The 139,458-nt window shown below is 50.0% G+C and overlaps 6 protein-coding genes and 1 long non-coding RNA gene across 16 annotated transcripts in view; 4 read left to right on the top strand and 3 right to left on the bottom strand.

Annotated features, from left to right (window-relative positions):
- MOV10 (Mov10 RISC complex RNA helicase) overlaps positions 1 to 29,052 on the top strand; it is a 30,513-nt gene extending 1,461 nt beyond the window's left edge. For 2 of the 3 annotated variants that reach the window (XM_055140488.1, XM_055140487.1), the window contains exons 3-20: positions 17,490 to 17,696; positions 18,210 to 18,445; positions 18,594 to 18,852; positions 21,534 to 21,665; positions 22,407 to 22,575; positions 23,642 to 23,796; positions 24,017 to 24,193; positions 24,302 to 24,449; positions 24,732 to 24,890; positions 25,099 to 25,202; positions 25,346 to 25,443; positions 25,528 to 25,744; positions 26,935 to 27,052; positions 27,179 to 27,370; positions 27,508 to 27,582; positions 28,289 to 28,414; positions 28,491 to 28,579; positions 28,726 to 28,991. In XM_055140488.1, the coding sequence (XP_054996463.1) occupies positions 17,490 to 17,696; positions 18,210 to 18,445; positions 18,594 to 18,852; positions 21,534 to 21,665; positions 22,407 to 22,575; positions 23,642 to 23,796; positions 24,017 to 24,193; positions 24,302 to 24,449; positions 24,732 to 24,890; positions 25,099 to 25,202; positions 25,346 to 25,443; positions 25,528 to 25,744; positions 26,935 to 27,052; positions 27,179 to 27,370; positions 27,508 to 27,582; positions 28,289 to 28,414; positions 28,491 to 28,579; positions 28,726 to 28,987 (2,923 nt within the window). In that variant the 3' untranslated portion in view covers positions 28,988 to 28,991. Of the gene's footprint in view, positions 1 to 17,489; positions 17,697 to 18,209; positions 18,446 to 18,593; positions 18,853 to 21,533; positions 21,666 to 22,406; positions 22,576 to 23,641; positions 23,797 to 24,016; positions 24,194 to 24,301; positions 24,450 to 24,731; positions 24,891 to 25,098; positions 25,203 to 25,345; positions 25,444 to 25,527; positions 25,745 to 26,934; positions 27,053 to 27,178; positions 27,371 to 27,507; positions 27,583 to 28,288; positions 28,415 to 28,490; positions 28,580 to 28,725 lie in introns of all 3 variants that reach the window. The other variant, XM_004616264.2, reaches the window with a different exon arrangement.
- Positions 29,053 to 29,092: 40 nt separating this feature from the next.
- RHOC (ras homolog family member C) lies at positions 29,093 to 34,328 on the bottom strand. Of its 3 annotated transcripts, none has more exons than XM_055140489.1 (5): positions 34,187 to 34,326; positions 31,851 to 32,094; positions 31,102 to 31,222; positions 30,827 to 30,957; positions 29,491 to 30,165 (listed from the first exon to the last, which is right to left on the bottom strand). In XM_055140489.1, exons 2-5 carry the CDS (start codon positions 32,004 to 32,006, stop codon positions 29,992 to 29,994), a joined length of 582 nt encoding a protein of 193 aa, XP_054996464.1. In that variant the 5' UTR covers positions 32,007 to 32,094; positions 34,187 to 34,326; the 3' UTR covers positions 29,491 to 29,991. The 3 variants fall into 3 exon arrangements, with proteins under 3 accessions (XP_054996466.1, XP_054996464.1, XP_004616320.1); XM_004616263.2 differs by having other exon boundaries at positions 29,495 to 30,165; positions 31,851 to 32,014; positions 34,187 to 34,327; XM_055140491.1 differs by lacking the exons at positions 30,827 to 30,957; positions 31,102 to 31,222 and having other exon boundaries at positions 29,093 to 30,165; positions 34,187 to 34,328.
- Positions 34,329 to 37,954: 3,626 nt separating this feature from the next.
- PPM1J (protein phosphatase, Mg2+/Mn2+ dependent 1J) lies at positions 37,955 to 43,609 on the bottom strand. 2 transcript variants are annotated; one of them, XM_004616295.2, is made up of 10 exons: positions 43,262 to 43,609; positions 42,012 to 42,126; positions 41,090 to 41,365; positions 40,753 to 40,865; positions 40,437 to 40,521; positions 39,131 to 39,249; positions 38,871 to 38,934; positions 38,660 to 38,767; positions 38,418 to 38,569; positions 37,955 to 38,276 (listed from the first exon to the last, which is right to left on the bottom strand). In XM_004616295.2, exons 1-10 carry the CDS (start codon positions 43,579 to 43,581, stop codon positions 38,129 to 38,131), a joined length of 1,500 nt encoding a protein of 499 aa, XP_004616352.2. In that variant the 5' UTR covers positions 43,582 to 43,609; the 3' UTR covers positions 37,955 to 38,128. The 2 variants fall into 2 exon arrangements, with proteins under 2 accessions (XP_004616352.2, XP_054995010.1); XM_055139035.1 differs by lacking the exon at positions 41,090 to 41,365.
- Positions 43,610 to 46,863: 3,254 nt separating this feature from the next.
- On the top strand, positions 46,864 to 55,207 carry TAFA3 (TAFA chemokine like family member 3). 3 transcript variants are annotated; one of them, XM_055140654.1, is made up of 7 exons: positions 46,864 to 47,119; positions 47,424 to 47,473; positions 48,980 to 49,099; positions 52,006 to 52,121; positions 52,682 to 52,831; positions 53,451 to 53,575; positions 55,046 to 55,207. In XM_055140654.1, the coding sequence occupies exons 4-7, from the start codon at positions 52,007 to 52,009 to the stop codon at positions 55,055 to 55,057; spliced, it is 402 nt and encodes a 133-aa protein (XP_054996629.1). In that variant the 5' UTR covers positions 46,864 to 47,119; positions 47,424 to 47,473; positions 48,980 to 49,099; position 52,006; the 3' UTR covers positions 55,058 to 55,207. The 3 variants fall into 3 exon arrangements, with proteins under 3 accessions (XP_054996629.1, XP_054996628.1, XP_054996630.1); XM_055140653.1 differs by lacking the exon at positions 48,980 to 49,099; XM_055140655.1 differs by lacking the exons at positions 47,424 to 47,473; positions 48,980 to 49,099.
- Positions 55,208 to 55,326: 119 nt separating this feature from the next.
- On the top strand, positions 55,327 to 59,587 carry LOC129405124 (uncharacterized). Its single transcript, XR_008630344.1, has 2 exons — positions 55,327 to 56,281; positions 58,821 to 59,587. It is a non-coding gene; the product is annotated as an uncharacterized LOC129405124 (long non-coding RNA).
- Positions 59,588 to 99,263: 39,676 nt separating this feature from the next.
- Positions 99,264 to 135,906, top strand: LOC101541112 (peptidyl-prolyl cis-trans isomerase A). 2 transcript variants are annotated; one of them, XM_004616262.2, is made up of 2 exons: positions 99,264 to 99,507; positions 135,321 to 135,906. In XM_004616262.2, exon 2 carries the CDS (start codon positions 135,356 to 135,358, stop codon positions 135,848 to 135,850), a length of 495 nt encoding a protein of 164 aa, XP_004616319.1. In that variant the 5' UTR covers positions 99,264 to 99,507; positions 135,321 to 135,355; the 3' UTR covers positions 135,851 to 135,906. The 2 variants fall into 2 exon arrangements, with proteins under 2 accessions (XP_004616319.1, XP_054995122.1); XM_055139147.1 differs by lacking the exon at positions 99,264 to 99,507 and adding an exon at positions 133,154 to 133,282.
- Positions 117,688 to 132,606, bottom strand: LOC101550706 (monocarboxylate transporter 1). 2 transcript variants are annotated; one of them, XM_055139144.1, is made up of 6 exons: positions 132,334 to 132,606; positions 123,909 to 124,169; positions 123,453 to 123,465; positions 122,740 to 122,883; positions 119,901 to 120,767; positions 117,688 to 118,104 (listed from the first exon to the last, which is right to left on the bottom strand). In XM_055139144.1, the coding sequence occupies exons 2-6, from the start codon at positions 123,969 to 123,971 to the stop codon at positions 117,872 to 117,874; spliced, it is 1,320 nt and encodes a 439-aa protein (XP_054995119.1). In that variant the 5' UTR covers positions 123,972 to 124,169; positions 132,334 to 132,606; the 3' UTR covers positions 117,688 to 117,871. The 2 variants fall into 2 exon arrangements, with proteins under 2 accessions (XP_054995119.1, XP_054995120.1); XM_055139145.1 differs by lacking the exon at positions 132,334 to 132,606 and having other exon boundaries at positions 123,909 to 124,602.
- Positions 135,907 to 139,458: the final 3,552 nt, after the last annotated feature.

The following is a 139,458-nucleotide window of genomic DNA, read 5'->3' as shown; positions in this document are numbered from 1 at the left end:
TTTGTTGTATTTATATGTTGGTCCAAAAAATATCCAGCCTGCTGGTGTGCACAGGACACCCACTTCTGGGGCTCCATTAGAGAAACGATTATTCTGTGCATTGAGGGAAATAGTGAAGGAGGAGATTCGCATTTAAGAATCCTGGGGACTGTTTATCCGAGGGTGCTGCAGCTGCGGGAGATGATACTCTAATACAGCAGAGCTGGGGATTATTAGGCAGTGAAGCTGCATGGAGGGTCAGCAGGAGGTTACAAATAGGGGACACTAAGCATTGGGAATTTTTTTTTTTGGGGGGTGCATACCCAGCGATGTTCAGAGGTTACTCCTGGCTCTGTGCTTAGGAATTACTCCTGGTGGTGCTCAGGGGACCATATGGGATGCTGGATCAAATCCGGGTCGGCTGTATGCTAGGCAAATGGCCTACCCACTATACCATCTTGCCGGCCCCAGCATTGGGAATTCTTGCAAAAGGCAAGTCAAGAATTTGTTGCAGCAAAGGTAAGGGATGATGAGGAATTCGATCACTTAGCAACGGTGAGCAGATCTGCCGGGCAACTGCCTCGGTTGGTTAGTGAATCATTTAGAATTGAGGAGAGGGTTGGCAGAGCCTGTTTGGGTCAAGGAGAGGCCATATTTGCCAGCTCAAAACTGAAGATAACAATTTCTTCAGCACTATTTTCCCATAGCCTGGGAAAGCCAAGACATGCCCATTTGCACACTGTACTTTATCTCAGTGGTGTTAAGGGATTTTCAAAAGTAATTTTTTTGCCATCTGCACTGGATTTTGATGCAAAGAAGCTATCACTCCCCTTCACTTCACTGAAAAAGGTGGCCTTGGCCTTGAAGGAAACGAGGGGAGTGGCAGAAGTGTAGACAAAACATGTACTGTAGTATTGCAGCTCTGGGATTGTGTTTAGAAAGCTTTAAAGCCTGGGGTCTCCTTTTAACTAGCTGTATTTTATTTGAACAACTCTAAATCTTCTATTTGGGACCAGAGAGGTAGTACAGGGATAAGGGCTCTTGCCTTGCCTGCAGCCAACCCATGCTTGATGTCTGAAACCATATATCTCTCCCTGAGCACAGAGCCAAGAGTTTCCTCTGAGCCCCATCCCTCCCAATCCCTTCCCCCCCTTTTTTTTTTTGGTTTTGTTTTGGGTCTACACCCATCTGTTCTCAGGGCTTACACCTGGCTCTGCACTTAGAGAACACTCTTCAAGGGGCTCGGAGGGACCCTATAGGGTGCTGGGTATCAAACCTGGGCCAGCCACATACATTAGGTTAACACCCTACTTGCTGTACCATCTCTTCAGTCCCAGCCTTCCATTTTTCTGCCCGAACTGTTAAGCATGTGAAATAATATCTTTCAGAGATGTGTGAGGCCAAAATGAACTCACAACCCCCTCCTCCCCCCCCCACAATCACAAACTGCATGGGCTTCTCAGGAGGGCATTTGCTTTAGTACACAATCCGTTATGGGGAGGAAGGGAAGGTTTCTTGGAGACCTTCCTAGCCTTGGGCAGGTGAGTCATTCTTTTATCCAACAAACATTGGCCTAGTGCCTTCTATAAGCAAGCAACCCTAGTTAGTGTAGATACGCAGAAGGAACCCAGCTCAGAAGGAGGTGGCAATTAAACTAATAATTATCGTTGCAATGAAGGCCTGTAAGAAAAAGTCCAGGGTGTGGTGAGAGTATAAATTCGAGAACAAATGAATTTTGAAGAGGTTTCTGGGAGAAAGTGATGTTTCAACAGAATCTCTCTCCTTTGTTTTTTTTTGGGGGGGGAGGGGAGTGTCATACGTGGCAATGCTCAGGGCTTACTCTGGCCCTGTGCTCAGGGATCACTCCTCAAGGGTTTTGGGGGACCCTATGGGGTGTTGGTGATCAAATCTGGGTTGGCCGTGTGCAAGCCTTCCTCTCTACCATATCTCTGGCCTCTTAAACAGAATCTTGAAGAATAAGTAGGAGTTAGCAGATTTAAGGGACAAGGAAAGAACATTTCAGAAGTGGGGGGGTGGCACTGTCAAGGGCTAGGGTGAACTCAGGACAGCAGTTGGCTGGAGGCTCGAAGGGAGAAGGCGGGATCCGTGGTACCCTGCAGGCAGGAGAGGGGAGGGTTTCATTCTCTCTTTTGTTGTGTTTTTAATCATTGCAAAAATTGGAAAGCACCAAAAGTTTCAAGGTAGAAGACTGGCAGAAACGGGGGGTTTGAGAAAGATGTTTCTGGCTTTGGGCCAGGAGAGTAGCTTGGGCGTCGACCTTTAGCTCTGGTGAACAGTACATTTTCCTTCCCAGCCTGCTCTCACAGAAACCTGCATTAATCAACAGTGTGTGTCATCAAAACCATATTTAGCCTTCATCCCTGCCCCTGCTGATATTATTTTGCTTCAGTTTGATAAAATTCCTGTTCTTGCCCCACTAATGAGAGTTGCGACCCACAGTTGGCAAAAGGCAGAACTAGATGTCCCTTTAAAATCGCTTCCCAATCTGATGTGTTCTGAAACACCATTCCTCCAGTGATTAGTCTTCCTGAGTCATGTTAGTTCCCCCAACAACAAATAATGGACCAAGGGCAGGCCATTGTAGACCCAGGATGTCCACAGCAGGGTTGCTGACTGCAGGGGGGCTCTAAGGGGGTATCTGAGGTACAGAGACGTACAGATCAGCTAGAAGCCCCGAGGAGGTGAGGGCCCTTGCCTCAGTTTTTCCTTCTTTAAAATGGAGATGAGGGGCTGGAGTGATAGCACAGCGGGTAGGGCGTTTGCCTTGCACGCGGCCGACCCGGGTTCAAATCCCAGCATCCCATATGGTCCCTTGAACACCACCAGGAGTAATTCCTGAGTGCAGAGCCAGGAGTAACCCCTGTGCATCGCCAGGTGTGACCCAAAAACAAAAAACAAAAAACGAAAAAAAAAATGGGGATGAGAGTCAGAGTGATTGTACAGTGGGTAGGTCGCTTCCTTTGCATGTGGCCTACCTGGGTTTGATCGTTGGCATCCCATATGATCCCCCAAACCAGGAGTTATTCCTGAGTTCAGAGCCAGGAGTAATCCCTGAGCCCCACTGGGTGCAAAAACAAAAATGTTTTTTTTTTAAAATAAAGGGGTTGGGGGGCTGGAGCGATAGCACAGCGGGTAGGGCATTTGCCTTGCACGCGGCTGACCCGGGTTCGATTCCCAGCATCCCATATGGTCCCCTGAGCACCACCAGGGGTAATTTCTGAGTGCAGAGCCAGGAGTGACCCCTGTGCATCGCCAGGTGTGACCCAAAAAAAGCAAAAAAAAAAAAAAAAAAGGAGGGGGGTTGGGCTGGAGCGATAGCACAGTGGGTAGGGTGTTTGCCTTGCACGCAGCCAACCCAGGTTCAACCCCAACATCCCATATGGTCCCCTGAGCATCGCCAGGAGTAATTCCTGAGTGCAGAGCCAGGAGTAACCCCTGTACATTGCGGGGTGTGACCCAAAAGGAAAAATAAATAAATAAATAAATAGATAGATAGATAAATAAATAAATAAATAAATAAATGGGCCAGAGCAATAGTAGAGTGGGTAGGACGCTTACCTTGTGTGTGGCCAACCCAGGTTTGATCCCCAGCATCTCATATGATCCCCTAAGCCTGCCAGGAGTGATTCTTGAGTGCAGAGCCAGGAGTAATAAATAAATAAATTGGGATGATTATTTGCCTTCTGTTCAACTGGACTGGCTCAGTTCCCAAGTACCATCAGAATGATCCCTGAGCACAAAGCCAGGAATGAGCCCTGAGTACCACTGGCTATGACCCTGACATACCCCCCTCCTCAAATCCCAAAATAATAAAAGGTGAAGTCGTGGTACTGCACATATATGAGGACCTGCTTTCCATCCCCCAACACCACACACACAAAAATGTTGCTGTGACCTAAGTTGTGCCTGGAAGCGTGATTGTGGGCATTAATGAGAAATGCATATAGGGTTTCGGAATAGGTAAGCTTTGGTTTTGGGGGGACTGTTTTTGGAATATAATCCCTAGGCTGTGGGATCATAAATTGGGTGACATGGTAACTGGCTGTGTTTGATAACTCCTGCCAATTTAGGGAATGGAGCCAAGAGGAGGCATGATGCCAGCTGTAGGGGACTTATAAAATCGTTGTTATCAGGATGTTTACAGAAGAAAACTAAATGACAATTAAGAAGAGAAGATTTTATTGGGGCTGGAGCAGTAGCACAGCGGGTAGGGCGTTTGCCTTGCACAAGGTCGGCCCAGGTATAATTCCCAGCATCGAATATGGTCCCCCAAACACCGCCAGAAGTAATTCCTGAATATATAAGCCAAGAGTAACCCCTGTGCATCACTGGGTGTGACCCCCCAAAAAAAAAGAATACAAGATTTTATTTGATTAATTTATTTTTTGTTTGGGGGCCACACCCAGCGGCACTCAGTGCTCACTCTTGGCTCTGCACTCAGGGATCACTCCTTAGAGGAGACCCTGTGGGGGCTGGGTGCAAACCCAGCTCCAGCGAGTGCACAGCAAGTGCCCTACCTGCTGTATATCTCTTGGGACCCAAGAGCCCAAGATATTTGGCTATGTTATACCAGGCATGTGCTCCAGCCCTTGCGTCACTCCCTGGCCTCATTAACATGCCAATGCTGTGAGCCACCAGTGGTACACACCAATGTCAACAAGTTAATTTTTTTTTTTTAGAATTAAGTTTTTATTATCCATAAATATGGTCTTTAATTTTTTTTGGGGGGTCATACCCGGCAATGCACAAGGGTCACTCCTGGCTCATGTGCTCAGGAATTACCCTGGTGGTGCTCAGGGGACCATATGGGATGCTGAGAATCAAAGGCAAAGGCCCTTTCTGATGTGATATCACTCCAGCCCCGCCCACTTTTTATTGTTTTGGAGTCACACCCAGAAGTGCTCAGGCTTTGTGCTCAGGGGTCACTCTAGGTGGGATTCAGCGGACCATCTGTGATGGGAACTTGATGGAATTCAGGTGACTGTGGGCCAGGCTAGTGCACTTCCCATTGTCTCTGGGTCCCCCCCACTCATGCCAGTATTCTTTTGGACTTGAAATTCCTCCCTCTGTCAGCACCCTACTTCTCTCCCTCTCCTGCCCCACCTGTCATTCTGGCAGCCAGGTGGATGGAGGGGGTTATTCTTATGTGTGTGGCTTCAGGCTATTGAGTGTTGCTTGGTCCCCAGCTCAGTTCTGCTGGTTGCCCCCAGCAGTGCCTCGGGGACAATTTGTGTGTATGTAAGTGTGTGTGTGTGTGTGTGTGTGTGTGTGTGTGTGTGTGTGTGTATACTTGTGCATGAATTAGAATTGTTTTTAAAGAGATTTTTGTAGAGAAACATGAGAGATTTTTGTAGAGAAACCTCCACCCTTTTGAGCTACCTCTGGTTCTTTTTGGTTATTTATGAAAAGAATAGGATGATATTATACACATTTTTTTTTCTTACACTGTATTATTACTATTTAATTTTGAGGAGTTTGGTTCCCCATAGGACTTCCTCCCAACTTGGTGCTCAGGGATCACTCCTGGCAGCGTTCCAGGATCAAATCCTGGTCAGATGGCAGCAGCCATAGTACTTCCCCATCACCAGGGAAGCGCCTTGCCCACTGTCCTGTCTCTCTGCACCTATACACATTTTTTATATTCCACTTTCCTTAACAATATGTAATGGAAATAACTATTAATAATTTGTCACATATCACTCAGATACATTGAAGTTTCCCCCCAACACTTTGTTATGACAAATTCTAAATACAAAAGTTGAGATGATTGGGGCTGGAGAGATAGCACAGCAGGTGGGGCGTTTGCCTTGCTTGTGGTAGACCTAGGTTCAATTCCCAGCATCCCATAAGGTCCCCTGAGCACCACCTGAGTGCAGAGCCAGGAATTACCCCTGTGCATCTCCAGGTGTGATCCAAAAAGAAAAAAAAAAAGTTGAGATGATTATACAATGAATACCCAGATATATTCACCTTGATTTCTTAATTTCTTTCTTTTTTTTTTTTTCCTCCTTGTTGGATCACACTCAGCGATGCGCAGGAGTCACTCCGGCTCTGCACTCAGGAATTACCCCTGGCAGTGCTCAGGGAACCATATGGGATGCTTGGAATTGAATCCAGTTTGGCCACGTGCAAGGCAAACACCCTACGGGCTGTGCTATTGCTCCAACCCCAAATTTCTTAATTTACACTTTATACCTTTTTCTCATAGAAGTATCTATCCCTTTATCCATCTTAGTCTTGGGGGAAGTGTGTTTCAGGTTAATTATGGAAAGCATTGCAATTCTCTAATGACTTTAACATGGTTATTATTTCATCATTAATAAGTGTGTAAGTGCAAGGCTCCTTCGGTGGTGCTCAGGGGTAACTTCCTTTAGTTCTGGGGGATGGCTGTGCAGTGCTGGGGACTGAACCCAGGATTCCAGAATGTATGCACCCCAGCCCTTTGCACTATCTCTTGGCCCCCACCTCTTTATTTTTATTTTTTGGATTTGGGGTCCTTCCAACCGTGCTTGGGTGTGCATCCCGGCTCTGTGTTGAGGACTGTAGGGTTTGGTTTAAGGAACAGTTTGGGCTTGCACCACAACCGTTAGTGCTCAAGGCCCGTTCCTGGCTCTGCTCAGGAGTGCCCCCTGGAGGTGTTCAGAGAACCATATTCAGTGCCGGGAATTCAAAATAGGATTTAGGCAAGGGTCTTCCTCCTTGGTCCCTCATAGGGTTTTATTGTTTTTTTTTTTTTTTGGTTTTGGTTTTGGGTCACACCCAGCAATGCACAGGGGTTACTCCTGGCTCATGCACTCAGGAATTGCTCCTGGCAGTGCTCAGGGGACCATATGGGATGCTGGGATTCCTACTGGGTCTGCCCCATGCAAGGCAAATGCCCTACCCTCTGTGCTATTGGTCCAGCCCACCCACCCCCCAGAGTTTTGTTTCCAGTTTGTGCTACAGTGAATGGCTCTGGGGAAGCACCTTCACATTGTTGCTTTTTTCTCTCCCAGGTCCCCTGGGTCTCTCCAGGGGACCCACACATTCCCAGAAATGGGATTCCTGTGTTTAATCACCTCTGTTTGGGGGCTGAAGTGATAGTACCCAGGTTAGAGCACTTACCTTGTAAGCAGCCACCATAGTACCAGGTGGGATGCTGGGTATCTAACCCACATCCCACGTACTGTACTATCTCTCCAGCCCCTAAGTTGAGTGTTTTTTCTTTAATATTAATGCCGGTGGGCCCCCTGGTGAAATGGAGAGAAGAGAGACTGAAGCCTTGAGGATCTGCCACTTTCTCCCATGGCCTCTGCCACCTTGTCACCAGCCAGGAAGGCTAGGACTGGTAAGGTCTGCAACGAGCCCCCTGCTCAGCACGGGCCTGAGTCCCGCCAGCCCCACCAGGTAGTCGCCAGGTCATGCCTGACATTGAGTCGTTCTGCACGGCACGGGAGTTGATCCCCAGCACCCGACTTCTCTGGGAGCTGTGGACTCAGGCTGGAGCGAGGAGTTGCTCTTTGCAGGAAAGTAAAGTCAGTCCTAGGCCTCACCCAAGCCTTTCCACTCCTTGCCTTCTCACAGAAAAGAATTTTAGGAGGAGACCAGGCAGTGAAGTAAAAACAGATTTTTATTTGCAGGTTTTTGAGGAAGGGGGAGGAGGGAGAGGAAAGAGAAAGAGAGTAATGCACTCCAGAGAGAACGCGGGCTTCTCCTAGCAGAGAGCCCCAGAACACATCCCAGCATTAAAGTCTGAGGGTCTGAAAGTCCACATCTCAGGGGATATGCAGGCACCCCATGGGCTCAGGCCCAGCACATGGGCTCAGGCGGCACATGTACACACTTCCTTGGTTCGAGTTGGCTTTTGTAGTGTTTCTCCCAAGTTGTTCCACATAAGATTTCCTACCCAGATAAGCATCCATGGCTAGGGTGGTTGCCAAGGGGGTAGAGTTGGGAGTAGTTGATGGTCTTTGAAATTCCTTTACCAGCCTTTGTTCCTGCTGGAACTTCTCCCTAAGGAGGTGGAGTGGGTGGGGTGTACAGGCTTCTCTGGGTCTGCGCTGGCACCAGGTAAAGATTTTTTTTCTTTTTGGGTCACACCAAGTGACGCACAGGAGTTACTCCTGGCTCATGCACTCAAGAATTACTCCTGGCTGTGTTCAGGGGACCATATGGGATGCTGGGAATCGAACCCAAGAAATTGCCCTACCCGCTGTGCTATCACTCTAGCCCCAGGTAAAGGTCTTGTTAGACCTTAATTCCTGTGTCTACAAGGTGGGTCCTGACACCTTATTTTATTACTCCGAGGAATTCCATTTTTTTGGGGGGGTCACACCCAGCGATGCTCAGGGGTTACTCCTGGCTTTGCACTCAGGAATTACTCCTAGCGATGCTTGGGGGACCATATGGGATGCCAGGGGTTGAACCCGGGTCAGCCGCATGCAAGGCAAATGCCCTACCCGCTGTGCTATCTCTCCGGCCCGAGGAATTCCATTATTATGGTGGCCCTTCCCTAGCTACCTGCCTGTCTCAATACTGTGTTGATCATCTTATTCCATGAATATGTCACTGTCACTGTCACTGTCATCCCATTGCTCATTGATTTGCTCGAGCTGGCACCAGTAACATCTCCATTTTGAGACTTGTTACTGTTTTTGGCATAACAAATATGCCACAGGGAGCTTGCCAGGCTCTGCCGTGTGGGCGAGATACTCGGTAGCTTCCGGGCTCTCTGAGAAGGGCAGAGGAATCGAACCCAGGTCGGCCTTCTGCACAGCCCTACCCGCTGTGCTATCGCTCGAGCCCCCGTGAATATGTGCTAGTAAAAAATTTTCGTTTGGGAGCTGGAACAAAGTACAGCAGGTAGGTTGCTTGCCTTCTATGCACCATCCCCTCCGCACCCCATAGGAGCTCTGCCAGGAGTGATTCCTGAATACAGAGCCAGGAGTAAGCCCTGAGCACTGCTTGGGTGGCAGAAGAACAATTTAAAGGTTTTTTTTTTTTTTTTTGGCTTTTTGGGTCACACCCGGCGATGCACAGGGGTTACTTCTGGCTCATGCACTCAGGAATTAACTCCTGGTGGTGCTCAGGGGACCATATGGGATGCTGGGAATCGAACCCAGGTCGGCCGCATGCAAGGCAAACACACTACCTGCTGTGCTATTGCTCCAGCCCCAATTTAAAAATTTTTGCAGGAGGTTTTATTATTTATTTTAGAACTATCATTTTTGACTAGGGAGACTCTGTTGGAAAGTAATTGAAGAAAAGCTTAGGTACTCACAGGGGGAGTGATAGCACAGCACGTAGGGCATTTGCCTTACACATAGTCGACCAGGTTCGATTCCTCTCGGAGAGCCCTGCAAGCTACTGAGAGTATCCGCCCTCACGACAGAGCCTGGCAAGCTACCCGTGGCATATTCGATATGCCAAAAACAGTAACAAGTCTCACAATGGAGATGTTACTGGTGCCCGCTTGAGCAAATCGTTGAGCAACTGGACGACAATGCTACAGAATTTGCAAAATTCCAAAATTTGAGTTTTGCTTGCCTATATGCTCAGGTGGAAGTTATAAAAATAGGTGATTCCATATTAAAATTTTGACTTGGGGAAGGGAGACGAGTGATAGTACAGCAGGTAGGGCATTTGCCTTGCATACTGCCGACCTGGGTTTGATGTCGGTGGGCCCCACGGGTGACTTACGTGAAGCAGGGAGGAGAAAGACGGTCACTTTCTCTCCAACTGCCTCTAACACCCGGGACCCAGGGTAACTGGGTTATTGTCTCACTCGCGGAAAAGAATTTCAGGAGTAGACAAGCAGTGAAGTAAATAGATTTTATTCAGAGGTTTCTGAGGGAGGGAGGAAGGGATAAGTGAGAAAGTGATAGTAAGAAAAACGCGCTCAAGGGAGAACTCGGGCTTCTCCTAGGGTGGAGGAAGCTCTACACACATCCTAGCACTGGACACGAAAGCATGAAAGTACACATCTCAAGGGGGGAGATGCGGGCGACACATGTACTCGGCCACATGGCACAAGCAGCACATGGGCTCAGGCAGCATATGCACGCACTTCCTTTGTTCAAGGTGGCCTTTATAGGGTTTCTCCAACCTGCCCCCATGTGGGGGCTTCTTCCCAGGTAAAAGTCCGTTGCTAAGGAGGTTACCAGGGAGGTTGGGAGTGGTGATGGCCTTCTTTGGGGAACCCCCTGGGGAGGGGTCTATTGTCCTCAGGGTCTGCTGATGGTTTCTTCCGGGTCTTTTGTTTTCTTGAATCTGCACATCTTAAGAGTCCCCTTCCCAGAGACTGTTAAATCTCAATTTTCATTGCCAAGGGCCTTTCCCTATCTACCTGCCTACATCAGGTTCAACCCCCGCGGCATTCCATGTGGTCCCCTGAGCCTGACAGGAGTGATTCTTGAGCACAGCCAGGAGTAAGTCCTGAGCACCCCAAACCAAAAACTTTTAAAGTATGTATATTTTTGACTTGGGCTTCTCTTAAAAGCAGCAGATGGGGCTTCCTGGGTCTCCATCCCCGCTGCCAGCCTCGGTCTGGAGTAAGGAGCAGCCCTTGCAGGCACACTCTGCATTCCCTGTTTGGCAGCTCTGTTCTCCCAGCACTACACAGTCCCCACAGGCCACCAGCCTGGGTCACCAGTCTCAGGGAGTCCTCCTTACGACTCACCAGTGCCACTGTGCAGCTAGCAGAAATTCCCTCCAGGAGTCTCCTGCTGGGGTGTGTGTTTGTGTGTGTGTGTGTTTGGGGGTCCACACCGGCAGTGCAAACTGGGGTGTGCTCAGGGAGCCTCATGCAGGCACTGGGGATCAAACCAGGTTCAGCCAAATGCAAGGCAGGAACTTTACCCCTCTGTGCTATCTCTGGAGCCTGAGGTTATTTTGTGTTTGTGCCCTCATCCACAGAAGTTGGTGACTCAGTGGTCATGGACTTTGGTGAAAGTTCTCGTTGACCTCCTGGTTTCGGCCGTCCCCACCCACACCACCCACCTCTGGCTGGCTCTGGAGCCTGATTCTGATTCTGAAATTTACTCCTGAACTTTCTCCCTTCCAAGGGGAGTCCTTTTTCCTTCTTCATTGAGTCTGCCTGGCCTCTGGCCTCTGCTCTTTTTTTTTTTTTTTTTTAACTTATTTGCAGGAGAGAGAGGGCCGCACTTTGCAATGCTTAGGGCTTATTCCTGGCTCTGCTCTCAGGAGTCACTCCTAAAAGTGCTTGGGGAACCATATGGGATGCCGGGCATCAAACCCAGGTAGGCCGCAAGGAAGAAAGCACCCGCTGTACTGTTTTTCTTGCTTCAGCTTTTTTCTTTTTCTTTTTGCTTTTTGGGTCACACCCAGCGATGCTCAGGGGTTACTCCTGGCTCTGCACTCAGGGATTACTCCTGGTAGTGCTCAGGGGACCATATGGGATGCTGGGAATCAAACCCGGGTTGGCCACATGCAAGACAAATGTAAAACCTGTTGTACTATCACTCCAGCACCCCCATCCTTTTTTCTTTTTTTCAAATTAATTTTTATCCCCATGAATTGTAAAGTTATGCATATTTGGGATTCAGTGTTCTAGCACCAGTCCCTGTGTTCACTGGCCTCCCCTCAACCTGCTACAATAAACACTGTATTTTATTTTATTTTAATTTTTTGCTTTTTGGGTCACACCTGGCGATGCACAGGGGTTGCTCCTGGCTCTGCACTCAGGAATTACCCCTGGCCTTGCTCAGGGGACCATATGGGATGCTGGGATTTGAACCTGGGTCGGCCGCGTGCAAGGCAAACGCCCTACCTGCTGTGCTATCTCTCCAGCCCCTGTATTTTTTTTTAATTAAAAAAATTGTTTTTGTTTTTTGGGCCACACCTAGTAGTGTGCAGGGGTTACTCCTGGCTCTGTGCTCAGGGATCATTCCTGGTGGTGCTCGGGGACCATATAAGGTTCTGGAGATGGAGCAAGGCAAGCTTCCTACCCACTGTGCTGTTGCTCCAGCCCCTGTGACAGGCACTTTATTTATTTATTTATTTATTTATTTGCTTTTTGGGTCACACCCAGCAATGCACAGGGGTTACTCCTGGCTTTTCACTCAGGAATTACTCCTGGCAGTGCTTGGGGGACCATATGGGATGCCGGGGATCGAACCCAGGTTGGCCGAGTGCAAGGCAAACGCCCTACCCGCTGTGCTATCGCTCTGGCCCCAGTGACAGGCACTTTAATTATAAACTTTAGACCTTGTGGTTTACATTACTGTTACTCATAGGATTTCCTGCTTAACACTTGACCACCCTCCTCAAGAGTGACCCTTTTAGGGGCTGGAGCGATAGCACAGCGGGTAGTGCGTTTGCCTTGCACGTGCCGACCCGGTGTTGATTCCCAGCATCCCATATGGTCCCCTGAGCACCGCCAGGAGTAATTCCTGAGTGCAGAGCCAGGAGTAACCCCTGTGCATTGCCGGGTGTGATCCAAAAAGAAAAAAAAAAAATAGAGTGACCCTTTTCCCTGCCCTCCCCTCCCGCACTTGTCACTCCTCTTCTTGAGGTTCCCAAACACTGGGGTCTCCCCTGGCCTTTGTGCTGAGTGCTGGGCTTCTGAGTCAGGTGCCCCTGGGGACCTGGAGTGAGGCCTCAAAGCAAGACCGCATGGCCAGAACCCCCCTGTGGCCAGCCCCCGCCCTGCCCCGCTTGCCCTTTCCGGGGATGCGCCTCCCAAACCCCACTGCTTCTTTCTTCTGCACGGCAGCCTCCATTGCTCTCTTGACAATAAATTCTGCTTGCTTGACTTTTTTTTTTTTAATCAATTTTATTATTATTGATTTTTTGGGGATTTGGGGCCACACCCAGTAGTCCTCAGGGCTTACTCCTGGCTCTGTGCTTAGGGATCACTCCTAGCGGGGCATGGGGTCATATGGCTTGTCCGGGGTCAAACCCAGAACCGCTTGTGGAAGGCCAGCACTCTCTCAGCTACCTGCCCCTGAATTTTGTCTTAGTCATAGTTGTTTTCTTTTTTGTGTCTTGGGGGGCCATACTGGGTGGTGCTCAGGGCTTACTGGATCTTTGTTCAGGGACCCTTCCAGGTCTGGGGACTATTTGAGGGGCCAGGGATTGAACCTGGGTTAGTCACGTGTAGAGCATGTGCCTTCCTCACCTTGTTTCTCTCCCGCCCCGAGTCGTGACTGTTGGTGTTAAGGTTTCCGCGCACCGACTCCAGTGCCCCATTCCGGAGTGTCTGCTTCCCTCTGCCAGGAAAATCCCGGCCACCCCTCAGCTCTCCTCCCTCATCTCCCCACCATGGAAAACTCAGTTCTGTAGACCAGCTCACAGATTCTGGTGCTTTGGGGTGTTTGTTATTTCCTTACTACTTCCTCTTTGTCTCCCCCTCTGCCTTATCCAGGCCCTTAATCACCTTTTCTCCTTTTATTTTTTTCAAAAAGGGGTGGTGCTAGACCCTGTGATGCTCAGGGATCACTCCTGGTGGTACTCTGGGGGCGGGCCATATGGGATGCTGGGGATTGAACCCAGATTAACTATGTAGACAAATGCCCAATGCCCTACCTGCTGTACTCTCTCTCCAACCCCTCTTATCATCTTTTAATTAGTCTCTTGCACGTGTGTGAAAAACTAAAGCTCGCCGAAGGGCGAGTGCATTCTCGGGCTCTCCGGGCGGCTCTGTCTCACCGCCCGCTTTCGGTGCCCTGGAACCGCAGTGTGTGGACTGGATCGGGACGGCCGGTGGTCAAGGAAAGGCGAAGGAAGAACGAGGACCATGCTGGTTGCTGATTAGTTACTGTTTATTCAATCTTTAATCTTCCATCTCCCGCACTCCCAGCTCTGGCCTCTCTCTTGGATCTACCGCCACCTCCTTCTCTAGTCTCTCCTCTCGTGTATCTCTCTCCGAACCCCTTTTACTCATCATGGCACTTCCAAAGGGTGCAATACATTGACGTCACCAAAGGCACCAAAAGATGTTACAGTGTTAGGGCGCGGATCGAGATCTCCCTATAACGACAAAGAGACTCCAGAGACTGCAAACAGCAAGCAGGGTTTATTGTAAGACTGGCTAGCCAGGGTCCAGCCGCCTACACGGACACGCAGGTCCAGCAGGTTGGGCCAAAGACCCCGAGCTTCTTCAAAGGAGATCTTATATAGGCCTTCCCCGGCCGTTACAGCAGAGCCCGCGCATTTCATAGCCAATAGATTTGTAATATTGCAAACTTTCTTAACCAATCCATTTAAAAGGACATCACTCCTTAGCCTATGGTTTTAGAGATCAGTATTCGTGCCAATATTCAGAAATGTCCCGGTTCTGGGGGCAGTTCTGGGTCATGTGATATGGGTCTGGTTATCTGGTCTGACCACCACCCTTCTTGCGAACCCGGGGTGCCTGTATCTGAATTCCTTGCTCAGGGGCAGAAAATCAAGTTATTCTAGAATGCGGGCTCCTGTAAAAAGAGTCTTAAGAAAGCTAAATAGATTCCTGTGGTCTGTCCTGGGCCAGATCCTCACAACAGGAAGAACATTGAGGCAACATTATTCTCTTGTATCTGCAGGCCATTAATCTAGGCCCCCCAGAAAGAAGATACAAAACCAAAACCAGAGCCTTCCTTGGGCTGAAAGCACTCGGTTTACATCCCAAAGATTAGGCTAGGCCAGAGCCTGGAATCTACAATGTCAAGTCAGGTGTGGCTAGCACCTAAAATCTGCATGTCAAAGACCAGCCAGGCTTCTTGTGAGAAAAGGGAAACTGCCTCTGAAATTATCTCTAGAAGGCAGCTGAAAAGGGGAAAATATTCCAACACACGTGTCTTCTAACTGGTTTCCCTACCTACAGTCTTGCCTCCAGCAAAGCCATGCTCCAACCTGATGCTGGAGCCATCTGCAATGCCAATCTGATTTTGCCACTCCCCTGCTTAAACCTACCACACAGCTGAAGCTCTCAGCTCAGGCTAGCCTTTCATGCATGCTGAAAGTTACAACCCCTGCCACTTCTGCTCCTAGTAGTCACTACTATCACTAATACCAATACCAACAGTAGTAGCTAACACTCACTGTGTGTTTTCTGTGACCTGACTTACCTCTTTAAAGTAAATCAGAGCCAATTTGAAGTTTTGTGAGACATACCACTCGTTCACTCAGGATGAAGAGGAGATGCAGAGTTAGAGACAGGCACCAGGAAAATGCCTATAACAAGAAGCAGAACCGATCTTTTTGATTTGGGGGCTAGTGGTGGGCCACACCTGGCAGTGCTCAGTATTCCTGGCTCTGTGCTCGGGGTTATCCCTTGTACTATACCCAGTCCTGGGGCTAGGCAAATGCCTGAATCTCTCATGCCCTAGACACGATCTTCCTATCCTCTAGTTTTAGCCTTTATTGGGATTACCATGGTTACAGAACCATGGAACAAGGAATCATTTTTGTTTCCTACAAAATATCGAGAATGGTCAGTTGTCCAGATAGTAATCTGTCCGTGAAGTTACTTGCGGGGTTTTGGCTTCAGCGTGAAGTCCAGGCTTTGTGGCCTGCCATGCTGAACTGTGCTGGACCTGGTCCCTGGCTGCCTCTGCTACCTCCTGCCACTCCTTCCCTTGCCCACCTCACTGGGGCATGCCTGGACTGTGTGTGATACTAATCCTAGCGCCCCTCACTAGAGCTCTGTGTGCCATGCCCTGGCTGTGAGGCTCCTGCCCTGCCCTCTTGGTGAGATCCTGCAGGCACCTACCAGGTAAGTCTCACACCCCCCACTTTAGAGAGGAGGAGAGGGGAATACCACACACAAGGTGCCCAGCTAGTGTCACAGTGGGGGGCAGTCCACCCCACGCCCCTTGTACATGTTTCCCGTCACACACACACACACACACACACACACACACACACACACACACACGAGACAGACACCTTGGCATATGCTTGATGCTTATTATTTTTTGTTTTTTAGTTTGGCGCCACAGCTGGCAGTGCTCAGGGGTTACTCCTGGATCTGTACTCAGGAGTCCCTCCTGCTGGGGGTCGGGAGATGCTGGGGATTGAGCCCAGGTCGGCAGTGTGCAAGGCAAGTGCCCTCCCCACTGTGCTATCTCTGGCGCCTGTGTTTGGTGCGTACAGTGGATTATTATACACACACACAGTCCTTGGTGCTTTTTCTTACATCTGGTGAGGTCCATTCATGCTTCATGCTCAGTTGTTTTGTTTGTGGTTTTTTTTTTTGGGAAGTGGGGTAAGGCCTCACCTGATGTGTCGGGGGTTACTCTCAGATCTGTGCTCAGAGATTCTCCCCTCCCGCCCCACCCCAGTACTGAGTGGATCACCTGCGGTCCCTGAAATGGAGTTGCATAACCACACATGTGCAAGGCAGGGCCCCAGTCTCTGTCCTCTCTCTCTGGACTCTTTCTTTTTTGTTTTGGTTTTGTTTTGGGGTCACACTTGGTGGCAGGGCTCAGGGCTTACTCCTGGTGCAGTGTTCAGGAATCACTCCTAGAGGTGCTCAGGGGGCTTTATCGGGTGCTGAGGATCGAACCTGTGTTGTCTGCATGCCAGGCAAGCACCTTACCTGCTGTGCTATGGCTGCAGCCCTTCTGTCCTCGATGAGTCTGATCCTGATCATCCTGGGGAGGCATGATGGACACAGCCCCTGCTCACACTCTCAGTGCCCACCCAGCCATTTGGACTGCCCTGGAAACATCCTTTGCAGGAGTCTGTGCAGACTGTGCCCACTGGGGCAGGCTGGGGTCTCTTGCATATTTGAAGTCCCATGTCCAGTGCAGGGTCTGGCACATAATGGGGTGTGTGTGTGTCTGTGTGTGTCTCTGTGTGTCTCTGTGTGTCTGTGTGTGTTGAGTTTACTACGCTGAATTCGGGGCACTGATCTGATCCTTGGGGTAAGCGTTCTTCTGACCATTTCCCCTGTCTTCATCTTCTCCAGGCACAGAGCCAAGCTATTCGCTCTCTGGAGGAGGATCTTTTCCCTTCCTGCTGGTTCCATCTGCACCCTTGAGTCCTGGGGGGGTCATTGCTGTCCAAACAGCCACCTTGTCCACATATCCTGGACATCTGTATTTCTCTGATCCCCTCTCATTGTCAGGCTGGACCTTAGATCAGCCCTCTCAAGCAACCCACCATACCCCTGCCTTTGCCCAGAGTTCTATTAGATGGGTTGTTTGTATCTTTTTGTCTCAAATAGTGTTTCTCTAAAGGTAAATTCTTCTTTTCTTTCTAGTCCCTTAGTTTGTTGCTGGTGGTTTGGGGGGCCATACCTGGTGGTGCCCAGGGCTTACTCCTGGTGGTGCTCTGCATAGCATTTGGGGTGCCGGGGATTGACTACGGGTCGGCTGCATGTAAGGCTGCACCCTCCTCACTGTATTATGGCTCCAGCCTCCTCTCTCCCTGTACCCACATCAGTAGTGCCTGTCCTGGCCCTCAGCCTCCCGTTGGGAACATCTGTATTTTGTGTGGGTTCTCTTGCCTTTCCTTCCAACCTGAAGAAGCCCTGCCGTCCTGACTTCCTAGTGTCTCTGCTTTGGCAGCTGTGAGACCCGCTCTCCCGGCTTCTCCTCTATGCTGTACGGGATGAAGATCGCAAACCTGGCCTATGTCACCAAGACGCAAGTGCGGTTCTTCAGGCTGGAGCGCTGTGCCCAGGATTCCACCGAGCTTGCCCAGGAGCCACAGAGACAGGGTGCAGAGCTCAGCCAGCAGAAAAATTCGCTGTTAGCCAAGATCTTTCATGACAGGTGGGCACAGGGCTTGGGGACAGGGCTTGCGGGTGGCTGGCTGAGAGAAGGGTGCTTGACTGGGGCCGGAGTGATAGTACAGCAGGAAGACCTGGCACTCTTGGACCTGCACCAGCCTGGCTTCGGTCCTGGGCACCCTGCATGGTGCTCTGAGCACAGAGCCAGAGGAAACTTCCTCTGAATACTTCCAGGTGTGGCTCTAAACAAACAAAAAAAATCAAGAGCGTGTGGCTTCAGGGGTATAGCCCCTCTCTGGGAGTGGGGGATGAGGGCAAATAGGGTGTTCTGATTCCACTGGCATTGTGCCAGCCTAAAATTCTCCAAACCCTGCTCCTTGGTGCCCACCCTTACTAGGGTTCAGTACCTTTTGGGGGCACGGGGGTCAGGGACCATGCCCGTAGTGCTCTGGAGCACTCCCAGCAGTGCACAGGGACTGTCTTTGGTTCCAGGGATTGAACTGTGAGGGGCCGCGTGCAGGGCCAGAGCCTCAACCCTGTTCTGTCTACCCGCCAGGGCGCAGTACCTTCATGGCAAACATGGGGTGGATATAGAAGTCCAGGGGCCCCACGAAGCCGTTGACGGGCAGCTCCTTATCCGGCTGCACGTGGACTGCGAGGAGGTGCTGACTCTGCGGCTGCGCAACGGAGGGAGCCAGCCTGTCACCCTGACCCACCTCTTCCCACTCTGCTGGACCCCACAATTCACCTTCTTCTATGCTGATGAGGAACTTCCCTGCCCACTGGGCCCTGGTGAGGGGATTTCCAAAGGAAAGCGCCTCTGCATTTGGGGAGGGCCTGCCCTGAACGAGCTCTCCTGCCAGCTTGCCGGGACCTTTTGTCCGCTCCTGCCTTGGGAGGAGGGATCTGACGGGAGGACTCATGAGCATTCCTCCCCCAGGTGAATCCTTTGAGCTCCGTGTCCACTGCCAGACCAGCTTTGTGGGCTACTTCCCGGCCACCGTGCTCTGGGAGCTGCTGGGGCCTGGGGCATCGGGCTCGGAAGGGGCTGGCACTTTCTACATCGCCCGCTTCTTGGCTGGCGTTGCCCACAGTCCCCTGGCTGCCCAGCTGAAGCCTACCAGTCCCTTCACTCGGAGCCAGGTCACTAGAAACCCTGTCACAACCAGGCGAATCGAAGAGGGAGAGAAACCCGACTGGTGAGTCATGCCTCATGCATCGCAGCTTTGGGGGTGCGAGGGGCTCCCCTGTGGGTGGGAGGCTGAGCCCTTCCCTCATTACAAGTTGGATCTTGTGCTGGAGTATTAGAGGGGGTGAAGCCCTGTAGTGCCTCCACTTGAACCCGGAATCTCACACATGTGAGACAAATGCTCTACCATGAGCCTCTTCCTGCTCCTGAGGCCTTTTCAGTACTCTCACTAGCAGTGCTGCCAGGTTAACTGCAGCCAGTGGTGGAGGTCTTGTTTTGACAACTTGAGATCATTCACACATCAGCAATCCAGCCACTTGAGGTGGTAGGAGCTCGACTCTTTGCATATTGGCAGACACATGCAGTCATCCCCCTGATCTGTTCGGGAACATTTCATTACCCCATAGAGGAACCCCATCCCCACCTCTAGCTTCTCACTTCTTACTGCTGTCCATTTGTGCCCTCCCAGTACTAAACAAATTCCCACCAGCTTTGTCTCTATAGACTTACCTATTTGGGACATTTTATGTGACTGAATCATACAGTAGGTGTGGACAGCTCATCTTTCCATCCCTGTGGGGCTACACTTGGTGGTGCTGGTGGAAGGAGAGTGGGGTAGGCATAGGATGCCAGGGATTGGGCCAAGAGTCTGTACACACATATGCTCTACCATTTGTGCCATATCTGCAGCCCTATACATTTCTCTGTAGCATGTTTTAGTTATTAATTTTTTCATTTGTGCAAGGCAAGCATGCTATCCGCTGTCCTGTCACTTGGGCCCCTCTCTCTTGGGGCCACATCAAGTGGTTCTCAGGCATCACTCTTGGCAGTGCTGGGTTACCAGGCAGGACTGACCATTGAACCCAGACTGCCCACGTGGAGAACATGCACACTAGCTCGTTGAGCTGTCTCCCTAGCCCTCACACCGCTGTGTAACATCGAGGTGTTAGCCAAATACTGGGCTATATTTAAATTTTTTTTATTTTATTTTTTTAATTTTTTTTTCTTTTTGGGGGGTCACACCTGGCGATGTACAGGGGTTACTCCTGGCTCATGCACTCAGGAATTACTCCTGCGGTGCTCGGGGGACCATATGGGATGCTGGGATTCGAAACCGGGTCTGCCGCGTGCAAGGCAAACACCCTACCCGCTGTGCTATCACTCCAGCTCCCAATACTGGGCTATATACGCAAGCAAAAGGTAGACCATTGCTGGGGTTGGAGAGAGAGTTACAGTGGGCAGGGCTCCTGCCTTTCTTGAGGCTGAACCGGGTTCCATCCCTAACACCCCGTATAGTCTGTGATCCCTGAGAACAGAGCCAAGAGTAAGCCCTGAGCTCTACCATGTGTGGCCCCCAAACACAAAGACCCTTGTGTTTTTTTGTTTGTCTTTTTGCTGTTGTTTTTGCTTTTTTGGGGGGTCACACCCTGTGATGCACAGAGGTTACTCCTGGCTCTGCACTCAGGAATTACTCCTGGCGGTGTTCAGGGGACCATATGGGATGTTGGGAATCGAACCTGGGTCGGCTACGTGCAAGGCAAACATCCTACCCACTGTGCTATTGCTCCAGCCCCAGGCCCTTGTGTTTTTGTTGTGTTTTAATTTGAGGTATGGGTGGGGTGTTTGGGGCGATACCTTGGTTCTGTGATCTGGATATTCCACCCGTGCTCAGGGAGCCATATATGCTGCTGAAGATTTAAACCAGGGTCACAGCCGACCCAGTAGCATTCAGTCAGTGACCAAACCTCTGTCCTGGCTCTGGCTCTGATGACTCACTGTGCTCTTTTGTTAAAAATGCGTGTATGGAGGTTGGAAAGGGTGTTCAGCAGGTCGGGTGCTTCAGTTGCGTGTGTTCTACCCAGGTTCAATCCCAGGGTCTCCTGAGCCCCTCCAGGAATGGATCCCTGAGCACAGAGCCAGGAGTAAGACCCGAGTGCTGCTGGTGTAGCCTAATAAACCAAAAATTAAAAATATGTTTTGTGAGGGGCTGGAGCAATAGCACAGTGGGTAGGGCATTTGCCTTCCATGCAGCAGACCCGGGTTCGATTCCCAGCATCCCATATGGTCCCCTGAGCACCGCCAGGAGTAACCCCTGTGCATTGCCAGGTATGACCCAAAAAGAAAAAAAAAAAAGTTGTGTGGCAGAACAGAGGAACAGATGGGGAAAATGTCTGAGTGGGGCTAGGGATCGCCGAAGTTGAGGGCAGGGCGTGTACTTTGCCTGCCAGTGGCCCAGGCTCAATGTGATGCCCTTAGCACTATGCGTGGGTATGTATGTGTGTGAGCCGGGTGCATGTCAGGCTCCGGTCTGTGACTCATGTCAGGCTCCAGTCTGTGACTTTAGCCTGGCCAGCCATAGCCTCTGTGATGGGTAACTGCGCAACATGAAGGAAAAGTATCAAAGGCGATAGAGCCAAAAGTCAGCATCGGTTATTGCTGGATGTTGGAAATCTCGGGTACTCATTGATTTAATTACCATTTCCAGTTTCCTCCAGAGACCCCCTCAGACTCCGGTGTAGATCCCTGTTGATGTTATTTCTCAGTCTCAGCTTTTTGACAAGGAGACTGGCCAGTGACAGCAGTGAGTTGCAGCACCTAGCGCTGTCTCTGGCTGGACTGCTGTGTCCTGCGGGAGTGGCCCTGCCTGACTGCAGGGTCCGTTGGGATTGCTCTCTCTCCCCTCTCCTGCAGTGGTACAGGCTACGACCTGGAGTTCAGCCTGCCGCTGGGGCACTACCCGCCCCCGCCTCACCTCCGGCAGCTGCTCCCGAACCTCCAGGGAAAGAGCATCTTCACTGCCCCTAAGGAGATCGCCGAGATCAAGTAAGGCCCCCGCTTGCACAACTGTGCTGCTTTCTGGGACTGCCCTGGCCTCCACTGTTCTTTCTGACCCACTGCAGTCTGCGACAGGTCCTGTTCAAAGCCAGCCAGCAGCCTGGTCATCCGCCCATTCTCAGGGTGTGGGCACTTATCTTTAAAAACACTTACTTTGGGCCAGAGAGATAGTACAGTGGGCTGGGCACTTGCCTCTTGCGTGATGAACCAGGCTTCCATCCATGGCACTCCATGTGGCCCCCCCTGAGCCCCAGCAGGAGTGATCCCCGAGCACTGCCAGGTGTTGTGCCCAAACAAACATGGACCTGGTCGAGTTGGGAGTGTGAAAAGAACGGAAATGAAGTGGCAGCAGATGGGGTGGGGACACTGCTTTTCAGAAGCAGGGGAACTCGGAGCAGACAGCGGCATCCGAGTGAGCAGAGGGTGTGCCCGAAGAAGCAGGGCTGGAGATGCCAAGTCAGGGGTGAGGAGGAGTAGGGGTGGGGGCCTCCGCTTTGAGCACTTGCTCAAAGCACTGCCTTCCAGTGCTTTGGAGGCCTTCCACTGCCTCCGCTTTGAGCACTGCCTTCCAGCCCCAGCACTACACGCCAGAGGGGGAGGGGGCCTCCCTCCTTTGAGTCCACAGATGCTCACCCACTTGTCTGCTCTCCTGGCTGGGCACCCCAGATCTATTCAGGGCAGAGGGTGGGTGCTGAGGGTGCCTGCTCCCTGCCCCATGCCCCCCCGCAGGGCCCGGCTGGAGACAGGCCTGAAATGGCGGAACTACACGGGGAAGCTGCGCCTGCTGCTGCACCTGGAGGAGCTCCAGATGGAGCATGACATCCGCCACTACGACCTGGAGTCTGTGCCCATGACCTGGGACCCCTCGGACCAGAGGCCTGCACTGCTTACGCTGGAGGTCGGGGCTCTGGGCGTGCCAGCAGGGTCGCTGCCCCCAGCAGGGAGGATAGCAGGGGTGGTGCTGGCCTGGCTGCTGAGGGCCTGAGCAGGGCCAGTGAGGATAGGACAGCGAGGAGGGCACTTGGGCCTTGCAGGCGGCTGACCCAGGTTTGATCCCTGGCATCCCATATGGTTCCCAGTGCAAAGCCAGGAGTGGTTCCTGAGCACAGAGCCAGGAGGAAGCCCTGAGCACCTCCCAATGTGACCCCAAAACTGGAAAGAGTAGCCTGCACCCAGCCAGGCGTGGGGATGTCCCAGGTTTTAGTTTGCCATCCCCTGTCTGTGATCTTATTTTAGGTTTGGGTTTTTTGTTGTTTTTTTAAGCGGGGGTGTGGTGCTGGGGATTGGATTTGGCCTTGTACGTGGTGGGCATGTATTTTGCTTTTGGAGCAGTCCAGGTGCATGGCTGTGCTTAGGGGTCACTCTCAGTGGTGCTGAGGAACCATATCAAGGATAGAACCGGGTCAGCCACCTTAATTCCTAGACAGCCTTCTTCTGCCCCACCTTGAACAAGAGTTGATTTTGGCCGGGGTGGGGTTTCCCAGGCCCAATAGTGATCAAAGGCTCTTTCCTTCTGGCTTTTCCTGGAGGTTCCCACAGCAGAGCTCAGGAGACCCTTGGGGTTGGGGGTTGGAGGGTTGAAGCTGGGCCTCTGGCATGCCAAGAATGCTTGCCAACCCACTGGGCTCTCTCTCCAGCCCTGAACGAGACTTGATCTCTTTAGAAGGGTTTCAGGGCTACATCTGGTGGAGCTCAGGGCCGACTCTTGGCTCTGGACCTAGGGTTCACTCTAGGGCACCTGAGGGACCAGGAACAGTGGTGAGTACTGGCCCAGGGTCACCTGCATGCAAGGCAGTGATCCTTATACCAGACCATTACGGCAGACAGGAGCTGACCTGCTGAGAGACCAGGCAGACAGGCGGGAGGGCTTTGGTGGTCCCTAAGCAGCTCAGGACTTGCTCTGTCCCCTGACGCTTGCCAAGCATCAGTCCCAGATAGATGCTAACTGAGTTCACACCCTGTAGGTCCCAGGGGTGGCCGAGAGCCGCCCCTCAGTGCTCCGGGGCGACCACCTGTTTGCTGTTCTGTCCACCGAGTCACACCTGGAAGAGCCTGTCACTTACAAGGGCTTCGTGCACAGGGTGGAGTTGGACCGTGTCAAGCTGAGCTTCTCCAGGAGGTATGTGCCTGAGACCTCTGGGGTGAGGGGAAGGGCATCTCTCTGGGGCAAGGGCAAGGGGGGTGCTCTGTGGGAGAGTGGGACCCCCGGGGAGGAGCAGGGTGCTCTCCCTCTGGGGCACCCATGATGCCTTGGGCCCTTTGCCTGGAGGTCTTGGAGAGGGGGTAGTCGGGATAGGCTCTGCTGCTCACAAAAGCCCCCCACGACCCCCTCCCGCCAGCCTCCTGAACCGTTTCGTGTTTGGACTGGCCTTCGATGTGAGCTTCACCTTCAACCGCCAGCCGCTGCGAGTGCAGCACCGGGCTCTGGAGCTGACGGGCCATGGCCCACTGGAGCCCGTGCTCTTCCCCACGGCTGCCCGTGGGGTCCCACTGCTGCCCTCCAATGTGACCCTCAAGTGAGACTTGGGCGGGCTATCCCTTAGGCCCTGGACACATGGCTGGGGGGAGGAGGTAGGGAGGCCTCTGGAACGCCCAGTGATGGGGGTCGACACCTCTCCTGCCAGCCTGTACGACCGAACTCTGGAGTCGAACCCCGAGCAGCTGCAAGCCTTGAAGCACATTGTTCTGGGCACTACCCGGCCAGCCCCCTACATCATCTTTGGGCCCCCGGGCACCGGCAAGACAGTCACTTTAGTGGAAGCCATCAAGCAGGTGGGGCCTCTCCCCTGACCCCTGCCAGACCAAGTCCACAGTTCCCTGATTTGTCTGAGCTGACCTCAGGGGTCAGTGTGGCCCCCGAGCATGTGCAGGTGGGGCCAGATTGTTGGGGTCGCCCTGCCCATATCCATAACCCGACCCTACAACAACAGTTGCCCTCTGTTGGGACTCAGCCCCGCCCTTGGGAAGCCCAGGCCCCATGGCACCAGCCTGTGCCCGCCCTGGGCGCTCCAGTCCCGGGCCTTGCCCCAAACTCTGCTTGCCACTGCCCCACAGGTGGTGAAGCATTTGCCCAAGGCCCACATCCTGGCCTGCGCCCCCTCCAACTCAGGGGCTGACCTCCTCTGCCAGCGGCTCCAAGCCCACCTGCCCAGGGCCATCTACCGCCTCCTGGCCCCCAGCAGGGACATCCGCTTGGTGCCTGAAGACATCAAGGTACTGGGGGGAGCTGGGAGAGTCATGGGGCAGGGGTGCTGGAGGTGGGACACCAGAGCCCTGGATTCTGCTGCTCGAGGTGACCTCGGGTGGGCTGGCCTCTCCCGCCCTGTCCCTGACCTCGGATGGGCTGGCCTCTCCCGTCCTGTCCCTGCTGTCAGAATCAGTCAGGGTGATGATGGTGGAGCTGAACTCTCTCCCTTCACAGCCCTGCTGTAACTGGGATGCAAAGAAGGGGGAGTTTGTATTTCCAGCCAAGAAGCAGCTTCAGGAGTACCGCGTATTAATTACCACCCTCATCACGGCCAGCAGGTGGGGGACAGTGTGTGTAAGTGGACAGCCCAGGCTGCGGGGATGGGGAGGCGGTTTCTGGAGCACAGGAGATTGGAAGAGGTGGGTCAGAGCTGGCTGGGCCGAACGTTCTGTTGGGTAGTTATGTGCCTGCTCCCTGCCAGATTGGTCTCGGCCCAGTTTCCCATCAGCCACTTCACCCACATCTTCATCGATGAGGCTGGCCACTCTATGGAGCCCGAGTGCCTGGTGGCCATCGCGGGTAAGGAGCTCAGGGTGGGGGCCGGGGGTGGCCACTATGCATGGGATTCCACACGGGACCTTAAGCTGCTGCCCCTTCTCCCAGGGCTGCTGGAAGTCAAGGAGTCGGGTGACCCTGGAGGGCAGCTGGTGCTGGCAGGAGACCCCCGGCAGCTGGGGCCCGTGTTGCGCTCCCCGCTCACCCAGCGGCACGGGCTGGGCTACTCGCTGTTGGAGCGCCTGCTCACCTACAACGCCCTGTACAAGAAGGGCCCGGACGGCTATAACTCCCAGTTCATCACTAAGCTGCTACGCAACTACAGGTGAGCCCGTACCCTCACGCCCGCGGGCCAGCTGGCAGAAGGGCTCTGAGCTGGAAGCCGGCCCCCTTCTTCCTGGCTTCTTCGAGCTGCCCACGGTTGACTCTGGAGCAGCATATTTGCCTGTGCATGGGTCTAGGGCAGGTTCCAGGTGACGTTTCCAAGCCACCTAAGGGGTGAGAAAAAGGGATGTAAACCTACTGCTGCTTTTATTTTAATTTTGGCTTTTGGACCACATCTGGTGGTGCTCAGGAGACAAGGCAGTGCCAGGAGTGAACCCAAGCCTCTTGCCTGCTGCGTGCTCAGTCTCTGAGCTGCTCTCCAGCCCTACGTGACTCAATTTGAAGAGCTCTCTAAGCTTTATTCCAGGAGTTCATAAAATGTTCTTTCTCAGTTTTTATTCTTTTTAGACAGCAGTGTTAACTATTGTTTTATAACATATATATATATATATATATATATATATATACATACATAATTTTTAAATAACTGATTTACAGTTGATAGTTGAGTTCTGAGGCTGGAGTGATAGCACAGCGGGAGTTTGCCTTGCATGCAGCCGACCCGGGTTCGATTCCTCCATCCCTCTCAGAGAGCCTGGCAAGCTACTGAGAGTATCCCGCCCGCACGGTAGAGCCTGACAAGCTCCCTGTGGTGTATTTGATCTGCCAAAAACAGTAACAAGTCTCACAATGAAGACGTTACTGGAGCCTGCTCGAGCAAATCGATGAGCAACGGGATGACAGTGACAGTGACAATGACAGTTGAGTTCTGAATTATAGTTGAATTTTAAGCATTTTTTTTTGCATGTAGTATTTTAACACCAATCCCACCACCAGTGTCAGCTTCCACCAGTGTCCCCATACTCCACCCCTCACCTGCACCATACCCACACCAACCTCCTTGGCTGGCATGTCACAGAGTTTGGTGGTTGCAGCTGAGACTTCCTGTGTTGTATATTTCATATTTTTGCAGTAAAGCTCATCAGATAATAGTGAGAGTCCATTCTTGGGTCTTGTTCTGGGTCCCTGATCATTAAACTACATTAAACTAGTGAGCTGGGTGTGACTGTTGGTGGTGTGTGTGGTCAGTGTGCCAGGCGAGAGGACACTGGGCCCAGCGCAGGAAGTGGGAGCGGCTGAGGACAAGGACAGAAGGATCCTCTAGCTCCTGGTCCACTGTTCTCGTGCCAGGTCTCACCCCACCATCCTGGACACCCCCAACCAGCTCTACTATGACCAGGAGCTGCAGGCCTGTGCAGACAAAATGGACCGAGAGCGTTTCTGCAGCTGGGAGGGGCTGCCCCAGAAGGTGCGGCTGGGCAGAGGCCCACCAGTCCCCCCCTTTATCCCCTCCCCCGGTTGGGCAGGCTGAGGTGGGGGAGGGCTGGAGGGGCAGCACTGCTGAGGGCCCCTGCCCCCCTCCCCTGACGGCCAGGGCTTCCCCATCATCTTCCACGGCGTCATGGGCAAGGACGAGCGTGAGGGCAACAGTCCGTCCTTCTTCAACCCTGAAGAGGCGTCCACGGTGATTTCCTACGTGAAGCAGCTCCTGGCCCCTTCCTCCAAGAAGGGCAAGGCTCGCCTGAGCCCGCGAAATGTGGGCATCATTTCCCCTTACCGGAAGCAGGTCAGCCCTTGGTTCCCCTCGAGGGTGGGGGGGCCTTGAGGAGCTCCAGGCTCCGAGGTCACTGCCCTCCCTCCCACCTGGCTCCTCCATGCACTGGGGAGGGGGCATGACAGAAGGTCCCTGCGCCCACCTTCCAGGTGGAGAAAATCCGGTACTGCATCACTAAGCTGGACAAGGAGCTGCGAGGCATGGATGACATCAAGGAGCTGAAGGTGACCCTCCTCCCTCTTTCCTTTACCTGGTGGTGCTCAGAGAGCACCCGGCTCTATGCTTGAGGGTCACACCCCGTGGCAATGAACTGGGGTCTCCCACATGCAGGTGCCCTGCCCAGCCCATTCCACCGTCAACTCCCATTCCTTCGTCTTCTCTCCCTGCCTTAGATTCCTCATTTTGCCCACCAGGCCCCCCTCCTAGGGACCGGAAGCCTGAGTGTTTAGCCATTACCCCATACAATCTGTGGGATTGGGTTGCTCTGTGTACTGTGTCCTGGGGATAAAGTCCAAGCTCCAGGGCTGCCTGCCTCGTCATGTGACCGCACCTCTGCCCTCCCCGCTCCTACCCAGCCCGCAGCTAGGCTGCAGATAAGAATCTTATGGAGAGCTTTGCCTTGCACCAGTGCCAGCGCCCCGCCCAAACTGTTGGCGTGGTTATCTGGGGGAAAGAGTCAGGGCCCAGGTATTTCTTACAGCGCCCCAGGTGATCGCTGCGGGCTTCCAGCTAGAGGCCCCTCTGGCCAGTTCCCTCTCTGCGGGTCTGGGTCTGGCCCAGAGTGGGACTCCGCTAACAAGACCCCAGTGCCCATCCTCAGGAGCGTTGCAAGGACAGTATGCTGCCCTGCGCTCTGAGCTCTCCAGGGCGCAGCCCTCTGCCTGTCAGGGGTCCTGGGACCCTGGCCTCAGGCCCTGCCTCTCTCCGCAGGTGGGCTCCGTGGAAGAGTTCCAGGGCCAGGAGCGCAGCGTCATCCTCATCTCCACCGTGCGCAGCAGCCAGAACTTTGTGCAACTGGACCTGGACTTTAACCTGGGTTTCCTAAAGAACCCCAAGGTCTGCGGGCTGGCTGGTGGCGGGAACACATCCTTCCAGCCGCCCCGCCTGTGACCCCGCCACTTCTTCCTTCCAGAGGTTCAATGTGGCTGTGACCCGGGCTAAGGCTCTGCTCATCGTGGTGGGCAACCCGCTCCTCCTGGGCCACGACCACGACTGGAAAGTGTGAGCGCCCCCCCACCCCCCGCACCGGCCCTCCTGCTGCTCTCAGTGCCCCCTCGCCCATGAGCAGTGCCCACATACAGGGCCCAGAGCCCCAGCCTGTGGTGGGGGCCTCTGCAGCTGGGTGTGACTATCCCTGTACCCTACAGATTCCTGGAGTTCTGTAAAGAAAATGGGGGGTATACTGGGTGCCCCTTCCCTGCCAAGCTGGACCTGCAGCAGGGACAGAACTTACTTGAAGACCTGAGCAAGCTCAGCGCCTCTACCTCAGGTACAGTGGGGTGTGGAGGAGTGGCCGAGGCCAGCCGAGCGTCGTGGAACTCACCCTCTTTCTCTCCAGGGCCCCGAGAGCGGGAGGGGGAAGATGGCCTGTCTGCGCAGGTGGAGCCCGAGTGGAGAAATGAGCTCTGAGGACAGTGCCCACCCACCTTCTCATGCCAGCCAAGCCTTAAGTGCCCTACCCTGCACCAGCACCCCAGCCCACCCACCCGCCCAGCACCCCCTCCCGGGGAATGACCCAGAGGCTGGGGAAGGCGTTTACAGCCAGAGCCATTCCTGCCCCGCCCTGAGGGGTGACTCGGACAAGCTGCTGCTAACAAAGGGGGAAGAGGAAGAAAACCTGAAAACAAAGTCTTATCTCTGCCAAAGTCTCCCTGTCTTCTCAGCCTGGTCCCCCCCCCCCCTCCTGCCCAGCTGGTCCTGGGAGGGGCGTGGGGCTCAGTCCTATTCAGCCCAGAAGCTCCCAGGCCACTGGGAGGCAGCGGGGCAGCCACCCACAGGCTTCAAAGTTTAGCCTAGCTCCAGACCACTCCCCTCACCCGCCCCCCCCAGGCCCTGTGCCAGGTGTGACCTCATCCTGGCCCAGTCTCCACCCTGTCTGCCTCAGTCCTGCCTCCCCACGCTTGCCCCCCCCCACACACACTGCCAGCCACTTGGAAATGAGGTGACGGACTCCAGGCTCGCAGCCCAGACAGGGCCCGGACAGACAGCAAGTGCCACACATGTTGGAGCCTGGCAGCCTTTATTCAGCCTCCCGTGAAGGACAGCCAGAGGCCAGGCCAGGCCCCTGTCCAACGCCAGGGGGACAGGGGTGGGGGGGTGGGCTCCATTCCACCGTTGTGTCCCCCACCCCACCCACTGCTGGGAGCTGGAAACATATAAAGTGCTGGTGTGTGGTGATCCTCCAGAAGGCCAAAGGGATGAAGGTGCCCACCTGTGGCCAGGGCAGAGTAAGGACCCCCCACTGCCTGCCCGAGGGGGCCGGGGAGCTGGCCAAATGCCATACAGTCCCTGGCAGAGGGAACTGGAAAAGGGTGCCTTGGGCATGGAGCCCCAAGACAGTGAGGCTGGGGTTACGGGGCCTTCCTACATCCCCGTGAACAGAGGGCTAGTGAGAAGTGGGGGGTCTGGGGCCCTCAGAGAATAGGGCAGCCCCTCCGACGCTTGTTCTTGCGGACCTGGAGGCCAGCCCGTGTGGCCATCTCGAACACCTCCCGCACCCCATCCTTGGTCTTGGCTGAGCACTCGAGGTATCCAAAGGCACTGATCCGATTTGCCATGTCGCGGCCTTCCTCAGATCGAACAGGCTCCTGGGAAGCAGAAGGTGTAGGTCAGAGCTGACAGTCTGGAGTACCCATCCCAGCCACTAGCACAGCTTCCGTTTCAGACTTGCCCCAGCATCCTGCACCCCAGAACACACTGCTTTACCGGAACAAACACCCAGCGCCTCCCGGCTGGCCGCCCAGCTCCCTCTGTTCCTTCTGAATCACCTGCAGTAGCTGCCAGGAGTTTTCTGATGCCGACCTGACTCTGTTGCCACTTTAAAAGTTTGTCAAGTTTTTTCTGGCTGGACAGTGCATTCCTTTCATTTGTTTATTTTGTTGTGGGGGTTGGGGGAGGGCTTGGGACCACATCTGGCTGTGCTCAGGGCTTGCTCCTGGCTCTGTACTCGGGGATCACTCCTGGTGGAGCTGGGGACCATGTGGGGTGCTGGAGACAGAACCCAGTTGGCCAAGCGCCTTACCTGCTCTGCTTTCCCTCAGCCTCAGCTGTCACATCTCCCTGGCTAGTCCGCCCCTTACCCGCAGCCCCTCTGCTAAGGGCTCGCCACTGAGCTTGCCCCAATGAGCCGCTCCCTCTGCCAGCCACCAGGGCTGGGACGGAATGGGCAGAGACAGGGAAGGGGCCTGGGGGATCCCCGTCCTTAGGGACGCCCCCGCTGGGGCAGAGTGGCCTCTCCAAGAGCCGCACCTGCTTCATCTTGGCCAGCTCCCTCCTGGTGTGCTCATCGTGCCGCAGGTCCTTCTTGTTTCCCACGAGGATGATGGGCACATTGGGGCAGAAGTGCTTCACCTCAGGGGTCCACTTCTCAGGAATGTTCTCTACAGACATGTCACAACTGCCTCAGACTACAGAGCTTCGGGGGGGGGGGTGCCCCAGAGCCTTCCCCAGGATCCTTCTCCCAGGCCAGATGACCTGCCCCGCCCCTGCCATGGAGGAGGCCAAGGGGCACCCTCCCTCCTTACCCAGGCTGTCTGGGCTGTCGATGGAGAAGCACATGAGGATGACATCGGTGTCTGGGTACGAAAGCGGCCGCAGGCGGTCATAATCCTCCTGTCCTGCTGTGTCCCACAGTGCCAGCTCCACCTGCCGCATAGGCCGAGAGCCCGGCTCAGCAGAGGTCCCAAAAGCCCGGGCCTAGCCGTTGTGAGCTGGGGACAGCTGGTCACATACAACACAGGGCAAAGTGGATTTTGCCAACCCGGGGCTTCACCTTTGTGCTGCCTGAGGTGCTGCTGTGGAGCTGCCTAGCGGCTTTGGGGGCCACGCCCAGAGGTGCTTGGGGCAGGCTCACTTGGTTCTGTTGCCTCCCAGCCCTTCCAGCTGCTCTCCAGCCCCACATCTCCTTCATTTCATCCCCCTGGGAGGCGAGGCCAGGTCTGGTGAGGCAGTGTGAGGCAGGCCCTGCTATGGTGGCCTCAGGACTGTGCCCCAGGGGGCAAGGTGTCTGTCCGGGCTCACCACACCTGGCCAAGGCTTGGTCTGGGATCCCCCCCTTCAAAACAAACACCCTCTGAGGGTGGTCCGCTCAAAGGCAAAGGGTCTGGCCAGGACAACACAGCCCGTGTGGGAAGGAGCCAGGATTTCCTCTGCAGCAATTTCGCTGCCGCTGGTTCCAGCAGGAAGAGTGGTGGAGGAAGTGGGGGTGGTGAGGAAGGAAGGCTGCCTGTTGAGGGGGCCCGTGGGGAGGGGCGAGGGAGGGGCCAGGCCTCACCTGCTTGCCATCCACTTCTATGTCTGCGATGTAGTTCTCGAAGACAGTGGGGACATAGACCTCAGGGAACTGGTCCTTGCTGAAGACAATGAGGAGGCAGGTCTTCCCGCAGGCCCCGTCCCCCACGATCACCAGTTTCTTGCGGATGGCGGCCATGACAGGGGCTGGCAAAGGGGAAGCAGGAACGTTGAGGAAAGCAGCAAACTTCTCTGATCCCCTCCTCCTCCCTGAGAAAATGAGGCACCTGGCCGCAGGAGGAAAGGAAGAGGGAGGCTTGCTCAGGCATGTTCCTGCCAGATGAAATTCCTAGTTGCACGCTGCCCCCCTGATGTTCCAGAATGCTGAAGTGGAGGGGAAAGAGCCCCCCAAAGGAGCCCTCTCCCAGCCCTGGTCCCTGCCCCCCCCCCCCCCCGCAGGGCTGCGCAAAGCTCAGACCCAAGTATAGGCATGTCCGTCTGCAGCCACCCCGCCAGCCTGACTTCAGAGCCCACCGGCACCATCAGACTTCGTTCATCAGGATGCTGCTGGGTGTTGCTGAGGCGCTATCCTGAGCAGGAATCTGCGCCCCACACAGGACGGAGAGGCCAGTACCAGGGACCTTCGGGAGCCCTGACGTGCTGGGTACTATGCTGGGCATGTGGCCAGAAGTCATCTCCATGGGTGAGAGTTCTACAGGCTGGTGAGAGTTCCAGCACGCTTTGCATGCAGGTGGCCTGGTGTGTGTTCCCCAAGCACCACTGAGTGTGGCCCAAACAAACCAACAAATTCTTTCTTGGTCTTCAGAAGCCCAACGGCAGGTAGGTCAGGTGCTTCCTACTTGGACCAAAGGGGCAGCAGCAGTGGCAGGCCAAGTCGGGGAGGGCCCGGAAGCCCTGATGCTCTTTCTACACATCGCTGGGCGGTGGGGGAGGAAGGAGAGTGGCACAGGGAAACCCAGACAGGGCAGTGGCAGAGGCTTCCCTGGTCCACACATCCCAGCCCCCCAAGTCCCACAAAGGAAGCTCAGTCCCTGCTGTGCCCACAGCCTGCCCTTGGGCATCCCCCCCCCACCTGGGCCTGGCGGCAACACTGGGTCACTCAGCCTCACGCGGGGACAATGACCACACTGTAGGGAGGGAGCAGAGCCGGAGACTAAGTCAGTGGGACTCACCACCCACTCCCTGGAACAGCCCCTTCTCCAGCTCACCCAAGGCACCGCCCACCCCTCCCTGTGACTCAGCTTCCCCGAGTTCCCTGGGTCGGGTCTCCCACCCCAATCCCCACCCAGATCATAGACCCCTGCCCAGCCCCACTTCCTCGGCCGGCTGAAGTGCCTCGGGGACTGGGCTGGGAGGAAGAGATGGGGCCAGACTTTTGGGAAGGGGGAAGGAGCTGGCAGTGGGCTGGGAGGAGCTCGATGCAGTCCGGCACCTCCAGGCTGGGAGCAGCCCAGAAGCCGGGACGTAACCCGATCTCGCTCCAGACCTGGCGCTTCCTCCGTCCCACATCCTGTCAAACGGGGCTGCTTAACTTCCCACAGGCCACCCCCTCCACTCCTCAGGAGACAAACACGGCTCCAGACGCCGCTGCTCCAGCCCAGGGCCCCCTCTTCCCCTGCGCGCACACACCGGGACCAGGGGAAGTGCGTGAGTCAGAGGGAATTTATAGGAGCTGAAAGTACACAACCACATTCTTCCCACCAAAAACGGGGGGGGGGGCTCATCTTGAACCCCCAAAGCAGGCAAGAAGCATCCACCCTGCTGGCTGATCCCTTCCAAAGTGGAGCCCAACCTTACGAAGGGGGAGCCCTGGAAACCGCTCAGGTGAGAAGCCCCCGGCGCGGAGTGCGACTGCACGAGCCCGGCTGGAGGCCCCGGTGGGCGGGGGCGGTGACCGCTGCGGGCAGCACGCGTGGCCCGCGCCCTGCAGGGCACTGGGGGAGGCGGCGACGGAAGCCCCGAGTCCGGCGCTGGGCGGGAGGCGCCCCGGGCACGTCCGGGCGGCGTCCAGCCTCGGCGAGCACCGGCCGTCCCGGCGGCCACGCCCGGCCCGGTTCCAGCGGTCCCCCGGCCCCGACCCGGTAGGGGTGGGGGATTTCCTCGCCCCGCCCAGGTCCACCCGGGCCCGGGTTTTGACGCCGGGAGAAGAGGGGCTGGGGTCGGGTTCCCATGGGACAGCTTCCGGGGACCCCTGGCCACAAGGCGCAGGCGGCGGGGCCGGGCGGGCGCAGGCACAGCCAGGACGCCGCGGTCAGCTCGCCGGACCGAGCCCCCCGGCCGGCGGCAAGGGGGACAGTGCCCGCCCCCGAGGAGAGTTCCCGGGCCTCCCCGCCGCCCCCCGTCCCGGACCCGGGGTACCTTCCGCTCCGCCGCCTCCAGTTGAGCGGCCGGTGTCCAAGGCAGAGACTGACCAGAGGGGCCGCCCGCCCTCCTCCGGCGCCACGGCGGGGGCAGGGCGGGGGCAGGGCGGGGACAGGGGCGGGGCGGGGCCAAAGAGCACGGGCGGGGTCGGAGGGGCGGTCCCAGGGCGGGGCCAAATGATGGGGCGGGGCGGTGGGCGGCCCTGGGGCGGGGCCAAGGGGCATGGGCGGGGCCAGAGGGTCAGGGCGAGAGGGTCGGTCCCGGGACAGGGCCAGAGGGTCGATCCCGGGACGAGGCGTCCTTGGCTCCGCCCGCTGTCCCGTCGCGGGTCCCTGGAGTCGGGAACAGTAGGAGAGGGGGTGGCGGGACCCCCGCTACTCTGCCGCTGCCCCGCCCTCCTGGCGGACAGACGTCTGGAAAGTGGAGAGGCGCTAGGAGTGGGGTGAGCAAAGGGCCGCTGCTGCCCTCTCGTGGCCGGCCCGCCGCCCGTGCTTACCTGACCTGGGACCGCGGGAGGCGGACCAGGCCGCCACCGCGGCGTGGACGTGGACGTGGAGCTGGGAAGGTGGACGGATGGACGGATGGGAAAGACGCCCACCCTCACCCTCGTCTCCAGGAGTTTTGTGTTTATTTATTTGGGGCCACTCCCTGCGGTGCTCGGGGGTTGCTCCCAGCAGATGCTGGAGATTGAACCTGGGCCTCCAGGGATCCTTTAACCTCTCTACCTTGGCCCAGCTCGAAGAATCTATTATTAAAAATATGCTGCTTTTTTTTTTCTTTGAGCCACATTCGGCGATGCTCTCATCTTACTCCCTGGCTGGCTGTGGGGCATGGGTGCCACAAAAAGAAAAAAGAAAATACTCATTCCAGATCTTTGGTCTAGGGAAATGGAGGCTCAGAGAGGTTAAATAGCTTGTCCAATGTTTTACAGCTTGCACAGAAGGATCAGAAACTTAGCCTGTGCCTTTCCAGCTACCTCTATGCTCTTCCCCCTTCCTTTGACCACCGTCCAGCAAAGAATGTGACTTTCAATACTTGCTGAATAAATTCAAGTTAGAAGTCATATCGACTTAATTTTTTTTGCTTTTGGGTCATACCCAGCAATGCACAGCGGTTACTACTGGCTCATGAACTCAGGAGTTACTCTTGGCGGTGCTTGGGGGACCATATGGGATGCTGGGAATCGAACTCGGATCAGCCGCGTGCAAGGTAAATGCCCTACCCACTGTGCTATTGCTCCAGCTCCTCGACTTTATTTTTTGTTTTTTGGAGGAGGATTTAGGGCCACACCTGGCTCTGCATGCAATAATCACTACTCCTGGTGGTACTTGGGGTACCATGCAGGATGTCGGGGACCGAACCTGGGTTGGCAATGTGCGAGGCAAATGCCCTACCCCCTGTACTATCTCTCTGGTCCCATCAACTTTAAAGATCTGAAGCACAAGTCATACGTTTTATGAGGAAACAGCTGAGAGTGGTGTGGGTCTCTTAATTGGCTCAACAAATATTTATTGAATATGAACTGAGAGCTGTGTCACTCAATTCACATTGATTTCTGCCTTCAAAGAACTTGCAGTCTAAATTTGGAAACCAGGCAACTTAAAGAGAGCTAATAAAGAGAACCTTTATTATACCACTGGCTACATGAACTACTTTAGTACTACCTTTGGAGATACTATTTTTTTTTCTGAGAAGCAGAAGGAAATTAAGTATTGGGTCTGGCACCAGAGCCTATATGCAGAACTCTAGAACCCCTGCCTTTTTGGGGGGCTGGGGCATACTTATCTGTACTCAGGGCTTGCCCGACTCTGCGCTTAAGGATCATTCCTGATGGGCTCTAGGGACCATATGTAGTGGCAAGGACTTAATCTAGGCAAGCTACTGAGAGTATCCCGCCCACACAGCAGAGCCTGGCAAGCTACCCGTGGCATATTCGATATGCCAAAAACAGTAATAAGTCTCACAATGGAGATGTTACTGGTGCCCGCTTGAGCAAATCGATGAACAACAGGATGACAGTGCTATAGTGTCCTACCTACTGATCCCTAGTTTTAACTGCCAATTCCCAATAGAAAACAAAATCTAGAAGGTGAGACGGGAGCAGGGAGCAGCACAAAGGGCTAACCTGCACCAGGGGAGACCTGGGCCCCTGAGTGATGAGCCAGAGAGTAACGCCTGAGCACCACAAGATGTCACCCCAAAAAATCAATATTTTAAAATTCAGAAGGTTGGGTTGGAGAGACAGCACAGGGAGAGTCCGTGCTGTGCACAAGGCCAACCCCAGTTCAATCCCTGATGCCACATATGGCCTCCCAAGTACCACTAGGGATTGAAGCCCCAGTGGGTTCAATCCCTGAGCACAGAGCCAGGAATAAGCCCTGAGCATGGTCGGGTGTTTCAAAATCTGAAACTAAAATTCAGAAGGCAGTGCCCAGCCCTGAAGAACAGGTGACGGGTTCCAGATAAGGTCATGTGTCAGTTTCCAGTGTACTAGAGATACTACAGGCTTGGAGTTGCAGAAACCGTTCGGAGGTGGGGTAGCGAAGATGTGAAGTAAAGGGACCGAAAAGGCAGCAGTAGAAGCCAGACTGTGAACATGCCTCTGTGCCACACCCGTGCACTTATTTTAGTCTAGTGACAGTGAGGAGCCACCAAAATGTTCTTAGAAGGGAGTAACAGACTCGTTCATTCTCTGGAAGGTGGTCCTGGCTGCTGGCCCATATTTGGGTGTGGACTACAATTGGGGTTAGGAGGTTGCTGTGAAGGACGGAAGCAAGCCAGGCAGATAGCACAGGGACTGAGACACTTATGTTGCAAATGGTCAACCCCAGTTCATTCCCCAACTGCCCAGAGTGACCCCTAAACACAGAGCCAGAAGTAGCTCCTCAGCACCATGAATATGGAACAAACCTCCCACTTACCCCCCCCCCACACACACACATACTGCATAAAAAAGGGCAGTAGGGCATGGGGAGGTGGAGATAAGTGACAAATAGGAAATATATATTTTTTAAAAACACATAACCCAAAATTCCTGATTAGCTTAATGCACAGAAATGGAAGCCAAAAATGACCCAACTCTGAGATTTCTTTTGTCTCCCTCCAGGGAAGGGGCTGGACTCACATGTGAGGCTGCTGCTCATTTGAATATGAGCAGCTGAGTGGGTGCTCAGAGAGATGAGGAACCACCCCCAGAGTAACCAGTGATTTACAGGGAAGTGATGAGTTCAGTCTGAGGCAGGTCGGGCTGAAATCCTATGGATGTCAAAGATGTTCGGAAGACCACTAGGGAGCCGGGCTTTGAATGTCAGGAAGGATGTAGTACAGCGGTGGAGCGCACACACCCTGGGTTCTAGCCCTCGCACTGCAAAAGAAAGTAGACTGGACATATAGTACAGAGGCTAGGGCTGATCCCTGAGCACAGAACCGGAAGGAAGCCCTGAGTAAAGCCAGGAATGCCAGGAATGACCCAAGAAAAATAAAAAGGGGAGAGAAGAGGGAAAGCTAGGGGGAGAGGGGAGGGGAGGAGAAGACAGAGAAGGGAACAAAGAAAGATCAGGAAGGTTTGAGCTGGGGCTCCTGATGTAGAAGCCAAGAGTAAATGGAAGTGGGTGAGCGTGTACAGAGCAAGAGGAAATGAGGGTACGAGAAAAATCCCAGGGGAAGTGATTTTTAGAGCCACCCTGGCATTCTTTCCATCACTCCCAGAACGTGTCCTCATTTTTTGGTTCATAGTCAAAGTCAATAAAGACACACATCTTTATCTATCTGGTTTATTTGCCAGTAGCTCAGGTTCAGTAATGTTGGGGTGTCACAGACACCCCTTCTTCAGTTACATTGCCACCAAAGAAAGCTGGGGAAACAACTCAGTATCTGGGCCAGGGAAAGGGTAGGCACGGAGACGCTGGCACGGTGGCAGGAAGGTCAGGGCTGAGCCCCTCACGAGTAAATGCACGGCCCTCCCAAGGGGATGACGAAGACTGAGATGTCATCCCCGGAACCCAGCTTGTTGTTGGGGAGACGCCAGTCACGGTCCTGGGGGTTGCCCCGGGCCCCTAGAACCAGAGCTTGGGCCAGAGCCGTGTACCTGCCAGGAGCACATGTGCACACTCATGTATGACATGCATGGGGAAGATGGAGGCACAGGCCATCATATGTGTCCCCAAGCATGACTCCCCTCTGCCCCATGCTGCCTCTGCTCATTCCCGTGCCACCAGACATCCCCTACCTGCTGGGGTCATTGGGCTCATAGGCCGACAGCACCCTGTCCACAGTGGCGGCCACCTCGCAGTCACTGGTGACATCCCATAGCCCGTCTGTCCCCAGCACTAGCACATCATCAGGGCAGTGCTCGTACTGTGCCAAGTCGTACACTTGCACCTGCGGCAGGGGAGGGTGGAGAGAGCACCTGGAGAGGGTGGGCACCGCCCAGGAAGGTAGGTGTGGCAAAGAAGGGTCCCCTGGGCTCACCTCTGGGAAGCAGGAGAGGAAGGGCTTAATGGGCAGGGTGGAGCTGCAGACCCTGAGATTGTGGTCGCCCAAGCCCCGGGTCACCCCGATGGTACCCATCACTCGAGCCTGAGAAGAGGAAGAGGGGGTGCTGCTGCGGCTCTCCTGGGCTCTCTGGCACCACGGCTTCTCCCTCTGACACAGGCCGCTCCCGCCTCGCCAGGGCCTTTACCTTTTTGCCCTCCCCACAGACCAGAGGGAACCTGAGATCCTCCCGCTGGATCCTTTTGTAGGCCCTGGGGGAGAGAAGAAGAGGAGGCATCACCAAGCATCACTGTGCCCTCCCCTGGGAGCCAGGCTCCTTCCATGCAGCCCTCGGAGGGCCACACCCCCCAGTGCCCAGCCCGGCCTGTCTCCAGCATCCACTTTGCTGCTGTTCAGGGACGGGTCTGGTTGCCATGGAAACGAGCCCCAGTTCTAGGGGAGCATTACCAGCCCTTCATGTTCTGGTCCCGGTACAACATCTTCTGGCCTAGGTCCTTGGGCTGTACCCTACGGGCGAACTCCAGGTGGGTGAACTCAGTGCCCAGCAGCTCTGGTTTCAAGAAGCCCTCGGGTTGGCAGAGAAAGCAAAGGGGCATTAGGCAGATGGAAGAGGAGGACATCTATTACAGTCAACCACGCTATCCACTAGCAGTACACAGTATATCCTTTTGTTTTGTTTTGTCTGGGGGCCACACCCAGAGATGCTCAGGGCTTATTCTGGCTCTGTGCTCAGGGATCACTCATGATGAGGCTTGGAAGACCCTAGGTAGTACGAGGGCAAGCACCTTACCCAGTGTACTATCTCCCCGGTCCCACCACCAAGGTGGGCAAGTGCTCTTCTGCTCACCTACATTCTAAACTCTTTTATTGGTGATGGTGGGGGTTGCCTTACTTCTAGCTCTGTGCTCAGGCATCACTCCTGGAGGTGCTCTGTAAATCATATGCAGTGCTGGGGTCAAATTGCTATCCCCTGCATACAAGGCAAGTGCCCACCCCTGTACTATCTCTCCAGCCCTCAAGTATCACCGCAGCCCTTCCGACAGCAAAGTAATGGAAGCAGGATCCAATCCCTGGCAGGCCTGCTCCAAGACCAGTGGTCTTGTTTTTGTTTTAAAAAATAAAGCAAATTTAGGGCCAGAGTGATAGTCCAACAGTGACAGTACAGCACATACCTTGCACACAGCCGACCCAAGTTCAATCCCCAGCACCCCGTATGTTCCCCCCATGCACCACCAGGAGAATTTCCTGAGTGAAGAGTCAGGAGTAACCTCTGAACACTGCTCAGGTGGCCCCCACCACCCCCCCAAAAAATAAAGGGTATTTTTAGGTTTTGTTTTTGTTTTATTATTACTACTACTTCTGGGAGGGTTTGGGGCCCCAATGGTGGTGCCCCAGGCACTACCGAGGGCTTTGGTCAGGACTCACTCATGCTGTCCTTAGAGGGGATCAGACCCTGGGGTCCTGCCCTCAGAGCAGTTCCCCTGGGCCACTGTGTGACAGCACCAAGCCACACTGCCCTTCCCGGCCTTGCTGTGCTGGCTCCTTCCGGCTGTCTTTCCCGCCGGAGCAGTCAGCACTCCGCTGTCTGCAGGGGCCTCATAGGAGCTCCAGGAAGGAGCCGTCTGCGAGGGTGTGAGAGGGAGACCCCGGGAAGAAGGGGAGCAGCGGGCTGGGGAAGCTGCACATGCTCTGTGGGCAGGCATGGGTAATTCCTGGCGGTGTATGGGGGGTTAAGAGTTTTGTTTCAACTCACCAGCAGCTGAACACGCTGGCGCTCGGTCTCTGGCGTGAACTCCCGGGACATTGGAATGATCTCACCATTCCGAACAATGATGGCTCTGCCAGAGAAAGAATAGGTTTGGGCTTGGCTCTCCTCAGCATCCTTCTGGAAAATCTCAGAATGACCAGGCCCTCCTCCTGACTGTCCTGAGGATGCCTCCCCCAGCCTCCATCATTCCTGCCATGAAGGCTCTCCTAATCCCTTCCTTTTGTGGGTAATCCCATCAATCTCCTTCATTCTTTCATTTCTAACACCCCCTGCCTCACTCTCTCAAAGTGGGACTCCGTACCTGCTATCACCGGCATTCGCCACATACACCTTGCCCACTAGGTAGACCACAACTAGGGCACAGCAGCCCCCTTCAACGTGGTGGCCTTGCTGCTCCTGGGTCATCTGCTCATCCTGCCAGGGAGGAGAGGTCAAGTCGGGGAGATAGAGTCCTGGGCACAGCCACCCTGGGCTCCAGCTGCAGAAATGAACTGGTCCCGTGAAGTCACACAGCATCGTGAAGGAAAGATTCCCCCTCACCCTGCCCCTGCTCAGGCTCGCAAAGATGTGGTGCTGAGGGCCACCCCTGTCCCCTGCCCCAGCCTGGTCCACTGTCACACACTCAGCCACGCGCTCACCATGAGCTGGAAGGCTTTCTCAATGGCCCCCACCACCAGGCTCTCATGAGTCACTTCCTTCTGCCACTGGAGACCAACCGGGGCGCAGGGCTCAGAGGACCCTGGAGCACGGGGTGTGGAGGAGAGGCAGAGGGGAGGTGGTGACGGGGTCTGCAGTATCTCCACTAGGTCCCTGAGCTGTTCCTGGATGTGGCAGTGCAGGAGCCGTGAGGCCATTTCAGCTGCTCCGCCCCCGGCGTGCCCGTCAAACAGGCCCCAGTAGTAGAAGCAGAGTCCCTGGAGGGGTGAAGTTGGCCGTGAGAGAGTGTGGGGTGTGTGTCTGTGTAAATGTGTCTCCGAGTATGAATGTGTGCATGAATGAGAGTGTGTGTGTGTGATAAAGGGAGAACAAGACTGGGCACCCATATAAATATCAGAGAGGTCAGAGGTAAATATTAAAAGAAAAATGAGAATTCACTCATTTTGTCAAATAAAGAAAGTGTGTCTGGAAAGCCAAACCAGGAAGATAAGGGCAGAAATAATTGCTGCTGGTAATTTATCAAATCATCCACAATATATGAGCCTCTGCAACATTTGCAGGGGGGCGGGGAGGGGGTTGGACCATAGCAAGTGGTGCTTAGGTACGAAATATTACTCCTGACAGGCTCAGACCATATGGATGCTGGGGATTGAAGCCGGGTCGGCCATGTGTATGCAAGGCCCACACACAGTCCTTTCTCTCTGGCCCCATAACTGTTTCAAGTTTAACATTCACACTGACATGGCAGAATAGGGTAGATGACGCCAGATGAAGATTCTGTGCTATGCCAGAAGGGAGACAGCTAGTGGATCTGGGGTAGGCCTTCCACACGCCTCAGCTCTGAAACTAGGTGCATGCATCCCTGGGGGTCTCTTGAAGGGCCAGATGAGGGTGGGGGCTTACCAGACCTCCGCTAGACTCCCTGGATGCCCCAGGAACACCCCTCCGACCTTCCAGACGCAGCGCTTTACAGCAAGCCTGGTCTTCATTGTGCCGGCTCTTGCCGGCATTGATGACCCTGAAAAAGCCAGAGTGACCACATCAGGCTGGACACCAGTCCAGGCCCAGGAATAACTCCCACCTTCGGTATACACACCCCCTCTGGCCTGCTGGCCAAGCTGCAAAAGGTCACAGCCACCTGGGACAGAAGCCAGAGGGCAGCAGAGAAGGGAAGCAAGGCAAACACTTGGTGTCATCGTGAGGCCTGCCAAGACACCGCCTGCTTGCCTCAGTTTCCCAGACTGGGCAACCTGGGCATCCCCAGTGAAGGGGACGGGTGGGAGACAGGAGGTTTGACATCGCTGCCTGCACGACCGTGTATCCCACCCAAACCCCCACCAGTTCCCCGGTGCCGCCCGACCCCTCCTCCCATCCCCACCCACCCGGGCCTTGCCAGCCCAAGTTTCTGTGGCTCTGGCAAGGAGAAACGCTTCCGCCCAGACGCGAGCCAGCGGACGCCGAGGCCGGAAGCCCACCTGGACTAAGCAGGGACCAAAGCACCACCGGGCCAGGAGGGTGGGGCGGGGTGGGGTGGGTTCGGCCGCCGCCACCCCGGCCTCCTCCCCCAGCCCCGCGAGGCTCCGGGCTCCGCTCTCCCGCCGATGCATTAAAGATGCAGCCCCCAGCCCGCAAGCTAGCTCCGGCCAGGGGGCCGCGTCCTCCCCCGGCCCTTGAGGGCCGCCCCGCCCCGCGCTGCCCTCTCCCCGCTTCCCAGGGCGGCCCCTCCCCCGCTTCGGGAAAGCCGGCGGCCGCCGCCTGGTGTCGCGGGCTATTTCTGGGTGTGGAGGGGGAAGGGACGCGAGAGGGACGGGGATCTGGGGCGCTGGCGTCGGGAAGTTCAGACCGCGTCTCTCCCCACCCCTTCCCGGCTCCTGAAAGCCCTCCTCTCCCGGGCGGGGGATGCCGGGGGGGGCCACCGAGAGCTGGCCAACGCCTCCCCGGCAGGGCCCTGCACCCTCGGGACCTCCAACTCGCTGCAAAGTCCCGAGAAAAGCTGTGCTGACTTGGGCATGGGCGGGAGGGTGGGGGGCTGAGCCTGGGAAGGGCGCTCCTGCTCCCCGAGGGTGCATCCTAGCAGCCCGGACGCCGCGGGCCGAGCTGGGCGAGGATGCGGGGGTGGGTGGGGGGAATCCAGGGTGCCCCGGGGCGCTCACTCGGCGTAGCCCGTCCTCCAGGGCAGGCAGCGGCCGGTGTGCGGGGGGGTTTGCACAGCGCGGTCAACGTGGTCGTCGGCGCGTCGCAGCCCCCCCGGGCTCAGCTGCAGGAAGGTCGGTCGGGAGAAGCCCGCTCGAGCCTCGGCCGTCGTCGCGGCTGCGGCGCTCCCCGCCCGTGCCGGAGGGCTCCTGGGCGTTTCTGAAGGGACGGCGGATTTCGACGAGGTGGCGTGGGGCAGGTCGGGGGACTCCGGGCGAGGAGGTGGGGCGCCCCCGGGGCTCACCAGGTGCGCCACGGCGCAGCGCACCCGGCTGAGCATGCTGCCGCCGGCCCCGCCCCGCCGCGGCCCCGCCCCGCCGCGGCCCCGCCCCGCCGCGGCCCCGCCCCACCCCGTCCCCGGCCCGACAGTGCTGCCCGGCCATTGGCTCCGCCGACACCATGCCCCGCGGCCAAACTTCCCGGCTCCGCCCCCCCGGGAGTTGCCCCCTGCCGGCCTCCGGCTTCTCCCGCCCCTCCCTCCGGAGACCGTCGCTCACTGCGGGAAGCGGACGGGACAAGGACACGCGGTTACAGCCGTGCTCTAGAGCAGGCATCAGCTCGAACTCCCCCTTTATGACGCGAGGTGGTGCCGCCGCGCTCTCCGTGGGTCGTGGCCGGGCTGCGGGGGTGCTGGAGCGGGTGAGCTCAGGGAAGCTGCCGCTTCTCCCGGGTGGCAAGCGCATGTGTGATAGCACCTCCAGTCGGGGCTGCAGAGCATCCTGAACTGGGGTGAGGGGTGGCGGTAAGATCTTGGGTTCCTGTGAAGATCACCTCTCCCGATGTGGGACAGCGGCTGTCACCCCGACTTCAGTTTCCCAGGACTCCAATTTTGAGACCTTCCTTTACTAGTTAGAAAGGATAACAGCAATAACACCATTTATTGAGAACATGGGCTACAAGGAACTCTCCATCCATGGGGACATTTACACCCCACATCGACCCTTCAAGTTGTTCTTTTACTTTTTGCTTTTTGATGGGGCCACACCAGACTACGCTTCAGGGTTGCTCCTGGGTCTGCACTCAGGAATTACTACTGGCAGTGTTCAGGTGATCATAAGATCATAATTATATGGGATACTGGGTCCAGCATGGGGGAGAGAGAGAGAGAGAGAGAGAGAGAGAGAGAGAGAGAGAGAGAGAGAGAGAGAGAGAGAGAGAGAGAGAGAGAGAGAGAGAGAGAGAGGAGAGACTGCTTGCAAGCCAACGACAAAAAATTATTCCTGGCTATTTTTATTATTCAGTGTTTCTGGGACAGTTGGTTTACCACTTCTCCTGTCACCCCGCTCCCTCACCCCTGCTCCCTGGGTGATGCTAGGTCCACACACAAGCCAAGTGGCCAGAGACCCCCCTCCATGTACCATCAGATGGGCATCAGTGATATCAGTGGCTCCCTTGGGATCTGGTACAGTCCCACAGTTATACCCAAATATCCACGCTCTTCTCTCCTGGAATTTATCTCCTATTCCTGGCACCTTCACACCCTTACCCTCAGACTGCCCCAGAACCCAATGAGAAAGGCATCAGCCTTGCCCCCCCCCAGCACAGTGAAGGGAGGGGGCTGGGTAGGATGAAGTTGACTATTCCAGAGGAACAAAAATATTCTCTGCTCACTGGCTGGCCAATGAGGAACGCTTGATCTTGTCTGAGTTGTCCTGTATTAGAGCTGGACTGTTCTTTTTTTTTTTTTCTTTTTGGGTCACACCCAGCAATGCTCAGGGGTTACTCGTGGCTTTGCACTCAGGAATTACTCCTGGCAGTGCTTGGGGGACCATATGGGATGCCGGGGATCGAACCCAGGTCGGCCGCGTGCAAGGCAAACGCCCTACCCGCTGTGCTATCGCTCCGGCCCCAGAGCTGGACTGTTCTTGCTTCTTCCCCATTCCTCCAACCCCAAAGTTCTCTAGTTAAAGGACAAATTCACAGACCATCTCTTACATCCAAAACCTTGCTCTGTAAAGAATAGTACAATTGCAGTAGAAGTCTGTATGCTGGGGGGCTAGAGAGAGGGAGTATAATGGGAAGGGCACTTGCCTTGCACATAGCTGACCCGTGTGCAATTCCTGGCATCCCAGATGGTCTTTCAAGCTTGCTAGGAGTAATTCCTCAGCACAGGGCCAGGAGTAACTCCCGAACATCACAGGGTGTGGCCCAAAAACCTTTAAAAAAATAAGACTTGTATGATGAAAACACCGGATCTCAGAATTTGGTCCCAAGTCCAGCTCACACCCATCACTCATTAAGAACCATTACCAGTTCTGGTAGTTCTCCCAGGAGCCTGCTCTCTTTTCTACACCTGGGCGGGGTTCTTGTGTCCCTGAAAGGCACGTCTCCTGATGCACAGACTATTTTCTCCCCCTGCCTCAATTTTATTTTTTTCTGGCAGTGCAGGGATCAAACAGTGCTTCACACATTCGAGGCAAGTGCTCTGTTGCCCAGCTCTATCTCTAAACCCTCCCACCCTATGGTGAGCGTGGTGGCCAGGGATTGCTGTAGAGGGTGCTCCAAGGTGGCACTCTGGGACCATGCAGTGCTGGCATGAGGCCCAGGGCACCTACAGGTGCTTATCCCACTGAACCCTCTCTCCAGCCTCTTCCCTGTCACTGCAAATGACTAACATTGCTATACATAATTGCTGCCTGGAAAAGCCCAATGAAATTGAGTCTTGTATAATGATGGGAATGGTCTCCATTTTTTCTGCCCTCTGGAGTAACCCGTAATCGTACATAGCTACTCAGCTCTTGAAACATGATGAGTGTGAAAGAGAGACATGATTTGAGGGGTGGGGGGTTGGACATTTTCTTTTGGGGGGCCACACCCAGCTGTGCTCTGGAGCTACTCATAGCTCTGCATTTAGGAATCACTCCTGGTGGACTCGGGGAACCGGGTGGAGTCTTAGGGATCTAACAGTTGGCTGCATGAAAGGCTAGCACCCTATCTGTTGTACTATTGCTCTGGCCCTGGGGCAGGGTGTGTGTGTGTATGTGTGTGTGTGTGTGTGTGTGTGTGTGTGTTTGGGCCACTTGGGGTGATGTGATGCTCAAGGGTTTACTCCTGGCTCTATACTCAGGATTTACTTTTGGTGATGCTCAGGGAAACCATATGGGATGCTGGGAATTGAACCACGGTCGATTGTATGCAAGGCAAGCACCCCTACCAACTGGTACTATTACTCTGAGATTTTATTTTCTTCCATCTTGGTTTTCGGTCCACATCCGACGGTGATCAGGGCTTACCTCTGGCTCTGCACTCAGGGAGCACTTCTGGCTGGGCTTGTGGGACCATTCTTGGTGCCGGGATGGAACCCTGACCGGCAAGAGCAAATATGCAGTGCACGCTCCCGCTGTGCTACCTCTCAAATCCTTCATTCTGAACGTAACTAACTACTTACGGCTACTGAATTTGACAGCAGTGTTCTAGAATCTTTAAGGCTCAACCCCCTGACTGCCTGGGCAGGTTTCTCACCTTCAGCCTCCCTCCGCACCCCCAGGCCAAGATTTCGAGGCCTCCCCAGTGGCCGCCAGGGGCCGCTGCGCCTCCCGCTGGGTACCGAGCGGCTGCGCGCTCCCGCCCGCCCGCGAGCCTCCCGGGGAACCCCTCTGGACTCTACCAGGCGGGCTCGGAGTGCGCGTGCCGAGAACGGTGTGCGCGTGCCAGCGATCCGGGCTGGACCACAATCCCGGGCTGCGGGGCCGCAGCCCCCCGGGGAGGGGAACACAGCTCCGGACCGGGCTGCGCTCGCACCGGCCGCTCCCACCTGAACCGCGTCTCTCCAGGCTGGTCCCAGGAGCAGAGGCTAGAGGGCCGCAGGGAGGATGCAGGTCAGCCGGCGGGTGGGACCGCTGGGCACCGCCGCGGGGCTGAAAGGTGCTGGGTGCTGGGTCCCAGAATTCGCAGGAGTGGGCGGGAGCCGTGCGGGACTGGAGAAAGAAGGGAGGGACCCCCTGTCCATCCCCCCCTACACACACACACACACACACACACACACACACACACACACACACACATGCAGGTGGTGGGCAGATTGCTAACCTGGCTTTAGACCCCAATAATCTGGAACGGAGAAAAGTCTGGGAAAACGAGGGAGGAAGTTCGAGAACAAAGCGTTGGAACGTCTTTCTCCAGCTCTGACTAGAATGCCAAGGCGCAGCCCAGCCCAGCTGTCCACCACGCAGGTATGTTTGAAACAGGGTTTACAGAGGAGAGAAATGGGAAAGTTGGGAGGGAGACATGGCTGTTCTGAGAGAAATGGGATTGGGCTCCCCCAAGCAGACATGACTAGAATGAAGGTTCCTGGTGGATTACAGAAAGAGGATAACTCCTCTCCAGAAAGTGGGAAGAGGCTCTAGGAGGCTGGGAAGCTCTGTTCAGGGAGCATACATACCCCGGGAGCACACACACGGAAGTACACACATCCCAGAGAGTATACACACCCCAGGGAGGACACAAACACCGAAGCAACATACCCCGGGAGCACACACACCCAGGGAGCACATACCCTGGGAGCACATCACCCCCAGGGAACATCCCCCTGGGAGCATACACAACCCAGGAGCACACATACCCCAGGAGCACCCCCCCAGGAGATTACCCCCCAAGGAGCACACATACCCCAGGGAGGACACACACCCCAGGAAGCACACCCCCAGGGAGCAGATACACCCCAGGGAGCATACCCCCCGGAGTACACACAAACCCCAGGGAGGACACACACCCCAGGGAGCACATACCTGGTGAGCATGTACACCCCAGGGAGAACACATGCCCCAGGGAGCACACACCTGGGGAGCATGTACACCAGGGAACACACCCCCCTGGCAATACGCACACCTGGGGAGCACACACACCAGGGAAGACACACAGCTGGGGGCACAGCCTCCCGGGGGAGCGCGCACAGCCAGGGAAGCATGCACAAGGGAGCATGCCCATCCCCTGCATCAGCACCACTCCCTGCTGGCCCCCATAGCTCTCTTGCTCTTGTGCCAGGGGCTCCTTCTTGAACCCATCCTCCCTGCCTAGGTCCCTCCCTTTGGTGCGAAGCCGTATGGAGGAGTGGACACTATCAGGGCTGTGGTTTCTTGGATGGGAGAACTGGCTGGCTTGCTGACCTCCAGAGAAAACACGGGGTCAGTGCAGAGCTGTTGCTCAAGCAGGTGCAATATGGGCAGGAGGTGGAGGTGTGGAGAATTCAGGCCCTTGGGAGCTTCTTTCCCCAGCAGTTTGACAGATCCCGCCCAGGAGCCTTCTCTGGCTTTAGCTCTTTCGAAAGGAGGCAGACAGCAGCCTTGGTGCTTGGCCACCTTCCTGCCATTAGCCCCGCTGTGCTCCTGGGCAGAGACCTGCCCCCAGGCTGCAAGCAGCCCTGGAATCTGCAGGGCAGAAGAGAGCTGATCCTGCCTGACTGCTGGGGGAACAGCTCTGGGGCTGGCACCGGATGCAGGGCCCAGCCCATCCCCTGGCCTCTGCCTTCTGCCCTTTGCGGGGCTGCTGGCTCCCTTTGTCCCTTACAGCACCCCCTCCCTTCTCCCCCTAGCCCGAGTCTTTCCTACTCATCCAGGTAGAGGGCATCTGAGGCCAGGGATGAGTAGGCAGATTAGGAAAGACCCCCTGAGGGACTGGAGCAATAGCACAGCAGGTAGGACATTTGCCTTGCATGCGGTCAAACCCGGTTCGATTCCCAGAATCCCATATGGTCCCCCGAGCCAGGAGTAGTTCCTGAGTGCAAAGCCAGGAGTAACCCCTGTGCATCATCGCCGGGTGTGACCCAAAAAGAAAAAAAAAAGGAAAGACCCCCCTGAAAGGTGAGTGAGGGGCAGTGAGCGAGGGGAGGCGGGCGTGTGGCGAGGATCCAAGCACCCTCTCCAAGGAGCAGTGGGTTTGCTGTCCACCCAGCCAGTGGGGTCCCAGGGCCCAGTCATGCAGCTGCAGGGTGACCCAGGCCCCCCTTGAGCCCGCAGCCCCTGCTGGGCCAGGCAGTGTGTGGTTGCTCTGTGTCCTTGTGCCCCAGATTCTCCTTCCCTTTGTGTCCTGCTGTCATCATTGGACTTGGGAAGCTGCTGCTGCCAAGGATCGCAGTGAGGACAGAAGATAGTTGGGGGCAAGGCACTGTTTGATCCCCCCACCCCATAACTCTGCTAGGAGCGGGCCCTGAGCACAAAGCCAGGAGAAAGCCCTGAGAAGTGCTGGTGTGGCTCAGAAAAACAACAAAAAGGAAGAAGGAGGAGGAGAAGGAAGAGGAAGAAAAGGAGGAGGAGGAGGACAGAAAGAGCTGAGGCCGAGTGTGCAGAAGCAGGAATAGGGCAGGTTATGGCCTCAGAGCCCCGCCACCATGAGCCTGACCTCAGGAAAGATATTTAACATGATTCTTCCCAATTTCTTTTCTTTCATTTTGTCGGGGTAGAAAGATACCTTGGGCCATACCTGGTAGTGCTTGGGGGACCACATGTGATCCTAAAAATTGAACTGGGGTAGGCTGCATACAAAGCAAGCATCTATATCTCAGTACTATCTTTGGCCCTCATTTCTCCCTTTTAAAATTATTTTTTTGGGGGAACCCACCTGGCGATGCTCAGGAGTTACTCCTGGCTCTGCACTCAGGAATCACTCCTGGAAATACTCAGGACAACATGTGGGGTGCCAGGGATCAAACCAGGGTCCGTCATGTGCAAGGCAAGTGTCCTACCCACTGTACTATGTCTCCCCCCCCAATTTTGTTTTAATTGACTTGCTAGAACTTTCCCATGGTTCAGAGCCCACAAAGTAAAAGCACTAGGGAGAAAGACAGAAGCAAGACCAAGGTCCCTTCTTTTTTTTTTTTTTTTTTTTTTTTTTGCTTTTTGGGTCACACCTGGCTGGCTCTGCACAGGGGTTACTCCTGGCTCTGCACTCAGGAATTATCCCTGGCGGTGCTCAGGGGACCATATGGGATGCTGGGAATCGAACCCTGGGTCGGTCGCGTGCAAGGCAAATGTCCTACCCGCTGTGCTATCGCTCCAGCCCCAACCAAGGTCCCTTCTATCTCAACCTCCCAACCCCAGGCCTTCCTCTCCCCTCTGCAGAGTGCTGCTCACCCAGCCCTGAGGCTCCCTCCCTCACAGGTACTGTCAAGCACTGAGTCCATCAGGCACTGCATTTATCAGCACTTCCCAGCTGCCTGCCCTTGCAGGCTCTCAGGTTGCTTCCTGGCTTTCCCCTTCACTTTACTCTCCTTCCCTTCCCTTTTGTAATGTCAGTGGTTGCAATGACCAGGAGTCACACAAACACATACACATGCACACATGCTTGAATACGACGCTTGCCACGCTTTTATTTATTTTTATCTCTTGTTTTTGTTTTTTGGGTCACACCCAGCGATGCTCAGGGATTACTCCTGGCTCAGGGAACCATATGGGTGTCAGGGACCAAATAGTTTACCTCATGCAAGGCGAGAACCCTACCCACTGTACTATTTTTCCGGCCCCAGGTTACACTTTCAGTCATAGCGCTTGGCACACCTGGCTTTGGCATGAGGGATCACACATACTATTGCTTTGTTGGGGTACCACATACCCTACATAGAGCTGCTGGGACCTCATTCTGCCTGTGTGGTCAGCACCTAGAATTCAAACATGCAGCCTCATACTTAGAAGACAAGCGCATTTTGCTCTTGAACCATCTGAGGGGCTCATGCATCCAGAGTTCTTTGTTTTGCTTTGTGGCCACAGCTGGCTGTACTCTGGGCTCTCTCCTGGCTCTGCATTCAGAGATCACTCTTTGCAGGCCTATATGGGATGAGGGGGACTGATCCCTGGCCGGCTGCAGCAAGGCAAGCACCTTACCCCCTATATTATCTCTCCAGCCACAGTATTCATACTATACCTGGTGGTGCTCAGGGCTGACTTGTGGTTCTGTGCTCAGGGATCACTCTTGGTGGAGCTTGGGGGAACACATGGGGTGATGGGGAATCAACCCTGGGTCAGCCATGTGCAAGGCAAGCAGCCCAACTATCCAGATTTTTAAAGTATCTGCTTGTTCATCTATAAAATGGGTATTGAGAGTTCTACTCTATAGGACATTCATGTGGAATTGGACTGTTGGCTGTGCTCTGGAAGTAGCCCAGCATGGAGTTTCTCTAGCTGGTAATAGGTGACCCAGAAAGTGCTAGGGTTTGAACTTGGGCTCCCGACCCTTTGAGCTCTCTTCCTGGGCCCCAGAAATATGAGAACACGTTTAACAAGTAATGCCTCACTGTTCATACCATATCACAGCCCTCCACCTCCATGGGACCATGTCAGGCCCAGACTTTAAGATCCCCCTGAGGGGCTGGAGCGATAGCACAGTGGGTAGGGTGTTTGCCTTGCATGTGGCCGACCTGGTTTGATTCCTAGCATCCCATATGGTACCCCGAGCACTGCCAGGAGTCATTCCTGAGTGCATGAGCCAGGAGTATCCCCTGAGCATTGCCAGGTGTGACCTAAAAAGAAAAAAAAAAAAAAGATCCCTCTGAAAGGCTGTCTCCTCCAAGAAGTTTTCCATGGTTTACCTGGCTCCCCTTGCATGCTCTTGCACTCACCCCTTTTGAGGGCCAGGGTGAGATCTGCCTGGGCTGCAGGTGTGCATCCTGCCCTCCTCAGTGCCTTCAGGAGCCCGTGGCTCCGAGCACTGAGGCTGGGTCCTAGGGTGGGGGTGCAGAGAGTTCCTGTGTGCGGGTAATCAGCTGTCTCTGCAGGATGCGAGAGAGGGCCACGTGGGACCAGAGCAGGGGCGTCTGGCTGCGGGTGCTAGGCCTGGCCTGCCTGTGGCCACTGCTGGCCTCAGCTTCCACGCAGCCTCCAACTGTCGCAGGTTTGGGGGACATGTTGGGCCCTGGCAGGGGTGGGTCTCCCAGGCTACCTAGATAGCAGAACAGCCCCCCGCCCCCTCTCAGGCCCACCCAGGTCCCAGCGCTCTCCTAGATGGGGTGTAACCCATAGGTCCTAGGTCCTGGCTTCTGTCCCTCTCTGCTACTCGGCCAGAGAGGTATGGACATCCTCCTCACCTTTGGCTTCTACTGGTTTCTACTGGTTTCGAGGGAGGCCCGAGGCAGGGGTTTCCATCTCACCTCCTGGCCTAATCAGAGGTTTTCCTTCTGGGAAGGCTAAAGGCCATATAAACGGATGATCCTGTGTGCTGTAAATCCTGGGGTCCCGGTGGGTGTGGGCAGGTGTGGGTCTGCACCTGCCATCTGCTCCAAGGCCAGGCTCTGCCTTGTGGGGGAAGAAGGGAAGAAAGACCCCAAGTAGGACCAGAGATATTTCCCCCTTCCCCTCCCCCCAAGGAATCTCCTCCCTCCTCCCTCCCCCCAGGCTGACCTCAGGGGCTGAGAGGGGCAGGGGGAGGGGAGCACCTTTACTGTGTTGCCTCAGTCCTTGGCCAGCAGGGCGCATGTGAGGTGGTGGCCGCTCACCGCTGCTGTAACCGGAACCACATCGAGGAGCGCTCACAGACAGTCAAGTGCTCCTGCTTTCCCGGCCAGGTGGCCGGCACCACGCGCGCAAGGCCATCCTGTGTAGATGGTGAGTGCCTGATGGAGAGATAGGAGGATCTGACCAGGCCCTGCCATCTGCCAGGGATACAATTTCACACCAACTGCAGGACTTCCAGGCCCCGAGTTTCAAATGCTGGGGTGACCTTGGGTGGGGAGAGGAGGGGGTGGCAAATGTGTCCCCCTGTTCCCTAGGTCAGGAGCCTCCTGCTGCCCTCAGGCCCTCAGTCCTCATGTCTACAGTCAGCTGGCTTGACCCTCAGCCTGTCACACCCCTCCCCCTCCCACTTCCTCACCAAGACCCCTGCACAGGCCCTATTCTCATTCCCCTCTTTCCGTGGGCACACGGGTCCCCACGCCCCAGCTGCGCTCCCACCTGGCCTGCTGTGCCTCTGTTCTGGGAGCCCTGAGGGCCGTGCACCTTTGCTCATGTGGCCCGGGGAGCGTGTTGAACACTGTTCCCTCTGCTGGTGACAGGTAGCTTCCCTTGGGGACAGCTTTTCTCGAGGTAGGGGGTCGGGGTGCTGAGGTTGGTAGGGTCGAAGCCTGGGGGCGACCTCTCTGGGGGTGTGTTGTGAATCTCTGTTCGCCTTCTTACCCTCCTCGTGACTGCATGCCACTGAGTGGTCCCATTGCCTTTGCTCCTGCAGCCTCCATCGTCGTGCAGAGGTGGTGGTGTCAGATGGAGCCCTGTCTGCAGGGGGAGGAATGCAGAGTGCTCCCAGACCTGTCAGGATGGAGCTGCAGCAGCGGCCACAAGGTCAAAACCACCAAGGTAGCCTGGAAGCCCTCTCCGTTCCTCTCTCCCTGCCCTGCCTGCCCCTGCAGGGTGACATACCAATGGACACAGCCCTGGGTGCTCTCAGGGTCTTTTTTCTTTTTTCTTGGCTTTTTGGGTCACATCCAGCAGTGCTCAGGGGATACTCTTGGCTCTGCACTCAGGAATCACTCCTGCGATGCTTAGCAACCATTTGAGATGCCAGGGATCAAACCTGGCTCAACTACGTGCAAGGCAAACACCCTTCCCACTGTACTATGGCTCCAGCCTCAGCCCTGTGTCTTTCAGGGCGAACTCTCCGTTCTCCAAAGCCTTGACTTTTTCTTTGCCTTCATTTTGCCTCCCAGACAGTGTCAAGTCTATAAGAACAAAGAGGAAACTTGAGGAAATGATCTAGATAATTCTGTAGGGCATCACTCCAATAGAGGCTCTGCCTACCCAACCCCTCACAGTCCCCACTTCCCAATCTTGAACTCCCTTAGCTCCTAGAGGCCTTTCTCTGTCAAACTGCCACGCTTGGATAGCCCTCAAGAGGATGGTTGTTTTCATAGTTTGCTGCCTGCCTCACAGAAAAAGGGATAATGAAAATTTTATCAAGCTCTTAAGTGATGCCATTGTGTCATGGTGAATCAGTAGCACTGCCCTGTCATTGTATGGTACAGATGAGTGACACTGGGCCAGGCCAGAGTGCTGCCCCTCCCTTCTCTGCCCTCCACTCCCACTACAAACAAGCAAGTACCTTTAAAAAAATAAGAGAGGGGGCTGGAGATATAGTACTCAGGTAAGGTGCTTGCCTTAAACAACCTGGGTTTGATCCCTCATACCACACATAGTCCCCCAAGCACTGTCAGGAGTGAAGCCCACATGCAGAGCCAGGAGTAACCCCTGAGCACTGCCATGTGTGGCCTCTCTTCTCCCAAAAACAGCAACAAAAGAAAAGAGAAGAGAGGCCAGAACAACAGTACAGGTGTAGAGTGCTTGCCTGGCACTTGGTGGGCCCCAGTTCACTCCTAGGCAACACAAGTTCCACCAAACAACACCAGGCGTGACTCCTGAGCACAGAGCCAGGAGTAACTCCTAATCACCACCGGGGATGCCCCACATATCCCTTCCCACTCCCCTCCCCCCAAGAGGGAAGGAAACGAGGCCTCCAAGGCTTGGAAGAAAGCCCTGATTTCATAGAGCACAGAATGGAGGGGTAGGGTGAGATGGGCCATTTCGAGTATATTTAAGATGATGAAACCCACCAGCAAGCCTGTGGCATCTGTCACTGTTCCATGGGTCTGGTTGGTGGCCGGTGCTTGTGGTATAGATGGCACATGGAAGCCAATCCTGATGGAGCCTGGCCTTGCCCTGCTTTCCCAGTCTGCATTGCTGGAGGGTGGGAAGGGCTGGACCTGCCCCCCCTTGCCCAGCGGGATGAGGTGGTGATATTGCCCTGTAATTCTCCCTGTTACTCCTCTCCAGGTCACACCATAGCTCAATTGACTATGGATTGAGGAATGGACCCAATTATCAGCAGAACATTTGGAGATTCATCTCTGGGGCACTCCCCACCCACTGTCCAACAGAACTCAAGTCTGCCCAGGGACATTTCCATTCTGCATTCGATCCCCACGTCTCCACCTTTGTATCTCAGGGTCTGGGCTCTTCCTGGCAACAGAAAAGGTCAAGACCCAGTTTGTCCTTCAGGAATGTCCAGTCAAGTCAGAGAGTGGATGAAAGACTATTTTAGTCATTGACATGACACGTGTGGTACTGGATGGTCCCTTCTGGCCACATGCTGTGGGCACAGTGGAGAGATGGAAATGAGACTCCTGCTGCTCTTCAGGAAGACACGAAGATACATCCTCATAGGAGTCAGAATTCCCGGCTGCCACAGTGAAAAGAAACTCTTCCTTATGACAGGCCTGCTGTCTTTCCTTGGATGGGACTGGATTAACTTGGAGAAGGAATGCGGTAATGAAGCAGAAGAATTTTCCAGCAAAGCTTCAGCAGATTCAAGACCTGGTTTGGGTGGTTCACTGAGGATAGGATCAATGGTACCTTTACCTAATCTCAGTACAAGCACCTTGGGGACTTCCTTGCTTGCTTGTTTTAGTTGAGGAAGTCAAGGAAGCTTGAACCCTATACAACTGAGGTGATTTGCCCAAAATCTCACTGTGTAGCCTCCCACATTTTCTGACTTGGCGCAACTGTTGTCATCTAAGTGGGGCCTTCAGTGTTTTAGCTCAAAAACTGGCTGGACAGCAGCAACATTTTTCTCAGGCGATGCTAGAGCTGGCCCTATTCTGTCTCCATGGGAGGGTCCCAGCCAGAGGGATCTGTCTCACCTGGTTTTCAAACAGGTCACTTGAAAATTTCAGCTGGGCATCTGGGACCTGCTTCCTCACGCCCAACTCTTCCGTCAGGGTATAGCTCACAGGGCGTCTGGCTCCTAGACAAGGCCTGGGTGCGGCCTCTAACTGGCCACAGTCATCTCCCTTTCAAGACTCACCAGGAGAAGGGACCCTGGGGGCTGGCTGGAACCTCTGGGGCTGGTATGGTCAGGCTGGCACCCTCAGTGGTTGAGGAGGCTTCTGGGACATGGGGACTCGGTGACAAGCTACTTAGCTGTCTCATTCGCAAGAGAATGAGAGCCTCAGGGAGCTGGGAGCTGCTGGGATCACCTCCAGTAGGGTAGCTGGGCAGACAAGAATGCAGGTTTGTATTTGTGTGTGTGTGTGGCGGGGGGGGGGGGGGTCAGGGTCCACAGGGAGGGCCAGCCCAGCATGGACAGTACTAAATTTTGATCCTGAAGAAGATGGGTTGTCCCTCCCTCCCTCATCCCCCCTCTGTCCCCAAACCCTAAAACCAAGACTGTCCACCCTACTCTGGAGGTAAGGTTTGGTTTGGCCTCTGGTCATAGGGTGAATTCTCATGCCAGCTGCCCATGAGACTGTAAATATCACAACTCTGGCCATTCCAAATCTCTTCTCAGGTGGGGTCATGAGGTCAAAGGGATGGCAGACTTTTTTTTTGGGAGCGGACCAGATAATCTTCACTGGCCTCTAAAGAGTCTGTGCTGGTCTTTGTTATTAGTTTGTATTGTTTCACTTTGTTTGGAAAATGTGAAAGTCATCTTTCGCTTGGAGAGGGTAGGAGAACAGGCCCCAGGCCTCTGGGGGATGTGGCCACAGGCCACCACAGGATCTCTGAAGGCAGAGCCCGCAACACCACCCTCCTGGCTGCCTTCTGCGCTGGGGAACCTGAACACGAAGCAGGGCTGGGTTTTGTTTTTCTTCTAATGCATCTTGGGAGATCGGTGAGTGAATTATTTAGGCTGCCAATGTGGCAGCATTATCGGAGTCCAGCAGTAAACGCTGCCTCTGGGGAGGCGGGAAGTGGCCTTCGTGGCTCTCTTCCAGTCTGCAGAGTCCAAGTTGGGGGCGGGTGTCTGTACCCACAAGTCCACTCACCCGTCAGCTCCTGCCTCAGCCAACGTCCAGGCTGCCTCTTTCTTCAGCCTTGCTTATAGAGAAGACAGCTTTCCTTGGGTATATGCTGGAATTTGCTAGTTCGTTCCTTCCTTCCTTCCTTCCTTCCTTCCTTCCTTCCTTCCTTCCTTCCTTCCTTCCTTCCTTCCTTCCTTCCTTCCTTCCTTCCTCCCTTCCTCCCTTCCTCCCTCCCTCTCCCTCCCTCCCTCCCTTCCTTCCTTCCTTCCTTCCTTCCTTCCTTCCTTCCTTCCTTCCTTCCTTCCTTCCTTCCTTCCTTCCTTCCTTCCTCCCTTCCTCCCTTCCTCCCTCCCTCTCCCTCCCTCCCTCCCTCCCTCCCTTCCTTCCTTCCTTCCTTCCTTCCTTCCTTCCTTCTTCTTTCTTTCCTTCTTTCTTTCTTCCTTTCTCTCTCTCTCTTTCTTTCTTTCTTGGGCATACCTGGCTGTGATCAGGGTTTACTCCTGATGGTGCTTAGGCATCACTTCAGGCAAACTTGGGGAACCGTATGGGATGCCAAGGACAGAACTCAGGTAGGCTGTGTGCAAGGCAGGTGCCCAACCCTCTTCAGGCCTTCATTTGTATTTATTTAGTGTGTGTGTGTGTGTGTGTGTGTGTGTGTGTGTGTGTGTGTGTGTGTTTGCCAGGGGTTGACCCCAGGGCCTTTGACACATGCGAGCAAGCATTGTACTGCTGTGCCATCCCTACCCAGCTCATTCATTTTATGCCCCCCCATCCCCGCAGCCCCCACTTCCTCCTGCCGTATTTGATATTTGGTGGTCGCTGAGGGGTATCCCCAGTAGGGAGTCCCCGAGAGCAGCCTCCATCAAAGTGCCCTAGAAGTCTGTTTTCAATGATGTTAGTGTTTATATGCATCTTGTAGCTACTTCAGTGGCAGTAGTTAATGCCAGTTAATTTTCCTGGGGAGCAGGGCGCCAGGCTAGGGGTGCTCCTTTCCTCCTCATGGCAGCAGGATGAGCTGGGTTAGTTTCAGCTAGGAAGGCCTTGGGGGCACCAGCCTCAAGAGACCACAAAGGGCTGGGAGAGGTGAAGCAATTTGCCCAAAGTCACACAGCAAGTTGGTGGCGTGTCCTGGCTAGTGATTCAGAAAAGTGCCCTCTGGAGCAAAACAGCAGTGGCTTCTTCCTCCTCCCCTTCCTCCCCCTCCTCCTCCTCTTCCTCCTCCTCTCCCTCCTTCCCCTTCTCCTTCCCCTTCTCCTTCCCCTCCTCCTTTCCTCCTCCTCCTCCCCCTCCTCCTTCCCCTCCTCCTTCCCCTCCTCCTCCTCCTTAGTTTTGTTTCTTTGCTACACCCACGATGCTCAGGGGTTACTCCTGGCTCCGCATCAGGAGACCACCAGGTGGGATGTGGGGGATTGATCCCGGTTCGGCCGTGTGCAGGGCAAACGCCCTCCCTGCTGTTGCTCTGGCCCTTGGAGCAGCTTTTCCAACTTTTCCCGCTGGCCACCCTTTCCACCTGAGACATGACTGAGCACGGCCAGAGCCATCTCAGGTGCACGATGTTGAATTGATTTTGAATTGATTTTTGGTGGCTGCATGTCCAGAAACCTTTTATTGTTGCTGATTATTTGTGTGTGTGACTCCCACATCCAGCCATGTGACACCTGTGGAGCTGGAGAAGTCAAGGTCTAGACGGGTGTTTCTCAGGCCTGTTTCTGCTGTGGCCCGATTCTGACCTTGTTTCTCCTATGGCCCTTCTGTCCTACTGGCAGCCACTTAGTCTTGTGCCCACCCCCCATTTATGTGACCTTTAGCTTGTGCCTTCCTTGGAATATTCTGGGAAATGCTGCTTTAATCTGCACGAGAGAAATGCCTCTTTGGCCTAATGCAGACAGCAGGCTGGAAAGAGGATTTTATCAAAGGTGAGCGTGGAAGAGTCTCACCCCAGAAGAGTCCAGCGCTGTGAGCCAGAGGAAGAGCGCAGAATGAGAGACACCTGCACGGAAGAGGAAGTAAGGCCCCGAGGGGACTGAGAACCCCAAAGCTGCACCCAGGAGTCTTCCCCATGCAAAATGACTGGGTTTGGTTCTTTTGTAGAGACTCAAAGGACTATCAACCTGTGAAACCAGTTTTGATGGCTTCTGGGGTTTTTTTGGTTTTGTTTTGGAGTCACACCCATTGGTCCTGGGGTGGGTGGGGGCTGTTCCAGGCTCGTTGCTGGGGGAGTCCGGCTGTGCCAGGGAGTGAACCACGGCTTCCAGCATGCAAAGCCAGCAGCCCTTTGAGCTATTCCTCCCGGGCGCCAAGCTTCTGGGTTCTTTTGTTTAGCCCAGGGTTTACCCTGGGCTCTGTGCTCAGGGGCCACTCCTGGCAGGCTCAGGGGACCATATTGGGTGCTGGGGATTGAATCTGGGTTGGTCCTGTGCAAAGGGCCCTACCTGCTGTACTGTCTCTCTGACCCCCACTTCTGGGTGCTTTAGACCTCTCTTCAGGGACCTGCAAACTAAGACCCCCTGGGCCAAATCTGGCCCACTGATTGTTTTTGTAAATAAACTTTTGCTGGAAGTTAACTGCTCCTTTATGATCATCTATGATTTGCTTTTTTGCTGTCATGTGAAGCTAAGTCATAGCAAAGAGAATAAATGGTTCACAAGGCCTAAAAAGTGTGCCAAACCCTGACTGCTTTAGTGTATATATGTATGTATGTATGTGTGTATATATAAATGTATGTATATATGTATGTGTGTATATATTAATTTTTTATTTAATTTTTTAAAAAATAGTGACTACTCAGCAGAGGTCGGGGTCCCACTCCAGAAGTCATTTGGTGTTGGGGTTAAATTCACTGTGCTCTACTTCTCAAGCCCCATCAGTCAGCACGGAGGGGAACCTGTGGACCCGGCCCTTGTTTTCTGGTTGCCCCTGTCTGGCATCTGGCAGAGCTCCAGGGTCCTCAGGCACGTGCTGAGGCCCTCCTCTTTCCACAGCTCGCAGAGATGCACTTTCTTCCCCAAATCTTGCACACATCCTGACTCTCCCTCTAGTCCACCATGCTCCCACAAACATATCTGTACCCCCTCTTACCTCCTTGTCCCTCTCTCACATTTGCTAATTGACTCATGTTTATAATTGTAGCCATCTGTTTCTGCATATGCCTTGTTAAAAAGATGTTTCTGGACAGATTTTTATGTTTAGTCAGTTTATTTATGTGTTTGGTTTGGGAACCACAGGCATTCCTCCTGGCTCTGCACTCAGGAGTCACTCTTGGCAGTGCTCATGGGACCATATGGGATGCCGGGATCAAACCCTGGTATACAGGTTGGCCATATGCAAGTCAAGTGCCCCACCCACCCTGCTTTCTCTCTGGCCCCTGATGTTCAGTCAATATAAGCCGGAGAAATTACCCACTAAAGGCAAAGCAGGTCCCACTGGGAGTCAGGCTGTGACTTGTCTGAAGCACTGCTGGCCTTGAAGACTGATCCATGTACCGTGGCGGAGGAAGTGAGGCCAATGTCCTGATTTCTCTGCCATGATGCCGTCAATTTAGCCTGCTACAAAGAGCTATCCCTTGTCACGACCACTTAGGAGGACTTGCTGTGTCACCTGCTCTCTGTCACCCCACTGGCTGGAATTGCACTCACACAGATGACTTTCAGAAACACCAGCCCACATCTGCGTGAAAGGGCAGGTCCAAGGCCCCAAAGGGCTGTTGTCCTGGCCCCACCTGGGCGGCGTCCCCGGCCACCCGTCCTCTGCCACAGCCATAGCCATGCTTTCACCTCCTGTCCCAACCTTCCCTCATGATGAACTACATCTGAAACATTATTAACCAGGAGCACCAATGAATAAGTAGTCAGGTAGGTTGACCAAAAAAAAATTTTGAGGGGGAGGGCTGGAGCAATAGCACAGCGGGTAGGACATTTGTTTTGCATGCGGCAGACCCGGATTCAATTCCCAGCATCCCATATGGTCCCCCAAGCACCGCCAGGAGTCATTCCTGAGTGCAGAGCCAGAAGTAACCTCTGAGCATTGCCGGGTGTGACCTAAAAAGCAAAAAAAAAAAAAAAGTTTTTTTGTTTTGGTTTACGCTTGCTCTTCAAGCCTGCGTTGAACATGTACCTCACTTGCTTTCTCTGTGTATCTTTCTTTCATTTTTTGTTTTGTTTTGACTCTGCACTCAGGAATTACTCCTGGCGGTGCCTGGGGGACCATATGGGATGCTGGGAATCGAACCCGGCTTGCCTCTATGTAAGGCAAGTACCCTACCCGCTGTGTTATCACTCTGACCTTAGTCACTTATGTATCTTTGCTTGCTTGCTTTTCTTCTCCGGAGAAACCCGTTGACACATACACACTCCTATTCTGGGGGTTAATTCCTCTTCAACTTTAAAGATTTCATCCTCAGGAAATCTTTCTTCCATTGCTGCATTTCCTTTCATTTCTTAATTGTTTCTCCTGGAGCACTCACTCACTTTTCTCCTGTTTACTTCCTATTCAGTCCTTCCCCAGGCCCTTGGCATTCATTGTAAAGCACTCAAACTTGGGTAGCCCTGTCCCAGAGGAACCAGCAGGAACCCAATCCCAGAGGAGGGCAAAGGCTGAACAGACCTGGATTTAAATCTAGGTCTGCTCAGTTTCTGCTTTTTGGCTCTGTGCTCTTAAGCAAAGTACTTAACATTCAGAGTCTTGGTTTCTTTCTGTAAAATCAGGACAGGGACATCCTACCTTAGAAAACTGTTGTGAGGATGGGACGAGACAATTCACAGAGAGAGAATCTGCCCCTTCTCGTGTACTGGGTGTTTGACCTGTTTCTCTTCTCCTAGCCAGAAACGGCAAGTGAAGGCCTCAGAGCCTGTCTGTCAGGTCCGGCTCCTGGCCGGGCCCCCAGACACTTACAGGGGTGAGATGGTGCAGGGAATGAGCAAGTTTGTTGAATTAAAATGACATGGGAGAGATTATGCAGGAAACATTTTCTTTTGCAGAAAACATTTTTTTTTAAATTCATTCATTTATTAATTTTTAAAATTAAGTCACTGTGAGATCCAGAGTTCATAGTCAGGTTTTAGTTATACAATGTTCCAGCGCACATCCCTTCACCAGTGTACATTTCCCACCACCAATATCCCCAGTTTCCCTCCTACCCCACCCTCCAACACCACCCAGCCTGCCTCTATGGGAGACTCTCTCTCTCTCTCTCTCTCTCTCTCTCTCTCTCTCTGTCCTTTTGGGAATTGTGGTTTACAATACAGATACTGAGAGGTTGTCATGTTTGTCCCTTTGTCTACTTTCAGCACGCAGTTCTTATCCAGAGTGATCATTTCAGCTATCATTGTCATGGTCCCTTCTTGATACCAACTGCCTTCTCCACCAGCACTTGAGGCAGGCCACAGGAAAAACACTTTTATTTATTTATGGGTTTTTTTGTTTCCCCCTTACACTTTATATAAATACTGTGGTTTACAAAATTGTTCATGTTGATTTGTTACAGGCATTCAATATACCAATACCAATCTCACCACCATTACACCGTCCTTCCACCATTGTCTCCAATTTTCTCAACCAACCCTTAAACCTGCCCCCAGAGCAGGCCCTTAATAGTTTATTTAATGTGCCAAGAGATGGCATGCCACAGTGACGCCTCCAGACCCTGCGCTAGGCTGTCTCATCTAGGTAACTGAGAGGGGACTGGGTGAGTTTCTATCCGTGCCCCAACAGAACCCCAGCAGCCAAAAACCTCCAGAACTCAATCACTGCCATGCTCAAGGCCGCTCCCCACAGTTTCGGACAAACCTCACCCATGAATGAATCTGCTATATAACTGTATTCTAAATTTTAGAATTGCTGGAGCTTGTGGCTATGAATGCACTTCAGAATTTGACTTCTCATCTATACCCAGGTATAGATGAGACCTCCAAGACTGCTTGGATCGGGACTGGGCCTCTTCCACCCAGATTTCCCATTTTCCAGTAGCTAGGCGGTCTCATCCAGGTACTGTCCCCGGCGCCATGGAATCCCACCAATGGCCAACATCCAGAGACTTAAAACCAAGCTCCCGGAAGCATTTGGCCAACATCTTATAACCTGGTTCTCCCAGAGGGAGAAACTGGCAAGCTACCAAGAGTTTCCTGCCCACATGGGAGAACCTGGCTAACTCCCCATGGTGTATTCATATGTCAAACCAGTAACAATGCTGGGTCTCATTCCCCTGATCCTGAAAGAGCCTCCAATGTGGCATTGTTGGGAAGGACGAGTAAAGAGAGGCTGCTAAAATCTCAGGGCTAGGATGAATGGAGACATTACTGAGACAGCTCGAGAAATTTGATGATCAACAGGATGATGATGATGATGATGATGATGATGATGATGACCTATACCACTGATATACCAAGAGTAGCACACAACATTTGATGGGGTTTAAAGTAGAAGGCAGCCAATCTCATGTGGGGAAAAAAAATACACACATACACACACACACACACACACACACACACATGGCTCAACCTTTAACAAACACATTACTAATCTCTTATACAAGGGCTTAATGGCTCGAGAGTAAAATACAACAATCTTGACACACTTTGCTCTAAGGAAACTTTACTGGATCATTTTTAGAAGATTATTCATAACAAGCAATACAAAATTAGTTGTTTTGGTCCTGCTTTGGGGGGGGCATAATTTGGGATTTGGGGTGGAAATGTTTTGAAATATGGTGGTGGGAAGGTGCAATGGTGGCGGGATTGGCATTTGAATAATAAATGTAGTGAATCATTATAAACAACTTTATAAAAATAAGATTAAAAAATAATTGCTAAGAGAGTGATCAAAAAGAAGAAAGTTAGTGAAGATTGTTGTAGCTCACCTTGAAGCATTAAGTCCTTGTATAAGAGATTACTTATAAGAGATGTGTAAGAGATACTAAGATTACAAGTAAGCCTTCTATGTTTATATTTTGTTAATTGAGATTGGTTGGTGCCTTCAATATTACATCCCATCCAATCTGATGTTCTGGTTTATCATTGTAAAGTTTTAGATGTCACTCAAGGAGTTCTAGAATTTTTAGGGGGGTGGTACAGCTGGAGTTAAATTTTTAAGTGGGTGGCGGCTTTAAGGGGTGTGTGACTGTTTCTGGAAGTACAGGAAGATGGGGGAAGGTAGCCTGGAGATTTCAGTCACAAAACCTGGGTTTTTCAGCAATTAATTTCTTAGATGAGGCTCGTCCTGAGCAATGGGCTTCGGTCAGGACCATGGTGGCGACTGTGGTGTGTGGGAGATTTAGGCTGCGGGCACTCTGTTTGGACAGGCCCTGGGCTAACCTGCCCTGCTCCCAGGGTACTGGATGACTCAGACTTTCGAGGGTGTCCAGGAGAGTCTTCTTGCAAGAAACATCTTTATTTTCAATAGAACATCACCTTTAACTTCAACACGTGGACTCTTTCTGGTTGGTTTGTTTTGGGGCCACATCAAAACAAACACAATTTTGTTTGGGTCAAAAGTTTGTTTGGGCCACCGCCGAGATGTGATCCCGGGGGCCGCACGCATGTGCGGCCTCTCCGCAGCTGTACAAGCATGAATCCAGACCCAGCAAAACCTCTTTTGGTGTGAGCAACTCCTCGCAGAATGTCTCCAGCCTGAGAACCAAGCCTCGGCCCCGTGCCCGCCCAGGAGGGGAAAGGTATTTCTCTCTCTCGCCTCTTTCTCTCCGGGGATGAAGGGCGCGGTGGCCGCCATATTAAGACGACCACAGATTGGGTTTTCAAGCCTGCAATTATCTAATATCTGGAAGAAATCTCCCTGGACTTCTTGTTAAAGTACAGAAATTCAAAACCGCGCGGCCGCTATTGCGGCCGTGCGACCTTATTTGTCTTCACAGTAGGTCTGAATCTAGTGGGGTACTCCTAACAACAGTAGTGAGGTTTGTGTTGAAATATTGAATGTAACCAAAGTGAACAGAATGTAAAATGAAACTTATCAGTTACAGGGTAGGGGGTGGGGGGGCGGGATGGAAGGTGTACTGTGTGGGTTTTTTGTTTTTTGTTTTTTTTTTTGGTGGTGGTATATGGGCACTGGTGAAGGGTGGTTGTTTCAGCATTGTATGGCTGAGACCTAAGCCCGAAAGCATTGTAATCTTCCACACGGTGATTTAATAAAATAAAATAAAATAAAGAAAAACAAAACATTAAAATAAAAAAAAAGTTTGTTTGGCCTAAAACAAACAAATAAAAATTTCTCTGGATTTTCTCTTGTTTTTTTGGGGGGGAGGGGGAAGAGGGCACACCTGACAGTGCTCCGGGGTTACTCCTGGCTCTGCATTCAGGGATCATCACTCCTGGTGGACTCAGGGGAGCATATGAATGTTGGGGATCAAATCCGGATTGGCCACATGCAAGGCAAAGGCCCTACCCACTCTACTATTGGTCTGGCTCCTCCCCTGGGTTTTCTACAAAAGCAAATCATGTTGTATATGAGTAAAGGTGATTGTATTACTTCTTTCTAATTTGGAAGGTTTTTTCCCCCTTGCCTAGTTTTGCTTAGTGGTTCATTAAATGCCACAATATTGAGTAAAAGTAAGAACAGATAATGCTGGGGCCAGAGCGATAGGGCACTTGTCTTGCATACGACCCCCTGGGTTCAATTCCTGGCACCCCATATTGTCCCCTGAACCCTGCCAAGAGTGATCCCTGAGCACAGATCCAGGAACAATCCCTGAGCACAGGCAGGTGTGCTTGTACACGTGCACACACACACACATACACACACACACCAATAAAACTGGTAATGTTGCCATGTCATCCTTGTCCTGAATACAGGGGAAGAATTGAGTCTGTATAATAAAATATGACATTGTCGGTTTCTTTTAAAGTATTTTGATCGGGGCTGGAGCGATAGTACAGTGAGTAGGGTGTTTGCTTTGCACGCGGCCGACTCGGGTTCGATTCCCAGCATTTCATATGGTCCCCCAAGCACCTCCAGGAATAATTCCAGAGTGCAGAGCCAGGAGTAACCCCTGAGCATTGCTGGGTGTGTCCCTTAAAAACAAAGCAAAAAATAAAGTATTTTGATCATATGACACTAAACATTAGCCAAGTGGCACAAATGCTGGCCGACTTCGACCGTGAGTGTGGAAAGGTCGGACTGTCACTGAATCTCACGAAGACAATGTTCATGAGAAACGAATTAGTCCCTGACGTTCCATTTGTTCTCAACGAAACAAACATCTCCAAATGTAGCAGTTATGTGTACCTAGGTTGAGAACTCAACATGACAAACGACCTGGCACCTGAGCTGTGCAGGAGGAAGACAGTGGTGTGGAACGCCTTCAAGAACATCGAAGAAGTTGTTAAGAGGATGAAGAACCTCCAGCTCTGGGTACATCTTTTCAATTCCACCGTTCTTTCTGCACTAACATGCCTCAGAGATCTGGGCCATATGAAAAAAGAATTAGAACGCTATTCAGGTCTCCCAAAGAGAAATCAAAAGAGCTATGCTTGGAGTATCATGTTTCACTCAAGTGAGAGAAGGAATCCGGAGTTCCAACCTCCATCAATGATTGAGGATCAGGGACAACGCCTTGTTTGCTAAGGCATCGAAAATCAGATGGGCTGGAAACATAATGCTATTTGGAGACGACCGCTGGACTAGAGTTGTTACCGACTGGATTCCACAGGACATCAAAAGACCGCCTGGCTGCCCACCTACAAGATGGTCAGACTTCTTCATCAAGACCTGAATGAATGAACTATTTGAGGCTTTTCATGTTCCTGGAGTGAGGAGATGCTATTGGGCAACACTAGCATGCAACAGGGACCAATGGAGACGTTACTGACACTCGCTTGAGCAAATTGATGAGCAGCAGGATGACAAGTGATACAAGTGATCATATGAAGAATATCCCTTTTATTCTGTTTGCTAAAAAATTTTGAAGTCTGCAAGTACTTTTCTGCATCTACTGAAGTAATGATCATATGATCATCATTTTTTTTCTGTTGAATTCTATGGTAAGTGAGTGATGTATGAATATTATACCAATCATATTATTCTTAGTACAAACCCCTTGATGATAATATATTTTCCTTCCTATGTGTATATATTTTTGGTGGAGTCCAGAATTCAACTCAGCTGAGCCCAATCTACCTGTCTCAGCAGTTTTTCATTGGCTGGTTTCACCAAAAAGATCTTTCCAAACTATTGGTTCTCTCTATTCACCTATAAGTCCACAGCCAAGTAGGAAATATTCCCAAGAATTCCAAAGAGGCCTCATCGGGTTGCTTGATAATTCTGCATTTCCTTTCAGATTTATTCTCCTTTGCACTGCAGGGCCATCTACATCCATATCTAACAGCCAGTCATTCACGGCAAGTGCAAGTACAAGATCTCGCAGAAGCTGGCTTCCAGTTCCAGAAGCCAGACCTGTACTCTGTGTAACGCCTCCTCTAGATTTCTGCTCTGCAAGTCCTCAGAATATGATTTGTAGATTGTTGATATTTCACCAGAAACCGAAATTGTGTTGTTATCTGTTTCACAGACCATCCCTGTTTCGGGGGCTCAGAGGGTCTCCGTACTCAGATCCTGTATTGATAGACGCACACAAGGATCCTGAGATGTTTTGAAAAGTCTGTGAGCCCATTTTAGGGCTGTCCAAAGGTCGTTCCAAAGAACTGTGTCCTTGTTTGCCTCCTCTCCCAAGCAGTAGTATTGTCCACCCTGGATGAGTGGGGCAGTGAGCTGAACCCAGGGACCGGTCACAGGCCCCAGCATGTAGCCCCGCCTGCTCCTGTGTGGGGCGTTGTGGCAGGTGGTGTATGTGGATGGAGTATGTGGGAATTGTCCTGTGGTCCTGCTAAGCTCCTGTCCTCTGTTTTTTTGTTTTGTTTTGTTTTTAGCTTTTTGGATCACACCCAGCGATGCTCAGGGGTTACTCCTGGCTCTGCACTCAGGAATTACTCCTGGAGGTGCTCAGGGGATCATATGGGATGCTGGGAATCAACCCAGGTCATCCGTGTGCAAGGCAAACTCCCTACCCGCTGTGCTATTGCTCCAGCCCCAGCTCCTGCCCTAACCGGCGTCTTAAAGCTGACTGATGGGGTCCCGGGTGCCTTTGCCACAGACCCCCCTCTACCCCTACTGAGCCTCAACCTCCTCAGGCACTGACAATGGGCTGCTGGAAGGATTGAGGGCTGTGCTGTGACTTCTCTGTGTTGGGACAGCAAACACCTCAGGGCACAGTAACTCGCACGTGGCCTTGGATTCTGGCCTCACTGCTTTGAAGAAGGCCCTGGGCCTCTCCTTCAGTCGCATATTCATTCACCTTTTTGACTGTGTCCTCACTGCTAGACAGTGACTTCTGTTCCCAGGGCTGCCTGAGGAGCACTGGGGGCTGTGCAGAGCCATTGGCCTGCGATAAAAGTTCTCTCTTCCCCTCCTGAAGGGAGAAGGGTGTGGGCGAGGGAACCTCAAAAAAGAAATCAATTTGAGTTTTTTGTTTTGTTTTGTTTGGGGGCCATATCCAGTGGTGCTCAAGGCTTACTCCTGGCTCTGCACTCAGGGATCACTCCAGGCGAGGCTCAGGGGACCATGTGGGGTGCTGGAGATCAAACCTAGGTCAGCAGCATGCAAGGCCCTGCCCACTGACCTATCATGGACTATATTGTTCTGGCCCCTGATTTGAGATGTGTTTTTTTTTTTTTTTTTTTGGCTTTTTGGGTCACACCTAGCGATGCACAGGGGTTACTCCTGGCTCTGCACTCAGGAATTACCCCTGGCCGTGCTCAGGGGACCATATGGGATGCTGGGATTTGAACCCGGGTCGGCCGCATGCAAGGCAAACGCCCTACCCGCTGTGCTATTGAGATGTTTTTCTGCTGTGCTTGGATGGAACATGAAGGAGGGTCTAAGAAGTTTCCCATAAGGAGAAATCTTATAGGAAATCCCCACTCTCCCTCCCCGGGTACTCCCGAGGGGCTCCTCCAACCCCAAGTACACCTTCAGATGCATGTCCTGACCTTTGACTTCTGCTCACATGTGGCCCTGCTCTGGCTGTGAGCGAGGACATAAGGACGACTTTCTAGCAGTCCGTGGGGACCCAGGATGACACAGCCTTTCCTCTTCCCGAGGTCACACATGCAGGGAGCCCCACAAACACAGGTGCCCTGTCCTCATTCTGTGTCCTCCCACTTCCTATCCCGGGCTTCTGTGTGCTAGTCCTGTAAGGCTAGGGGGAGGGAGAGACGGACAGACAAACAAAGGCCAGGAGAGACACAAACACAGGCATAGACACACATACACAGACACACACACACAGACACACACACACACACACACACACACACACACTATGCTGGCAGAAGAGCCAGAGGGAGGGATCAGAGTTAGAATGCAGGGGGCAGGGTACTTGCTTTGCATGTAGCCAGCCTGGGTTCAATTCCTGGAACCCCATATGGTCCCCCAGCACCACCAGAAGTAATTCCTGAGTGCAGAGACAGGGGTAAACCATCAATATTCTCGATGTGCCCCTTCTCCCCCACAAAGAAAAGAAGAGGGGAGGGTAAATGAGTATCGGTAACCACAGGTAACAGGAAGCTGAGCGCCAGCACCCCATCCTGACTATGCCTCAGCCACCCCAACACTGGCTTCAGGATGTAGGACAGGGCTTGGGGACCTTGGGGCTCCATCTCTGTGATGAACTCAGTGGACAATGCAATTTGCTGATTAGAAATTAAATCCCGGGGCTGGAGAGATAGCACAGCGGGTAGGGCGTTTGCCTTGCACGCGGCCGACCCTGGTTCGAATCCCAGCATCCCATATGGTCCCCTGAGCACTGCCAGGAGTAATTCCTGAGTGTAGAGCCAGGAGTAACCCCTGTGCATCGCCGGGTGTGACCCAAAAAGCAAAAAAAAAAAAAAAAAAAAAAAAAAAAAAAGAAATTAAATCCCTTTTGTTTTCTTTTATCTTTTTGGGTCACACCGAGCGATACACAGGGGTTACTCCTGGCTCTGCACTCAGGAATTACTCCTGGAGGTGCTCGGGGGACTATATGGGATGCTGGGAATTGAACCCGGGTTGGCCGCGTGCAAGGCAAACGCCCTACATGCTATACTATTGCTCCAGCCCCTAAATCCCTTTTTAAGGTCAGAATGCAAGCGTCAAACATCAGTTCAGAGAAGTGGGTGGAATGGGGGCTGTACTGGGGAGGACAGGTGGGGGGCACCCTGCCTGAAGGGTCAGCATCCACCTCAGAGGAGACTGGAGGAGGACACTACAGGCTGAACCAATGCAGCCGACAAGCTAACAGCAGAGAGTGGGATCCAGGGGCAGCTGGACCAGAACACATGCAGTAACCATGGGTACACTCCAATGGCCTTGAACTGTCATCATCTGACCTGTAACCTTGGTAACCCAGAATGTTCTCCAAATGCACACATGGCCTTGAGATGTCTCTCCCTTGCTCTGCAGATGATGAACTGGAGAATTTCTACCTTCGTTCCTTTGTTCCTTCCTTCCCTCCCTTCCTCCCTCCCTTCCTCCCTTCCTTTTTTCCTTCCTTCCTTCCTTTCTTCCTTCCTCCCTCCCTCCCTCCCTTCCTTCCTTCCTTCCTTCCTTCCTTCCTTCCTTCCTTCCTTCCTTCCTTCCTTCCTTCCTTCCTTCCTTCCTTCCTTCCTTCCTTCCCTCTTTTCTTCCTTCCCTCCTTCCCTCCTTCCCCCTCCTTCCTTCCTCCCTTTCCTCTCCCTCCTAGGTTCTTTCCTTCCAGCCTACCTCCTACCCCCTCTTCTTCTCTTTCCCTCCTTCCCCTATCCTCTCTTACCCTCTTACTCACCCCTCCCTCCTCTCCTTTCTTTCCTTCCTTCCTCCTTTTTCCCACCTAGAGTGGACAGTATCTGAACTGATTAAAGTACAAAATAGTCCTAAAACTCTCACACATTTTTGTTTTATTGTTTTGGTTTTTTTTTTGCAGGGGGCACACTCTGCAATGCTCACAGTTAGTCCTGACTCAGAAGTCACTCTTGCCTTCTGAGTGCTCGGGGCACGGTATGGGTTGCCAGGAATCAAACTCTGATCAGCTTTGTGCAAGACAAACACCCTTTCTGCTGTACTATTCCTCTGTTCCAACTCTCACACATTTTAAAAATTACTCTAAGACATTTATTTGGTAAACCAGAGGATGAATGCTGCTGTATTTTTATGGTTGGACTAATCAGAAGAAAATTGAAATTTAAGCTCAAATCTAAGTTCAGTCTAAATGTTTTGTTGTTGTTAATGGCTTTTGGGTCACACCTAGCTGTGCTCAGGGATCACTTTTTTTTTTTTTTTTTGCTTTTTGGGTCACTCCTGGTGATGCTCAGGGGTCACTCCTGTCTCTGCACTTAGGAATTACCCCGGGCGGTGCTCAGGGGACCATATGGGATGTTGGGAAGCAAACGCCCTACCCGCTGCTGTACTATTGCTCAGCCCCTTTTCACTTTTTTATTGATTCACTGTGAGACCCTTACACAGCTGTTCATGACGAGATTTCAGTCATACAGTATTCCAGCACCCATCCTTCCACCAGTGTCAGGGATCACTCTTGGCAGGCTCAGGGGACAACATGGGATGCCGGGGATCAAACTTGGGTTGGCTGCCTACAAGACAGACGCCCTCTCTACTGTGCTATCTCTCTGAACCCAGTATAAGCCATTCTCACAGATGTAAGAGGATATCTTATTGCATTCCCTGATGATCAATTATGAGCTTTTTTTCAGATGCCTATTGATTACCAGGATGACCTCATTGGAGAAGAATCTATTCAAATATTCTTTTTTTTGTTTTTTTTTTTGTTTGTTTGTTAAGTTTGGGTTCAGATAGGTAGTGTGTGAAGAGCTGAGCCAGTGTATAGATGAGTACTAGCAACAGATTCTTCAGGTGTTCGGGTCTGATCTTGTCCGGACCGGGTGCTGTACGTGTCTTTATCAATGAAATGGAGTCTTGAGGGGCTGGAGCGATAGCACAGTGGGTAGAGCATTTACCTTGCACGCGGCCGACCCGGGTTTGAATCCCAGCATTCCATATGGTCCCCTGAGCACCGCCAGGAGTAATTCCTGAGTGTAGAACCAGGAGTAACCCCTGTGCATCGCCGGGTGTGACCCAAAAAGCAAAAAAAAAAAAAAAAAAAGAAAAAAAAAAGAAAGAAAAAGAAATGGTGTCTTGGATTTCGAAAGGGAGAATGCTGAGAACGACATATCCATCCTGCGGAATTCAGTATGTGGGCAGGTGGACATGGCTGTCAAAGAGATCCGAGTAGAAGTCGTAGATAATCTTTTCCATTGCCCTTCTGGGAGATGTGATAAATCCACCAGGATGTCGGAGGGCAGTCATCTTGGTCTTATAGTTGGTGAAGGACAGAAGGGTGGGTGTTGTGAATACTTTTTGCAGCCTCTGCCACATCAGTCAACACTGCTGCTCTTCTCTCTTTGAGGTCTTCCTTTATTGCTTCTCTGCACAGCTTTGTGAGCTCAGACATTACCTTATGATTGTCTGAGGCTCCCGCCAGACCATGTTGGTGAATGAGCTCAAGAGTTTCCAAAGACAATGGGGCAGCGCCAGCCAATTTGCCCCTGCCGCCCGAAGTCACGCCCTCGACCCGCCCTCTGCGCCATCTTGCCACAGCAGCCAACAGTGAAGAATCTAGGCCAGGCCGGCAGGCACCGCAAGCCCGAGAATGCTCCGGACCCCAGACTGGGTCAACAACACCGGGGTGCCAGACAGAGAAGGTACAGCCAGCATGCCTTCTCCAGATGAAGCCCTAGCAACACTGAGCTTCTACTAACACAACTTTGGTATGTGGGACTGGGACATCTCCAAACCTTTCCTAATATACAAAAAATATGCTCAGGAATGGCTCTGCCACCCCTGAGCATCCATTATCCCAGAGGCACAAAAACCAATCTCAGAACACAGCGCCTGCTGGCAGATCTACTCCTGTACTCTGAACTAAGCTACCACCCCATGCAGCTTTAAGAGGGGAAGGGTTTCTGTCCCTTGGCTTTTTCCCCTCTGCAACAGCATGGCAACCGCCACTGCTCAGAACCAATTGGACAGAGAGGTAGGAGTTTGCAGTGATGGGACGGGATGCATGGGGAATCTTGCGATGGGGGAGGCAGAACCGGCCCTGCCTCCTGCCCAAATGAGACCCCAAGCAGTCGCCCACAAACAGCTCCTCCACTCCTGAACAGCCATGATTCCAGCGCCACATAAACGAATCTTGGAATGCAGCGGCTGCTGGCAGAAATACCTCTGGACTTAATACCAGAATTCCAAATCCGGGTGGCCACTTTTGCAACCGTGCAACATCATATGTTCTTTGTTACCAACAATAGAAAACATACAATCTAATGATGCCATTCTGACAGGTCTGACTGTGGGAGGAAAAACTCCAAATAATGATAGTGAGTTTTCTGTCAAAAATTGAATGTAATCAGGGGCTGGAGTGATAGTTCAGCGGGTAGAGCGTTTGCTTTGCACACGGCCAACCTGGGTTCGATTCCCAGCATCTCATATGGTCCCCTGAGCACCGCCAGGAGTGGTTCCTGAGTGCAGAACCAAGAGTAACCCCTGTGCATTGCCAGGTGTGACCCAAAAAGCCAAAAAAAAATTGAATAATCAAAGTAAGGAAAGAGGAAAGAGAAAATCATCTGCCACACAGGCAGAGGGGGAGTAGCGGGGGGTATGCTGGGGTTTTTGGTGGTGGAACATGTGCACTGGTGAAGGGATGGGTGTTTGAGCATAGTATGACTGAGACTCGATCCTTAAAGCCCTGTAACTGTTCTCACGGTGACTCAATTAAAAAATAAATTAAAAAGAACCTATTTCATATCAGCTAAACCCAGGGGTATTTAAAAGTGTAGAATTTTGGCAAGGCCATCTGATATATTCCTTTGAATGCATACCTTGAGGACTTTTGTTCATAACCTACTTAACCCATTTGGGATAAACATTCTTAAAATAAAATGATCTGACATTAAATAAATATTGACATTTTTTAAGGTAAAAAAAAAGAGTCCCCAAAGACAGGTCACTTTTTGTGGCTTTCTCTCTCTTTGCATTCCTCGCACAATCATGGAGGTGTTGAATCGTATTCCTCGTCAATGTTGTCAGCAATAGCATTTTCCCATATTGCTGCAGTAGGGCTAAAGAGCTCTCAGATGGTGGTCGGTCAAGCAAAACCATTGATTGAATATGATGTGGTCCATTTCATTGTGGAACTGTCTACCGGGAAACTCCCATGTCCAACTTTCAGATTCGGCTTTCTGGAACTGTGAGTTTCCATGGATGGTCTTGGTTGATATGATGAACTCAGACAGTCTCTCACCCTGTACGTTCCATTCTAGACCATGGGTCCTGGTGTGGAGGTCTTCTGGTGACCTTCTAGGCCAATCTTGGCGTTAAAATCACCAACAATGATCTTGCAGAAGAACTTCTCCAGCTGTATGTAGAATTTCTCAATTTCTTCTTCATCGTAGTTGGATTTTGGTGTGTAGACGACGAAGATAGAAACTGCCAGCAACGAGCCACATCTATTCAAATGTAGGCGTCCAATTCGAGTTGTTAGGCATGTGAATGAATCAATGCTCATGGCCAAGTTTGTGTTGACAAGGACACCGACACCATCAATGCTACCACACCACTGTCGCATGTTCCGGGCACATCTTTTCGACTCCACCATTCTCTCTGCACTAACATATGCCTCAGAGACCTGGGCCCTACGAAAACAGGATGAGAACACTATTCAGGTATCCCAAAGAGAAATCGAAAGAGCTATGCTTAGAGTATCACGTTCCACCCAAGTGAGAGAAGGAATCTGGAGTTCCAACCTCCATTGACAATCAAGAATCATGGATGCTGTCTCATTTGCCAAGGCATCGAAAATCAGATGGGCCGGACACGTAATGAGATTCAGAGACAACCGCTGGACTAGAGCTATTACTGACTGGATTTCACGGGACGTCAAAAGACCGCACGGCCGCCCACCTATAAGATGGTCAGATTTCTTCACCAAAACACTGAATAAATGGTTTGAGGCTTTTCATGTTCCTGGAGCGATCAGACGCCACTGGGCTACACTAGCACGCGACAGGTATGAATGGAGAAGTTACTGGTGCCCAATCGAGCAAATGGATAAATAACGGGATGACAAGTGATACAAGTTTGGGTTATTTGTATACTTTGGCTATTAACCAGATGTATGGTGTTCAAATATCTTCTCATATTCTTTTATTTGCTTGTTTGGTTTCTTTTTGGGGCCCCACTGACCATGTCAGGACTTACTCCTGGCTCTGCCCTCAGGGCTCACTCATGGCTGACTGGGGGACTATATGGAATTCTGGGGATCAAATCTGGGTCTACAGTATGCAAGGCAAGTGCCTTACCTGCTGTACTATTGCTCTGGCCTCTCTTCTCATATTCTATTGAATGAGAGAATTCTTTTTGTTTTGCTTATATTTTTCTTTTCCTGTACTTTTCAACTTAGTGTACTCCCAATTTTTTGTCTTTCATTTCCCTTGCTGTTGAGGTCTACTCTCCCCAAGCCTCTCTAAGGCTAATTGTAGTGGGATTGCTTGGAGCACATAGACTAGAGACTAGAGACCAGCGTGGGACAATGAACTTTGTATGACCTGCACTGGGGGCTTGGGAGAGTCCTGTGCAGAGGGCCTCTTGAAAGAGGGGCCTTGAAGGTAAAACCTACCAGCAAGATAAGCAGGGCACATCCTGCCCGTACATACTTCTCGTGCTCTAAGTAACCTTGGGAATAATTTGACTTGGTATTTTTAATGAGAGCATCTTGAGACAAACACAAAATATGTCTAACCCATGAGAACATCTTTGGACTTGGCTACGTGCCTGGGCCAAGGTATGCAAATAATATAAAACTGCTTGCTTGAGAATAAACGGGGCCTTCAGCCTCGATAGCTGCTGGTCAACACATCATCTCTGAGTCGGTGGTCATCATGCCGGAGCTGGACTCCGGCAGCTGGCGACCACGAACAGGGACCCCCGAGACCCCCGGGGAAGATTTGAAGAAAAAAGAAGTAAGCGCTCGGTAAAGTGGGCGCGGCGCTCGGTAAAGTGGGCGCGGGAAAAAAAAAAATATATATATATATACCCATAGGGCTCTTTCTGTGTTTGAAAGCATGTTTGTATTGTAGAATTGTTAAAATTAGAAAGCTCATGATTTGAACTAAAGTACAAAAACTATCAAAATTAAGTCAAAGAAGTCTTTACCGTGTTTCACAAAAATTGATGGTCCAAAAGTCTTATGCTATTATACCAATGTATATATTTATATCTGCACTGGGTTAGAATTATTTGACCTAGAGAATCTTGTGAGTTGAAATACTTGTGATCTATGAAAACAGGTTCAAAGAATAATGCTTCAATTTAAAATATTATTTTCTAGAGTTGCAAAATTGGTTGAAAAACTTATTGTACCTGTGTTTTATTTGATCTCTGAGACTCCTGGTAACTAAAAATTTTAAAGCTACTTAGCTCAGAATTATAAGGGGTTAATCTCAGTTGTCACTTTGGGAGTTTTTAAAGATTTTCCCTGGATCCACCCCCCCACCCCCCCCACCCCCCCCACCCCCGCATTCCCAGCTCAGCAAGCTCTGCCGCAGTCAGACTGGATATGCAGACCCTCCCTAACCTCAACAGTGAATTCTAATCACACTTTTGCTCAGCAGATAAGACTTGCTAATTTCGTTTGTTAACTCTTCTAGGTATCTGGCTCTTGCAACTTTGTAAATGAGAAAGGGCTTGGGAAAAAACTGATCCTTATATTTGCATTAAAATCTGATGAACACACAAAAAAAGAAATGGTGGGAAACCTCCTTGTAGGAGGAAAGGTCTCTGCTTATATTTTAACAGATGACAGACCTACTAATCCATTCTGGATCCTGCTACGGCCTCATCTGGAGTAAAATCCATCCTCCTGGCTCAGTCTCCAGACCACCTGAGACTCCAACACTCCAAACTTCAGCCTAGAACAGATCTCAGCTGGAAGTCACAAGAAAATCTAAAGAAGACTCAGCAAAACAGAACCTGAATGGAGAAGTTGCCGAGGGAATTTCTCCGTCTGCAACACCGCTTGGGAAGTTTGTGACTGGGCACCATTCAATGACAGGTGTGAACCTGTAAACCTGGTTGGAGGAATATGGACTGGAAATAATAAGACTTTTCAAACATCCCTCTGGAAGCTTGTTGCATGTATGTCTCCTGTGACATTAGGACGTGCTGGTATCACCTCAGATGTAGAAGGACAGTATGACAGTACCAATGTAACTGTTCAAGCTTGTGTGCCCGAGCCATATGCCTTGATTATAGGAAATCTTACTGTTAGTATTTTAGATTCAGTATACAATGTATCCTGTTTTAACTGTACCTTGACTAACTGTATTAGAGGAATTTCTCCTCACTCTACTATGTTAATTGTTAAACAACCCTCCTTTGTGTTATTACCTGTTAATCTGTCTGTTCCCTGGTATTCTGAGAAAGGAGCTATGCTTTTTGCATCTACTTTACAAGAATTAACTCGATCTAAGCGCTTTTTAGGTATGGTGATTACAGGAGTAGTGGCTTTGGTTACTATGATAGCTAGCACCACAGCGGCTTCCGTGGCTTTAGTGTCAGGCGTGCAAACTGCTGAATATGTGAATAATTTAGCTAGAAATGTTTCGCTTGCTTTTACCACCCAAGAAGATTGGGATTCTAAAGTGGAGCAACGTCTGAATGCTCTTTATGACACTGTCAATATACTAGGTGATGAACTTTTGCAACTAGAGACTCATACAAAATTAAGGTGCCATTATCAGTTTCCTTCAATTTGTATTACTTCTACAATTTATAATGACACTCTTTTTCCATGGCACAAGATAAAAAATCATCTATATGGTATTTGGCATGATACTAATACTTCCTTAGATCTACTTTTCTTGCATCAAATGATAAAAAGTATTCAAGATGCCCCATCCTTAGATGAAACATTTATCCAAGAAGCTCAGGCGTTTGTACAAGCGCTTAAACAACGATTTCCCCCATTTTCTCATTGGCTGTATTCTCTTATCGGTATTGCTTCTGCTGTTTTGATCTTGATTGTATTAATCGCTGTTAGTTGTGTTTGTCTCCAGGTGCTTCTAACTATGGCCAAAACTTCAGCAAAAAGAATTCGGAAACTGCAATTAGAAAATGAGGCGCGTTCCTTATAAAATAAAAAAGGGGGGACTGTAGTGGGATTGCTTGGAGCACATAGACTAGAGACTAGAGACCAGCGTGGGACAATGAACTTTGTATGACCTGCACTGGGGGCTTGGGAGAGTCCTGTGCAGAGGGCCTCTTGAAAGAGGGGCCTTGAAGGTAAAACCTACCAGCAAGATAAGCAGGGCACATCCTGCCCGTACATACTTCTCGTGCTCTAAGTAACCTTGGGAATAATTTGACTTGGTATTTTTTTTTTTTTTGCTTTTTGGGTCATACCTGGCGATGCACAGGGGTTACTCCTGGCTCATGCACTCAGGAATCACCCCTGGCGGTGCTCAGGGGACCATATGGGATGCTGGGATTCGAACCCGGGTCCGCCGGGTGCAAGGCAAACGCCCTACCCGCTGTGCTATCGCTCCAGCCCTTTGACTTGGTATTTTTAATGAGAGCATCTTGAGACAAACACAAAATATGTCTAACCCATGAGAACATCTTTGGACTTGGCTACGTGCCTGGGCCAAGGTATGCAAATAATATAAAACTGCTTGCTTGAGAATAAACGGGGCCTTCAGCCTCGATAGCTGCTGGTCAACACATCATCTCTGAGTCGGTGGTCTTCATGCCGGAGCTGGACTCCGGCAGCTAATGTAATGAAGCATTTCACCTGCAGAATTCTATAAGAAAAACGAGTCTTAGATTTTATATTTTCTTATAGCTATTGCTTATTGCCTTTTGTGGCTGGAGAAATAGTAGAGTGGCTAAGCACTTGCCTTGCATGTGGCCCACTCAGGTTCGATCCCCTGAACCCCATAAAGTCTCTCAAGCACTATCAGGAGTGATCCCTGAGTGCAAGGCCAGGAGTAAGTAAGTACTGAGCACTGCTGCGTGACTCCCCAAAACAAACAAAAAAACCATACCCCCCCAAACCATGCCTTTTGCAAAAACTTGAATAAAATGAAAGGGAATAATACTATGCAAAATGAGCCAGAAGGAGAAAGTTAAATATTGGATGATCTCGGTCAGTTGTAGGATCACGATCACGATCATGAAATCCCATTAGTTGTCGATTTCTCGAGTGGGCTCAGTAACCTCTCCATTCGTCCTTTCCCTGAGATCTTAGAAGTCTCTCTCCACTCAGCCCTCCCAACCATGTCGCACTTGAGGTTCTTTCAGGGTCAGGGGAATGAGATCCAGCTTGTTACTGGCTTTAGCATATGAATACACCATGGGAAGCTTGCAAGGCAGTCCCATGTGGTCAGGAAACTCTCAGAAGCTTGCCAGTTTCTCCCAGAGGGAGAGGTAGACTACAAGATATTGTGCAGCCGCAAAGCGGCCTTGCGCTTCTGGGAGCTTGCTTTTAAGTCTCTGGATGTTGGTCGTTGATAGGATTATGCACACCTGGGTTCCTCTGCCGGTACCTTCATGCGTGAGGCCTGTCCGAACGTGTGGAGAGGGGCCTCGAGCATGGCTGTAGCTAGGTTCCGGTGGTCTTCAGCCGCTGGGAGCTCTGCTCAGGGCGGGAAGGGAAGCTGGAGCCCATCCCCTCCAAGGGACCCCGGGGAAGACAGCCAGGCGTGCGGGCAAGAGACTCTCTGCCCAGATGTAGGATATAAAGAAATATAGCAAGAAAGTACACAACGTCAAAGGAAAAACCCCAATCAAATCCTTGGACTCTAAATGCAGAATGGAGGTCACGAGTTGGGGGAAGCTTGGAGCAAGGAGGAGGGGTGGGGTCCAAATAACTCTGGTGGGGGATGTTGGTATTTTGGAGGTGGGTGTTGAGCAGTGTGGTAACATAGCTTGAAGAGTCCAGGAACTGTATCCCTAAAAAAGAATTATAAACTGACATTACCTCTATTTAAAAAAATACAAAAGCCAAGTCAGCCTAATCCATTCATTATAAATTTTCCAATGAGTTTAATGGTTGCCTAGATTCATATTTTATCATGAATAATGATGCTGATGGCTTCTTTTTTTAGTAATTCCTCCTAAAATGAGCTATAATTCTTCTTAAGTTAAAAATAACATTTGTCTGATTAATTTAAAACCAATTTTATTATAAAAAAGGCAGGACAAAATCTTCATTGCTTTTCTTTAAATCAATTTTTAGAAAAATGAGTTAGTGTCTCAGCTAGTATCACCTCTAAAGGTGACAGATAATGCATTTTTTTTTACTTTTGGGATCACATCCAGTGATGCTCAGGGGTTACTCCTCGTTCTGCACTCAAGAATCACTCCTAACTGTGCTCAGGCGACCATATGGGATGCTGGGGATCGAAACTGGGTCATCTGTGTTCAAGGCAAATGCCCACCCACAGTACTATTGCTCCAGCCCCCCAGATAACGTATTTTGAAGTAGAATTATTGTCTTAGACACATTTTTGACATCATCTAATCATTACTGTCATTATTCCCCATGGCACACTCATATTCACCCAACTTTGGCCAGTGTGAGCCCAATCAAGGTGATTGCTGCATCCTGTTGACAAAATCTGGAAGTTTTCAGAGCTTTGGCGATTTACAATGAAATAAAAAAAATTTAGACTATTCTTGGACATTTCTGGCTGAGGACTGGAACTAACCATTTCTCCAAAAGCCCTGGTTCCTTTCAGTGTATAGAAACAAACATTTCCCCCTGCCCTCAAGTTTATTTGTACAAATAACACGGGAGGACCCACAGCCCAGGCTGGCACCAGTTCTCCTGCCCTCACACGGAGGAGCCTCTGTGGAGCAGTCACCACCTGGGTGTTGGTCTGGGCGCTGGTTGGAGCCTGGGTTTGCACCCTGCTCCTGGAGTCACACAGCCTGGGGCTCTGGCAATGCAGGCCTGAGCCCTTCCCCCAGGCCCAGGCTGAGCCACACAGGCAAGTTGGCTGAGCTGTGTCTGTTGTTCTTTGTGATGACAGGCCTGGCCTTCTAGGGCTTCACAAGGGCCTTGATGGTCTCAACGAGCACCCAGGGCTTGGCATTACCTCCTGCGTCTTCTTCAGGCCCCTCTTTTTGTGTTTGTCAGCAAAGTGCATGTGCCTTTAAAATTTGGGGTTTTGCCCCTTTAAAAGACTTGCATTTCTGTAACTGGGGTTTCTTTCTTCTTTTTCCCCCCTTTTCCCTTTTTGGCTTTTGGGCCACACTCAGCAGTGCTCTGTGTCTTATTCCTCTCCTCCTCCTCCTCCTCCTCCTCCTCCTCCTCCTTCTAAAAATCATAGTGTGAGACTAACACCCACAGACAGTAGAAATAAGGACCAGGAGGACTGGTTCACAATTGGAAGCTTACCACAAGTGGTTGGGGGAAAGGCAGCTAGGATAGAGAAGGAACCACTATGACAATGATAGTTGGAACTAGGTTTCTTAATGCCACTTCTATTCCACTTTTTTAAAAAATGAATCACTGTGAGATAGTTACAAAGGTTTTATGATTGGATTTCAGTCATACAATGTTCAGGCATCCATCCCTCCACCAGTGTGCATTTCCCACCACCAATATTGCCCATATCCCTTCTGCCACCACCCCCTCCCATCATGCCTCTGTGGTAGGCACTTTAATTCTCTCTCTCTCTCTCTCTCTCTCTCTCTCTCTCTCTCTCTCTCTCTCTCTCTCTCTCTCTCTCTCTCTCTCTCTCTCCTTTTGGGCATTATGGTTTTCAATACATATACTGAGAGGCCATCATGTTTGGTCCTTTACCCACTTTCAGCACACATTTCCCATCATTGTCATATCTATTTCACATTTTTGGTTAGTTTATTTGTTTGTTTGTTTTGGAGCCATAACCAACTGTGTTTAGGGTTTACTCCTGTCTTTGTACTCAGGAATCACTCCTGATGGGGCTCTGAGGACCATATGGGATGTCAGAGATTGAACCTGGGTTGCCTGCGTACTGATGCCCTACCCACTGTATTATCTCTCCAGCCCTTATGTACCATTTTTGAGGCTGGCTATGTGTGGTTCTTGGACTTGGCCATGTATGCACCTGGAGAATGAGAGTGAAATCAGACTTTGGGGTCCTTGGCTAGACCAACCTCTGCTGCCATGAACTGTGGCTCCCCAAGCACTAGAACCACAGCAATAAGATTTTATTCCTAAATGGAGCTGCTCCTGCTCGTGATGCTGTGTCAGTATATTGAACTTCCCTTTTCCTGTTAAAATTCCACTTGATTAGAAATGCAATATATCCAGTCAACCAATTGGCCAAGCTAAGCCAGGCGATCTCTGGTACTTATCTCCTTGTCCCTTGGTCTTCCTAAATAAGGCCAGATATGGAAATCTGGGGCAGGGGAGAACTCTTGCAAAGGCTTTTATAGGTAAAAACAAGCAGAACAAAACAAAACCCTCTTGACTATTAAAAGCCCTGGGATGTGCCTGACCCAATGCACCTTCCAGTCCCTCCTTAGGGGGAAAGTGGGCTGACTGCTAACACCTGGGCCCCCTTTAACACAGGCATGCTCTTTATTTTTTTTCCTCTTTTATTTTTTTAATTAATGAATCACCGTGAGGTACAGTTACAAACTTATGAACTTTCATGTTTGCATTCGGTTTACATCTCTCCACTGGTGCCCATTCTCTCCCACCAATGTTTCCAGTATCCCTCCCACCACCCTCACCCCAACCCCCACCACCCCGACCTGCCTCTGCGGCAGGGAATTCCCTTTTGTTCTCTCTCCTGTTGGGTGCTGTAGTTTGCAACAGAGATATTGAGTGGCCATCATATTCAGTCTATAGTCTACTTTTGGTATGCAGCTTTCAACCTGAGTGGGTCCTCCCAAAATTCTCTACTAGGTGTTCCCTTCTCTATCTCTGCTGCCTTTTCCCCCAGCATGTGAAGCCAATTTCCAAGCTGTGGGGCAGACCTCCTAATGCATTTAATGAATGTTGAATATTTATCTCTTGAGTTGCATTGCCTCACACCTAGACTATTTCCTGCCACAGAACTCCGAAGTCTAAATGAATTTTTTGTTCAGCCAGGATGTTGGGAACAGCTAGAAATCTGTCAAAAGACAAATGCTTTGTCTAACTATTCAAATGGAAGTTTCTCCTCTGTTGAAAATTCCTCCTTGCAGCTGGAAAGAGCCCAACTGGCTCAGTGCCTATATCACATGCAGGAGGCCTGGTTCAATCCCTGGCACCGCCTGGTTCCCAGAGCACTAAGAGGAGACCCTGAACACTGCTCAGTGTGGGCCAAACAGAGAAAGAAAGAAAAAGGAAAAGAAAGAAGGAAAGACGGAAAGACGGAAAGAAGAAAAGGAAGGAAGGAAGGATAGAAAGAAAGAAAGGAAAGAAGGAAGGAAGATACCTTACTTGTCAAAGTGGTATAAAACTGAGACCTGGAGGTCGGATAGTACAGGCATAAGACTCTTGCCTTGCACACAGCCTACCTAGGTATTATCCCCAGCATCTCTAAGCAGCACCAGAAGTGCAGCACCAGAAGTGATCTTATTTTTCCCCCACCACCAAAGTTCCCTGTTTCCCTCCCACCACTGTACATTTTCTACCACCAATGTCCCCAGTATCCCTCTGCCCTCCACAACCGCCCCCCCGTCACCCCCCTTCCCCTGCTGCTATGGAAGACAATTTCCCTCTTAATCTCTCTCCACTTTTCGACATTATGGTTTGCAATACAGATACTGAGAGGCCATTATATTCCGTCCTTTATCTACTTTCAACACACATCTCACACCCCAAGTGATCTCTCCAACCATCATTGACTTAGTGATCCCTTCTCTATCCCAACTGCCTTCTCCCCCAGCTCATGAGACAGGCTTCCAACCACAGAGCAATCTTCCTGGCCCTTGTCTCTACTGTCCTTGGGGTTAGTCTCATATTATGTTATTTTATATTCTACAAATGAGTGCAGTCATTCTATGTCTGTCCCTCTCTTTCTGTCTCATTTCACTTAGCATGATACTCTCTATAAGTAAATTTCATGACTTCATCTTTCCTAACAGCTGCATAGTTTTCCATTGTGTAGATGTACCAAAGTTTCTTTAATCAGTTGTCTGCTCACCGGCACTTTGGTTGTTTCCAGATTCTGGCTATTGTGAACAGTGCTGCAATGAACATGCAGGTACAGATGTCATTTCTACTGTGCTTTTTTTGTACTCCAGGGATATATTCCCAGAAGTGGTATTGCTGTGTCATATGGAAACCCAATTTATAGCTTTTTAAGGAATGCCCATATTGTTTTCCAAAAAGGTTGGACCAGTCGGCATTCCCACCAACAATGAAAGAGAGTCCCTTTCTTCCCACATCTGCACCAGCACTGATTGTTCTTGTTTTTTTTTTTTTTGATGATGTCAGTCTCTGTGGTGTGAGGTGATATCTCATTGCTGTTTTGATTTGCATCTTCCTGATGATTAGTGATGTAGAGCATTTTTTCATGTGCCTTTTAACCATATATATATATATATATATATATATTTGGTTTTTAGGTCACAACCTGCGATGCACAGGGGTTACTCCTGGCTCATGCACTCAGGAATTACTAAGAATTCCTGACCAGGGAACATAGGGGACCATATGTTATGCTGGGATTCGAATCCGGGTCAGCCACATGCAAGGTAAATGCCCTACCCGCTGTGCTATTGCTCCAGCCCCTATTTTTCTTTTTTGAGAAAGTTTCTGTTCATTTCTTTCCCCCAATTTTTGATGGAGTTGGAGTTTTTTTTCTTGTACAATTCTATTAATGTCTTGTATACCCTGGATATTAACCCCTTATCTGATGGGTATTGGGTAAATACTTTTTTCCATTCCATGGACTCTTTCTATAGTTTGGTCACTGTTTCTTTTGAGGTGCGGAATCTACTTAGTTTAATGTAGTCCAACTTGTTTATGTTTGTTTCCACTTGCTTGGTCAGTGCTGTTTCATCCTTAAAGATGCCTTTAGCTTCAGTGTCATGGAGGGTTCTGCCTAAATTTTCCTCTATGTACCTTATGGATTCAGGTCTGATATTGAGGTCTTTAATCCACTTTGATCTGACTTTTGTGCCTGGCGTTAGACAGAGGTCTGATGTTGGTGATTTTGGATTGTGGGAGAAGCAGATGCTGCAAACTTTATTGGGCAGGCACCAAGCTGACCTGCCCTCTCCTACTTACCCTGGCCTGTTCAGCCTTGCTCAGGTCTGAGATTAACTGCAGCTTTTGATCTCTTTCAAGATCTATTTATGGATGCCTGAGGCAAGGACGATATATGAGCTTGTATAGCTGAGCTGGAGGTGGTTTGTGGGCATGGCTCCCACATACCTAACTTTTGGCCGTTTAATTTCTCAGGAAACTTGGTCTCCAGTTGTTAGGGTCTGACCAAAGGCACAGCGGCAATTTTGGCATATCAGGAAGCCTGAAGGTACCATCAGGCTGCTGATGTTCTCACCCCACGGTACAGGTTGACCTGCTGGCAGCACCACAGCTCCCAGGAGTGATCTTTGGCCAGGGACTCAGGAGTAAGCTCAGAGCACTGCCCGGTGTGGCCCTCAAACAAATAAAAGCCTGAGATCCTCTGGGTTCAGAGAAATCTTGGACTTAGAGGCTTAGAATGCCTCTAAGTCAGGCATTCCATGACTTAGAATGCCTGCCTCCCTTGCAAGCATAGGTCATGAGTTCAATTCCTGGTGCTGCCTCATGTAAAAAGTCAATCCTAGCCACTCTTATGATTCTCCAGTGCCACTATTCCCAGCCATACCACAGCCAGGTGTGTGTGTGTGTGTGTGTGTGTGTGTGTGCGCGCGCGTGTGTGTGTGTGAGCACCCATCAAATGATGCAAGCCTCAGAACACAATTGAATCACAATTGCATCAAGTTCAGGAAGAATGAAGCTGGTGGTCACGTGTAGAAGTGTTGCTGTGAGCCCTGGAAAGCACCAGAAGTACGTGCATGAGCACCATCATGGCAGATCATCACCCCAATGAGCATGTGCGCAAGTGCCACAGCTGAAGGAGGGTGATGCAGTGAGCACCACGGGTCATGGGAGTGACCCTGGGTACCCCAACAGCATCAGACAAACGCAATGAAGGGTGTAAGGAGGAGGAATAAATGTTCACAATTAAATCACAGAGGTCAGAGAGACGCAGAGGGGTAAGGCGCATGCCTTGTCTGCTGACCCTATTCCATTCCTGACCCTGCATGGTCCCCTAATCATTGCTGGATGCATCCTGGAAGCCCCAGAGCACTGCTGGGTGCAGCCCTAGGGGCCAGCTTCCATGGCATCCCACGGAACCAATGGTTAAAGGAATCAGAGCAGATGGGGACGTTGGGGCAAGCCTGGGGTCGCTTTGGGAGTGTCACTGATTTGGGAACACGTGATAGGAATGACTTCAGGGTCCCTCTTTCCCTGGTTCCTCTGCTCCTTTGCCTGCCTAGCAGTTCCCCTAGGGCCAATGTTGTTCCCTTGACCAACTGCTACTTCAAGACTCATCTCCAGTGGCAGCTCCTCCAGGACCCTCTCTGGGTCTCTAAATGTGACTCCCCACCTTTGCTTCTTTCCACCTGGGGCCGGCCTTCTGGACTGGGAGCACTCAGAAGATAGGGGCGCCTCTGTATTTGAGCACCCAGCTTTAGAGACGTCTGGTAGGTGGATGGATGGATGAGCCATGCCCAGAGTTTTTGAAGGGGACCCTCAACTTGGTGTCACTCAACTTGAATTATCAACTGACACACAAATATTTTCAAAGATGGATAAATAGGGGCTAGAGTGATTGTACAGTGGGTAGGGTGCTTGACTTGCACACAGCTGGCCCAGATTCGAACACCAGCACCTCTTAGGGTTCCCTGAGCACCATGGGGAACAATGTCCAAGCCGAGAGAGCCAGAAGCAGTCCCTGAGCACCGCCAGGTGTGACTCCTTGACATGAACCCCGCCTTCCCCCCTCCCCGTCCAAAGAAATTGTGAGGTGTTTTGAGATTATTCTGATGCGAACGCCTGCCTGAGGAATGGACATGAGTGAAGAGAAGTCTTGGGGTCCTGGAAGCACTCTAAAACGTGAAAAGGTAAGGAAGCCAAGGGAGAGCGTCATTGACCCCAAGGCACCGAAGGCTATTGGAGCCCCATCCTGTGGTGTGGGGTGCAGAGCCCCTTCCTCAGATGGGAGGAGCCCGTGCCAGAACCCAGGTGGCCTCTGCTGGGGACAGTTCTGCCCTTTTTCACTCTGTCCCCCTGGCTCTCTAGGCACATGGCTAGCCTATGTGGTGGCTGGGGCTGCTCTAGGGGTGCAGGGTGAATGCCAAGGGCTCGTGTCCGGGCCAGGTCGGTGCAGTCTCATGAAGTGCGGTTGTAGCCTGGCTGGGTCGCGTCCTCTGGCCTCCGCCCTCCTCTTTGCTGGAGGGTAACATTCCCTTTCCCCCAGGCTGTGCTGAGGTTAAAGGGCACCCAGGGGTGACCCTAGGTGAGGAGAGTGAGCGGGCAAGCCACAGACTTGACTAAGGACAAGTCAGGTGGACGTGAGGAATCCAGGGTGGACGCGACAGCTGGGTGTGGCCCCAAGGCTGCGCTTTGCCATGAGGTCTCGCTTCCATTTCTGGTAGGATGATGAGAGGGGCGGACGCACCCTGCTCAGCCCAGACTGCTGGAGGAAACAAATCACATTTTTTTTTTTTTTTGCTTTTTGGGTCACACCTGGCGATGCTGAGGGATTTCTCCTGGCTCTGCACTCAGGAATCACTCCTGGCAGTGCTTGGGGGAACCATATGGGATGTTGGGAATCGAACCTACCCGCTGTGCTATCGCTCCAGTCCCAAGAATCACTTTCTTTTCCACGCCAACCCTTGGTCCAGTTACTACTCCCAGGCATAGCTAACCTCAGTTAACCCCTCTATCCCCCACCCCCGCCCCTGGGAAAAGAGACGAAGCTGCAGAGAATGCAGGGCTGTGGCCACCGGAAGGAGGGAAGGGCAGGCGGGACAAGAGCAGGAAGAACTAGAGGGAAGGGCTCTGCCTTGGTGCCAGTGAGGGACTGACCATGAAAGATGGGCGTGAGTGGTGGGTGACCCCCCCTGCCCCGTGCTCATGGTGGGGAGGGGAATGGGAATGGGAGATGCCTGCTAATTTTTGTCCTAATCAGTCATTGTCTTTATTTTTTTATTTTATTGAATCACCATGTGAAAAATTACAATGCTTTCAGGCTTAAGTCTCAGTTATACAATGCTGAAACACCCATCCCTTCACCAGTGCCCATATTTCACCACCAAAAAAAACCCCAGTATACCTCCCATCCCCCCACCCACCTACCCTCGCCTGTGTAACTGATAAATTTCACTTTACTTTCTCTTTACTTTGGTTGCATTCAATATTTCCAATAAAAACTCACTATTATTGTTAGGAGTTCCCCACTAGAGTCAGACCTGCTGTGAGGCTGCACGGCTGTGAGGTTTTGGATTTCTGTATTTTAGCAACTAAGTCCAGGGAAATTTCTTCCAGAAATTGGATCATTGCAAGCTCGTATCTCTATTAGTGGTCCTCATAATATGGCAATCGCATCCCCTTCCCCCCGCCCCCCCCCCCCGCCCACCACGGCAAGGAAAAGGCAAGAGAGAAAAACCTTTCCCCTCCTGGGCAGGCATGGGGCCGCGGCTTAGTTCTCAGTCTGGAGACACTTCTGCAAGGAGCTGCCGGTACCAAAAGTAGTTTAGCTGGCCTCTGGAATCATGCCCGTGCAGCTGTGGTGAGGCCGCACACGTGCGGCCACTGGGATCACATCTCAGCGGAGAGCCCAATCAGTCTTTAAACACATTCGCCTCAGGGTCAGCGTGATAGTATAGCAGGTAGGGCATCTGCCTTGCACATGGCGACCAGGCTTCAATCTCTGGCATATTTTTGTTTTTTCTCACCCCCCAGCCCCATCAAGAATAATTTCTGAGTGCAGAGCCAGGAGTAATCCCTGAGCATGGCTGGGTGTGGTCCAAAAACCAAAACCCAAACAAACAACCCCTTTTGAGTCACAATGTCTGTAGAAACAAATTTGATTCTTACCAGTATATATATTTTTCAATTTTCAATAATGAATATAGCTATCTCTATTGAAAATACAGAAATGCTTATTCTCAGCCAGAGATTGTACAGGGACAAAGCACTTGCCTTGGGCGTGGTCAACTCTGAGTAGATCCCCAGCACTGCAGATGGTCCCACAAAACTGCCAGGAGTGGGGCTGGAGCGATAGCACAGTGGGTAGGGCATTTGCCTTGCACTCGGCCAACCCGGATTCGATCCCCAGCATCCCATATGATCCTTCGAGCACCACCAAGAGTAATTCCTGAGTGCATAGCCAGGAGTAACCCCTGTGCATCACCGGATGTGACCCAGAAAGAAAAAAAAACTGCCAGGAGTGACCTCCCCAAAGCGTAGACCTGGGATAGCCACCACTGAGTGTGGCCTCAAACCCTCTCCCACCAAAGAAATACTCCATACAATTTTTGGGGGGTGGGGAGCCCACACCTGGTTCTGGACTCAGAAATCACTCCTGATGGTGCTCAGGGGACCAATATGTGGTGCCAGGGATTGAACCTGGGTTGGCCTCATGCAAGGCAAGTGCTCTACCTGCTGTGGCCCTTCATGCAATTTTTGGGCCTAGAAAATTTGCCATGAAAAGCAACTACTAACATCACAAGCATTGAATCATATGCTGTTCATTTCAAAGACAACTGTTTATTTATGACCATATGAATTAGAACTTTGGAGTAAATGGTCAGTAAGAGGTCAGAGGGAAGAGGACGCAGACCATGGTCTGGGAGAGCCACCAGAGCAGCTGTGGCCCCCTAGCATGACACGTCTGATGGCATGAGCTCCTAGTGCATTTGTCACATTGTGCAACTCCTGATCTCTCCTCAAATAAGCAAACCACAGTGCCCGAGAGCAAGGAAACTCAGGCCTAAGCAAAACTGGATCTCCTCTGCTCTCCGCCTCCTGGTGTGAGGGGACGGCTGGGAGCTCGTTTTCAGGAAGACAAGTCTGAGCCCCGAGGCTGTGTTGGCATCTCAGATGAGGATCTCAGAGGAGTAGAAATGGCCCCAGTCCAAGAACTGCTCTGTAGAGGCTAGAGTAGGCTGCCCCGAGACAGTTCGCTCGGTGGCATGTGGCTGTGCTCAGTCAGAGACTGCTGGGACCCAGCAGGCTTGAGAAGGTCTTTCTTCTTTCCTCTACTCTTCTAGGCATGAGGCCTGAGCCCAACCAGGCATGTGCTCTCAGGGCTCACTCCTGGCCCTGTGCTCAGGTGTGACTCCTGGCAGTGCTCACGGGACCATATGACGTGTGTGGGGTTGAATTTGGGTTGACCATAAACAAAGCAAACACTGTACCTGCTGTTCTATTGCTCTGGCCAGAGACTCCTTTCATATTTTATTTTATTTTGTTTTATTTTACTTCAGGCACATCCAGTATTGCTCAGGGCTTACCCTGGTTCTGTGCTCAGGGATCACTCCTGGGGTTTCTTGGGGGACTATATCCAGTGCTGGGAACAGAACACAGGTCGGCTGCATGCAAGGCAGGTACCCTGCCCACTCTTCTGTCTCTCTGGCCCATCAAGACTCCTTAGCCAGACTGTGGTCAGGTTCTCAGCCTGAGACTCATAAGCCCTTCTTCGGACTTCCCCCATCCTGTCTCTGTCCTGGGCCAGATCATGTATTTGCCCCCTAATCTTTGTAAAGATTCCTGCTAAGTCAGCTGGGGAGAATCCCCCTACCCTGGACATCGAGTTTCTCATCCCTCACCTTAGCTGTTAAGTCCTTGACCTAACTTTTTGAGAGTCCTGTGAAGTCCGTTTAACAGGAATCTTTCTGCCTGTAATTAATCTGCTCCTTTCTGGCCCGTCCATCTGCTTGCTGGTTGGAAATGCTGCTGTCTTGGCTGTCCGGAAGTGGGGCTGCTCTCTAGGCCCTATTACAATAGTCCCAGATAAAGCTGCCGTTTAGCACGGCTCAGAAAATTTCTTGTTTGTTTTTGGGCCACCCCCAGAAGTGCCCAGAGTTTACTCCTGGCTTGTACTCAGGGATCATTGCTAGCAGTGCTTGGGGGACCTAATGTGATTCTGGGAGCCACATGCAAGGCAAAAAATACTTTGGCTCCAAGGGTCAGAAAATTTTTTGCTTTAACAGAACTAAGAATAAAAGAAAGTGTCCCCAGGAGTATGGTGCCACCCAGAAGGTCAACCTGTACCTGTGAGGTGAGTGCATCAGCAGCTTAATGGTGCCTTCAGGCTTCCTGACACCCCAAAATTGTCACTATGCCTCTGGTCGAACCCCAATAACTTGGGACCAAGTTTCTCAAGAAATTAATCGGCCAAATATTAGGTATGTAGGAGTCACACCCACAAGCCACCTCCTGCTTAGCTATACAAGCTCATTTATTGGCCTTGCTTCAGAAGCCCATACAAAAATCTTGAAAGAGATAAAAATCAGGTCATTTAAGTGCATTAATGGCCATGATTTAGATACTCACAAATGAATCTGGGAAGAGAGCAGCTTGCCGCAGAGATGTCTCCCCACCCCGCACCAGTGTGATTTCACCACGGCACCTTGAAGGGGGGCAGTGTGTCCCTCTGCCTGCCCCAAATGAACCCCAGTAGTCAGAAATGTCTAGAACCCAATCGCTACCACACTCTTGGCCAACCTTCATAGGCTTGCCCTGAGCCCCCCAAGCATGAGAATGAACCCCTGAAAAACCCAGGTATGTGGGACTAGCTATTGAAAACTCCAGGCTTCAGGGAGTTGGGGATGGGCAACCTCCCCACACCTCCCTGCCCTTCTGGTTTCCTGGCAGTCACGCCCAAGAACTACCTTTGGGCACCATTTAAGTGCATTAACGACCATGATTCAGGGACTCACAGATACACCTCAGAAGAAAGCAGCATGCTGCAGAGATGCCTCCGGACCCCAAATATTAAAAAATTTTAGAATTCTAGAAGCATGCATCCACTTTCATGGCCACATGACATCTCATACTAGTCATAACAAGCAATACAAAATAAATTATTTAGCATCTGCCTATGCGTCAGGCTTGGGTGGTGGTGGGAAAATTAGAAATAACGATAGTGGGAAGGTTGTAATGGTGGTGGAATTGGTATTGAAATATTGATTGCAAACAATTATTGTGAACAACCTTATGAAAGTAAAATTTAAAAATTTTAAAAAATTTTTAAAAAGTAATGGGGGGCAATACCACTCCTGGGAATATATCCCGGAGAGGCAAAACGGTATAGTAGAGATGGCATATGTATTTCTATGTTCATTGCAGCACTGTTTACAATAGCCAGAATCTGGAAAAAACCAGAGTGCCCCAAAACAGATGACTGGTTAAAGAAATTCTGGTACATCTACACAATGGAATACTATGTAGCTGTCAGAAAACATGAAGTCATGAAATTTGCATATAAATGGATCAATATGGAAAGTATCATGTTGAGTGAAATGAGTCAGAAGGAAAGAGACAGACATAGAAAGATTGCACTCATATGTGGAATATAATGTAACTGAGAAGTACAAGTTGGCATCGATGCAACTTCTGGCAGATATCTCTCTGGACTTAGTTACTAAAATACTAAATTACAGAAACCCAAAACTGAGAGGCCGCTAAGTGTGGTCACTCGACCTCATACCTCTTCATCCTCACAATGGAAAACAAATTATCTAATGCTTCCTTTTCAGCAGGTCTGACTTTAGGGGAGAGACTCTCCAAACAATAATAGTGAGTTTTATTGAAATATTGTATGCAATCAAAGTGAAAGTAAAGTGAAATTTATTAGTTACACAGGCGGGGGGGGGCTTAGGGTGGGGGGCTAGGGGCCTGGGGGGGTTAGGGGTGTGAGGGGGCGGGGTGGAGCTATACTGGGATTCTTGGTGGTGGAATATGAGCACTGGTGAAGGGATGGGTATTCGAGCATTGTATAACTGAGATTTAAACCTGAAAACTTTGTAACTTTCCACATGGTGACTCAATAAAAAATTAAAATAAAATAAAATAAAATAAAAAAAACAAAAACAAAAAAAAAGTAATGGGGGGGCTGGAGTGATAGCACAGCGGGTAAGGCATTTGCCTTGCACGCGTCGACCCGGGTTCGATTCCCAGCATCCCATATGGTCCCCTGAGCACCGCCAGGGGTAATTCCTGAGTGCAGAGCCAGGAGTAACCCCTGTGCATCGCCGGGTGTGACCCAAAAAGAAAAAAAAAACGTAATGTGGGGTTCATGCCTGCTTCAGTCAGCTTAATCAATGGCTGAATAAATAACAGTACTTCTACATTTAAAAAAGAAAAAAAGTGTCCCATTTCCCAGCCCTGCCCTCATGATGCTTTCAGATCAATGAATCTCCCTCCTTCCAGTCATTCAGCTGAATTTGAAGACTACTTCTATTAGGGTCACCCCACGGGAGACCAACTATGGAGGTGATCCCCATCTAAAAGGTTCATCCTTATTTGTTTTTCATCTTTGTCTCTCCCTAACTTGTTACCATGTCTGGTCTGTGACTGGAAGTTGATGCATAAAGTGATCACTCTTTCAAGCCCGAAAACTCAGCCTTTCACTGGTCCCCATGTGCTCTGCTAAGATGTTCCATGTTTCAAGGAGAAACTTGTCATAGATTCCAGCTAGAACATGTGCTCTCCAGATCATTTTCTGATTCATGCCCTGGCGTCCTCACAATTCCTCCTGAAGTAGCTTTCTGCTGCTCACACTGCTCCCTGGCTCTGTCCGATCAAATCCACAAGGTCCTCGCTGCCCCCAGCTGCCCGTGTCACTTCTGGGTTACTTGGGGGACCATATGGGGTGCCAGGGATTGAACTCGGATTGACTGCTTGCAAAGCAAGCATCTTACCAGCTTACCAGGAGTGGTCTCTGGGCCACACCTGGAACTTCACCCAAACTGTCCACTGGAATTATCTCTAAGTTATCTTTTCTTATTTTATGGTCATGCAAATGGTAAGTTACTCTCAAAGAAATTTAGAAGTTCTACAGAAAATATATCTTGAGGTGAAGAGATAGTACAGCAGATTCTGCCAGCTGTACTACCTTTCTGCTCCCATGAATTACGCTGTTTCATAATTATGCATAGGAGGTAAATGAGCTTACTGGAATTATATGATATAAATAGTAAAATTTATATTACTAACTCAAACATTCATTAAAAAAAAAACTTAAAACAACATCAGAAATACATTCAAATCATCAGGCCAAGTTGAGAAAGTATAGAAGAACAGAAATGGCTTTATTTTGGGGTAGCTGTAATGGCCCTTAGTCCTGCCTTTTGAATAAGGAGCCCCACCCTTGTTGACATTAACAGACCACAGGAAGGAGAGGCTGAATTTGAAAGGAAGAAGCTCAGGGAAACATTGAGAGCAAGGCTGGCCAACAGGCAGGAAGCAAGGCAGCGCGGGGAGTTGGTCCTGTGATCAATGAGCCCATAAAGGCCCTAGTCATTCTTTCTAATTGATTCTCTCCCATAGACTAAGTGGGCCACATATTTATGACCATAAAAGTATTTAATGACAACTAAAATTATTTCTGTTGCTCTAGTTTCAAGATATATTTTTTGGGTTTTGTTTTGGAGCCATACCCTGTGGTCCTCAGAGCTTACTCCTAGCTCTGTACTCAGGAATCACTCCTGGCAGTGCTTGTGGGACCATATGGGATGCCGGGGATTGAACCCAGGTTAGCAGCACGCAAGCGCCCTATCTTCTGTATTATCTCTTCAACCCCTCAAGATATATTTTCTGTATAGTTTCTGAATTTCTTTGAGAATAACTTGCATTTGCATGACCATAATATAGGAAAACATAAGTTCCGGACAATTTGGGTGAAGTTTCTGGCATCGACCCCGGAGGCTCCACCCAGAGACCTATCCTGTGACAATTCTGCCAGCACCCCGTTCCCTGCATTAGTTTCTTGCAGCTTGAAATAGTGAGAATGGTAACGATGAAACCCGGGAGAGAAATGAGGCTGAGAGCATAGCCAAAGGGAGGGAACAGTGCCAGAGACAGAGATAATGGAGATAGAAGCCCAGCAGAGAGAAGGGCCCCCAGACTGCTGGAGCTCCCCTCTCCTGCCAACAACATTCCTTTCAAATGAGTTAGGCCCCTTTGCTCCTTTGGCATCCTCTGTATGAACAAGCAGAGCGAGGCGTTGGGCTACAGTTCATAGGTGGGGGAGTAAACTTCTGCTGGAGCGAGCCGGGCTCCAGCCCGGCCTGATTATGTCTGGAATAGGGTGGCGAGACTCTCAATATGGTGGTGCAAAGGTCCCCTGATGAACATTCTAGAACATTTGCCAGAAGCCAGACTGAGGTTGGATAAAACCACTAGGACACACCTCCCATCTGTACAAGAATTTATTCCTGGGGCTGGAGAGGTAGTACAGCGAGTAAGAGGCCAGTCAAAGGGATCTGGGTTTGATCCCTGGCACTCCATGTGGTTCTCCAAGCACTGCCAGGAGTAGTTCCTGAATGCTGAGCCAGGAATAGCCCCTGAGTACTGCCGGGTATGGCCCAAAAACAAGCAAAACAAAAAAATGATTTCACTCCTGAGGCAAAAATACTTAGGAGACCAAAAATCTTCTGCCTGGTTTCTTGAAATAAATTTCTTGCTGTCTGACTTTGTGAAGCAAAATGTATTAATACTCATGATGGGAGATCAGCCTTCAATAAATAATGCTGGTTGTTCTAATGTACCTGGCATGAAATATTCAGAGCCATTAATGCATTTCAGTTTAAATAGTCACCAGGCTTGTATCCAAATCAGTGGTAAGCTTAGATTCTTTCATCTTCCTTTGCATAGATTGGATGTAGAGTGCAAGAGTTTCCATCAAGGGTACCAGCTGGGCCTGAGAGATAGTACAGGTGGAAGAGGTAAGGTGCCGGCCTTACACATGGCTAGTCCTGGTTCAAATCCTCTGAACACCTTGCAACCCCTTGCCTGGAGTGATCCCTGACCACAGACTAAGTCCTGAGCACAGCCGGGTCTGGCTCAAAAAGACCAGGAAATAAAACCCTACCCAGATGACATTTTTTAGGGGCTGGAATTTGGGTAGGGCTCTAGCCTTGCAAGCAACTGAACTGAATCAGTCCCAGCACCACATATGGTCCCCTGAGCACCACTGGGCACAGAGTCAGGAGTAGACCCTGACCATAGTCAGTATGGCCCCTAAAAATACAAACAAAAAAGTGCACTAACTGCCCAGCCCTTGGCATAAATTGGGAAGTTGCGTGGTGCAGAATGTGATGGGGGTGTAGAGTGGTCAGTCCTAGCTGGAGTCCAAGACTCCTGTCCTTAGCTGGAGTTGTCTGCATTGAGGGACTCTAGGCTTAGCTGGCCAGAAGACGCCATATCGCAGCATTATGAGAGTCTCCCCCAGCTCCTGACTGTGACCATCCTGAACACTCTCATGCTGGGAATCGAACCCGGGTCAGCCACGTGCAAGGCAAACACCCTACTCGTGGTGCTATCGCTCCAGCCCTCGAGGTATAGTTCAGTGCTCCCATAGAACTGAACTTCCCAGGCTCTCTCTCATCCTTCATGAGCCTGTCATTACCCATCTTGGCTCTCCTCCGCTCAAGCTCACTGAGGACCTGACCCAACGGGCTGGAGAGATATTGGGTAGCTTGCACACAGCTGAGCCCTGTCTGATCCCCTCACCACACACGATCCACCAAGAGCTACCACCAAGTTACCACCAAGAGTGACCTCTGAGTCAGGAGTAATCCCTGAGCACTGCCAGGTATGCCCCTCTCCACCCCCCACCGCCAAAATCCTGATCCAAAAGTTTATCATCTGATACCGCTTGATAGCGACCACTCTGTGGGTGAGATATTGACCCTAGTATACTGAAATAAACTTCTACTGTGTTTGCATTACCGAGTTAGTGTTTCTGTCAGTCTCGCCGGTTCTTACCGTTTGGGAACCCAGTATCCCAGGCTTAACAGGCCAACCCAGGTTCAATCCCCGGTACCCCATATAGTCCCCTGAACAACATCACCAGAGGTAATTCCTGAGTGCAGAGTCAGGAGTAAATTCTGAGCATCGGCAGGTGGACCCAAAAAAGAAAAAAGAAAAAACAAAAACCCAAACAACCAAGAGGCCCAGAATCTTCTTCACTTGCTTTCTGAACCCTTTAGGCCTCCTGTGGGCCTCCCCGGGCCCCTTCCCTGGCAGGGGAGATGCACCCTCCTGAGGGAGGCTCTTCCAGGACAGGACTTACCCATCAACTCCACATGTGCTGTGATGTCTCCACATGTGGGAAACTTGACTGCAGAATATGTGGTACAAGCGGACCAGTTCATGTTCTGCCCTGAAAAAAAGAGAATAAAAAATAAATACTCCTGTCCTCCTGTGGGGAGACGGCAGCTCCCTCCGCCCTACACCAGCTTGGTCTCCGCAGTCCTGCTGAGGGGTCAGAGAGCCTGCGCCGGCCTAGGCCGGGGAGGGACGCACCGGCTTACCTTGTTCTCAGAGCCCTACACCCAGTCAAGCTCCGTGGGGCCATGTGGTGCTGCGGCTGGAACGCGGGCCTCTCATGGACCCCTTGTGCATGCTCCCATGTAAGAGAGTTGCTACTCACATCCTCCTTTCCTGCTCCCAGGCTGATGGAGCTCATCCATGGTAGACCCATGGCAGTGATCCCCCAGTGTAGACCATGTCAGTGACCCAATAGTGTAGACGTGGCAGTGACCTAATAGTGTAGACATGGCAGTGACCCACCATGTAGACATGGGTGTGACCTCCCAGTGTAGACTATGGCAGTGACCCCCCCCAGTGTAGACATGGCAGTGACCTAACAGTGTAGACCATGGTCGTGACCCACCAGTGTAGACCATGGCAGTGACCCAACAGTGTAGACATGGCAGTGACCCACTATGTAGACATGGGCATGACCTCCCAGTGAAGACCATGGCAGTGACTGAACAGTGTAGACATGGTGGTGACCTAACAGTGTAGACCATGGTGGTGACTCACCAGTGTAGACCATGGAAGAGACCCACCAGTGTAGACACTGAGCTCACAGCTCTTTCTCATAGCTGAGCGTCCTTCACCATCACTGGCTCTGACTCCCCGTGCCTGGGGAGCAGGTGGAGCCCTGCAAACAGGAGTGGGTGCAGGGGCTGCCTGAGGCCACAGGCCCTCCCCTCCAGCCTCCTTGTGCTGGTTGCAGGTCCAGGGAGTGGGCCGAGCTCAGAGCTGCAAAAACTCCTATCTGAGCCTGAAAATAGCCATGCCACACAGGTCAGGGGCTGGGTTAGGGGGTCTCAGGGGATCCCAGGCCTGGGTTTCTTGCCAGAGCTTAGCCTGTTAGGCTCTGGGTTGGCCCCTAGCCTGCACCAGAGCCTGGCCAGGCATGGAGGGAAGGGGGCCCTAACTTCAGTGCACATTCCTACTCCCAAAACTTCCTGGCATCCCTCTTGCCCATCTCCTCTGCCTTTTAAACTTTGACTCTCCTTTCCAACTCAGAGTAGGTTCGGGGCCCCTCCAGCATCCCAACCTGCTTGTTCTGAGCACTCCCTCATGCATGGACTTGGGTCTATTCCTGTCCCTGCAGCAATCTGCCACTCCAGGGAGGACAAGCAGGTGTCTGCGTGGCTGGGCCACCTGGAGAGGAGCCGGGAGACTTCCGGTGGAGAGAATCATGTCGCTCTGAACCTGAAAGAAAAGAGTGGACAGGGTCCCCACATCTCTGGCTGTGGTCACAGTCACAGTGATGCCCGGAAAGGGGCAGGGTGTGCACCCTATGGCATACACACAAATGCGCGCTGGGCGTGCACCCTGTGGCATACACACAAATGCGCGCTGGGCGAGCCTGGGCAGGGCTGGCATAAAGGGACAGTTGCCATCCTGGACAACAGTACCTACAGGGCCCAGAGCCAGCCAGGGATCACTCCTGGTGGGTTCAGGGACTGCGTGCAGTGCTGGGGGTGGAGCGGCTTGACTGTGCCAGGTAATGTCTTTGTGGTCCCACCATCCTTGAATCCTTTCTTCCACAAGGAGCTGGGGTACAGCAGGGTCCCTCCCCCGTTCCCCTTTTCCAGGTGCCTGGGGATGCAGGGGAGGGAGCCCGGCTCCATTAAGAGCGTCACAGCCTTTGGGCCGCACCGCAGTGACAGCGTGGCCCCACTTTGGGCTCCCGTGCTCTTTCTCTACGAGCATCTGCTCGCATGGGACCAGCGGCCACGTCCCTAACAGCCCAGGGAATGACACAGAGTGGGTCTGGAGGTTAATTTGCCCCGCTTTTGAGTGCCTTCAGGCTGGCCACGGAAAGGCAGAGATCACCGAAAAGACCCGGGTCACGGCCACCCAGCCCTGCGGCTCTGGGTTCCAAGCCTGGACGCTGGAAGGTAAAGTTCGCCCTGAGAAAACCAGCCTCAGGCAAAGGAGGAGGGACGGGGGAGGAGGCGCCCGCGGGAGCAGCGACCGGGGTGGGGCTGGGGGGCGGGGCTGGCGCGATATCCCGCCCGGGCACCCGCGTCCGCACCCCCGCCCGCGGGGAGCGGGGCGTGCGCATGCGCATGCGTGGGTTGGGGGTGGTGCTGAGCGGCTACAGGGCCGCCCTGGGCCACACGAGGGCGCCCCGCACCGTCGCACACAGTCAGGGGTGCTCCTGGGAGGAGAGGGGGCCCCGGTACCCGGCCGCGCGCTCAGGCTTCCCGTGGGTCCTCCGGAAACACAGGCGCTCTCGGGTACCTCGAGTCGTGCCTCGGGCTGACGGCGGTGACCGTGCAGAGCAGAGCATGTGCAGGTGCTGGGAGGGCAGCCTGGGTCGGGGTGAGGGTCCGAATCCCGGGGAGGGGCTATTGACTTTGATTGTTGTCTTTGACTTCCTTCCTTGCGCTGGGGATGGGACCCAGAGCCTCACGCACGCAAGACGGGGACTTGTTAGTGCCGAGCCACCTCCTGGGCTCCAATTCGGCTTTAGACAAAAGCTGTTTGTGGCTTGAACTTAACTTGCTTAGGGGAAATTATGATTAATTTTTAGTTGTTTTTGGGGACCACACCTGGCAAAACTCAGGGGTTATTCCTGGCGGTGCTCGGGGATACCAGGGATCAAGTCCTGGTCTGAAGGTGCAAAGCAAACACCCTTCCTACTGTGCTGTCGTTGGCCCCCTAAGATCCTGAGATGCGGGGTTCTGTCTTGTAAATGCTCCCCTCTTCTCCTAGACCCCCACCACTTCTTGCAGCATATTGCAAGAAAAGGGGTGTGTCCTCTTTCTAGCCCCGTGGGATTCACACGCACGCACACACACACAAGTCTTCATCCGTGACTGGTCGTTGGGAGCAATAATAACTGATTATTATTAGTTATTAATAATAATTAATAACTGATTGTTAAAGCGGCTCTGTTGCCCACGGCACATAGCTCTCACCACCAGAGTCTCTCACTTCTGCCACACTGGTATGGGATGTCTGCTCCGGCTCGGGTGAGCCCAGACTTCAGCTCAGCTAAGCGGGTCGGACCTTCTGCTCTTCCCACCCAGCATGAGATGGAGTCAGGAGTCTCTGACCCACCACTGGGTGGCTTCTTCTCAGCTGACTTGTAGGTGCCCTTATTGGTGTGCTGCTGGCTTGTGAGGTAGCAGAGTAAATCATATGCTCCACAGCGAGCCTGTGCGAAGAGAAATATTGGCAAAGACCACCTCAGTCTCTGAGCAAAACACATGCTGTGGGCTGCTCCTGGCTCTGTGCTCAGGGATCCTTCCAGGCAGTGCCCAGAAGACCAGAGGTGGTGCCAGAGATCAAATGAGGGTCAGTCATGTGCAAAGCAAGTGTCAGATCCCCCTCTGGTCCTATCCTGCCACTATATTATATGTGTACTTACAATTTATACTATATATATACATTATATGGGCACGAATTGACTGGGCAATAAGTTTTGCTTTTCTCAAACACAGAAAAATCATTGACATTGTTTACAAACCTGGCCCACAGGTCCATTCAGTGGAATATATCATACTCAAATTTATCAAATTTAAAATAGAGGCTGATGGGTGGCCACACTTTTGTGCGGCCGCTTTGCTGCTTATTGACCAGGATCTGGAGGCCAACTAGACTACTTTTGATTCCAGAAACTGCTTGCAGCCATGTCTCTAGACTGTGAACTAAGGCATAGCCCCACGCCAGCCGAGGACGGGAAATATCCTTCTTTCTCGGTTTTCTTTTTCCCTTGTCAGGCGGCATCGCGTCAGCCATATTATGAGGACTATTAAGCAGCAGGCACAAACTTGGTGGCACAGGAAGGAGAAAAAAAAAAGTTATGTACTTGGAACAGCGGGACTTCATATCTCTTCATTCTCAGCAATGGAAAATTAATTATCAAATGCTTCCTTGGCAGTAGGGCTCTCTTTTCTGGGGGGAAACTCCAACAACAATAGCAACTTTTGTGTTGAAATACGGAATGTAATCAAGGTAAAGAGAAAATGAAGTGAAATTTATCAGTTACGCAGGTGGGGGGTGGGGGGGCCGGGGTGGGAGGTATACTGGGGTTTTTGGTGGTGGAATATGGGCACTGGTGAAGGGATGGGTGTTTGAGTATTGTATAACTGACACATAAACCTGAGAACTTTGTAATTTTCCACATGGTGATTCAATAAAATAAATTAAAAAATAAAATAAAATGGGGGCTGATATGTTGGAATATTGAATGTTTGTGACAAATTATCATGATAAGTTTGTAAACACAGTGTTTAAATAAAGTGTAAAGTAAATTTTTTTTACATATATAGGCCTTATCTATTTCATGTAAACTTCAAAATATATTAACACAGAAGTTTTTTTAATGTTTTATTGACAACAGGTAAGACATGATTATTACCATAATGAGATCCACGTACAAAATAAAATTTAATTCAATGTATCTTAGATTCTTGAGATGAGAACTTACTTATGTAAATGAAAACAGGAATTTCATTGATTGTATTAAATAGTTTTAATTTCTTTATTTCATAGGTTAAAATCTATAGCAATCACCAAAAAAAATAAACTTTGGGGCTGGAGTGATAGCACAATGGATAGGGCATTTGCCTTGTACATGGCTGACCCAGGTTTGATTCCCAGCATCCCATATGATCCCCTGAGCACTGCCAGGAGTAATTCCTGAGTGCAAAGCCAGGAGTAACCCCTGTGCATCACCAGGGATATGCTCTTCTGAAAAGTCCAATTAAGGAAGAAATTCACATGTGTCTTATTAGCAATTAGCAACATAGGTGCAGTTAAGCATAAAGTAAAGTCATGGGCAAAGGAGGAAGAAACACAGGCACTTCTGTTCCTGAGGCATCAGTCCACAACCTGAGGATGATGAGGATGACACCCCCCTGAGCCCCTTTTTCCCCAAAATAAATTAGTGGTGGTGCCATGAGGGATATTTGAGTGGAGGGTGGGTTGGGAACAGTTCATGCATGAAACCCCCTCATTAACAATGTTATAAATCATGGCGCCTATAATTTTTTTTATTTTTTATTTTAATTTTTTTCCTATACTTTTAAAAAAGTTTTTAAAATGCATGATGCTTGGTCTTTCCGGACCCCACTCTCCCTTGAACATGTTTCTCTCCTCTGTTTTGTTTCCACCCTGGAGAAGTCCATGTCCTCTCTTAAATATATATTCCTCTCTTTCTCTTCTCTCACATCTGAAAAATTTCTTTTTTTATTCATTTTTGTGTCACACCTGGTGATGCTCAGGGGTTACTCCTGATTCTGCACTCAGGAATTATTCCTGGCAGTGCTCGGGGGACCATATGGGATGCTGGAAATCAAACACAGATCAGCCACATGCAAGGCAAATGCCTTACTCGCTGCACTATTGCTCCAGCCCCTGAAAATTTTCTTTTAATAAAAACTATTTTGAGGGGTAGAGAAGTAAGGTGCTTGCCTTCACGCTGCCAAACAGGGTTGGATTCCTGGTACCTCAGAGGTCAGTCTCCTGAGCACAGAGGCAGGAAGAAGCCCTGAACTAGTCCGTGTGGCCCAAACAAACAAACAAACAAATATATATATATATATAGACTATTTTTCTTTATTAAAAACATGAAATTTGACCTATTGACTCCGAATAACTTACCCCAAGGGACAGATGTGATTGGCTGCTACCAGGAAGAGCAACTGAACAGATGCAAAAATCTTCCTGAGAGCTGTGCCCCCACGCAGGGGCCTAGTCAGGCTTCCAGAAGCCCCAGAAACCCAGAGCTGATTGCGTTGTTATAGACAGCCCAGGAACAGAGCAAGACAAAAAGCTTGGGCTCTATCTCTAACATGCACACTCGCACGCACGCACATCTACCCCCCCACTCTCCCCCTCACACAGAGGCTGCACCCTGTGAAGTGGGGGCGATCCAACAAACCAAAGCCACATAAATCACCTAGAGCCCTGCCTTTCCATCCTCCTGATGGAGATAAACCCCCCAGGAGGGTTCCCTGAGGTTCTTTCTGTGGCAGAGAAACTGAAACAGCTGAAATTTTAGGGGAAAGAAGCTGCACGAATTCATTTACCCTCAACAACTCTTTGATGAAAGCTAATCTGGGTGCTGGACAAGCCCTTGAGAAATCAGTGAGAAAGCGGGTGTGTCCCCAGGGCTTCCTTCTCCTTTCAGGAACTACTGTGTTGACCTCTATGTTGGGTGGTTATTTCAATAGAAATTCTTTTTGTAAATAAAAGTCCTCTAAATGACAGAGATAGCATCTCTAAATCTCAGGATTCACCACATCTCAACTTGGAATGCTGAGATTCTTACTGCTGAGATTTGTGCTTTCTTTGTTTGGGCCACACCCAGCTGTGCTTGGCTGATTCCTGGCTCTGTGCTCAGGCATCACTCCTGGCAGACTCCAGGGACCATATGTGGTGCCAGGGCCATATGCTAGGCAACCGCCCCACCACTGTACTATCATTCTGGTCCTACTTCTGGGCTTTCTGACATGTCCCATTCCCACTGGTGTGAGGTAATATCTGATTGTCATTTTATTTCCACTTCCTGATAATCAGTGCTGAGGAGCACTTTTTCATATGTCTAGAGGCTACCTGCATGTCCTTCTTTGAGTACATTTCTGTTCAGCAACTCTCCCTTCTTGTGTGTGTGTGGGGGGGGCATACCCAGCAGTGCTCAGGAGTCTCTCAGGTGCTCAGGGGATCATATGTGGGCTGGAGATTGAGCCCAGGTCACTGCGTGCAAGGCAAGTCACCTGACCTGTTGTACTCTCTCTCTGGCCCTTCTCCAGTTTTCTTGGGCCACACCCTGCTGGACTATCACCCAGGGCCCTATTTCTGGGTTTTCTGACTTGACACCTCAGGGCTTACTCTAGGCTCTGCACTCAGGAATTACTCCTGGTGGTGCTTGGGGGACCATATGGGATTCGGGAATCAAATCCGGATCGACCTTGTGCAAGGCAAATGTTCTACCCACTGTACTGTCACTCCAGCCTCCTGGCTTTTTTTCCTTCTGTTTTTTTGTTTTGCCCCCCAAGTTGTGCTACCCGGAGCCCCTCCCTGCCGTCGTAGGCTGCCCGGTTCAGTGCCAGGCCCAATGGTGTTCTTTTGGGTCAAATAGAGCAGAAACATTCTCTGCCTGACCTCACTCCGTTCACCCGTTCAGAGCTGCAGCTCCTGGCCCACTCTCAGCCTTTCCAATCCCTACCTCTGCCTCATGTCCCCCCCCCCCCCCCGGCCCACTGTCCTGGCAGCACCTGCCCCCGTATGGGTGTCTCCATCCCCCACCCTGCCAGGGCGCACCTGTGCACTGGGCTGGACTGGGACCCTGTTCTGGATCCAGCCCGCCCTGCCCCTGGGCAGTGCTTGGCTTTGCTTCTCTCTCTCTTCCAGCTCCCTTCCTGACCTGGGGGGAGGGGAGGCCCCTTAAATGTGCCCTCAGAGGCTGTTTAACTGCATTCCTGGGCTGGGGAGCTAAACATCACTGACCTACAACTTTACCAATAGGTTTTGGACTAAGAAGTTCCCATGATCTGAGGGTAGCTACCAAACAATCAAGAACCCCCTGGCATGGGGCTAGAGAGCTAGCACCGCCGCTAAGGTGCTGGCCTTAGATGCAGCTGACTGGTGCCCACTACGGTTCCTGAGCACAGAGGCAGGAGCAAACTCTGAGCAGAGCCTGTGTGCCCCCTGGCCCCAAATGAACAAACAAAACCTGGCAAGTGGTAAGTCAGAAGGAAATTCAGGCTCACAAGCAGGAATAACTATTTGGTATGGTGCAGGGGGGAAATGACTGGAAAATAGGAAATAAGGAGCTAAGGGGCCTGGGCACATGGTAGAAAATAGGCCATTGTCTCTGTAATATCCAAGTATCCGAGCATCTCACGGACGATGAGTCTGTGGGAACTGAGTATAATAATTAGGCAGACAAACCCACTGGGAAAAATCAATGAGGTTAGAATCCCTAAAACCCCAATCTGCTTCAAGAACTTCAGTGACTTGTTGCTTACGAGAGACCTACTAAGGGCAATAACTCAGAGGCGCCCAGGATGTGCCTAGCAGGGAGTGCCTGTCTCCAGCGACACTGGAAGCCACAGGGGTGACCTGCTGACCCTTGCACCACTGGCCAGAGAAGCTCTGCTCTGCCAGCTGTGGGGCGCTAGGACTGGTGATCCCCAACACCAGGGGGAGGCCCCAGGGGTGGGATGGGTGGGGAGAGACAGGGAGAGAGACAGAGACAGAGAAAGTGAGGGGGGGTGAGGGATGGAGGGAGGGAGAGGGAAGAGAGAGTCAGTCGAATCTATGATTAAAGAAGGAAATGTGGGCTGGAGCCATAGTGCACAGGACAGGTGCTTGCCTCTCACATGGCTGACCCTCATTCGATCTCTGGCACTGCATATGGTCCCCCAAGTCCATCAGGAATGATCCCTGATCACAGAGCCAGGAGTAGATCCTGAGCACCACAGGATGTGGCCCCCAAATCAAAATAAATAAATAAGTGAAACAAAGACAAAACTGAACAACATTATAAAAGACAAAATTGAATTTAAGGCATGGAACTTTTTAATTATTACATCAAAGTTAAAACAGATGGACCTTTCCAAATGATACAAATAGATTATACAGAATCCTTGCCTATATCAGAAAATAAACTACATGCACACATTGTTTGTAGACACATAGGAATATGATTCCTCTATCCTGGCAGGACAAGTGATAGAAAGTAGACTATCTGAGCAGTGGAGATCTGATTTGCTCATTTGGGGGGGAGTGGTGGGGGCACACCTGGCAGGGCTCAGAGTTTGTTCCTTGCTCCGTGCTCAGGGATGACTCCTGGCAGTGTTCAGAGTTTGCTCCTGTCTTTGTGCTCAGGGATGACTCCTGGCAGGGCTCAGAGTTTGCTCCTTGCTCTGTGCTCAGGGATGACTCCTGGCAGGGCCCAGGGAACCACATGGGGTACCCGTAATCGAACTGGGGTCAGCCGCTTACAAGACGAGTGCCCTACCCACTGCACTGTCTCTCTGACCCTGATTAACCCGCTTTCTCCTCTGAGCCATCAAGGAAGCAGGTCAGGCACTGACTCAGGGGAGGCGAAGAGCACTGGCTAGAAAACAAGGCACTCTCCTTAGACTCCTGCAGCCTTGTCAACTTACAAGTTAGTTCCCAACTTACACCAAGGCTTGAGCGCTCGCTAACAAGCCAGATCTGAAAGCTGGGGTGAAAGCGGTATGGAAGACAGCAAGATCACGGAACCGTGGGCGTAGAAGAGACAGTGAAATACCTATCAACTTAGTACTGTCAGTGCTGCAGCCATGCACAGGAATGACGCAAACCCTAAAGCTGTCAAGAAGCTCAAGGGGCTACACACATGCTTTACATGTAGGCACGCATTTAACCCTTGGCAGCTCACAGGTCTCCAGTCAACGTGGAGTAAGAAATACCCCTGAGGGCTGTCAGGTATGTAACCCCCTGAAAAATCCACTAAAAGTAACCCTAAGGGATAAATTATAAGGTGAAGTGTGGGGGCCAGAGCCACAGTACAGCAGGAAAGATGTTTTTCTTACATGCAGCTGACCCAGTTCTATCCCCAGTAGTTCACAAGGTCTCCTGAGCACTGTCAGTGGTAACTCCTGAGTGCAGAGCCAGGAGTAACCTGAGCATTGCTGGGTGGTGTGACCCAAAGCCCAAAACCAAACAAACAAACAAACAAAAAAATAAGTCAAATAAAGAAGGAAAATGCCAATTAGAAAGGGAAAGTACCAATTAGAAAACAAATGGCAGATGGCTGGTATAGCATTGTGACATTTTCACCCCAGTTACAAATAAAATTATTGGGAAACAGAACATAATTGTGTATGCATAAATCAGATAAAAAGATCTGATTTAATGTTTCTGTAAAACTGGCAGGCATGCAGACTATAATCTCCCATTGCTTCCTGCTAACAACACTGATGCAAGCGCCACTTTCGGGGCGACAGATAGGCATTCTATCCTTAAGAGAATCCTGACTCTAGAATAGGGCGCCTGCTATTCTGCATAAAATCATGACTGACACCTTTACCGGGAGGGCGGCTGGGAGTGGCCAGCCCTCATCTTGTGGCCAGCCCTCATCTTGGCCAGCCCTCATCAACTGCTCTCATCTTGGCCACAAGAGACAGGAGGGTTACTGAAGCACCGTCCTTGTCTTATGCAGGGACCTCCTATGCATCTGAGACCCTGCAGAAATTGCCCTGGTGATAGCCTGTTTCATTACTCCTTTTCATTGGCTCCAAACTGCAATGCAGCTCTCAGGCACCAGGATGCAAGTCTACCATGTCTGATACACTCTCTGTTCTCTGTGACCACCATCCCATCAGCTGACTGTAACCGTGAATGACAACTTTGTGAATGTAGGAGGGAACCAATTCCATGGGAATAGTACATGCTTTGGGATAGGTAAGAAATAATGTGCATCTGGTGCAATGATGCATCCTACTATTAGATGGGGGATTGGAGTACGGTCAGAGCAGTATAAAATACTTTATCAAACTAACCGTGAGACAGATATTCAGGGCAGTATAAAACACTTTATCGAACTAACCGGGAGACAGATATTCAGGGGGCCAGGGGTGCATGCCTCACATGTGCAGGAACCTGAGTTTGATTTTCTTAACCATATGCTCCCTTCACTATTAACCTGAGGCTGACCTGGTTGTTTCCCTAGTACCTCATAAGGTCCTCTGAGCATGGTCAGAGGTAACCCTATGCTCCTCTCACTGTTATCCTGAGGGCCCTGGACTCATCACTCACAGATCATTGGGCCAGCTGGGTCCTGCTGGGTGATGCTGTGGGTGGCCCTGGGCCCCTTTATACCTGCTTGGGAACCCCCTGCCTTCAAATGAATAAATAAATAAGCCTTATTATACTAACTATATGTCAAAAATTGCAAGTTGAAACAAATTTTACTCTATGAAATGGAGCACATAAGGAATCGATAGGTGGGCTGGAGCAGAGGGCTGGGTGCCTGCCTTGCATGCTGATCACCCTGGTTCCATCCCCAGCCCCACATATGGTGTCTGCCAAGAGTGATGCCTAAGCACAGAGCCAGGAGTCAGCCCTGAGCACACAGGGTGTGGTTCCCAAACAAAAACAAACCAAAAAAAATTGATAGGTGACGTAGAAACCAAGAGTGACGTGCAAAATATTAAATTCAAAATTTCTGGTGTTGGGACTGGAGCGATAGCACAGTGGGTAGGGCGTTTGCCTTGCACGCAGCCAACCTGGGTTTGATTCCCAGCATCCCATATGGTCCCCTGAGCACCACCAGGAGTAATTCCTGAGTGCATAGCCAGGAGTAAACCCTGAGCATTGCCAGGTGTGACCCAGAAAGCAAAAAATTAAAAGAAAAAATTAAAAAAAAAATCTGGTGTCTGAGAAGGTAAGCCTTGTCTATGACCATTCGGACCCAATCCAAAGGACCCTATATGGCTCCTCAAGAAGTGATCCCTGAATTATAGCCAAGAATAACACCAAAACACAGCCTGTGTCTTCAAGTGTGGGATGAAACAACAATAAAAAAAAAATTCAAAATTTCAGGACAATTTAGGAAAAAAAACCTGAAACGCTAGAGAGGAGTTACACATGGCCCACTGACCATGAATGACAGCTATACTTTGTGGTACTTCAAAATGGGTCTTATCCTGCATCCCCACATGACAACCAAGCAATTCTGTCTTTAACTGTAAAAGGGTTGGGGTGTGGCTCAGCATTAGAGCATTTTTCTTGTATGTGTGAGGCCCTGGGTTCAGTCCCTGGCCCTGCAACGAATTATAAATAAATACAAAAAGACTGATCTTCATTAAGCCCCTGCCTTCACTGACTCATTTTCACTCATTAGAAATGTAACTGGTGTCAGAGAGATAGAACAGTGGGTAGGACGTTTGCCTTGCACACTGCGGACCTGGGTTCAATTCCTACACCTCATATGGTCCCCGAGCCTCCAGAAGTGATGCCTGAGTACAGCCAGGTCTGGTCAAAAAAGAGGAAAGAAAAAAAAGTAACAAAAGGCAGGACCTGGAGTTAGTACAGTGGTTCGATTCCCACCACCGTATTCTTTTGAGCCCTCAGCAGGGAGTCCTGGCTCACCCCTGGCACCACAGGGTTTGAGCAGCATAGAAGCCCCCCCACTGCCAAAAATAAAAAAATAAATTAAGAAGAAGGAAAAAGCAAAGCTAAACCAGACTGGCCTAAGGCTTGTCCTACAAGGCCGAGTGTTGTCCTCTCTGGGAGAAGCTTTCTTGAGGCATTTTATTGACTCCGATTGGGCCAAAGCAGGACTTTCAGGGCAATTTGCACTGATAAAGACCTGAGATCCCAGCTGACCAGTTTGGGCCAGTTTCCCCCAGTGGAGCCCAGACAGCCACGGCCTTCTCAACCTCTAGTCTCCTTCCTCTTTACCTCACTAAATCCACTCCCCCGTGACATTTCTCTGCATTCTCAGAACATGGGACTTGGATTCATCGCCCATTCTCAGTCACACACACTCGCAGGCTCCCTGTTGAATGTGCATAAATTTCCTGAAAAACCACTAGAACAAGTGTCAGCTGTTACCTCACCCGAGCTCCGCAAGGCAGAAAAGCAGATCCTCTTCTTGAAGCTGTTTCCGGCTGGGGTGGTAGACGCCATTCCCACTCGGGATGTTTTTAGGCCAATGAAGTCCTCCTTGTCTGCGTAGTTGCTCCCCCGCTCTTCCGGACATCACTTTCTCTTTTCCCCCAGCATTCTGCTTTCCCTTGTATGATTAGATTTCCCTTTCAGTTAGTTTCCTCCTTGGTGAGTGCATCTGTTGCATGCTCATTTGATATTCACAAGAGAATCATGTTTTAACCTGTGAGTGGGGAGTTTTTGACAATTGGGTTTACTGAGAATCGATGGCAAGTGATGAGTGCTAGGGAGGCTGGGGGGTCCCAAAAAGGTGGTCCCAGAAGTCCAATAAGGCAACGGTGGGGGATATGGTAAGGAGTGTGGGCAGGCTGAGATAGAACTACCTGTGGGTGTTGATGCTGAAGGAAAACTCTCGGGAAGTGTTTAGCCTCCTGGCTAAACCCCAAAGCTCCTGGCTCAGAAAACTACCCCCCACCCCAGGGGCTGAAGAAATGTTACAGTGTAGGGCATTTGCCTTGTGCGTGGCAACTTGGATTTAATTCCAAGCATCCCATATGGCCACCCGAGCACCACCAGGTGTAATTCCTGAGTACAGAGCCAGGAGTAACCCATAGTTGTGGCCCAAACCTCCCATACATCCCCCATAAAAAATTGAAAAAGAAAAAAACCGTACCCTCTGGGAGGGAACCCAGGAAGCCTGGTGGAGGGAAATTGATAATGGTTGCAGGATTGATGCCAGAACATAGTATGCTTAAAATTCAATTATGAATAACTTTGTAAATCTATAAATAAATACAAATTACACTGTAAAAATATAAATGTGACAACTGTGAAAACAACAATGAAAACCTCTCCCTGTACATGCGTCCTCGCCTGGTTAGCTTGGAATCTCCCGGCTTCTAGAAGTGGCGATAGTTTCTACAAGTGTCTCTCCAGCCAAGTGTCTCTCCAGCCTCAAACGTGAAGTAATCAACACTCAAGCTCAAGTCTCTTTGTTTTGTGGTTTGTTTTTGGTTTGCGGTACACACCGGGCTATGCTCAGGGTGTGCGCCTGGTTCTGTGCTCAGGAATCACTCCTGGCAGGATTCAGGGTCTATAAGGGGTGCCAGATATGAACCCCAGTTGGCTACATGCAAGGCAAATACTGTACATGCTGTAATATCGCCCCGGCTTTTAAGGTGACTTTTAATTTCTTTACACTGTCACTGTCACTGTCATCCCGTTGCTCATCAATTTGTGAGAGCAGGCACCAGTAACGTCTCATTGAGAGACTTATTGTTACTGTTTTTGGCATATCCAATACACACGGGTAGCTTGCCAGGCTCTACCACGCGGGCTCGATACTCTTGGTAGCTTGCCGGGCTCTCCGAGAGGGGCGGAGGAATCGAACTCGGGTTGCCGGTGTGAAAGGTGAATGCCCAACTGCTGTGCTATCGCTCCAGCCCTTCTTTACACTGTATTCAGTTTAATTTTGGGTTGGGCAAGTGGGCACACCCAGCTGTGCTCAGGGCTTACCCCTGGCTTTGTGCTCAGGGATCACTTCTGGTGATGCTCAGGGGGTTTCTATTTGCAGTGGCAGGGATTAAATATAGTCCATCCAAGGCCAGCGTCTTCCTTGCAGTTCTCTCTCTCTCTCTAGCCCGCTTCTTCTTTGTTTCTTTTCTCATCTTTGCTCTCTCTCTGCCTCACAGCCAGATGAAAGCAGTAGGAAGCAACTGTGCTGGAGTCTTAACTACTGACACCAGCGTGTGTGCCCCTGAGTCTACTGCCTGTCCTGGTCCCTCAGCAGCTGCAGTTGATCACCGCCTTCGGTGACAGCATGGTGAATTCAGTATGTCTACAGTTTGCTTATTTTTACTGCTGCATTAAGCTAACATGTTTGCACTAGTGTTGACGTCTACGGGCTTGTTGTATAGTTGTCACCCCTCATAGCCATCAGTGCACAAAACAATCCACCATGGTTCTTTTTTTTTTTTTTTTTTTTTTTGCTTTTTGGGTCACACCCGGTGATTGACAGGGGTTACTCCTGGCTCTACACTCAGGAATTACCCCTGGCAGTGCTCAGGGAACCATATGGGATGCTGGGAATCGAACCCAGGTTGGGCGTGTGCAAGGCAAACGCCCTACCTGATGTGCTATCACTCCAGCCCCCTCTTATGTTCACTTTAGCGCTAGTACAATAGCAAAGCTGCAGAAGCAAGCCACATGTCCAATGACAAAAGAATGGATAAAAATGTGGGGTGTAGATACACAATGAAATACTCTGTAGCTATAAGAATATATACAACCTCACCATTCGCTACTGAACTGAACTGGAGGGCTTGTGGTAAATGAAATGAGAGGAAGGATCTTTTAATTCTTGAGACAGCAATGCCTAGTAGGAAAGAAAATCTGCAAGGAAAAAAAAATCTCATTATGAATTTCAACGCCAGTAGAGAATATTGCAAATGAAATTGCTAACCCGTTTGGGTCTCCAAGTCATTTTCCTCATGTTAGTGCAGGATCTGAGTTGAGCCTTTATTAACCTCCAGGATTACCCTGGGTTTGTCTCTTCGGATCAAGGTGCTGCGTTCTCTTCTTTGTTTCTCTTTCGTAATCTTAGTTTTTTTGTTTGCTTTGTGTGTTGGGACACACATGGCTGTACTTAGGGCTTTGTGCTCAGGGATCAAGCCTCCTGGAACTTGGGGGCCCTCTGTGGTGCTGGGGATCAAATCGGGTTGGCCATGTGCAAGGCAAGCACGCATTATAACTATCTCTCTGCCCCTTTTTGTATTTTAGATTTATAGAAAAGTTAGCATTGAGATTTCCTGTCTACTCTTCACCTTACTTCCTCTCCTATTCTCTTACATAATCAAGCCTGTTAAGACAAAAAAGTTAACCATTGACAATATGATTCAATGAATCACAGACCAATTCTAAGGCTGATTCCCCATTTTAGTTGCAGGACTTGACAAAGCTACTACTGCAAATGCATTTAGAGGGGCAAATATTTGTAATTCTATAACCTTCCTGGACTTTTCTTGTGGACTGGGTATAAAGTGTGACTATGAAGAACAATGGAAACTCTACTGGCAGTTCTGTTTGCTGTTGTTCTGGCTAACAATGTGACATGTGGAAGGGCCCTCACTGCACGCAGGCTGTGACAGTCTAAGTCCATCGCTCAAGAGACATTGCACACTTCCACCTTTAGTTCTCATAACTAAGCATGCTTATTTTCTGAGACTTTAGAGATAAAAATGCACTTTCAAATACTTCTGGGCCCTCCCAGGATTGGGTTGGAGACCTCCCATGTCCTCAGTGCTCTTATGAGATCGAATTCCCCATGACATTAGAGCTAGGAGTCCAGCAAATGCAAGACTGGGACTGTGGTTCAGTGGCAGAGCACATGCCTCACCTGTGTGAGGCTTTGGCTTAAATGCCCAGCACCACAAATTAAAAGAAGGTGAATTTTGTTCTTTATTTTATGCCCTCCATCCAGTACAAAGAATCAGGCACTTAGAAGATACTGTAAGAAATATCAGAGGAATGAAGAATGCTCTTTTCTTCTTCTTCATTTGAAAATTGCTCTTTTCTTCTTCCTTTTTTCTTTTGCTTTTTGGGTCACACCCGTGATGCACAGGAGTCACTCTTGGCACATGCACTCAGGAATTACACCTGGCGATACTCGGGGGACTATATGGGATGCTGGGAATCAAACCTGGGTCGGCAAGGCAAATGCCCTACCTGCTGTACTATCACTCTGCCCGCTCTTTTCCTCTTTAGATACTATTCATTGTCTTTCTCTGTCCATTGATGGAACAGAAACCATTTTGTTTTACTTCCTCTTGAATCTCCAAAGCCTAGAAGCCTAGAACAGCACTTAGAACTGGCATGTAGTAAATGTCAACCATATCCATGGATGAAAGTGTGGAAAAGTAGATTTACTTCATCCAGGGTCACCTTTTTGTGACATCCTTGTATTTTTTTTTTAATGCTGATCTCTGTATGATGATATTGGAGAACAATTTTATTTTATTTTTATTTATTTATTTTTTAAAAATTTTTATTGAATCACCATGTGGAAAGTTATAAAGTTCTCAGGTTTATGTCTCAGTTATACAATATTCAAACACCCATCCCTTCACCAGTGCACATATTCCACCACCAAAAACCCCAGCATACCCCCGCCCCCGCCTCCAACTGTATAACTGATGAATTTCACTTCATTTTTGGAGAACAATTTTAATGCCTGACATATGGAACGCGGAACGCTTCAGCTTCTGGAGTTATATACTCCTATGAAGCTACATGATGGCCTGAAGAGAACGGTGTCCCCAAAGCATTGCCCAGGACAGAGAACCTGATGGCTCACAGGCCACGAACTTTCTGGTTCTTTTGTCTAATATCAACAAAACTGTCACTCGAAGACCTTTTTTGTTATTATTATGAGTTCCACTCACAAGTCACATGTCCTTATGTTTAGTCACCAGAATGTTTGAGTTCTTTTGGGTGGGGAGTGGGGGAAGGGAGGCCTGCCCAAGGTGAAGGGCTATGGGCCCAGTCCCAGGTACCCTCAGTTCCAGAGGGGCCACTAGGGCTACACCCAGCAGTACTTGTGGGACCATATGGAATAAAGCCTTGACCTGGGGGTTGGACTCAGGGCCTCTGAGTAGTCTTGCTCTTTGAGCTATCTCCCCAGTCCCAGAACAGAAGTCATTCAAAAAAGTTAATCTGATTACTATATTTAGGTCACATGTTTAAAATAGTGTTAACATTCATATTTAGTGTCTAATTACTGCATCTTTGCCACCGCCCAAAATGCCAAAGACCCTTCTACCACTTTTTTTTTATGTCATTTCTAGTCTGTCCCTTCATCCCCACCCCTCTTCCCCACCAAATCCTTGATCATCCCTTGCTTGGTTGTCTGAGTTTTATAGTCTAAGACCAAAGGTTTGTCATCCTTTGATACTGTGCACTCCCATGTTTTGTTTCTTAATATACCACAGATGAACGAGGTCAATCAATATTTGTATTTCTTCTGACTTATTCACTAAATATGATACCCCCCAGTTCCATTCAAGCTGCAGTGAACTGCAGGAGTTCATCTTTTCTTATAGCTGAAAAGTGAGAGTATAAATCTTAAAGAAGCAAACAGGGATCAGAGAGATAAATACTATGGCAGGTTAGACGCTTGTCATGCATGTTGCCAACTCATTTGACCCCAGCACTGCATATGGCCACCCATGCACCACTGGGAGTGATTCCTGAGCACTGCTGTATGTGGCCCACCTCCCCCTCCCCACCTCTTCCACACACATCTCGATGGATTCGCCAACCACAAAACTGAGCCCCATAGTTTCGGGGTTTCCAGGAGATTTTATGCATAGTCTAGACTGACAAAGTCACTGACTCTTACTCATTGAATTCAACTTCTGCTTTCTCCCTGGCTCCCCCGGAAGTCAGAGTGGGGCTGAAACTGCCACCACTGGTCAGCCTGGAGACCAGCCTCACTGTGACATTAGGTGAGGGACCAGCCACCAACCATCTTGGTGATGATGATAAGGCACTCATCATCCCAGCGACTCTTAGGGCTCTTGGAATGTTCTACTTAGAACTGGGACAAAGGCCAAATCTTCCTCATGCTGGTTACATGTTATGTGTTCCCACTGGTGCTTTTCTGGAAAATTGGAGGGGACAGAAATCAGAACTGCAGCTTTCAGGGACGATAGGTAAGGGAAAAGGGTTGATCACAAAGGGGCAGGGGGAGCTGGCCTGTTCGAAATGGGACTGATTGCATATTGGGACTCATCATATAGTTATTTGAACAAATGCCTTATCCAAAGTCATGAAATTTTACTCTGATGAGAAGGAAGTGTGTGATGTATACCTTAATAAATATTTTATCCAGTTATTCTATTTACCACATGTAAGTGAGATTGTCCTGTATTTGTCTTTCTTTTTCTGGCTTACTTCATTTAACATGATAATTGGATGTGGGAATGCAATGATTAAAGGGGGGGGATTCTGGGCTGGAGCGATAGTACAGCAGGTAGGACTGCCTTGCACGTGGCCAACTCAGCATCCCATATGGTCCACTGAGCATTCCCAGGAGTAATTCCTGAGTGCAGAGCCAGGAGTAACCCCTGAGCATCACTGTTGTGACACAAAAAGTCTACACACACACACACACACACACACACAAACACACACACATATATATATATCTATATATATATATATATAGATGTATGTATATATCTATATATCACTGTATCAATGTCATCCCATTGCTCACTAATTTGCTCAAGCGGGTACCAGTAATGTCTCCATTGTGAGACTTGTTACTGTTTTTTGGGCGTATAAGATATGCTATGGGTAGCTTGCCAGGCTGTACCATTTGGGCAGGATACTCTCAATAGCTTGCCTGGCTCTCCAAGAGGGACGGAGGAATCGAACCCGGGTCGGCCATGTGCAAGGCAAACACCTACTCACTGTGCTGTTGAATTCTGGGACCAGAGTGAGAGTTTGTTTTTTTGCTTTATGGGTCAAACACGGCAATGCCCAGGGGTTACTCCTGGCTCATGCATTCAGGAATTACTTCTGGCAGTGCTGGGGGGGGGGGGGGCGCCAAATGGGATGCTGTGAATTGAACCTGTTGGCCGTGCTGCGTGCCCTACCATGTGTGCTATTGCTCCAGCCCCTGGGACCTGAGTGAGAGTACAGTGGGTAGGGCGTTTACCTTTCACATGGCCAACTCAGGTTCAATTCCCAGCATCCCATATGGTTTCCCAAGGATGTGAGGGCGATCTGGCTGCAATATCTCTCACCCCATCGATTGCCAGGGTTGATCCGGCTGATCTGGCTAGCTAGGCTTCTTCCTCCCTCACCGCTTCTTATGCATCCCTCCTGAAGCTGCACTCTTGGTCAAAGAGGATGGCCTTCCCTGAATAGAGACAACTGGTCTTTGGTCGAGGGTATAAGAGTAGCCGTGCCCCCCTGCTAGAACCTGCAAACAAGCTCCAATATGGTCCCCTAAGCTAGGAGTAATTCTTGAGAGCAGAGCCAGGAGTAACCCCTGAGCATTACCAAGTGTGGCCCCCCCAAAAAAGCAAAAAAAATTTTGAAAGAATTGAAAGAGGGGATTCATAGATCAGAGAAGGAAAGAAATTGAGGGGAGAAGAGGTAGATAGGAAGCAATAGGAGCGAGGTGAAGGGCATCTGAGTCCAGGGGTGGTGTAAAGGAGTGGTTTACACTCCTTTAAATATCCAAACCAGGGTTAACAACACTGAAAGTGAGAGACCCAAATGTTAGAGGCTAAACTTAAAAAGGTGTCTGTCACTGTACTATCACTGCAGGCTGGGGGTGAGGGTGAGAGGGAACCTGGGAACCCTGGTGGAGGGTGGAAGACCCTTGTGGTGGGATGTGTACTGGAACATAAGAGCATATTTAAAACCCAAGAACAAACAACTTTGTAAATCATGGTTCTTTAATTAATAAAAATTTTAAAAACAAGACCACATAAAAGCTATTGCTCTTCTCATCTTTCACATATGCATAGCACCCGAAGAACGATATATTCACATTAGAACTGCTATGAAGGAAAGGAATAAAATGTCACTCTCTGGGGCTAGAGAGCAGGCTCAGGGCTGCACTGCTTGTCTATGAACTCAGAGGAGAACACTCTTCACTGTGGGGCCTCCCGTGCCTGAAGATTCCGTTATCTTGACTGCTTTTTGCTCCTCCTCTTCATTTTCCATCGTCTTCTTTGCTTTCTGTTTTTTCGCTACAAGTCGGTAGTAGATTCCCATGCCAATGAAGAGATAGATGCCTGAAATAACTAGGATTGCACCACTTGCCCAGTATGTGTATTTGTAGTCTCCATATACATCATTGAGATGACCTAGAAATGTAAAAAAAAAAAAAGCTATATGGGTAAACCTAAACAACTATAGGGGTCAAAGAGGAAGGTAGCTTGCCCTGTACAAGGGCAACCCAGGTTCAATCCCCAGCATCTCATCTAATTCCCTAAGACCCACTAGCAGTGATCCCTGAGCACTGCTGGGTGTGGCAAAAACAAACACTATGTCAGGTGTTGCAAGGAGGGACTGGCCGCTGACTATAGGGCCTGCAAGATAGTATTGTGGGTTGGGAGCTTGCCTTGCACATGGCCAAGCTGGGCTTGATCTCAGTACCATACATGGTTCCCCGGGTCCAGCAGGAATGATCCTTGAGTGTAGAGCCAGGAGTAAACCCTGAACAATACCAGATGTTATCCAAAAACAAAACAACAAAATTGAAAGCAAACATACAGGGGGTTGGGGCCAGGAAGAGGTCAGGAAAGCTTCTCCTAAAGTGTGAATTGAGCCAAGGCTTACAGACATCAGGAGCTGTTCAGGAGGAAAAAAAACCGAGGCAGGGACAGCAAGACAGCAGCTGTGGGAAGCAGTGGGTGTAAGAAGGGCCACACTGCTGGGGTGGAGACAAACAAGCAAGTGGAGGCCAGCGGCAGGAGAGGGGAGGCGGGTCCAGCCCTGCAGAGCCTTGGAGGCCTCACTGGGGAACTTCCTTTTTATCCCAAGAACGAGGAAAACAACTAGAGTTTTAAGAGACTGAAGACTTGCTGGAGGGGACTTGAGCAAACCAACGTGAAGGGGACCATGAGGAGCAGCCAGACAGGGGGCGGGGGGCAGTTGTGCTGGCGAAGGGGTGGCTCAGAGAACTGATCTGAAAAGGAGAGAGCTATCAGAACCTGGGACTGACTGACTAGAGAAAAATTGCTGGCATTTTCAAAAGAAGTAAAATTTTTGTGTCTCTCTTTACTTTACAATGCCCAATCTCAAAAGCAAGAGTCATATCCAAAGTCTAAATTATTGCTGTATTTTGTCATAATAATAATTTTCAAAGATGGGTGATTTGGTATTTTTAGCAATAATTTAACAATTTTTTGGGACATGAATGTGTCTACATGTGTCTTGGGAGAATTCTTTCACTTTTAGAAGCATCTATTCCTTCATTGTAGAGGAAGGAACAACACAGTCTTTATAGACTTATTAGAAGTGACAGGACACATCAAACCATTAGAACAGTTTCTGGCACCCTACGAACCCTTCCCTTGTAACTATGGTTGTTGTGATAAGTATAGTACTAAGATAGATTCTGCAACTAAAATGTATTCCTCAATAATATTTTAAAAGTGGAATGTATAAATATGTATTTCTACAATAAAAAACAGATGATCAGAAAAGATAAATATTCAAGTTTGTAATAGTTTTCAAATAGTTTGTAATAGGAAACCTCTTTCATTTTTTTTTTTGCGTCACATCCGGTGATGTTCAGGGGTTACTCCTGGCTCTGGACTCAAGAATTACTCCTGGCAGTGCTCGGGGGACCCTGTGGGATTCTGGCCAACCTGAATTGGCTGTGTGCAAGGCAAACACCTACCCACTGTGCTATCACTCCAGCCCAACCCCTTTCATCTTGATGGCTCCCTTAGTTCAACTCAGTATTTTAGCAACGGTATTTTGCCAGCCCTGAGGTAATAAGAAAGGTTTGCTGTCAGCAAGCTACTAGTTCCTGTCACCTTCTTCTTTTTTTCTTTTTTTCATAATGTAGGAGCACTGCTATTTATTCAGCCATTGATTCCTGTCACCTTCTGAACGGTCTACAGAACCATCGAGATAGAGAGCCATACTATACCTAACACCGGTGGCCCCAAGAGCACAGGGCAGCATTCCAAAATGGTCACCAATCCCATGGCACTGGAGAATCTCTGCGGTCCCACGAGGTCCATCAGTGTTTCAAACAGTACTGAGCTGAGCCATCCATATGCAAATCCAATGAATCCCACGTAGATACAAAACTCAATATATGTTGAGCATAAAGGTGCTAGCATATGACACACTCCATTTGCAATAATAGAAGCAGCAAAGAAGTACTGGATTCGAGGTCTTATGCGCTTTGTGTTGGCTACCAGCCCCATCGATGGTCTGGCTACCATGTCAACAAAAGCAAGAATGGAAAGAAGGAAGGCAGCCTTCTCGCTTGAGAAATGCTTACTCTTTCCATAGTTACTAAGAAAGACCAGAGGTGCGGTCAGACCAAAAGCCATTAACATATTTCCAGAGAGGTAAAATATAAATCCTCTGTGCCTGAGCAGGGATAAGTCCAGGAATTTATTAATGGTTTGGAAGAACGATGGTTTCTCTGCTTTGAGGTTTCTACCATTCATTTCTGTATTTGCCTCACTGGACTTCTTTCCTGCCTCAGATTTTCCAGCTTCCTGAAGAGGTTCTTTGGGCCTCTCTTGCTCTACTTTGGCTGGTTTGGGCCCGATTGGCCGCATGAGAGATCCAGCTACACAACAGTTTAGCAATATGCCCCCAAGAATCAGAAAGCTTCCTCTCCAGCCAAATGTATCAAAGAAAATCTGGTTGAGGGGGGCCACAGTTGAGAGAAATACGGGGCTACCTGCCATGGCCAGTCCATTTGCCAGCGGTCTCTTCTTGTAGAAATACTTGCCAATCATGGTCAGAGCTGGATTCAAGTTTAAGGCAAGCCCGAGACCTGGGGGATGGGGAAAAAGAGTCATGAATTGTAAAAAAAAAAAAAAAAAAAAAAAGGCAGGAACACATTTTGTATTAAATAATTTGACAGAGACTAAATGGTAAAAGGCTCAGATCATAATTATGAGGGAAGCTATTACAACTCATAGATTATTTACTGTAATGTAGCACTGTTATCCCATTATTCATCGATTTGCTTGAGCAGTCACCAGTAATGTTCTCCATTGTGAGACTTGTTGTTACAGTTTTTGCCATATCGAATACGCCATAGGGAGCTTGCCAGGCTCTGCCATGAGGGCGGGATACTCTCGGTAGCTTGCTGGGCTCTCTGAGAGGGATGGAGGAATTGAACCCGGGTCTGCCGCGTGCAAGGCAAATACTCTACCCGCTGTGCTATTGCTCCAGTCCCATTTAGTGTAATATTATCAAATAAATATTTGAGAATATTTCTGTAGCCAATATCAGATAACAACATTTAAATAATTTTTAGTGAAGTGAAATATTTTTATTTAGAGAAATATGAGAGGAGAGAGACAAGAGAGATCCATGTGTTCAAGAGAGAACATGGGCTTCTGCAGTGGGGAAAAGCTGAAAATAGTCTCAGCTTGGGATAAAGTCAAGTCCCCAAGATGGAGAATGCATCTCCTTTTGTGAATAATACATATCATGCCTTTTTTTTTTTCTTGCATCACACCCAGCAATGCTCAGGGGTTACTCCTGGCTTTTTCACTCAGGAATAACTCCTGGTGGCACTCGAGGGACCACATGGGATGCTGGGAATCGAACCCGGGTTGGCCAAGTGCAAGGCCAACCCTACCCACTGAGCTATCGCTCCAGCCCCAAATATCATGCCTTTTGTTTAACTTGACAGTTTTAGCTTTCCTAAGGAATAGGTAAGTAAAAACAAAAAGGAAAGAGACTCTCATGAATTCATAAAGCAAGTGGGGATGCAAATGAGATAGAGAAGAACAAGACAAGGACTTGCACATATTAATATTATAATTAAGTGAAAAAGCAAACCACTATAAACATTATACATAATCTCATCCCTCTGTTCTAAAATATTTATGTACACAAAAATGTCTGAGTGGCTATGGTGTCAACGTGGAGACTGACTGTGGGGGCAGCCATGCAGGATGATCTAAGTTCTTTGGCTATTAGAATGTGGGGGAAATGTCTCCTCCAGGCCTTTAGCCCTTGGAGCTATAACTGGCTTCTCTACCAGAAGATGCCTGCTTTGCTCCTTACATTTCTTTCATTGGAGCCATTTTTTGTTGGATGGAAAGATATCTGCAGCCAATATATCCTTTCCCTAAATGACTTTCTTAACCTTACCCCCACAAAAAAGGAAGATGGGAGGGAAGAAAAGAACTCAGCAATGAAAGAAGGAATGGTGAAAACAGTGGTCATACAGTGGTTAGGGTATGTGTCTTGCACGTGGCCAACCCAGGTTTGATCCTTGGCATACCATATGGTCCCACAAACACTGCCAGGAGTGATTCCTGAGTGCAGGGCCAGGAGTAACTACTGAGCATCACTAGGTGCAGGCCCCCAAAACAAGTCTTCCCACCCCCCCCCCAAAAAAAAGTACAGATTTAAAAATATAAATGAGGAAGGAAGGGAGGGAAAGAGAGGAAACTAATAATTCAAGAAAAAAAATAGAGGGTGGAGAGATAGTATAGCAGGTAGGGCGCTTGCCTTGCAAGCAGCTGACCTGGGTTCATTCCCTGGGCATCCCATGAGGTCTTCTGAGCCCCACCAGGCATGATCCCTGATTACTGAGCAAGGAGTAAGCCTGAGTACCTCTGGGTGTGACCCAAAATCCCAAAACACAAAAAATTTAAAAGGAAGAAAATAAAAGTGACCTGGTCATTTTTCTAGTGAAGAAAATTTTCAAGAGAACAGACAGATAAATGCTCTAATTAGCACACACCCCCCAATAACTGCTTGAAAAGACATTGGCTACAACTCACCTCCAATGACCCCGATACACAAGTACAGCTCCTGCACAGTGTTGCAGAAAGACGCCGCAATCAGGCCACTACCAGTCAGGCAGCCGCCAGCTATTACCACTGGGCGACTGCCATATTTGTTCACCAGGGTACTGCTGATGGGACCTATGGGAACCGACAGTTCAATAGCAGAGAAGAGCAGCGCACCCATCCTATCACACCACACATCATGTTACTGTCGGGAAAGGCTGGCCTTTCCCCACACAACAAAATCAGCAGGTGCCACAGACAACACTGGTAAGGAAGACTTCCTGCTGCCCTTACTATAGTCATATGCATAATAGTAAAACCATAGTAAAACTACAGCATCAGTTATATGATAATAAAACTATCATATCAATTGTACATCTCCTATATCTACAGCATAACATCATTTTTTACTAAAGTGTGAAAGATATTAACCTATTTTAAAAGGCAGAATAGACTGAAAATATCATCTACATTTATGACTTAAAGATGTCTTTATGTAAGTAGCATATGATCAATGTATGTAGCACATTTGCTTCTTTTAATTGTAACATAGTCATCTGGAGTAAATATGCATAAAGATGAAATGTCTGAGCATAGCTGTTCAAACTTCTGATTTTAGAGCATATTCACACACTAAAGTTTATATTGTCTCTCATGAAAACAATAACAAAACAAAATCAAAACTACAAAATAAGAATGCATACCATCACCACTTTTCTTCAATATTAGACAGGATTTCCCAGCCAGCGCAGTAAGACAGAGGGAAGGAAGTAGAAGGAAAGGGAGAAACCAAACTATCAGTATTCGCAGGAGATATTATCTATCTAAAATTGTTTTGAGAAAAATCTACCAATAAATAACTGAAAATGACAATAGCTTAGCAAATTTAAAGGACATATGTTCAAATACAATCAATTGCTTTTCTACATACTAACAATCAACACAAAATGAAGATAATTATTTTTGACAGCGATGTTTGATACTATTATACCATGTTATTAAGACTGATCTGACAGAGCACACAATTTCCTTTCTTGTTTTTATTATTAAAAGGAATGACAACTCTGACTCCATTACGTAGCTTCATGGACTGACACTCTTGCCATCTCCCTGACGGCCTGCTGCGAGCAGAGGGAGAGGCTGGCTCTTGTGGCTCTTACCTCCAGCATACATGACGGCAAACATGATGGAGGAGATCCATGATACCTCACTGGTGCTGGCATGAAATATGTCTTGAATTTCCTTGTAAAATATCGTAATGGATTTGGCAAAGGAACAAGAGAAGCCAACAGAAATGAAAGCTCCGACCATCACTGCCCACCCCCAGCCTCCATCTGGGGGGGTGTAGTCAGGGGGGCCTCCGACAGCCAGCGGCATGGTGAGTCCAGATGAACTCCGGAACACAGCTCCAACCCCAAATCCTACAGAGTATGAAATTAAAACAGTACACATCGAAAGGTCAGTAGTAAGACACTCCCACAAAATCTCCAAACTGAGGCTGCAGATGACTAAAATACTTTCCAATATTATAGTTCTCTGTGAACATGGTAGAAAGGCTGAGACAGAATTTTAGAGGTTTTAGGTTAAAAGTTTATCACTTAAACCATAAACAAATTATTTCCAATAAATGCTGTAGCTTCCTCAAGTGTGTAAGCATACCTGTTACAACTATTTTGTGGGAGAGCTCTCAATCTGTGCTCAGGGCACCCTGGGCCAATCCTGGCACTATCTGGCCAACCAGGCAGACAGTCCAGGGCTAGGGCCAAGATGTGTTGTATCTTAGACCCAGTGTGCCAAACCCCTGTGTGTGCTCTAAATCCTCTTCTACTCCCCTGGTCTGCACACCTGTGTTAACAATTGACACCAGCAGTTTTCCACATTACTGAAGAAAAATAACTCACTCAAATTCTCTGCATGCAGACACGAATACACTATCAAAGGCTTATAATAAAATATTTCATTTATGTTATGTTATTTCTCCTTTCCCAAGATATATTCTTTAATACCTGACTTTTTAATTCTTTGATTAAAAAGGCTGATTTAAACATGCCAGGAAAAAATATAGTAATGTTCATTACTGATTACATAGAAATTTTCAAAAGGAAAGATCATTCCACACGTAAGAGTCTCATTTCAAGGACTAGAATGTTATGTCAGTAAAGATGATCTTTCATCCAACTGCTTAGAATTGTTATCTTATTTACAATTATAAATATATCTAGGGTTTTGGATATACCCCTGGCAGTGCTAGAAGCTCACTCGTGGTAGTGTTTGGGGAACCAGATGTTTTACTGGGGATCAAACTGGGGTCAGCTCATGACTGGGCACTCAATGCAACTGGGGCTAACTGCAGTCTAAGCTTTGGTTAGCTCTAATTTACACACCTATTTCTTTTTTTTTTACTTTTTTTTTCTTTTTAAACATTTTTTCATTTTATAAGTTAGTTCACAATGTTTGATTACATTCAATATTCAAACACAATCCCACCACCATTACACCTTCCCACCACCAAATTCAGGATGTTTCTATCCCAGACCCCAATCCCTGTCCCGAAACACAACAAAAATAATATATTTTTTATTGTATATTATGAATAACTGCTGAACATGCTTACATAAAAGTGTTCATATCGGAAAAAGTGTGAAGATTGTTCTATTTTGGCAGGAGCCATTAAGATATTCTATAGGATATCACTAACATGTTGTTAAAGTTTGGGTGATGTGAGCTTTGGTATAGATATCTGAAAACATATATATGCATATATATATATTTCCCTCTATGATTTGTTGCCTTCTATCTGAACCCCATCAATTGTGGTGTGGTAATTATGGAGAATGGGTAGGGAGTGTTCTATAATGTTTCCAGGAATATGTTTACTCATGTGAGGCTCAGGTGAGCACTTAGGGAGTGGCGTTGAGCATGGTGGTGGTTGGGTTGTGGAGGCTTTTGGTTGCCAGAGCTGGGTCCCTTGGGCAGGGACGGCTCTCACCTGCCCCGCTCTGGGGCGCCCTGTACACACCTATTTCTGAAGCCTGTGATTGAACACACAAAAGGAAAAGAATAGAAAACTCTACAAGAATCCTATATTGTATATCCTGATTTCAATTTCCACCTTTGTATATCCAGCTACACTGGCCTTCTTATTAGGCTTAGGATATGAAGCATGTGTGCCCTGCATTTACTCTCTGCCTGGACTTTTGTTAACGACATTTCCATTAAGTCTTTGTTCAAATGCTCCCAGATGGGGTAGACTTTTCTGGATCATCCTAGACCACTCTCTCACATCTTATTTCTTATTATGCTTTACTTTTCTCTATTGCTCTATCTAAAAGACCATCAGAAAATCAGCACTTGTACAGTAATTTTCACGTAATAAGCATTAGGTAAGGCACTGTACTTGATTAACCAATGGAATGTTCTCGATCACTTCATAGAGTGTAAGTAAGTACTACTGTGATTCCCAGTTTATCAGTGGGCAAACTAAGGAACAGAATGGATCTTGCTTAGGACACAACAGAGTTGGGATTCAAACCTAATCACAATGGCTACTGAGTTTCTGCTCCACCTGCTAGGCTGTGTTCCCTCTTACTGTTGTCAGTCTCTCTGTGCTAAAAATGAAACCGAATGGAAACAGGATGGTCAACAAATATTGAATAAACAAATAAGATGAGTGTGATCTATCCAGAGGGAGAACAGAGGGTACTGGACAGATGCTAAACACCAACTGTCCTATATTCACACCATCTTAATTTCTGTAGACTTAAAGCTCATATGCTTCAGTGGCTTATTGTCTGTATTTGACAAATTTCCTGGTCAAATCATCAACTAAACCTAGGACTTACCCTTCTCTCACTTGCCCTAATTCCATATAACTAATCAACCCTGAAAACTCCTGAATTTTCTGTCACCATTGTATCGTGACTAAACCTCAACTTGAGTCAACATTGCACGTGTGTTAGTATGAGTTCCCTTAATTATTTCCCTACTTTTTATTATTCTCTCCATTTTGTTGATCACATGGCAGCCCAAGTGATTTTTTTTTTTTTTGCTTTTTGGGTCATACCCGGTGATGCACAGGGGTCACTCCTGGCTCTGCACTCAGGAATTGCCCTTGGCGGTGCTCAGGGGACCATATGGGATGCTGGGAATTGAACCTGGGTTGGCCACATGCAAGGCAAACTACCCACTGTGCTATCCTCCAGCCCCACTAAGTGATCTTTTAAAGTAAAACTCACTTTTTATTTTAAGACACTTACATGGTTCTAGATATACCACCCTTAGAACAATTAACAATTCATCCAAAATTTTACCGTTCCTTGGAACTTTGCCTCTTTGTTTTTTTCCATTAGACACTATGCTGCAGCATAAACAGAGTACCCAAAATTCTTCAAGGTGTTGGCTGTGTTTGTTCGTCTTCCATGTTTGTACATTTTTGCTCATTAAACCTAGAACTCTTCAATAACACAGTTAACTGCTATTTGTCTTTCAGGTTGCAAGGCCTAACATCTTTTCTATGTACATCCAACAAGGCCCTAGTCTAACCTCTATCATAAATGCCCTATTATATAGTTTGTCTGCCTGCTCTCTCACTCAACTGTATATAATGTGAGAGAGATAGCTACTGCTCAATGACATTTCCATTATCTCGAAGGAGGCCTGGCAGATATTTACAAAATTAACTGAATCCCTTGTTCACTAATGATTAAGTACCTAGTGTGGCTACATGATTGTCTATCACCATACCCGAGGGATTCAAGCCTAAGGCATGTGTACATTAATTTTAATATTTTAAGTTTTAAACAAAATTGTAATGTTACTTATGTCCATATCATAATAATAGTAAACAAGATCACTACAGATCAATAGTAAAGTGACCATTTTATTGGAGTCAGGTTAATTGTCATAAAGAGTATGCCTATCTGACTACAAATTATATGATCTATACTTGTGCAAGAACACTGACACAATTAGAGCACATCACATCCTCTGAGATCAGTGCTCAGATAACTCTTCCTAACATCAGAGTTTTCCAAACAGCTGCTCTAGTCCAGAAATGTAATCAAATCTGACTGGAGGCCAACATTTTTCTAGAACCTAATAATTACAGCTATAGATTTCCTTCATGGATTTTCCCCTACTATTTTTTTTATAATGTAGGAGTACTGCTATTTATTCAGCCATTGATTAAGCTGATTGAATTGGGCATGAACTCCACTCCCCCTACTATTTTGACCATTCATCAGAATGTTAAGATTATGCCCTAAAATTACTATAAAATTATTTCCTACCCATTTCCATTTATTGATGGAGAAACAGGCAAGAATAAGTGAGCACTTTTGAGAGAATCCATAACATACTATTTTCCCTGAGAAAGAGATAGTGTTAGAGTTATTTCAAAGTTCTCCCACTCATCTCTTAGACATCCATGGCACAAATCTCTGTAAACACTGGTTGCTTCTGATACAGAAACCTGGTTCGTAGCTTGGTTTCTGCTTTGAAAATAGTATCAAATCCCATAATAGCTTTTTTCTTTCTTTTTTTCGGTCACACCCGGTGTTGTACAGGAATTACTCCAGGTTTTGTACTCAGGAATTACTCCCAGAAGTGGTCAGGGGACCATATGGGATGTGGGAATCGAACCCGGGTTGGCTGTGTGCAAGGCAAATGCCCTACCCGCTGTGCTATCGCTCCAGCCCCCTGTAATAGTTTTTGCCTGTGATCTTTTTGGGCTAAGGCTACCATATTTTTTTTTACAACTTTAGTTGTTTTTTTTTATGTCTGTTTTTTTTCTTTTTGGGTCATACCCAGCAATGCACAGGGGTCACTCCTGGCTCATGCACTCAGGAATCACCCCTGGCGGTGCTCAGGGGACCATATGGGATGCTGGGATTTGAACCCGGGTCTACCGCGTGCAAGGCAAACGCCCTACCCGCTGTGCTATCGCTCCAGCCCCCTAGTCGTTTTTTTTTAATTAAAAAAATTTTTTTATCAGGGGCTGGAGCGATAGCACAGCGGGTAGGGCGTTTGCCTTGCACTCGGCCAACCCAGGTTCGAATCCCAGCATCCCATATGGTCCCCGAGCACTGCCAGGGGTGATTCCTGAGTGCAGAGCCAGGAGTAAACTCTGTGCATCGCCGGGTGTGACCCAAAAAGAAAAAAAAAAAAATTTATCAGATTCACCTTTAGTGAGAGGCATTAAAAAAAATCAAGAAAAATAGTGATACAAAGTTCCAAATACTCCGTTTCCTCTTCTCTTAACATTTTATATTAGATTTACTTGAAGTGTTTACAAGTGATTCCCAAGTCTATAGTCTTCAAATGTTTTGTCCTGAGAATAATTTTGAAAAATATGTACATTCCATCCAACACACTACTAAAATCTTAAATAGTAACAAGTATGTAATTTCTGGTATGTTGTACCTTGTTGTAGGTGCTTTAAATATATCATTGTTAAAACCTTGGCACTTGTTCATTGTTTACTAAAAAAAATGTTTACTTTATAGTGAGCTCACTTTATCATAAGTCCTCAGGATAAGAAATGGCCAAACTACATTTGAATACAAATGAGTGAGCTCATTAACATTCCAGTTACAATCTACTCATCCAAACTCTAAGAGAAGACAACCAGTAAAAAGCAGTAGTTTGTTATTCGGGAGAAAGCTCATCCTGTCACCTTCAAAATTTCACTCTTTAAAGCTAAACATTCTAGGATTTCTCTTTGAATTGTTCAAAATATTTTGATATTTCAAGGACTGGGAGGCTTCACTGACAAGGTCCCAGGGTTTAAGTCCATCCAAGCATACTGAGTGCGGCCCCAAAATGTTATTCCCTGTAAGAGCACCACCAGGTGTGATCCAACAGCCTCCCCAACAAGAAAAAGATTCAGAAAGAAAAAGTGAATACAAACTCCCCTTTCCTTCAAAGTTACTAGGTCAGGGAGACAGTACAGGGGTAACACACTTGCTTTTCAAGCAGCTGACTTGGGTTAGATCTCCAGCACTGCCAGGGGCTAAAAATTTAAGAAACAGGGCAAGAGAGATAGTATATCATTAAAGCACTTGTCTTGCAAGTGGCTGACCCACGTGACCCGATCCAATCCTTGGAACCACATATGGTTGCCCAAGCTCCACCAGGAGTGATCCCTAAGTAAAGAGCCAAGAGTTAAGTCCTGAGCACAAGTGGGGATGCCTCCTGCCCCGGATTTTTTCACAAACAATACATGGACTCAACATAATTCTGTCCAATTAAAAAATTCCTGTTTGTGGGGCTGGAGCGATAGCACAGCGGGTAGGGCGTTTGCCTTGCACGCGGCCGACCCGGGTTCGAATCCCAGCATCCCATATGGTCCCCTGAGCACGGCCAGGGGTGATTCCTGAGTGCAGAGCCAGGAGTAACCCCTGTGCATCGCCAGGTGTGACCCAAAAAGCAAAAAAAAAAAAAAAAAAAAAAAAATTCCTGTTTGTGGAGCCAGAGAAATAATGCAGTAGGTAGGGCGCTTGTCTTGCACTTGGCTACCCAAGTTGATCCCTAGTATCCCATATGGTCCCCCAATCCTGCCAGCAGTAATTCCTGAGTGCAGAGCCAGGAATAAACCCTCAGCATTGCCGAGTGTGCCCCCAAAGAAACAAAACACTAATTCCTTTCTTTACTTTAAATTTCTTATTTTAGCATGCTCTCTATTGACAGACCCTTTTCCCATCCACATTCTGAAAAGACTTATCGGACAGCACAGGTTTAAGGGACTTACTTGCAAGCAATGACCCTAATTTGATCGCTTGCACAGCACAGTCTCCCCAGCACTGCCAAGATCAACCTTCAAGCTGAGGTCAAGAGTATCCCTGGATGACCACAACGCCCCTCCCACCCATGGGTTTGGAGATGTGTATGTCATGGATAGGTTTTGGCACCAATGTGAACCAAAAAGGTTGCAAGAATCAGCAGTAACAGCAAACGAAAAGAGAAAAGTTGGGGACTGGAGGACAGATAGTACATTGGGTAAGGAGCTTGCTTTGCTCCCGGTTGACCTGGATTTGATCCTTGGCATCCAATATGGTCCCCTGAGCACTACCAGGAGAGATTCCTGAGTGCAGAACCAGAAGCAATCCCTGAGTATTGCCAGATATGACCCCTCAAATACATAAATAATAAAGTGATCACAAAACAGATTGAAAAAAAAAAAAGTTAGGGACTGACTGTGCCTTTCAAAGTCCTTTAAGTATAAAGGAATTCTGATTGGAAGAAGTATAATTTATAATCTGTAAACATCTTCCAAAACAACCCAGGGCAATTCTGAAGCCTAAATGATCTCTAATTGTATTAATTTAAGACTGGTTCTGTCCCAGACTTCAAAGCAAAGATGAACTGGTCTTTCTTTTTCTTTCTTTCTTTCTTTCTTTCTTTCTTTCTTTCTTTCTTTCTTTCTTTCTTTCTTTCTTTCTTTCTTTCTTTCTTTCTTTCTTTCTTTCTTTTTGAATTTTTGGACCACACCCAGGGGCTACTGCCCCCTTGGTCCTCAGGCATTCCCCTGCAGGGGTGCTTGGGGGCATATTGCATGGAAAGCAAGCCCGCCAGCTCTTTGTATTATCTCTTGACTTCTGGATTACTCTGTTAAAATATCAAGTGTGGGGCGGGAGAGATAGCACCGTGGGTCAAGCCTTGCAAGAGGTCCACCTGAGCTTAATTCCTGGTACCAGCACCTGTCCCTGAGCCCAGGATCAGGAGTAAGTACAACTGTGTGTACTTGTACTAACTACAAAACAAAACAGACAAACAAAAAGTAGAAGCAGCCTGGAGCTCTGGTTTGGGCCATCTAATCTGTTCTGTAATAACGGGAGTGGATCCAAAGGACTCTACTGATGGCAACAATCCTCCCAAATTGCTCAAGTCACGACTATATAAGCGTGTTCTGGAAACTAACAAAGAGAACTACCCCATTAATAGAATGTAAATTTCACAAGAAGAGAGAAAGTAGACAGAAACAATACAGCTTGCATAAAGCTCACCCCGTAGAAGGAAGACAAGAGAGTAAGGGTCAGGTAGAATGTGAAGAGGAGAAAAGGAATTCCATTCCCGGGCAGAGAACAAGGTCGTGGAGAGTGGAGAATGGGCTATTCCGTGTGTCAGGGGAACTAGGACTTTGAGAGTTTTTAAAGATCAAAGTTAGGGCTGGAGAGGTAATACAACAGGTAGGGCGTTTGCCTTTCATGAGGCCAACTCGGGTTTGAGCCCCAACACCCCATATGGCCTGCTGAGTACCGCCAGGAGTGATTCCTAAGCTCAGAGCCCAGAGCATCGCTGATGTGGCTCCTAAACAACAACAAAAAAGTCCGCAAAGTTAAGGGTGGTGGATCACCACCAGATGCTGCACAATCTGAACGGGGAGCGCAGCGCGAGTGGGGTGGGATGGGGTGGGGTGGGGTGTGCGCAAGGTTCTTCCAGCAGTTCGTTTCACAAACGCGGTGTCTAAGCTTCCAGCAAGGAAAAGCATCAAGGAAAAACACCCAGAAGTGAGGGGGAAACACTCCAGCCCGGGGTCTATCCCTGTGACCCGCGAGCATCCCGCGCGCCCCGATGTCCCCGACTTACCGTCTGTGACCCTACGGCCGCAGGGCGGAGATCCTCTCAGAGCCGCAAGTCCGCCACTCCGTGGCCTTCCCAAACGCGCCGAGACGCGCTGACACCTGGTGGATGCGGGGTCCAGCTCTCGGGCTTGGCCCCTGGGGCGGAGCCTAGGCGCCCCCCGCCCACGTCGGGGCGGCCCGAGAGAGCTGCGCGCAAGCTCAGGTGTTGCAGCCCCGGGCACTCCGCTCCGCATCCCCTACCTGGGCTGCAGGCACCTGCACGCGCCTCAGGCGCCCGTGTGCGCCACCAGCCAACAGAACCGGGGCGTGTCCCCACGCGATCCTGACGCGGTTGTGTGTGTGCGCGTGTGTTCGTGCGTGTGCGCGCTTGTGTGTGTGCGTGTGTGTGTGCGCGCGCTTGTGCGTGCATGTGTGTGCGTGTGTGAGTGTAAGTGCGTGTGTACACGCGTGTATGCGTGTGCGCACGTGCGGGTGTATGAGTGTAAGTGCGTGTGTATGTGCGCGTGTGTGTATGCGTGCATGTGTGTGCATGTGTGTGCGCGCCTGCGTGTGTACGCGCGTGTATGCGTGTGTGCGTGCATGTATGCGTGTGCGCGTGCGTTTATGTTTGTGCGTGCGTGTGCGCGTGCGTGTGTGCATACGTGTCTGTATGATGTGAGCATGAATGTGTTTGCGGGGAGGGTGACGGTTTGGGGGGTTTGGGGGGTTTGACGCGGTGCGTCAGGGCGGTTGGAGCGCGCGCAGCCTTCGGGCTCGTCACCGGAGTCCGGTAACTCCGAGCCACAGAGCCCGTTTCCTGTTCGCTCTGAGGACCAGAGCCCTGCGCGGTTTCCTGTGCTAAGACGGCAGCAGACGAAGGGGCGACCTCCTAGGTGCTGCTGGCTTGGATGCTAGTAGTGAGCTGCGCCCGCCAGGGCTGTGACGTCGGAGAGCGGTGGGCGCTGGGTGCCGAGGTGGGCACGGAGGAGCGGGTCGGGATCGGCGCCCCCGGGGCTTGTTGTGTCATAGACACACGGAGAAACGAGAAGGCAGAGACCAAAAGCCTCAGGGACCGCGAATGTTCAGGACATAGCCGTGCTTGTGGCCAGTGCTTTGGGAAAGACAGCATCCAGCTTCACCGTCACCACCACCACCTCCCCTGACCCGGGTAATAGTTGGCAGATCAGCAGGTTTACAAATTCGGGAGCTGAGACCCTTAGTGGTTGAGAGGCTTCCAGCAAATTGAAAGTCAGACTTCAGAGACTGATCTTGTCACTGGGTCACTACAGGCCCTTGAATGTGTGTGTTGCCTGTGTGTCTGTGTGTGTGCGTGTGTACCAGTGTATTTGTGAAATTGATTAAATAGCTTTGACTTTTAGAACTTTTACTTTTTCTGGGTCCAAAAAAACACGGACCCAAGATAGAGGACGGCAGGGGTGGCTCTTGCCTTGCCCGTTGCCGGCTGGACTTCTGGATACCCTGGTAACCCCCAGCCCATCCAGGAGTAATTCCTGAGCACAGAGCCAGAGTAACTCCTGAACACCACCAGGTGTGCCCCCGAAACAAAATAGAGTCCCAAGAAACTTCTAAAACAGCTCTTATGAAACAGTACAATGGAATCAGAATATAGGCTCAAGAGCCAGTGTCCAAAAAGTTAAGTGCCAAAGTAGGATTGTTAGGAGAATATTTAATGTTTGTAAAATGTTGGAACAGAGCCTCTCATAAAGCCAAGTATTTGTTAAAAGCAAATAGAAATTAAAACAATTCACTTATAATATTCAAAAAGTTGCAGTCTGTAGCTGGATGGTCTGAAGAAATGTTACTCACAAAACTGCCCCAACTTCAGATTCCAGCTGCAAAATCAGGGGATTCTCAAGATCACACTCAGGTCATTTAGCCACAGATTTGGGGATTCCCTTAGATGCCTTCAGACTCAGCCATTTGCTAGAAAGACCAAGAACTCTCTCCCAACAGAGTCACTGATATAAAAACCTCTCTTGTCTTCTTGGTTATTCTCTCATTCTCTCTCTCTCCTCTCTCTCTCTCTCTCTCTCTCTCTCTCTCTCTCTCTCTCTCTCTCTCTCACACACACACACACACACACACACACACACAGAGTTGAGAGGTTAAAGGAGTTGTGTTGCATGCAGTTGTGGCCATGAACCTGGTTTAAATTTCTAGTATCACATAGGGTCTTACCAGAATACCACCGGGCATTGCCCCTGAGCACCACTGGGTGTGGCTCCCCTCTCCTGCCAATTTTATGATATGTCTAGTCAGGGGAGTCACCTCAAGTTCATCATAGTATGGTGGCATCATCCATGTCAACCGTCGTCCATGGAACTGTGCTCCAGTCTCCATGCCTCTTCCTGGAGGTTGGGCTGTCCCTACTTGGCACAGAGCCTTCACTCTAGTGATAGCTTGTGGTCTTTCAGGCATTACCAGCCCCTGCCCTGAGTTATTGCCCAAATGAGATACCACATTTGCCTTAGACTCAGGTTTCACCTGAGGGCCTATAGTGAATTATAATGACACTTATCTGGCTTGATTTTTGGGTCATACCCAGAAGTTCTTAGGGCTTACTCCTTGATCTACGCTCAGGGATCACTCCTCATGGTGCTTGTGGGACCATATGGGATGCCGGGGAATCAAACTCAGGTCAGCTGCAAGCAAGACAAACTCCTTACCCATTGTACTGCTGTCATTTCTGCCCCAATAGACACACTTTTATTTTTCTTTCTGGGTCACACCTAGCGATGCTCAGGGGTTACTCCTGACTCTACACTCAGAAATTACTCCTGGCAGTGCTTGGAGAACCATATGGGATGCCGGAGGCTGAACCCGGGTCAGCCGTGTGCAAGGCAAACACCCTACCCACTGTACTATTGCTCCGAACCCAAGACACTTTTTAATTAAAAAGTATTGCTTTCTCCAACTCCTTAGAGATTCTATGTACATTCCCATAAAGATGTAGTTTCTTGCCTATCTAAAATTAAATCCTATACCCTGCAGACACCACCACTGCCTGATTTCGACCTCGCACAGCCATGGTGAACCCCACCGTGTTCTTCGACATTGCAGTCGACGGCAAGCCCCTGGGTCGCATCTCCTTTGAGCTGTTCGCAGACAAAGTTCCCAAGACAGCAGAAAATTTCCGTGCGCTGAGCACTGGGGAGAGAGGGTTTGGTTATAAAGGCTCCTGCTTTCACCGAATCATCCCAGGGTTCATGTGCCAGGGTGGAGATTTCACTTGCCATAATGGCACTGGTGGCAAGTCCATCTATGGGGAGAAGTTTAATGATGAAAATTTCATCCTGAAGCACACGGGACCTGGCATCTTGTCCATGGCAAATGCTGGGCCCAACACCAATGGATCCCAGTTTTTCATCTGCACCGCCAAGACGGAGTGGTTAGACGGCAAGCATGTGGTTTTTGGCAAGGTGCGAGATGGCATGGATATTGTGGAAGCCATGGAGCGCTTCGGTTCAAAGAACGGCAAAACCAGCAAGAAAGTGACAATTTCCGACTGTGGACAGGTCTAAGAATATGACTTGTCTTCTGGCCACAAGACCAGTCTGGAGAGCATGCCTTCCCACTGTGCCCCAAAGAGTCTCTAGTCTTCGTGCTCTCCGTGTTTTTTTGGGTTCTGTATTTTCCTGTCCTACTCCCAGCTCCCACATCTCATTGGATTGCAGAGTTTATGAAATAAAAAATATAAATAAAATCACATTCTAAGCTGTTTTATTTTTAATTCCCATTCTCTCCCGGAGAGCCCGGCAAGTTACCGAGAGTCTTCTGCCCGCACAGCAGAGCCTGGCAAGCTACCCATGGCGTATTCGATATGCCAAAAAACAGTAACAAGTCTCACAATGGAGATGTTACTGGTGCCCACTCGAGCAAATGGATGAACAACGGGAAGACAGTCCTATTGTCATAATTTTAACCACAAATAATTCAATGGGTTCCATCCCTGGCAACCATTATGGTCAGTCTCCCGAGTACCAGTAGGAGTGACCCCTGAGCACAAAACAGATTTAAGCCCTGAGCACTGCTGGGTATGGCTATTAAAAAAAGGAAACTCCATACTATCTAATAATATTACTCCTAGACATATAGCCAAAAGGTTTGAAAACATTAATTCAAAAAGTATTTTGCTGCTGTGTTCACAGCATTATTCACAGTGACCACTAGGTGGCTCTCTTCCACTTCTCCAAGGCCAGTGCTTTTTTTTGGTGTGGTTGATCTATCCAGCAGCACTGACGCTTTTGATATCATCTGTTGGTGGATATTTAGATTTCTATGTTTTAGTTATTGTGAATAATACTTCTATGAACATAAGAGGTGAAAATCTGATTTTCAAATTCATATGGAATTACACAAAACTGCAAATTACACAAAACTGTCAAAACACTATTGAGGAAGAATTGAACCCAGGTCAGCCGCATGTAAGGCAAACACCCTACCCGCTATACAATCGCTCCAGCCACCCCTCTTGGAGAGCCCGGCAAGCTACAGAGAGTATCCCGCCCTCCCGGCAGAGCTGGCAGCTACCGTGGCGTATTCGATGTGCCAAAAACAGTAACAAGTCTCATAATGGAGATGTTACTGGTGCCCGCTTGAGCAAATCAATGAGCAACGGGATGACAGTGACAGTGATACAGTGATTGAGGAAGAACAAAGTTGAAAGATTCATAATTAGTGATTACAAAACTTATTACAATGCTGCAGTAATCAAAACAGCCTCTACTGGCATTAGAATAGACAAATGGGCCAATAGAATCAAGAACCCAGAAGTAAATATATGGCCAAGTTTTTTTTTATATTGTTTTTTATTAAAAACACCATAATTGTTTCAATTATACGATTTTATTATAAGTTGTTCATTATACAGTATTCAGTGTTCCTTCACACAACCAGTGTGATTTTCTCTCCACCAATATCCCCAGTTTCCCTCCCAATCCCAAACTTCCTGGGCCAAGGGGTTTCTAAAAAGGGCTCAAGGACCATTTAATTATATAAGAAAACAGATGACTGGTTAAAGAAACTTTGTACATCTACACAATGGAATACGATGCAGCTGTTAGAATAGATGAAATAATGAAATTTGCATATAAGTGGATCAACATGGAGAGTATCATGCTAAATGAAATGAGTCAGAGAGAGAGACAAACAGAATGATTGCACCCATTTGTGGAATATAAAATAACAGAATGGGAGAGTAACACCCAAGGATAGTAGAGATAAGGGCCAGGAAGATCACTCCACGGCTTGCAAGCCGGCCTCACATGTTGTCGGAAAAGGCAGCTGGGATAGAGAAGGGACCATTAAGTAAATGATGGTTGGAGGGATCTCTTGGGATAGTAGATGTGTGCTGAAAGTAGACTATGGACCAAACATGATGGCCACTTACTACCTGTATTGCAAACCATAACACCCAAAAGAAGAGAGAGAGTAAAAGGGCATGTGCCTGCTACAGCAAGGTGGTGAAGGGATGAGGGATGGGGTGGGGGTGTCGGGAGGGATACTGGGAACATTGTTGGTGGAGAATGGGCACTGGTGGAGGGATGGGTACTCACGAAAGTTTGTAAGTCTGTAACTATATCTCACGGTGATTCATTGAAAGAGAATTAAAAATAAAAACTTTTAAAAATTTAAAAAATGAAATAAGAAAAGTCCAACAAATAATGCTGTGACAACTCAAAAGCCTACAGTTGAGTTGTACTCCTCTCAACATCCTTTATATACATATACATATACATATAAAGACATAATTTTATATTTCACTGTCACTGTCACTGTCATCCTGTTGTTCATCGATTTGTTTGAGCGGGCACCAGTAACATCTCTCATTGTGAAACTTATTGTTACTGTTTTTGGCATATCCAATATGCCACGGGTAGCTTGCCAGGCTCTGCCGTGCGGGCGAGACACTCTCGGTAGCTTGCCAGGCTCTTCGAGAGGGGCAGAAGAATCGAACACGGGTCGGCCGCGTGAAAGGTGAACGCCCTACCGCTGTGCTATCTCGTATTGAAATTTTATATTGTGCTCTTCCTGTGGTTATTTGGGTTTCATATTTTCCTGTCCCACCCTCAGCCCTCTAGTCTTGTTGGATTTTAGAGTCTATGAAATAAAAAAAATATAACTAAAACCATATTCTAACAGTATTTTCTTTTTCTTCATTTTCTATTGTCAGTGGCTCCCTTACCCATAAATAATTCAATGGATGAAATAAACTTAAATATATCAAATAAAACATTATTTTATTATATATGCATTGGAATTAAAAAGTCTGGTGCTATAAATTTCTAGCTATGTCAAGTGAAACATTCAAGAAACTCTTCTCGGGGCTGGAGCGATAGTACAGCGGGTAGGGCGTTTGCCTTGCATGCGGCCAACTGGGTTCGATTCCCAGCATCCCATATGAGCACCGCCAGGGGTAATTCCTGAGTGCAGAGCCAGGAATAACCCCTGTGCATCGCCGGGTGTCACCCCCCCAAAAAAATCTACAAATCTGATCTGTTGTGTACATCAAAGGAAAAAATATATTTGCATATACATATAAACATATACATGTACTAATACATATGTATATATATGTGTATGTGTGTGAAATAGGGCCGGGAAATGGCTCCGAGAACCAGAGAACATACTTTGCATAACGGGAATCCTGCATTCCACCCCCAGCGCCACCTGGTCCCTGGGCATTGAGCACTGCCAAGTGTACTTGATTTAAGAGCTAGAGAACTAAGCTTTTAAAACTCTTAAAACAGGGGCTGGAGAGATAGCACAGCGGGTAGGGCGTTTGCCTTGCACGCGGCTGACCCGGGTTCGAATCCCAGCATCCCATATGGTCCCCTGAGCACGGCCAGGGGTAATTCCTGAGTGCAGAGCCAGGAGTAACCCCTTCGCCAGGTGTGACCCAAAAAGAAAAAAAAAAAACTCTTAAAACAGGTACATCAAGCTTTTCTTGTTTTGTTTTTTCTCTTTAGAGATAAATCTTAATGACCTTGGATTTCATAATGGATTCTATTTTTTTAAGTTAATGTAATATTTTGGGGTGTTTTTTGGGGATGGAACCATATATGGAGGTGCTCAGGGGATCATATTTGGAGCCAAAGATTCAAATCAGAGTGGGCCAAAAATAGGGTAA

This window comes from Sorex araneus, chromosome 5, assembly GCF_027595985.1.
Source record: "Sorex araneus isolate mSorAra2 chromosome 5, mSorAra2.pri, whole genome shotgun sequence".
NCBI lineage: Eukaryota > Metazoa > Chordata > Mammalia > Eulipotyphla > Soricidae > Sorex > Sorex araneus.
The sequence above is the reverse complement of the archived record's forward strand: the minus strand, read 5'-3'. Positions and strand labels throughout refer to the sequence as shown.

Coding starts and splice junctions, on each gene's coding strand:
- RHOC (XM_004616263.2), bottom strand. CDS start 32,006: ATGGCCGCCATCCGCAAGAAACTGGTGATCGTGGGGGACGGGGCCTGC. Junction 31,223..31,850: donor TAGAAGTGGATGGCAAGCAG/GTGAGGCCTGGC, acceptor CCTATGCGGCAG/GTGGAGCTGGCACTGTGGGA. Junction 30,166..30,826: donor AGCTGGCCAAGATGAAGCAG/GTGCGGCTCTTG, acceptor TCTGCTTCCCAG/GAGCCTGTTCGATCTGAGGA.
- PPM1J (XM_004616295.2), bottom strand. CDS start 43,581: ATGCTCAGCCGGGTGCGCTGCGCCGTGGCGCACCTGGTGAGCCCCGGG. Junction 40,522..40,752: donor GCGAATGCCGGTGATAGCAG/GTACGGAGTCCC, acceptor TTTCTCTGGCAG/AGCCATCATTGTTCGGAATG. Junction 38,768..38,870: donor TCTGTGGGGAGGGCAAAAAG/GTAAAGGCCCTG, acceptor TCCTCTTCTCAG/GCTCGAGTGATGGGTACCAT.
- LOC101550706 (XM_055139144.1), bottom strand. CDS start 123,971: ATGCCAGCACCAGTGAGGTATCATGGATCTCCTCCATCATGTTTGCCG. Junction 120,768..122,739: donor GTGTATCGGGGTCATTGGAG/GTGAGTTGTAGC, acceptor CCCATCCCCCAG/GTCTCGGGCTTGCCTTAAAC. Junction 118,105..119,900: donor CTTGGGGCCACCGGTGTTAG/GTATAGTATGGC, acceptor TTACATTTCTAG/GTCATCTCAATGATGTATAT.
- LOC101541112 (XM_004616262.2), top strand. CDS start 135,356: ATGGTGAACCCCACCGTGTTCTTCGACATTGCAGTCGACGGCAAGCCC.
- TAFA3 (XM_055140655.1), top strand. CDS start 52,007: ATGCGAGAGAGGGCCACGTGGGACCAGAGCAGGGGCGTCTGGCTGCGG. Junction 52,122..52,681: donor GCAGCCTCCAACTGTCGCAG/GTTTGGGGGACA, acceptor GTGTTGCCTCAG/TCCTTGGCCAGCAGGGCGCA. Junction 52,832..53,450: donor AAGGCCATCCTGTGTAGATG/GTGAGTGCCTGA, acceptor TTGCTCCTGCAG/CCTCCATCGTCGTGCAGAGG.